Genomic DNA, 120,906 nt, shown 5'->3' with positions numbered 1-120,906 from the left:
AGGAGTAGGCACGTGCACATCCAATGAAAACCACACTCCCGGAAGACTTAAATGCTGTGTGGGAGTTTGTATCCTCAGCTCAGCCTGTCTGTGCTAAGGTTACAGAGTAAGTGTTCTTCAGACCTTAGTGAAGAAAAGAAAAAGAAGAAATTTCTATGCCATGTTCAGTGGAACAATGCTCTTTCCCAGTTTATCTATCACAAAGAGCAACTGAAATATAATTACGACTTATAAGGAGGCAAGCTGAAGATTCGGAGTAGGCGTAATAGTTACCAAGTCAGTGCTCAAATGTGGTTATGTAGTCTTAATAAACTACACACGACGAGAAGCACTAATGCTGTTCTGCCCTGAGAGAAGGACGTTAATCAAAGCCTGCTGGCACTCAGTCACCTTTCCAACTCAGAGATTACATTCCTTCCCTTAAATATGTGATTTCTAAGATTCTAACTGCAGATGCACAATATCATTTTTCTTGACAAGTTCACTGATGGTGTGGGGCATTCAGGCACATAGAAAAATTTCAAATGAATGTCAAATGCATGTCTGTGATTATGACATTGAAATCAAGTGACGTTAGTCACATTCTAGGATCTGCTTCCAAATATGCTAAATATATGTTAAATATTCTGGAGCTGCCTTATAGAGGATTACATTAGAAAGTAGTCTTTACTGTGCGGTTTGAAGAGCAGAATATGGAGAAAATATGTAGAGAAATATAGAGAAAAACATATAGAAAATACGGAGAAAACACTGTATTTAAGAAAAATAACATATAAGTATTCCAGCTCCAAAGACAAGAGTAGCGCAAGTCTGTTCAAGCTAAAGCTAAAGGCAGTGATGAAGATCAGCGCTTCATTGTGGTCACCTGTATAGATCAGAGAAAGGGATACACAGAAGGAGATAGGCTAAGCCCCAGAGTGTTCAGCAAGCAGTAATCCATATTTGCGTTTGTAGGCGTTTGCTCACACTTCTGTTAGTAGCTCCTCACCACTGGGAGTTAGTATCTGGTCTTAAATGGGACAAATCAAGAGTTAGAAACAGAACATGTTATTAACCCCATTATAGAGACGGGTGGCTATGGAATATAAGGATTGGGTGGCTTTCCTAGGGGTGCAGGGGAATGAGAGAATCATGAAATTAATCCTCTTTTCCCCATTCCAGTATGGTATCTTATCTAGAAGACAACTTTTCTCTGAGAAGTTGCTGTTCAAACTAATTACAATGTAACGTGAAGTTCATTGGATGCTAGATAGTATGTTCTGTCACGTACCTTGTTTTCCGTCTTTCTGATCGCGAAGCGGGCTGCATCCTAACTGCTATTTAAATTTTGAAATCACCAAAGTGACAAAAAATTGCAATCGGATAAATGGATGGATTCCTTGCTCTTCTCTCTCACAAATTTTATGGAAATTTTTGTCTGAGTAAAAAGTCTACAGGAGACTTGAATATAGGGTCTTAAAGGTCTTTTCCTGCCTCTGTGTGTTTTTTTTTTTACTATGTTGTCTATGCATTCAGTACCCAGATGAGCATTCACTGAAGTCAGTGAACAGTCTCCAGATTAGATCTGTAAAGCAGCGTTCGCTATGTATATTATCTAACATAAAGGAAATATTTGTTGATTGGGCCTCAGGTTTTGATGTACACAGTCTGAATCGTGCAAGAAAGGCTGTACTCTAGACATGTTTTTTTCTCAGCAATGATATTTTAAAATGAAATATCAAAGTTAAATTAGAAAAAGTAGAAAGCTAAGCAAAATTTATCAACACAGGTATTTTTAATTTACTACTTTAGATATTAAAGAAGTCTATAAAAATGGTGACATTTTGATGGAATTTGGCATCCTGAGCCAAAAACTACATTCTTTACAATAATCCCAGTCCGTAGCTGGTAGAAATTTAAGCTACCCCACTGAATTCAGTTCAGCCATCCAGACTGAAATCAAAAGGTATCTTCCATATTTATTTAATCTGCTTTTATTTTTGTAACTTTGATCTCTTTATTTTAAACAAATTAGATTAGTCTACTGTATATTGCAACATACAATAGTAATTTTTCAGACAATGACATTAAAGAGCAAGATCAAGGTAATTAATGCTTAGACTGTTAGTGATTGAGCAAACCATAAATCAGTACTGCAGCCCCATTGATTCTGACATAGTTGAGGTGAATCTGGGGTCAGGAGTTTAAGATGAGTTCATGATAAATGCTAAAGCAATAACAGATATTAAAGCTGGATTATTTTCAAGAGGATTTTAAAATAACCATACTAACATTTAAGTGTTCTCTTTGGCTCACAAATGCATACAGTCAAGTGACTAGTCTTATTTATATGAAATTAGAAAAGGTATGTTTTGCACTGAGGTGACCCAAATGGTTTGGTAGTACTATTTTTCATACTGGATAATTTTTTTTTTCTGTCATGATCCTGTGCAGTTTATTATTAAACTTTTGAAAGCCCATTTGGATATTTGGCATCATGTACAAAAATGTATTTCTCTTCCATTTCCTAATACGTTTTTTCTTTTCGTTTAAAAAAGTGTCAGTTTTCAGCAGTTGCATCAAATATAGGCTATTTCTATTTGAAGAAATTAATATATAGATTGGCATTCATACAAAGTAGGTCATTTGCTGTTTATATACATTTTATACCAGCAGGATGTTTAGAGACTATTTAGTAACATCTAGTATATATATATTTCAGAACACAAGCACATTGTGTTGGAAAACACTTGTCACCCAAAGTTTGGTTAGTTGTTCTTGTTACATTAGCCACGTACCGCTGGAGCCATGAAGTCCTCTTAGTAACACGTTCCTGTGAAAAAGGTAGTAGTAGTAGTAAATAGATCCTTATAAAAGTGGAGCGTCTGAAGTACTGTGCTCATCAGGGCTAAATTAATTAATAGAAATTAGAATTATAGACATTAGGAAATACATGAGACATTACAAACAGATGTACTGTATATTCTTTAAGGTTCAACGCTAAGCAATTTTTTGTGACTATATTGACCTGCCAGAGAATTAAATCTATCATGTATGAGGTAGTAGAATAAATTTAGTAATAAGATTTACTTACAGAACGTGCATGTTTTATGACTTTCACAGAGGGACTAAAACTCTAGTACAAAGCTGGATATAATCTATCGGAATGTTTGATAATCCCAGTGGGTACTTTCAGTCATCTAATCTTTTCTGAGGACTCCTTACCTGGTGCTTTTCTTCATGTAAAGAATTCACATATTTCGTATGTAAATATAAAGAGGTTGCAGATGCTGTTGGTCATGTGTTTTTTACATGCGTGCTGGGCACCTGCAGGTGTTTGCCATTACATGATGCGGTAATGCATGGTTATATGGCTCTCTGGTAAATAAATAATGGGTCGTGTATCCTGCCCTGGCAGAAAGCTTGGTTACTTTTGCTTTGCTGCTTCCTCTCCACCTTTTAAAAGTTCTGATGGTATGAAGCAAGAGAAATAAATAGCCCTTTAAAGCAATTTTTTCAGTACCTTTTCTCTTTCTTTCAGTATTCTTTTTCAGGGCACTTTCACCAGTGCACGAGCCTTTCACTTGTTTTGAAAAGATAACTTGTTGCCCCAAACTGTAATTTTCAGTTTCCATATATTCTAATCTTTTCTATTTAAAAGTTGGTAGATATTATGTATCTGTTTTGGTCTAAACACCTGCTCTTGGTACCATTCTTGCATGCTGTTTTCAGTAATGTACATTAATTTAGCAAGTTTTCTACCTTAATAGTCAATGATTCTGAAATGACAATTCTGAAAATGCTTGTCCTCACTCCAGGCATGTTATCTCTCGTAATTAAGGATGAATTAATTTTGTGTATATGACAAGAATTTATTTTTCAGATCAATGGCAAGCTATATCCTAATCTGGTCTAGGGACTTCAAGACATATTTATCTATCGCAACCTTACTTTAACAGTAAGGCAGATGATATGTCTTTTAAATGAAGCTGACCTTGCAAAAATCACCTGTTATCAGCAGTTAAACTGTATGGAGAAGAATGATGATGATTCCAGGCTGATCTTACTGTAACTATGTATGCCAGACATATTTGATACGGATATTAGATTTGCTGGGAGTAGAACACTGTTGACTCCACTGCTGTCATACCTTATTTATGATAACTAGTCTGTTGGCTGTTGCAATAAAAGGGGTGCCTATACTCTTCAGAGCTTGTTATTCATGAAGTTAGGTTATTTCAGCTATGGTAACTGGGCATATTGTGGCTCCATGCCAACTCTTTCTTGCATCCAGTGAATATCCAATACCTTGTACTGGCTGGGTGAGAAAGCAATGGGCATCACGTTAGAGAAGAAAGGAGGATTTTGTGAATCACTTGAGTATTAAAATCAAGTAATAGAGATGCATGTTTATTTTCACAAAGTTTTAGCGTAAGCATAGAAAATCAGTGTATGAGAAATGTACATTGTGCCATAACTGTACTCTGGTAATTCACTGTCTGTGCAGCAAACCACAGGAATCCAGTAGTTACTTTGATACATGTGATCAGTACAGACTCTAGTAGTTTGAGCTGGAAATGTTTCCATTTTAGTTCCAGCTTCACGGCTGATCCTTTTGGAAAACAGCTTGCGTCGTTTATGGACCCATTTTCATAACCGACTTACTTGGTGCATCTTGTGTTCTGGGTATCCAGTTTGAAATACATTATTCATGATTTTGCAGGAGTAGTGAAAACTCACAAGTGTCTTTGATTTCAGTTTGAATTGTTCAACTATCCACGATTGAGAAACTTTTTTGAAAATGAATGCCTCAATTTCTTCACCTTTAAAAAGGAAACAAAATTAATTAATTACCTACAGTATGCAACTTATTGTATATAAGTTGACTGGAGGATGTTATGAATATTATTTTTCATTGTTTTGGAATTGTAGTTTTTCCTAATGCCCTCCTGAGTTTCTCACAGTGATTTTCATATTTTATATTGAGCCATCTGTGATATTACTGGATAGATCTCTTCCCAATGATCATTGGAAAAGAGGGTTTCTAAAATTCTGTTCCAACTTTAATTAAGTTTGTAGGAATTATTCCAGGCCAATCCCATTCTGCTCCAAACTAGACGAGGCAATAATTATTTTACAAATATTTAACATCCATGCAGCATATTTAAAATATTCATGAGGTATGATTACATTAAGTATTTTGAGTATCTGTTGTTAACCTTTCTTGAATGTTTAATGATAAAAGAACAGTTCAGGTTTAATGGAAGCAATGCTTCTGGCAAAACAATTAAGGAAAAACTGTTAAAACACTGTCAGTCAGTTCTCAAGAAATATGTTTTCTAAAGCAGCAGAACCATGACTTCTATTGTTATTCTTGTATTTGTTGCAGATGCTATAAAGCATGAAAGCCAAGGCTCTCTTCAGATCTCTTTGAGACTGGGAATGAACACAGACCAATGCTTAAAAGTGCACTACATGCCCTATGTGTGTGATTGATAATCTTTTTTAATAGCCCTGCATATAACAATTCAACAACTTACAGGATTCAAAAGTGCATTACAATGTAATGTACACTTTACATTCACAATCTTTCACCAATTGCTGTCGTGTTAGTAGATCCATTGTGAGAAGGAGAAGCTGTTCAACAACCCGCATGAACGTTACAAAACAATTTGGGATGTGAAATGAATACCTTCTTGATTAACGTGGCAGAGGGAATGTTAGTTAGCTATAAAGTTCTTATACAAGTGACATCTTAAGAAGTATATTAGAACTATAATTTATAGCTATTTCTTCATGAAGAAATCAAAATATTTTTCATAAAAGTCTCTGCAAAATCATTTCTAATTTTTAGACAAGAAGCATTTTGCTGGAAATTCCTCATTAGGTCTACTAATTTTATGAAACGTTCCAAATACTTTTACTAGTGTATCATCTTGCGTTTGCATGTTCCTGACATGTTTTCAAAGATGAGACAGTATAGTCTTGCCTGAGACTGAAAGGGTTTTATGTGGGCCACGTGAGGCTGTGCACCACTTGGCTTCTCTGCATTACAGCTTAGCTCTAGGGGAGGAAAAGGAATTATTTGGCTTACTCAGTCCATCGAGCATTCTTTATATTTCTACATAGACTATCCCAAGGAGTTAAACCCCTCCTGCACATGAATTGCGTGACCATCCCCAGCAGTTTCCAGCACCCTGACTCACTAGTGAGGCAAAATGAAAGGTTTTCACTCCATTGAGTGACATGGAGTGAAATCCCCCTTGGGATACCCGCAGAGGAAAACAGACTTTATGCCTGACTTTGCCTTAGGAGCTCAGCGCATTAGTGCTCAATGAACTTGGTCTGTATGGAGTCAGAAACGAGGGGCTTGACTCAGTTGCTCACACATAGATGCCTAGGATTTAGGGTGTCTTAGATATCCAGGTAGGACTGGCAGATGTGCCCACAGGACCTCCGGGGCCCTGGGTCCTCCTGGAGTGGCAGCTGGAGACCAGGCAAGATATTTCAGAGCATTACAAATAGTACTTGGCACCTTTGTGTGGCCCACTGAATCAAGTGCAAGGTGTCACAAGGTGGATCTCAAACTGTTTAATTAAGGACTTATCTAGGAGTGCTGTCATTGTAAAGGTTTTGTTAGCATTTCTGTTGTAAAGAAAAAAAAAAAAGGAAATGGATGAGTTATTACCACTTGAAAGCTGCCTTCCGTGTCAGTCATCAGTTACACTCTCTGATGGTTTGGTTTCAGTCTCTACCCTGGTGCTTTGAGGATGCACTGAGGTGTACTGAGGCTCAACACGCTTTGACATCTCTCAAAGGCTCCTTGCTATATCAGTGCAGATTAAAAGGAAAGTGGAAGTGCAACAGAACATACGGTAATGAAACAACTGTCTTCTCTATCACTTCTGAAATTTTGTGCAGTGAGTAAAAATGTAATGCAGTAAAGGCCAAAGTATTTGCTGCATTGCACTATCAGCTTTTTATCAAGTGTAAGTACAGTGGTCCAAAGGTGAGTACAAAGCAGCTTGTACACTGGATGCCAACATATGTTCCTTTTATGCCATTGGAAAGTTCACAAGTCAGATAGTGCCACAGTTGCTCCATATATTTAAAGAGGCTATCAAAAAGAACTACGGACAGGACATAATGTGGATAATGTGGACTGAAAAAAAAAATCTTTTTCTTCTAGCCTTCTTAAAGAAAGGTCCACTTTCATTTTCCAGGAGGGTGTAGTTTTTTGGACAAGATCATAGCTCCTGTCCCCCAGGAGCTAGCAACTGTAAATTCTGCTTAGAGGCATGTGCCATGTGCAGCCTTTTGCTTTCATTTTTCCTGGAGTTTTGCTCAGTAGCGTTCTCTATGAAAAGGTTTTCAGCTGTGCTTAGGATGTGATTTCTGACAATGGGTTACAATGTTCCTCAGAGAGGAAAAGAAGAGCTTGTCTTACTTTCTTACATTCTTTTTAATATTATTTCTGATATTATTTATTAGCATTTCACTATCTATTATTCCATCTTCTGGAAGTCTTACAGGAACATGAAAGAAAAGAATGTAAACCCATAACTCTTTATTTTTAATGATTCCCATGCAATTGTAAAAGGTATATATCCAGTATCATGTGTCTCAATGTCTATCAGATATGCAACTTCCCATATAATTAGTATAAAAGTGAAATAGATTTTTAGCGAAAGATGAATTTTTATACATGTGGTATTTTCACTTCTGGATTTGACAGTTGCATCTGTTGTCAGTAAGAGACTGTGTATGTGGAAGTTTAGATGATTTAATGCTAGTGATAGCTTAGGACTCAGAATCTAGATGTGTCTGTTTTGACATTCCAAAGTGGGGGGGTGAGAGAGAGAAAGCAAGCAGATATTTCAGCAAAGTTTTTTTTAACTAGAATTAGAATAAGAGTTATAACTCCCAAGTACTAGAGAAAACAAGAAACTTTCATAACATACATTCTGTCTTGCCTTTAGTTTGAACAATATTGTTAAAATTGTTATGGGGACGAGTGCTTTCCTCCACTTGTCAGAATTTTAATTTTCTTCTCTAACTACATATTTAGAGGAATTGCAGTACCATAAACATCAGCTGCTGCGTGCAGCAGCCAATCTTTGCCTGCTCTTTCATTTTAGTAAGTTAGAATTACTGTTCTCCAGGCTACTAGTAACACTCAACTGGGTTAAAAAAACCCAGGTGTATTTTAGAGATAATTATACTTGCATTAGCTAATTGAAGCTTGCTTCATTATGTCAAGACCATTTAATAAAGTACTATTAATTAAGAAAAATCCTAATATACGCTACATGTAAGCCATTATGATATTTTTTTGAAACATATTGTCTGATGCATAAAGGGATGCTCCACTATACTGCAAATGGCTTCTGCTACATAGACTTTTAATGAGAAAAATAAAATCCAGATAAACTGGTGAGATGAAATGCCTAATCTAAAAACATGCAATGTTTCTGTATGCATAATACAATTTATCCAAAGTTCACCCTTTTTTACCTGTGTATTTCTACAAATTACAGAGATGTCGGTTCAATTACTTTTTTGCCTGAGGCCTCTGTATTTCATCACTGCTAGAAAGCATATACTATTTATTTATTTCTCAAATATATGTATATATTCCTGTAAATTAATACTGTGCTTTATAGACTGTAGAGAAGACATCATCTCTGCTTCAGAGAGTTCCCAGTATTCATTTAGCAGGGTAACCTGTCTGTAGTTACAGCCTTTACGGCCACTGAAATGGAACTACATGAGAAAAAGGCGTAAAATTTGGCCATTGTCATCATTATTTATGGTAAAATGGCCATGAACATTAACTAATTAAATATTCACAGTGTTGAACAGAATCTGAGATCGTTTGAGAATGCACAGACTCAGAGGTACTGTAGAGCTATTGTCAATTAACTATAGTAATTTATTACTTGTCCTAGCTCTTTGATGCTCCAGTGAAGGCTCAGGGTTCCCCTGTACAAAACGTTGACACGTATCAAAGGGAAAAAATGATTATTGCTCTTTGTCACCACCAAGGTAAATGAATTATCAGCTGGCTGTCAGACATAGCACCCTTCTGGCAAGAATCCCCACTTAAGTGTGAGCATAGTACAGGTGCTGGAAACTACTTAAAGCAAATGACAGTGTTTAATTCTGTGTTATCATAGAATATTTTACTACTGAATGTTCTACATGTTGCCTGGAATTTTTCCCACTCCACAAAATTTACACTTCAAAAATGAATGGCTTTGTCTTTTTAGTGCATTCTTATTCTTTTATATTGATCAAGCCTGGACTCTTCCCTTCTACTCTTGCTTCACAGCAATATCAGAGAAAGATTTTTAGAAGTTAAATCCTTTGCTTAAATTGGGTCACGTCCAAAGATTAGACAAGATGGAAGTTATTTTGGAATATTTTACTTTTTTTTTTCTGCTTCTTCAGTACACTACTGACATAAGGGATTTTAGTTTTCCCACTACCTTCCATCTAAATGCTATTAGCTTTTAAAAGTGATGTGTAAAAATCAATAGCACTCACTCACACTTCCAGATAAAGAAAATCTAGCAGCGCCTGTAGTTTAGACTTTGGCTCCTCTAAATAACCTTGAAAGAATTGGAATGAATCAGTTGGGATTGTACTGGAAAGCAACCAGAACCAGAAAGACTAGATTGCAAAGGACACTGCTCCCAAGACATACATTTTTAGTAATATGCAAAATTATAACAAGATGACTGCCACATCACTCCACCTCCGGGGTGAACAAATGTACTGTCTGAATTTGCAAATTAATGCATTCTGCTGTGTGTTAGTATTTCCAAGCCCACACAAAAACTCTTTGCAGAAGATCGATAATGCCTTAGTGCCTGAAAAAAATGTTTACTTTTAATATAATAGTTATTTCAAATTCTAGTGGCTTCTATGAGTTGCTAAATCAGAAAATAGGCTATTCTATGCTTTTCACTTTCTTGGATAAATACTTTAATGATAAAATGTTAAATGAATGATCTAGCAGTGTGAATTAAAATAACATCTAAAAGCATGTTCTGTAGTGCTTGAAAACTTTACTTGTATTGCTGAAATCAGAGTGTTAAATCACAGAAACTGTTCCTTTCCAGGGGTTCTCTTTTCTTTTCTTTTTTTTTTTAAGCCTACAGTCTTAGGTTTACAGCAATCCACTTACAATATAGAAATGCTACTAGAAATATTATTTAAAAGTTAGAGGAATTTTGCAAGAAAATTAATTGGTTTTTCCTAGTCTGTTCATCCAAGGAATGTGATGAAATTTATCTTGTCAGTACTACACAATAGCAAGAAAAGTGAAGAACTTTATTTATTAGGATATCAGCACCACATACTTTTGTTCTGTCTGTTTTAAAATGTGAATCATTTTTTCATTAAGGACTGATCTGTTCGAATAGAATAATTTGCCTTTTGCTTGCATGTAACCAGGACTCCAAGCAGGAATTTCTGGGACTGAAGTCAAGGGCGCGATTCCCATTGACACTGATGGATGGTTGATTCCACCCGAAGCGTTATGCAAGATCACACGAATAAAGACTGAGATGTATGTTAGTGTAAATACACACTTTGACAACAAAAGTCAGGTTTACTGGATAATGTTAACTTAGGAGACAGCACTAAAATGAAATTACAGTAACTTAAAAATGCTTCAGTTTACTGGATACCTGCACATCTCTTCAAATCTGGTTTATCTGCAGTGTGTTTTCACTGTATTGTATTCTAGGGGTAATTTGACACATGCTTTTGTGATTTCTTAATATAAATAAGTTTCTGCTTCGTTTACCTCATGCATAATTTTTTTACATGATAAAAATTATAATGCTTATCCTGCCAGCCCTGAGAAATGTTAGCAGTCCCTCTGAAGTCAACAGGGTAATTCATGTGGAAGAAAAGCTATTCATATGCTTGAAAGTTTTCAGGATCAGGTCTTAAATTTGTTGCATGACTTCTTCTCAGTAGTGAGAACACATATACCTTTAGAACTGGCTTGCAGTCATTCTACGTGGTAGAGAAATGTATGTCCTCCAGCTTTGAAAAACTGATATACTGATGGAGGAAGTTATACCTTATGACTATATCACGTTTTCACTCCATGACAAAACAAAATGTATATATTTCTGGAGAAAATTCACTTTTATATGAAGAAAAATAATTAATACTAAAGTGAATAGTGGATGAAATTATTAGACAGGTGAGTGAACATAACTATTTTTTCATAATTTACCTGGTAGTTAACGCTGCATGGACCATTTATTTATTTCATGCAATACGTGGCAGAAGTAAAAAGAAGTACATTGGGTAGCTTCTTTGTCTTGTCTTTTCCTTTTGTTCCTCGATTACTGAAAAGTTTTTATTTACCTCTGTGCTCTTACTGCTGCTTGTTTTGGATTGTTTTTGATTGTGTATATATTTGTAATGAGGTCTTTACAACCACATCATGCAGGTGTTTACATCTAAACATATGATTACCTGCATAAATGTATCAAATTTTCATAGACTCCAATGCTTGATAGGACTGGGCTTTCCGCAGTTTCTCCATTGACTTTAAATGGGTTTTAGATGAGGCCATTAATACATTTCTTTTAGATTAAGGTACTTCAGTATTAACTTACTCAGTTTTATCTTTCTGTTTTTTAATACAGAAGTTCAGCTGCAGCTATTGATTTATATGCAGTCTTTAAGCTCAGCTTATAGGTCTGTCCTTTTCCCACAGTGGTGAGAAGCAACATAAGAATAGAAATATCATCCCCATAAAGAAAATGAAGCTTTTTCTTATGCTTTCTCATCTTACAAAAGTACAGAATTTACAGGTTCACATGGTACTAACGGCAAGGAGTGACTTCTGGGCTATATGCCCAATTACACTATGATTGGAAGTCTTTCAGGAACAGATTAGACAAGCATCTGGTTGAATTAATGTAGGTATAGTCTTTAAATAGGGGGATGGAAATTATGGTCTCTAAAGGTCTCCCCAAGCATTATTCTTTAATTTAATTGTTTCCAATTGTCAAGTGCCTACAATAGATATATTGTGAATTTTAAATTGCAGTTAAGATCTCAAGAGATTTGAATGTAGATCACATAAACATAAGGGTCACATTTATTAGAAGTGAAAAAGCAGTATGACAAAGTTTGATAAAATGCTGATATTTTTCATATCTAAAAAAAAAAGGAACAAACTAGGGGAGAAGAATGACTCCTTTGGATAGTAATGCTGTTAAGTTAGGGAAAATAAGAACGTTCAGTTCTTTTTCCTGTGGCCCAATATGAAAAAGAACCACCAGTAAGCAACATCACTTAGTTCTGATAATATTGTGTGTGGACACAAAGAAGATTTCCACTTGCTCTAGTTACTTAGCTGAAAAAAAATTTGTTCACAGTGGTCTCAATGGCTGAGAAAGTAGCTTACTAAACGCTGCTATAAAATTTTTACAGTAGTCTCTCTGAGAATGGATAGTATATTAACGGAATAATAGAAATAGGGAAAGACTTCATCATTTCCACAAATTCTTATGGTTCCATTTATGTTAGCTTTGCGAGAGAAAAAATATGAGGCACATTACCAGTGAAATAATTGAGAATTTTGTTCCTGCTCACTCTGTGGAAATGGAATTTGTGTAGAGCATATAAAAGTTATATAATTTGAATAATAATGGCAGAAATAAAGCTATTGGGATAAATGGAAAATAAAAGAATCTTTCACATTTCAAGCAGAAATGAAAGAATACAATGAAATAGTAGTGTATACCACAAGCAGTGCTACAGCGTATGGCTTGATGGGCACCCGCAATAAATTTTATGTATATTTGAAATTATATCTCTACAATGCTGTAGTCCATGAAATTGCTGCAATAGAAACAGCAGTGGAGAAATTACAGTAGAAAGATAATTCAACACATTTAAATTGATATCGCTGAAAAATATAGCATTATTGGCAGATAATTAGGAATGTTACTAAAAGTACAACTGGAAGGGAAAATGTGAAATTATTTCTACAGGATTTGTGTTAGGCGTAAACAGTCATAAAATGGATCAGAAGAACTCATATAACTTGGAATATGTTATATCCCAGGAGAGAACCATGCAAATGCACAGTAGAAAGAAAAGAAAAGAATAAAATAGAAGGATGCTATCTCAAGACACCTTTTCAAAGCTTGCGGTGGGTCCTTTAAAGTCATTCCATTCTTCTTCTCCCTTTGACATCTCTTTTTTTTTCCTCCATAAAGAAAGGCTCCAGACCCTTCTTCTGGGGTATGGAGGGATAGTTCAGGCATAAGGACACCTTCTTTTATTTAATTCAGGAGTGCTTAACATCCAGTCTAGGCTTCCTCAGCCATTCCTATCGTTGCTTGTTGAGATTCTGTGAATTTTCAGCTCTGCATTGGTAACTCAGATCCATGCACGTTTCCCTTCTGGTGTTCCCCATTCTGGGGGAAAGAGGTAGAACGTACACATTTCCACCTGCCACAACTTGTATCAACTAGAGCAGGAACAGAGGAGCCCTGCTTTCCTTGCAACGAAATGGTGTTGATCCAGAGCCTTTAACGGTTTTCCTTCCTCCCTCCTCTCCAGTCCGGCAGAAAATATTTCCTAGCGTCATTTTTTCTTTCCAAACACTCATTTTCATTTTTCCTCAAGTTGTTATCTGTTCAAGAACTTCAGAAACCTTGTAGAGTCACATCGTATTTGCTAGCTTCCAGGTAATACTGTCCGTGAACTGGATGTCCATAGTCTTGTTTGCAACTGAACGATATGCAATGGAAATGGGGTTAAAAGCCTTTAAGCAGTGCTGATTCTGTCTAAAGCTACATTGCAGTGTATTCTCCCGCCACGGGGAAAAATTGAGATATGGACTTAAGGCCAATTTGAATGGAAACAATTCACCTTAATGCAGTGTTTTGCAAAGAGTAAATTGCTTATATTTTTTTGGAGTCAGATGCACAAAGAAGATAATTCTTCGGTGTGGTATGTTGGCTTCCTAATGTACTGTGCCAATCTTAGTATGAGGGAATTTGCAATTTTCTTAGGATAAATGTCTCATCATTCCCTTTTTCATTTTTAGAATGCAACTTCATCTTATGAAAACAAAAGATAAAACTACAAATTCAAGTCTGATGTATGTGTTAAATATGTCTTGTAAATGTATATTGATTTGATTTTTCAGCTGATCTAATGATAAAACTTCCTGGACAATACTGCACCTTATGAGACTGAGGGACATCATAGCTGGCGAAATGGCAGATGAACATCAAGACAGACAAAGGTAAAATGATGGACAATACTAGCTTCACGCATAAAATGATCGTAACTGTTCAGGAGTTCGACCCTAGGTTATGAAACATCTGTGCAAAATTTCAGCTTAATACTCTGCAGTAGTCAAAAAAGCAAATCAGGTGTTAGGAGTTATTTTAAAAGTAATATGAAATAAAGTAGAGATTGTTATGCCATTTAAAATATCCATAGTTCTGCCACACCTTGAATAGTATGTGAAGTTGTAATCCCATTATCTCAGGAAAAGTTATATTAGAACTAGAAAAGGTTCAGAGAAGTGCAGCGAGGACGACCAAAGCATCCATCAGCTTTTTTATAAGGAACAACCGAATAATATGGGATTTTTCAGTCTAGAAAAAAGACACAGTTTAGGAATCGCTGTAGCAGAATCCTGTAAAATTGTCAGTGACATAGAAGGATGAATAAATTCAGCAGCAATTTTAACACAAGAACCAAGGCTAGCAGGAGCCAAGTTCAAAGCAAGCAAAATTCTTCAGACCACAGGTAACTTGTCTGTGGAACTCTTCACAAGAGGATGTTGCGGATACAAAAAAGTTCAAGTGGAGCCTGGACTAGTACTTGTAAGAGAAATCCACTGAGGGTTTCTAAATAGAAAAAGCGAAGGAAAGCCCCTGAGCTGAAAGTAATCAGAGGCTGGGAAAGTACTTCCAGAGGGTATCATATATGCTTGCTCTGTTCTTATTATTCGTTGGGCATTGAACGTGTCAAGTCCTTTGGACAAATAAGAAGGTAGCTGTGGCACGCTGATTGCGTTTGTTCTCATGTAAAGGTCAAGGGTGTGTTTTCCACAGATGCTGAGGGCTTCCCTCAGTGTGTCTTTAGGTCAATCTGATGTTACCTTTTTGTTAGTATTTCTTCAGATGGGATTGCTATGAATACAAAGCAGTTACAATAAATCTTACTAAATTCATTTTCTTAGCAGGATGGGGAATTCATCCATGGAAGTTCTGCAAAGGGTGAACATTTTTTTTCAGATGAAAATGGGACGCACGCAATGATACGTCTGGGTAGTGATATATCTTCGCCTTCAGAAAGCACGGGAGAAAAAATTAAGTCATATATGAGCTAGTCAGTTCAGGGATACATTAGCTGCCTCAACCCAGTTATATGCCAATGCCTCATTTGCTCATATAGGAATATAAATCATGATAGATTTTACCTTTGCAACCTTTTGATACAGTATATAACTGAGGATAGAATGTGACCCATAGAACTAGAAATCTGTTTATTCATTTTTTGGACTGGTAAATTCTCTCTGCAATTGTGATGCTTAAAATAATGTCTAAATTCTTGGAAAAAATCCACAAATATATTGATTTCTTGATGGATGTCTACATATTTACCTACAGCAACCTGTTTGTAAAAAAGCTCACATTATACTTCTCTCTCTACCTTTTCCCACACAATCCAATTTGCTATATAGCAGCTGCCAGAATTCATGGATGACAAACTCAAGGTTTTTCACAGAAAAGCAGTTCATAAAAATGTCCTTGATCTTGTCATCATGGTCGTCATCTCTTGTGCTTATCATTATACTGACTATACTATTAATTATTGTGAATGAAGAAGTTCTGTGAAAATAGCCATGTTTTCAGCACACCATTACTGAATTTCATGATAAATTTATGTAATAGCAGTAATATAGAGAACATAGTTATTGAATTAAATTGAAAGACAATGAGGTTAAGGGAGCAAAGCAATTAATATCTCTTCCCTTATGCTCTGACAACATGAACAGTTTCTATTTCTGGATGGAGCAGGAAATCTTTTTTTTTTTTCTTCAAATCCATGTGAAGCACTTTTCCTGAATTTTAATACTCCGACCTCAAAAGATATATTGAACTTCCTTAGGGCTGATGTTCAAATATAATAAAGCTTGAAGCTTTCTAATTCATATGTGGTGGAAGAAACTCTAAGCAGTCAACAGCATAAATACAAACATAAATATCCTCCTTTTGAACGCAGGTTAGCAGCAAAGTTCTTTTTTAGGGCCACACTCTGCCCTGATTTACTGTTTGTGAAATATAATTGATTAATGTCTGCTCTCAGAGAAAACATAAAAAGCAGTAATCAATCTAGTGCAATATTTATATGTGGAAAGCCAAATAAGATCAACCCAAATCTGCATATGAACTAAAGTACTGTAACACTAGTTAATTCTAACAGGAGAGCAAGACTTAGGTGATGATGGGTATGTTTTGCTTCTCTTAAATAGTCTAGTGACAAACATGTGTTCCCATCCATTTTCATACAAGCCAATATAGTGGGACACCAATGTTCACCTGAGTCCGTAGATTCTCTTATACAAAAAATATTTGGTCTAGGCTGCGGAGCCATAATTCTGTCATCTGATCAATCCCCCAGTTTCAGGAAAAATCGTGTGTGTCAGTGGGCAGAATGCTATTGATTGGGAGGACAACTAGAAAGGCAGAAAGGGGAAAATGGAAAACCTGTGGAATCCATTTTGCCTGTTTAGCACTGTGACACACAAGCACCTTCATAATTGTCCATTAATCAAAGAACTGTTTGATAGAAAGGGCAAAATGTGAATGTACTCATGCTCACTAGAACTGGGCTGGAAAATGGCTCCCAGAAGGTGAATAAGGTACACAAAGGACATAGCTCTTGGTATGTGAGAGTAAAGGCTGGACGACAGGCTTTACGGAGGAGGAAAATGAACCCTTGTCATTTGCTGTAGTCAAAATTAGGGTATACACCAAATTCATGGCAAATACAGAGTTCAAGAGTTTCTTAAAGAAAGGTAGCACACAAGAGGCTCATGTGTTGAAATACAGGGAGCCCTTGATGTGTGCGGTAAATCTGGCTTACAGAGACTACAGAATATGTGATCTCTCAATAAGTGACAGGATATTCTTGAACATTTTATATGATATTAAATGAAAAATAATTGGCTTTGGGAAAGAGCTGCTGCGATTCTCTCAGCAATCTAATTAATGATTCCCCTCATCTGCGTACAGTTCTCATCTCCCACATACTTCCCATTTAAATTATCTCCTGCTATATGTGGTGACCTCTGACCGTATTAATACAATATGCAAAGTAACTTAGTGCTGTTATGAAACATTTTGTTTCATCTCTCAGACTGAGAAAGTTTCATAGGAAGCAGACAGAATGCAGACAGTGGCGGGAGGTCTTTGGAAAACACTGGAGGCCATCATCTGCCGTGTGGGAAAGGGTGAGAGCTCGGGGAGATGGTGAGAAGGAGGCAGAAGTGTCCAACCCTCGCCCCCCACCAAAAATTTCTTTTGCACTTTTCCCAGCTGCTTCTAAGAGACCTTCCTCTTCTGCTTTGTTGTTCATGTAACCTATTCTGGAAATGATTAGGGGACAGAGTAGCTGAGTCGGTATTGAGGAACAGCAGAGAGAACGATGGTTGGAAGATGTATGTTTTGGACAACAGTGGAGTTGCTTTGTTAGCACTCTTTGTGTACTGAGAATTAGTACTCTGTGACTAATTCACCATTGATTTTGAACAGTTCATAAAAATTAATGGAGAAATAATAGGCTATGAGGGCAGGGTATTGGGGTGTAAGAATTATAAAAATCTAGATTCAGCCACTGGACTAATCATTGCTTCTCTTCAAGGGAAAGGATTGGAGAGTACTACAAATTCTGGTGATGCCAGTTCTTGAGTCTTTTAGCATCTGGCATAAGAAACAAGTACAATTTATAGTGTAGTTTGTGATGTCCTAGCAAATGCAGCATTTAAAAAAACCCTGAAACTTAACTAATTGCTGTTACGAAAGGAAGTGGAAATATTGCAGAATAACTTGAAGCATATAAACTGGTTTATTTGTATTCCCTGTTACATTAAGAGAGAGAAATACACACAAAGATGCAGAGTGCCTGAAAAATATTGGATATGTTTATATCATAGGAGATTAAGCAGTATTTCTGCTTGATTTTTAATTCAACTTGAAACCAGAGTTACGAACACATTTCTAAAGCATACTGAAAAGGGAAAATTGGAAGGAAGTATATACTACGGAAAATAAAATGTTACCTTGTTTTTAACAGAAAAAAACCCTCTTTAAAATATAGTAATCAATGAAAACTCCATTTTTTAAAGTTTAGATCAGCTTTAAACTAAATTAATTACACTTGGAATCATGGAATTAAATTAAATTAGTAGCTTCATAATAAAATCAACACACTGATTTATAAGCATCCTAACACAGGGATATAGTTTCATTTTCAACAGTTACTGGGAAGCTTAACTTTGAAAGAGGTTTTAAAGTGTGGAAACCTTTTAAAATACATTAATACATTTGCAAAAATCTTTCTCTTCTTTTCCTTAAACTTTGAGCTTCAACTGTCATTTTTACTTCAGTGAAAATATTTAACTTCTGATGATTTAGGGTACAGTCCTCAGCCACTTAGATAAAGGACAGTTATTCCCATTGATTGAAGTGGGTACATGATTTAATGCTTAAAACAGACAAAATCTCTTAAAACTCTCAAAATCTCTTTAACTTGAGAATGCTAACATTTTACTGAAGTGCCATGGTGTTTCTGTACCTCACCAAGTGATTCTCATGCATGTAGTCTTTTTAGTCTTTTCACTTGACATATGTCATTATTTTTTCATTATACAATTTAATGGCTTTATTCCCTAGTTGTACTGAAATAGATTTCAATACAGTTGAGGCATGGCCCCAGTGAAGATGTACATGTTCTCCCCCCTCCTCCTTTTTTTTTTGTGAAAATGTGATTTCCACCAGCTTTTAAAAGCTGGACGTATGGTATGGTCCATTGTATGGACGTATTTTGTATGGTCCATTAGTTTGGAAGGCATCAGCCAGAGCACAGCACATTTCCACCTCTCTCCCTCATCTAAGAATATCCCTAGTTTGTAGGGAGTTCTCTTGGAGAAAAGCTGGGAATAGCAAACTACGAAGAAGGCAGCTGAACGAACGAATCCAGGATGATGGAGAGAAAGTACGATGTTTGTCTATGGATCAGATGAAATAAGCAGCCGAAGCCTATTTTTGCTTTTCTACTTTAGTAATGACATTCTGTCAACTGCTTAATGTTGTATGATATATGACGATGATGATAACAGGGGTTCTCAAACTGGGCATGCTTTTCGCCATCATCATCATCAGTGGTGGTACTACACTGGCAATAGCAAGAGTTCCTGCCTCTTTGCTGGGCCACGTTCATGCACAGGAGAGTAAGTCCCACCTTTCTCTCACCAACGCGCATTACTGGGCTCTCGACAATCAGAGGAGGACTATAAAAGGCTCCTTGTGGTCCTAAAATTTTGGAACCTACAAACACACCTCAACCTTGATCTGCAAGGCACACTGCTCAGCCCAGTCATGTAAGGCGCTCTCCTTCATGAACACTGCTTGCTGCCAAATTGCGTGAATTTTAGAACAAATGAAAAATAACCAGTTTGCTGTTTGTAGGCAGGCATTTACAGCATCGAGGAACAGATCCCCATTAGTGCCTTTCCACACAGGGCTGAGAGCTGCCTCATCACTCTGTAGCTTATTATGTTGCAGGCGTTTTCCTATCACAGACTGGGAGCTCTTAGTCCACAACAGAAAACTTAAGCAAAAAGTTAAAAACAGAATTTAGAGGATCCGTAGGAAAGAATTAACTTGCTGCAGCAGCTTATATTACTTCCTGTTTAATTCTAGTTTTAGGTGTTTAGATCTTCTGATGAACATGGATTAAGACTTACCAGATTTGAAAAGGCAGAAATTTGAAAGGGTGGTGGTGGAGCGGTCACAGTGAGAGCAGCCATTCTCAGTGAGCTTTGACTGATTCGAGTCATGAGAGAGTGAAAAAAGAGCAATATTTAGAATAGGATATAAGTTTAAAATATTGGATGGAAGGAGGAGTCATATGGTTATTTCTTCCATGTAGGCAGGAAAAGAACAAAGTTTTTAACAAACTGGAAGAGCAGACAGTTTAAGCTGTTAAGGGCAATCTGAACGGTAGAAGGCCGTAAGTGACGAAGTTATGTATGTGGTGTTTTCTTGTGTGCAGGTTCTTAATTTAAAATAATCTAATCATTAAATACTTTAACATGGCAAGGAAGAATATTTTCCTCAGAACACTCCATAAATGAAATCTGATCGGCTTCTGGAAACAGCAGTTGAAATCTCAGTGCAAAACAATGAATATTAAAATGAAACTCGAAATTTCACAGGGCATTAAATATCTTGTCCTTGTAAACTTTGTGGTAGGGTACTTTTTCAAAATAAACAGCTTTGCAAAACTCAGAGGCCTGGTATCTGGCAAGCTTTGTTATTTTCCTGAGCGCACAGGAATTTTCAAAAGATTCCATGAAGGCCATAATGCTCGAGCTGGGATTAAGCCCTGGAAGTCCTTTTTGCCTCGCTTGGAACAGCATTCATGCATGTACATCGCAGTGTCATTACAAAGTTCAGGCCGCCGCATTCCTTTCCTGTTTTATGTACTTGACATACACCAGGGTATGTCTGTGTTTTTCTTAATGATTAATAGTACAAATGCGTTTTACATGTAGCAATTATCCACTTTCTTCTCTGCTGCAGCCTCGAATAATTGTCTGGAATTCCAACCACCCCAAACAGATGCACTTTTAACTTCTGAGCTGTGGAAGACTGTAGTTTTCCCTGTTGCCTTGTGTTCTTCACTTAAATTCTAGAATATGTGGAGTCAAATTAAAGGGTAATGAATTGCATTTTTTAAGTTGGAAGTCATAACTTAACTGGAAAAAGTCCCTATAGCTTTTACATACAGAACCAAGTCTCCACGAGCTGTTAGGTTGCTACAGCCTTTTTCGAAAAATCAGGGGAAGGCAGGAGCAAAATGAGTATTGTGGAATATGTCCATTTCCTATTAAACTTGGTATAAAAGTTGAGGAGAGATTCTACAAAACAAATTGTGAATCATAGTAACGCAAGACTCTGATTAGTTCTATAATCGAGTGCAATTCTTAAGTGTCTGACAGGGCCCTGTAATCTTAATTGGAACTAAATACATGTCCGCTGCTCATTGATGAAACCATCTTTACAGAGGGGAAAACTTTTCACACAGAACGGTTCAGACCTCCCTGCGCAGTGCCAGGACTCCACCCTGTAGGGTGCTAAAGGCAACGGGGTGAATGGCCGAAGGGAGCTGCTGTCCTGGCAGCGGATCGTTAACTCCAGCCCCGTGACAAGGGAGGAGTCGCACGTTTCTGTGAACGAGTGACGCTGGCAGGTTGCTGAGGTGTGCCTTAGGTCACAGCTCAGGACAAGATGGTTAGCATGCGTGCAGGTCAATCCTCAATGGGTTTAGGTTGCAAGCTCTCAGTTAACACATTAGCAAAATCTTTCTAATGTTAGGGATGGATAACAGACCAACCGCACGGATTACCCGTGGCGGTTTTAAGGAAAAGGTAATCAAATGTCTCTTGAAACTAGCATGGCATATCATTGGGGGAAGAGAGAGCAGATGACTTCTCAAGGCCTCTTTCTGCTGTATTCTTTCCAATCCTTTGTCCTTCAAGGAAAGGTTTCTAGAACAATCTGGAAAGACGCAGTATGTTCCAGAGCTCCCCCAGGAAATGGCCCTGGGCAAGCAATCAGGAGCTCAAAATCTTGCAGAAGCCCCAGCACTTACGCCTGCCACACTTTCTCCTCCACATTTATGATTATAAAAGGGCTTAACAAACTTTTAAAGCTTTTTTTTGGGTAAGTTTCCAAATAAGAAAAAAAAACCCTTTTATTTCTTTAAAGTCATAGACCTGTGTTATCTCAGTTCCGTGAATGCTAACACTCCTCCGAGCAGGGAGCAAGGAAAGTGCCAAAGGAGTTTTGCCTTGGCACAAGTGTTAGCACAAGGTCTGTTTATAACATTTATAGAGCGGTGCTCACAGCCATCACCCAAGAGCGGCGTTTTGTTTTCCATGTTCACTATGGGTATGCCTATACAGATACACAGGAGATGCCCACAGCCTCCGTGAGGCGAAGATATCGTAACAAGGGTGCTGAACCAGGGTCGTTCAACCAAGGGGAGAGGGGGGGGCGAGGCAGAGGCTCCTCGCGGCAGCCGGCCACCGCCCCCGCCGTGCCACAGTCCCCGCGCGGGGCAGCGGCGCTGAGACGGTAACGGGCGTGAACGGCACCAACCGCCCGCACCGCGGCCCCGCCCCACCCCTCGTGCCGGTCACGCCCAGGGCCTCGCTCATTGGCTACTTCCTCTGCCCACCAGGGAGTCCCGCCCTCTCCCGCTGCCGGACGTTCTCTTTCCGTCTCCCGAGTGGCCCACGAGCCTGTCGCGAGCGGCGAGAGGCGCAGGCCGGTGGTTTGGGATGGAAGCCCCGCCTCTTCCCTCCCTCGCCCAATCCCGGCTCTCCTCTGCCGTGATAAGCCACGCCCCTCCCCCGCGCGCGTCTTCTCCGCAGTCGGGCGGTGTTGACCTGCCCGCGCGCTCCTCCCGCCGCGCGGGGGGCGGAGGGGGAAGGGGCGGGCGCTGTGTGTGTGTGTCTGTGTGTGTCGCTGCCGCCGCTGCCGCCGCCGGGGCGGTTTCCGCCGCCGCTTCCCCTCTGACTCGGAACACCTCTCCGGCTGCGCCCTCCCCACCTGGCCCCATCTCTCAGCTCGCACCGCAGGCGGGATCCGTGCCGAGAGGTGGGGGCTCGCCGCCGACTCTGCTGGTCGGACATCGGACGCTTTTGAGCCCTGACCGCCCTTCTGCCGCTGGGCGCGGAGCCTCTTTCCGCAGCGCACTGCGGAGCCCGGTCCCTTCAGTCCCCCGCAGCGGCGGCGGCTCTTCCTGCTTCGCACAGCCGGGAGGTAACTGTCCCCCGCCGCCTTTCCGCGGCGCGTCGAGCGCGGTGGCCGCCTCAGCCTCTTCGGCCGAGGGCCAGCGCCTTTTCCCCCGGTAGCCCGTGGGGGCAGAGGAGGGGGAAGGTCTGCGGCCGCGGCTCGGGGTGCGGGTGGCCGCGTGTAGGCGCCCTGACGCGGCCCCTTCGCGGGAGGGGCAGGGTCAGTGTGCGGGGCGCGCGGCTGGCGGTTGCAGGTGGGGGCTCGCGGCGACGGTTGGCGGGGCTCGCGGGCAGCGAGCGCCGCGTGGCCGCGGGCGGGGGTCGCCGGGGAGCGGCGCGAGCGCGGCGGGCGCGGGCGCGGGCGCGTGCCCTCAGGCGGCTGCGGGGTAGGTGCCGGGCGCGGGGGGCCGGTGCGCGTTAGGCGCGAGGCTGGGAGGGGCCGGGGCAGGCGTGTGCGTGGGCTCTGCGCTGTGCTGCTCTAAGCAGGAGCCAGGAGGGAGTCGGGAGCCTCCTCTCCCCGCCGCGGGGGTGAGGCTTAGCCAAACGCGAGTGAGAGTTCGTGCCGGTTGCCGCGGGCCGTGCCGGTGCTGGGAGCGCGGAGCGCTTCCTCCGTCCCCCCGGGGGATGGCGGTGGAAGGGCCTCGCTTTCCTGCGGTTTCTCTCCTGTGTGGCAAAAGCAATCGCCCTGAAACCTTTAACTGCGCTGTGTTTCTGAAGGAGTGTGGCTACCGGCTTGTTTCCGTTCCTGACTCTCGTTTGTTTCAATGCTCTTGGTGACGATTAGTCTAACCATGAGTTACGCTGCTTTTGTTTGTTTTCCTCTTCTGTAGCAGTAGGTTGCTGGAGTGCGTTATACGGATTTTTTAGTAGATGTTGGAGACAAGGTGGGCTGGCATTGCTGGTTTTCTTAAGTATTTACAAACGCACGCAGTGGAGATAGTGGTTTTTATGATTGATCGATTGCTCTTAGAGATTTTAATCATCTAAGTGATTTGCTGAGAAATTATTACAAAGCTTATTTTTAAGGGTTTTCCTGTTGACTTTGCAGGCAAGCTCTTAATTGGTATTACAGTGGTGTGTTGCATGTAAAAGCAATTAAACATGATAAAAGATCTTTTTCCAATGCACTTTATGTAAGGTGTTTGTAACTAAATACATAGAAATTGTGCATTCAAGATTGTTAGAATTTACTTTAAAATGACTTTTTTCTGCTTTAAAAACTGATGAACCATAATTATGTGAAGGCATAAAGGCCTTTAAGTGTAGTTTTTAGTAGAATGAATAAGATCAGATTCCTTAATTTCTTGTAATATGGTCGTTTGATGTAGGTGAAAATTTGAGCTTTATTAACTTCAGAGTGTTCTCATAGCGCATTGTGTTTTTTAGCCATATAAATTTTTGGACTGGAATGTATGAGTATGCAAAAATATCTCTTATTGTGCCTGTTCCTAAGATGATAACAAGTGAAGCACACTTAAGTGTATTAAGTATTGCCACCTGGGTTATGACTGCTGTAGTGATAAAGGAACTTATATGCACTGTAAATTTGCCCCTTTCTGAATGCTAGTATATTTTTGTAGATATGTTTTGCCCTGAGCCGGGTTAGGGTGTTATGGTCCAAGATGAGTAGTGCGGTTGTTTTTCAAGGAGAAAAGATGAGAATCTCTAACTAAATTTAAGGAGGTGTTCTATAGACCCGGCATCCTTCTTTTCTGTTAGTTTCTTTTGAAAGGAGAAGTTTCAATAAGTGAAACTATTTACATTGGAAATAAACGATATTGCTGGTGTAAAATACAGAAATAACGTGGTAAACAGGTAGACAGATTCTTTTTTTAAGAAAGGAAATATTAGGAAGTCTCCTGATGCTCAGGATGAATTTAATTTTGTTAGGACTTTGAGACAAAAACAGATGAAATGCATGGCATAGGGAAGCGGCAATAGCTGTTACTTTTTGCAAGTATCTCTTAATTACAAAAATAACACACTAAAGGACAGGATCCTGATCAGCAGTACTAACTTTGTCTAGTTTTTTAATCAGTGAAGTCATGCCAGCTACCCAGTTTCAGTCTGTTGTAAAAAAACATAGCTAGTTCTTATTCATTAACTTTCTTTTCCTTTTCAATTGCTTTTTGAAAATGTGTACAAAGATAACAATGCAGTTAAAGGCAGATGTAAAAGCATGGGAAGAACTGAGTTGTTATAAAGGACTTTGGGGTGCGGTTTCACAGTTTAAGCTTGCCAAGCCAGCTGGAAACCAATACTGCCAGAAAAAGTTTTAGTCAATCCTGTGGGCCTCTTGGTTGAGCATCAGAGCTGACCCTGTGTTAGGGGAAGAGTGGGACAACACTTTTCAGCTGTAGACTGTGAATAGATGGTCTTAAACTGATAATGAAGCATGAGAGTTATTTACTGATGAAAATGGGAGTCTAGCGTGATGAATATTCCCAAGGAGTAACTAATGTACCCTGAAAGAGTGGGCAAAAGCAAAAGAACTGTGTACTTTGCTTTATTTTTGTGCCTGTAAAGTTCTTTTGAAGGGTTTTGAGGCTTATATATAATTTTTCTCCAGTCTATTAAAAGGTGAAAAAACTAATATTTAGCTATTTGTCACATACTTAATTTGTGGAAGCCCTGATTTGGGGATTTTTTGGCTATGGAGGCATTGTAACACTTCAATGCTGGTGGAGAACCAATGGAAGTGAAATTAAGTGTGCTGCTGATGGGCTTGTTTTTCTGAGCTTCCTTGTGAGGAGAGTAGCCCCCTAGACATTGTCAGTGGAGTTCTAGGAATTTGCAGGCCACAGCTGAAATAGTTTGATGAAGGAAAAGGTGTGTAGTTATTTAAGCTAAATAGTTGCAGAAATAGAAGCAGAGGAGTAAGAAGGTTGTCAAAAGCTAGGCTGATGATTAGTTAGAGCTAGTCACTGAAACATCTGTCCCTCTGTGACCTTAGGTAAGCCACTTATCATTTAATAAGTCTACTCTTCTGCATAGTGAGAATGCCAGTCTGTGCTGTAGGATTGGTTTTGGATTTTGACAGTTCTATTTCAGGAGTTTTAAAGTAAGTTCTTTTAGTAAGTAGTAAAATACTTGAGTCTGTATTCAAAATATATAGAGGAACATCTTTTGGTCAGGTTTATCTTACCTGTGTTATATTCAGTTCTAATGTGCATTAGTGGATATATAATATTCATTACCTTAAATGATTGAATAGGGGACTACTTTCTAAGAAAAGGTCTAGGGAATATTTGTAAACATAAGTCTGTAACACTTAACAATGGAGTTAAGAATAGGAGGAGACCTACAGGGCTTACAAAAATGTGTACTCAGATGACTGTGTCACTGAACTCCATGATGGATATAAAGGTAAGGTATTTAAGTATTGTAACTGGGTTGGTTACTTGATTTGACTCCATGCGGAGCATGACTAATACAATGTAACAGCTTTTCCTTTCCCCTTCATTTTCCCTTTCAGCTTACTAGCCTGTTTAAGTTCTAAGATAGAGACTTTTTTATAGCTGTTTACTGTACTTAATTTGCTAGTGATTTTAATATCATTTTCCCCAGATGGATTTTTCTCCAGATTACATGGCTATAATTACCTGTATGACAAGTTGTACTCTTCGTCGATCACAAGTTTAAATTCTGCTATGTTCAAATATTAAGGCAGTGAGAATGTGGAATGTAACAGTAGAAGATAATCAGTAGTGTAAAAATTCTGAGATGTTCTCTGACAAGCAGGACCTAGATTCGTTGATAAAGTATGTTGTTTATCACACTTTATTGTATTGTTTTTCTCTCTGAGTAATTCTTGAGATCCTATTTTGGTCTTTATTTAGTAAACTATGTGCAATAACAGTAGCTGAACCATTTTAAACAAAAGCAGGCAGTTAACAACAGTGTTCAGGTGGCGGTTAGCATATGGAGTTCACTGAGAGCAGGTATGCTGCCTTTAAAATGTGATTTAATGTCTGGCTGTTGCTGAGTGAGAAAGTCCTGATCTTTGCTACCCAGGCTCTCCTCTCCTGCCCTGTTCCTGGCCGTGCAGTTTTGTACCCCCTCTCTTACTCTGTATTTGTTTCTTGTACCCTCCACTAAGTTTGTTTACGCTGCTGGTTAGTAGCAAGTTATTTGTGAGTGTATTAACCTTCTGCTAGGGTAGTGAATTTAATGGCTTTATAAAGGAGTTTGAGTGCTGGGGCTGTTGAGCATGCAAGCAGTAGGAGCAGCAGACACCTGTAGCAGGAGAGGAGAGCCTTCCCCTTCTGTCTGCTAAGCCAGAGTATTGTCTCATGACACTTTTTCGAAACATTTTCAGACTTAGACTGGCTGTCTTGCAGCCTTAGAACTGTTTTGCTGGTTTGATTTCTTTGGGCTCGGGAAGCTAGTTACATGGTGAGTGTTCATCTGGTATGTTTGAATGGCTGCATGGGCTAGATTTTTGTAGAAAACGACGTGCTGAGCCTCAGAAGTAGGAGCTTCTGTGGCAAATCAGCTTTACTGGAACATGTGATTTAGTCCGGGGTATGATACACCTTTGCAGTGTAGAGACAAGTACTATTTTAAAATTGTAATGTCCTCAGGTACCTTTCTGTATTTAAGGCACTAAATGTTTTCCTTTTTAGGACTATATATTTGGCCTTAAAGCAGTTAGAATTTCTATATAGGAAGGTATGAATGGCATTTCATGTATCAACAGCTTCTTAATACAATATAAAGCAACTTTAAAAATATTGCTTAAGAGGAGTTCGATCAGCGTAAATTCGTGATAGTCATTTTCATAAGTTGATGATATTGCCTGTGTCGGTTTACATGTTGATGATAGCTGTAAATGCAGAAATCTAACAGAAAATTCTGCACTGTGTGGAGATAGCAGCAAGGGACGTGATTGCAGTTAGGGTCATGGGAGACATGCTCCACTTAAAACCTGACTGCTGTTTTCTTACTTATGGCTTACAAACAGTGACTTTTGAAAACAAAGAAGCCCAGCATGAAATGTTCCTCCTTGCCTTTTCTAAGCAAAATTGACTCAAATGTTTGCTATTCATTCATTTCCTATATTATTCTAGGAGCAGATTGCTCCGTGTATCAAGTTATGAAAGTTTGACTTTTTACTTGTAGTTAATATTTTCTATCAACAGGCTGAGTTCTGTCTAAATCTGAAAAGATAACAAATGATGCAGCTTGAATTTACAGTTAACAGAGGAAAGATTTTCATAAACAGACAACAGGAAGACAGTGTCCAAATTACTCTAAAATTTTACCAAACTGAAGTCAATGTCTTTGCATACCAGAAATGCCCTTTTGATGTCTGTTATTAATTTTCTGACCCTGAGCTCTGAAATCTGTTAATTGTACTCAGAATTTTATTCCAAAAATTGTCTTATTTTTTAAAGAAATGAAGCGCGCCTGATCTGCGGTTCTCTTGTCTGTTGCCTGTGTAAGTGTTGGAATGTTCTGAACAGTTTGAACCAAGTGTAAACTTCTGTATCTCCATCAAGATACTGTGTTCTTACAAGCTTTAGGAAAATAAGTATTTAGATAGAGATCTATAAATTATCCACAGTCAGGGAAAGGCAGCGAGAATGTTATCTGTTCTGTGTGGCAGTAGCTTGACAGCTATTCAACTTGCAACTTGCAGTACTGGGTAAGCAGCAACACATGCTGTCATTTGGCCTGTTAGCTGAGTGAGAAAGGAAAGTAATAGGTTTATTGTGAGAATAAGCTGGATGTTTTGCAAAAAGAAAGCTCAAGGTGTTAGAGGGAGATCTGGAAATATTGTGGAAAGATGGAGGCTATTGCCAAGGAACTGAGGTTATTGCAGCAAGGCTGTGTGGACATAGAACGCTAATCTGTAGATAACAAAGCTTGCTAATATTGTTGCCTTTGGGGAGCCACCTAATGATTAGTCTGAATCTGCTTTAATCGCTCTAGTAAATTAGAAGCTTAGTATCTTAATGTAGGCACTATGTAGTAAAGTTGTATTTTAGTGCCTTAGAATTTTGGTTTAAGTAAAAATCAGCGAAGGTGGTTAGCTTTGCATTAGATCCTTGGCAAAACTCACTTCAGTAGAATACTAGTTATTTCATACTCGGAGCTTTTCATTTACCCTAGATCACTTCGTGTTGAGCATTAGTTTCGTATAAAAAAAGTTTGGGAGACCTGTGTTAAAAAGCTCACTCAGTTTGGTAGAAGGTCATTGGCTTAAGTCTGTTTTACATAAAATCTTTAATTTGTTATTAGCCATCCTAATTGTGGCTTAAAATCTTTTTAAATTAGTATCACTAAGCATCTTATGTGTTTAATATGCAAGTAGCTAAGAGTGATTCTGGTTTGGTGTATGATGTTTCTTTGTATCTATTGCATTTTTTATATTAAACTTAGGCAAGAATAAAACATTTTCTAAGAGCCTTTTTGAGGCTATAATGCTGTAGTTGTGTTTTAATAAAGATATTTTAAGTAGACATTGTGGTGAGAGCCATGCATGTGAGGGAAGGGCTGCAAGTATATCTGGTAGTAGTGTGTGACAGAGCTCACTGCTGTAGAAGATATCTGTCTAATTGAGATTTAGAGATTACAACAGCAGTATCATATGGTTTCCATGTTTGTTTACTACTTCTGTTTACTGCTATCAGAAAACCTTGATAGGTTCCTGGTTGCAAAACTTACAAAAGAGATATTTTCATGAGATATAGTTTATCACTTGTACTGTGTTACTCCTTTTATACACAGAGTTGGCAGGAACTTCTGTGGTTAAAATCTGTTGTAAGGTTGTACTTTCAGTGGCAAAAACATTGTCAAATTAAGCCTGAATTTTGTTGTACTAGTTTCTGCCTGAGAATTAAAAATAGGAATAGGTCAGATGAAACTGGTTAATTTCTAAAATAGACTGTTCCCCCAAGTTAGAGAGGGGGGCAAAAAACTCCTCACCCTCAACTCCTTATCAGTTCTGGTGTTGCCAAATGAAATTGGGAACCAGAAGTTTAATGGGGTGGCCTGTCAACCCTTCCACTGTTTAGCGAAGTTTTGTTGAGTTTTAAGGCTTTGAGAAACACTATTTATAAATATCCAACCGAGCTGCCAGTTTGGAAGAAATCTCTCCTGAGCATGTCGAAGTCTAGACTGCATGAGTGAAGCAAAACTTTTCTGGAACCTGCTCCATGGTGGTAATGAGATGACTGTGGTGCTGGGCACTGGAATTTAGCACAGAATTTTCCAGCTTAAGATTTCAGTGTTTCCTTTGCTGCTGCCCAAGAAAAGGAGGAAATACATGACTTTGAGAGTGAACAAGTGAGTAGGGCTGTGACTAGGACTGTTACCAAAGCTGGGGGGACCCAGGATTACTTTCTGCTTCCCAAATCCAAGTGAACATAACCCTACTGTCCTTATATGACAGAGCACACCTTGAGATGCAGTTCCGTATAGTCATAGTTGGACTAAAATAAGAGAGCAGTAGGAAAAAAACTGAATGATTCAGGAACAGTTGAGCATAGACTGGTTATTGAAGTAAGATCAAAATGAAGAAAGGTGTAGGTACTAAAACATACTCTTGGTAGTTCTGTATTGTCAATGCCTGTGAAACTTGCTAGGACCATATCTCTGGGTGATTAGAGCAGAGTAATGTTCAGTAGAGAACATAGAGAAGAACGATGTTCCATATGACAGATGACTGTTGTATGGGATCTAATCCTGACCTGCCAGGCAACAGTATGTGATGCATTATTTTCCAGGCTTGTTTTTCCCGAATTTTATACAGTAGTGAATGTCTGATGTGATTGCAGTTGCAAGTTGAAGATCGAGCGTTAAAGTTAGTTAACTTGAGTTTGGTCCCCCTCTAAGTTCTTACGATAGAATGACTGTAATTAAAGATCTGGGTGAGAGGAAATTAGTCCCACTCAGTGAATTAAACAGATATCTGATATAGATATACTGTACATCTGGTAAAGTGCTGTTCATAATCAGTGTTTTTTTTGTCTAGCCTTTGTGGAATGCTAAAGCACACTATTTACTTTATCCTGTCCAAATTCTAACCTGAAAACAGAGTTATTGGTGTCTTTTGGTCTTTTAGGAAACGTTTTTCCTTGTAGTGCTGGAGTGCTTCAGTTATGCTTAATTTTCTCTTCAGACCAGCTATGATATTAGATGAAATGTGGCAATGTAATCCTTATGTTGTTCTAACTTCCTGATATATTCAACTTAAAGATATGTTAAGTAAACTGTAATTTAAACGTTTCAGTTGTTCTAAGAGTTAAATGCTGGTAGTACAATAATTTATGTAAAAAATTGAAGCTTCCATTATGTAGCACTGGCAAACTCTGTGTTGGCTTTGTCAGCTGTGGACACGTAGCCCATTTAAGTGAGAGGGGGAAGTTGGAAGAGTGAGAAAACAAGTTACTAGAATGCTACTCAGCTGTCAGTTTTCCTCCTTTCTCTGCTCTCTAGCAAATAAACTTTGCCGTCCCTGTTGGATCTTTTTTCATCATCTCTTATGTTGCTTCTCTCCTTTCTGAAAACTGACTGCACAGTTCCTCTAAAATGATGATTACATGAAGAGACTTGATCCTGCAAGAAGGATGCATGCATGAAACTTCCAAGCAAGCGATTGCATCCACCTGCATGGAATCTAAAATGAAGTTGGTGGGATTTTTGTGGTGAAAGCCTGCAATGAAGTATGATTTGTGGATTAGGGTCAAACTTTTCTTCTAGATCAATAAGAAAATATTCATGTTTATATACTGAACAGAAAGCAAATATCTGCAGATGTTCATTTCCAGTTTACAGAGATGAGGAGATTGCTTGAGGATCTCGCCTTGTATTTAATTAGTCCATTCTGTCATACTTCTGGGTAAAGTTATGTTGAGTACGGGTCCTGAGTACCATTCATGTTCCCTGATGTGACAAAGTTTTGACCAGGATTGACAGCTGGGTGTCAGGAGAAGACTGCATTATTGTTGATTAGATAGTCTTTCAAATGACAAAATTAAATGTACAGGTCAGATACTAAAGTCTGAATGTCTGTAGCCTTCAGATTTCTTTAACTGTGACTGTAGACCTCGCTACAAGAGAAATTGTGGTAGCTTAACTACAATGGACTTTTCAGAACTAGTTTGAATAAATACAAACTGTATGCAAAGTTTGTTCTTTGACTAAGTGACTTTATGTATTTGGTCTAATGTGTTAGATATGCACACTGATATGCAAAAAGATTTTAATTAGAAGTAGATCTATCTGCTATATTTTGAGTATTAAAGGCAGGTTTTACATGGTAATGTAATTTGCTGATGAACTTTTTCCTATGAAAAGAGCTATTTATGTGCGAATTTGAAAGTTCATTCTACAACTTTGAATGAATTATGTTCATTGAAATTAATGTTTGGCAGTTGATACTGGAAAAAGGAAACAATTTTGGAATTTATTTTTTGGCAAATATGTGCTTAGAAAGGAAAACATAATTTTTTTGAAGACTTGACTAACTAAATTTTTATTCATGAAAAAGTTACTCTGAGTTCCCTAGAGTCTTCAGTGAGGCTGCTTATGTGAGTGAAGCTTGTCGATATGTGTTTGTGAACTGAGACTCTGTATGTAGATTTGCATTCGGTTAACAAAAAACATCTTACCTACCTAGCATTGAGGTACAATCTTAAAGTAGAGGTAAGTGAACAACTGTATGTATTTTTAAATCATCAGCATCAGGAAGGTTGGTAACCTCATATTTGTATGCCGAAATATGTGGTTCTGTTTATTCCGTGTTTATGCTGCTGGATATTTTGCAAAACTGTTCTGTTAATCAAGAGTGGTGTAATAGCCCAGAAGGTGGAAGCAGAAAAGACTGCATGCTACCTAAACAGTGTAGTAGTTTCAGGTAGTTATCAAGTCAGGAGAATAATGTATGAAAAACTTTAAGTAAAAGTATCAGAAATGGTAATGGAAAAGATACTCAAGATGCAACCATTGTAGTACTGGAACTGCTGATAATGCAAACAGGAGCACTTATGTTCTGCTAGTTGCCTCAGTCTAAGTGCTGGAGAAAAAAACAAATCAGCATGAGTGTTTTGAGGCCGTATGCACTGAGAAACAAATTGCATAGCTGAGTTCCTGCATACTCTGTTATAAGGGGATTTCAGCTGATTAGGTTTGAAATTAAAGAGTATTCTATTTGCTTTACTAAATTAATAAGCACTTGCATCTTATACTTCTCCTGCAACTTGCTGAAGTGTTTAATCTATATGTCATCAAAAAGTTGTAGTTGAGTTGCCAGTTTTCTCTTGTTGCTTATGAAACTCCATGAAGGATTTCCGGCTCACTAGTATATTGCATACTTCTATGCTAAATAAATGTAGTGACTACACTTTGAGTAAGGTGTAGTGTCTAGGCTTTGGCCTCCGGTATTCCTAAAGACAGAAGCTGGCTGGGAAAGGCTGTCAGCAGGGGATTTGGTGGCATATATGTGGATGCTTGCTGAAGGTCCAGTTCGGGTACCTCCTTGTGGCTTGTGTTCCATTTATTTCTCATCTTACTCATGTAGTAGTTCACTTGTCACTAAAGGACTTAGGCTAACCTATGCATTTAAATCTCCTGTGAAATATTTGTTTTTTGGGGGGAGGAAAATAGTGTTGCTCCAGAGGATTTGCATGTTTTTCTTACAATGCTTACGTGGTAGTTTTCCTGACTGAAGTCAGAATGATGACTAAAATTTCCTCAGATGAATCAACTAACATCTAAAAGTATGATGAGTCTTCAAGTGTGCTGAAATTATAGAAATAGTCAATACCAAGCTGTATTTTCTTCTTATCTTAAAAGAAAAAAAAAAGAACAAAAGGAATTAGATTGCTTTAGACTAGGAAAAAATCTCCCTTGTATGTCAAGTGGATGAAATTAACATGAACAAAAATGGATGGAGTTACAGGTGAATAAGTTCTTGTATTGTTGAGGTTAGTTTTAGACAGTGCCTTATGAGAAATGTAAAATGATAAAGCAGCTTAGGTACAGTTATTGACAACGAGGGAAAGAATTCCACAAATTTGAAAAGGAGTTTTACTTTATGAAATAAAAATTAATTTTATTTTTAATATTTATTCAAAGACTGAGTCATGCTTGTAGGTGTTTTGAGATGATCAGAAAACAGAAATGGAATTCAATCTCTGCCTGGCAAAAAGTGTACCAGAAAATAGTGAGATGTGCTGATTTGTTGAAGAACATATCTGTGTATGTAGCAGCTGTGAAAGTTCAATATGTTTTGAATATTTCAGAGCTCTTACTTTGTCTTTACTTTCACCTGAGATGCTAATGTGTTTACTTTTTTTAACTTCTGCACTATGGAAAAAATCATGAAATATTATTGATCAAACATATCTAATCTGATTTTGATCTATTAAGTTATGGAGTTAACTGTCTTTTCATTTGACTTTACTATGGAGTTTTTATTTGGAAGTCTCTTTTCTGGCTCAAAAATTAGAGCTAAAAAATAACCCACTAAGTATTATGATACTGACACTAGAAGCATCTGTTTGTTTGAAAAATAAAGGTATTTGTTTAAAAAATAAAGCTACATTCATTTATAATATCAAGCTGTTGTAATATCAACTCTACTGTTTTTTGATCATATGAGGATTGTGTGAAGGCTTGAATTTCTTTCACTGGAATAAAAAAATTAAAAATAATAAAATTGCTCAACTTTTTTTAAAAGTAAATGAACCTTACTAAACAGCATCTAAATTTAGAGCTGACTCTTACTCTATCACAAAAGCTTTTGGAGGCTGGAAACTGCTGAAGTCTTCTGTCCTAAATTTTCAACTCTGAAGCTTTTTACTGTGATTTTGAAATTTCACTATTATCCTGTTGCATGGAGACACAAAAACGAATTAAAATGATGCAGTTGTCTTAAGCTGTTCCTTTTGGGCTAGCTCTAGTCTTTCGGTGAGACGTGCAACAGTACATGAAATAGTTGATTAGATATTTCAGTTGTGTACTGATGACCTAGCAAGGAAGCTGTCAAAATAAAAGCTTGATTTCAGAGCTGTGAAGTAAATTAGTCTTTCTCCTGTTAAATACTTTTGAGGAGTTTTGCTGAATAAAAACAATTCTGTCTGTATACCGGCATGGTTCGTGTGTTTTTGCAATGCAATGTTGAATGTTAAAAATTGAACAGGACTTGTCCTTGTCTGAAACAAGGATTACTAACTAGGTGAATTATTCCATAAACTCCATTATTATGTGTAGTGTTGGAGGAAGGCTCCTGGAGAGCTGTGGAAGAGGCAGTAGAAACTTTCTCTGCAAACTTTTGGAAGGCGTGAAGAGATTAACTCTGCTGTTGCGTTAATAGAAGTACCAAAAGTGTAGGACCTTGGGCTGATTGGAGGTATGTGAACCAAGAAGCTTGAGGAACTAGCAAAACTGAAAACATGTATTGTGTGAAAGCAGTAGGAACTTGGTTAAATTTTATATAGTTTAGGGTCAAACCAGGGGGTGTTTTTTTTTTTTACCATCTTCTTATTTCGTGGGCTCTTTTTCTCCCTAGCTCCTGTGCTTCCTGTAGAATTGGAGAAAAATAGTGTGCTGATACTAGAACTGACATGGGATCTTGTAGTTAAACTATATATGGTAATACATATGGTACCTCCGGGAGCAGTTAAGGTTGCATGTTTCATTTAACTTTAACTTCCTGACTCTGGAATGTTCTATTTAGCAGCTTTAATGTTCTCTTCATAGGTTTATTTAATAGTAAGCCTGGAACATTAACAAGGAATATACTAGCTAGTAAGCTTTTATTTTAAAAGGTGACTTGCTTGTTTGAAAGTGAACATTGCTATGACATACATCCCAAAATGTGTAAACTTGCATGCTGTTTAAGTGGTGCTGCTGCAGGCTCAGTCATCTGAGGTATGTCTGAATGAAGGTGCTTAAATGAGATGCATAGTCTTTGAACCCCCTCTTATATAGGATCTTTGTTTTTATTACCGTTGAACAGGGTCTGTGTTATGTGGCATATAGTGCCTAGTAGTGTTAACCGCAATGTTTTTAAACACTTAGAGATGTGTAGATACAATCCAGCTCTGTGATCTAGAGATGTGTTTCTAGGTGTAGCCTTTTAACTGGTGTATCATTCCCTGCATAAGAATTTGAATTTTAGCAGTCTACTAATAAAATAATAAAACACTAATAAAACTGGCTTTGAGTAGGATGTTCTTATGTCCTGTTGAGTGAGGCCCTGCAAGAAGTTAAATGTTCAAGCTATAAAATTTCATGGTATTTTAAAATTGTTACCCACCTGGCGCTCTCAAGTGAATGTGTTTTTTCACCAATAAATGTGAAAGAAACGGTGTGATGCATGTATGGTCTTTGATAATGGTGTAATCTAAAGAACCGACACTTATCTCCAAGACACTGGAGAAGGGGAAATATGGCACAGTTTTGGTTATGTAGCTGAAAAAGATTCAATGAAATTATTTTGTGGCCTTGTAGGATTATCCTTTTGGCTCATAGCTGATGTTGCAGTACTCTTAGGTTATGAATACTGAATCTAGGAAAAAGATAAAGAGGATTTAAAATAAAATTTCTCTAATGAAGAGTAAGGAAAACATACTGCTATGAAGTAAAATCATCTTTGCTTATTGAATAATTCATGTTCTATCTGGATGGTATATGAACTTGGAACAATAGCAGCAAAGCTGCTGATTATACTGATTATATAATGGAGCAGAGTGGAGGACAGTATAGCCTGAGTATTTTTTAACTCAGTGGTTTATACATTCTGTATATAATGTTGCAGTGCTTTAAGTGTCCTTTCTTTAAATATTTTTTCTTTGTGCTCATAACTGATCAGGTCATGTGAAAATTGCCACCTGTTTGTTGGGGGTGGGGTGGGAAGCTGGAGAACACTTTAGTTTTCTTATAGTATGGATTTCCTTGGAAGTGAGACTTGCTCATTTATGGTTTGTGTATCCAATTCAGATAAAAAGTTCAGTGTTTTAAGTTCTTTAGGATTATACAACTGTGCAACATGAATTTAACTACACAATTTAATTTACAAATATGTTGGTGAATTGCAAGATCACTTTTGCTTTACGCATCTGTAGAGCTCCATTGCAACTTATGGAGTTCCTCTGTATAGAACTTAGCAGAGAGTGCAAAAGAAGCATTTCAAATAAGCTGAATTTTCTGAGTTGGAATCTCCTTGTCTCTTAACTAAGTAAGCTTTAGGTGCAAATCATCAATGTGCAAAATATGATTCTGTAGAGTAAAAATGTCCTTTCAAGGAATACAGGTGTCTGTCATGTTCAAATATCACAAAATACTCATCTAGCTTTTGGGAGAGGACTTTAGGGAGTGCTTCATGTAGTTCTTATCTTGGCTTTAGTGAGCAAGTACGTAAACACCTATTGTACTGTGGAAAGAACACTACTGAAGTTAGAAGGTCAAGTGTGTACAAGCTTGGAAACGATAATGTGTGTAGGTGAAATATGGCATGGTAATTTCGTGCAGTGGAGCGCTGAGTAAACTGGGAGTAACTACAGTAGTTCCAGAATCAGAACCAGTATAGGGCAGTGCATTGGTGAATCTGAGGTAATAAGCTGCCTCTCATGGATTCATACTTCAACTGAGATAAAACCAGTGCTGGCAAAAGTAGTTCATTCTCTGTGTACCCAGTAAATGCTGTGTCCTCGTATGGTTCTTCATTACAAATTGGGATGGTGCTTTGGGTGGATGTTACTGCAGTTCTGTGGATAAGTTGATATTGGGTTGATTTGACTGTGTGGTCTAGAGCTAGCCTAGTGTATTGACAGGGACCACTAACCTGACTGTCTTTTGTCATCACTAATTTTTCACTTGTCTAAAATTGAATCCTAGAACAGTTTTATTCTTCTGCAAGTGTGTAGAGTATCAGAGTGCTTTCTGTCAAATGAAATGTGTAACTAGCTATCATCTTCACTTTCCCTTGCATTCTTCACTGCTCCTTTTCCTACTTCTCAGGCAGTTTCTCTACAGTGCTTGGGAATATCTATCCAGTTCCATCAAATAAAACCTCTTTTAGCTAATGGCAGTTCTGCATCTTAAATTAACTGCTTTCTTCCTGGTCTTCCAGTTTCATTTCACTGTTTATTCTCAACCTATATGAACTGAAGATCTAATTAAGTTCTAGTTTCTTTTCCTACTATGTAATAGCATTTTGTCTTTTTTCTTAGCTTCCTTGGCCTTCTCTTCTGCCTCATACTTCTACATAAATAACTTCAGTCCTATGACATTGTTTTGCTAACTTGGCTTTCGTTGTGTTTACCACTGTACTGTTATAATATATTTTTTGAGCACTTATTTAAATCTTAGCTGTATTCTGTCTAGCTGAAATTTATTGGTCAAGTTTTTATACTTCATGTTTTTTATAAACAGAATGCTCATTTATGAGACTAATAGAGCAGGAAAGCAAACTGGGAATTGGGGAAGAGGGGAACGTGCTGTATGGGCAGAGTACATGTAAAGGCAACATAGACCATGTAACTAATGTAGCAAGAAAAGGGGTATACAAATAATTTAGAGCACTTACACTGTGCGTGTTTTTCTTTGCCTTAGTTGATATGTGCTTTTGCATGGTGTCTGACTTCTGAACCTTATAAATTATCTTGAGTCTTTGAACCAGTTAGCCAGTGGGCTCCTAGTTAACATTTTAGGAAAACTAATGCTATTAACCCTTTATATACTTTACTTGCATTCTGTATCAGAAGTACTAGAACGCCCAAGTTGATTCATACATATCTCTTTGCCTTCTAGTGCTTTCCCTTTAAAACGTGAGCATTATGGTGAAGAAAAGATATTGGCATGAACAATATAACTCTTTCAGAGGTAAGTATAATGAAAAAAACCTAACCAAACAAAAGAATGAATGCCACTTTCCAAGGCAAGTATTTCATAATGTTGTACAGCAGCTTGTGTGCTTTAAAGATCTAAATGCTCTGTTCATGTCAAATTAGGTGCACATTTTTTTATTAGGAAATGTTATGAAGAGAATGTTTGTGTCCTGGACAAACTGATAGGAATGTTTGTCTTCCTTTGGACAAGTAATGTATTAAATGTACAAGGCTTCCTGTGTCCCTTTAGCAGGAATCTGATAGAAGGTATTAATTTATTTAAATAAGCGTACCTGTAATGTAACTGTAATAGCTGTTGGTTCAAAGCAGAAAAGGCAAGTGCATAAACTGCCATATAATAGATTCGTCTCTGAAGACAAAAATGTATGTGTTGATGAATTGGCTTCATGCATTATTTCCATATGTTTCAGTAAAAACGCTCCCTAAAGCATTACTGTGTTACTTCATCATCATGGGAGAGTATTTTAACTTTTAGGAATGTATTCAGTAATGTTTGTTCATTACTCTATTTTGTTTCTTTTTATTAGTGGCTTTTCTTGCTTTGCGGTTTGGTGTCAAAATGCTAGTACTGTTTACAAAAGTAACATTGAATAAATGCTCAAGTTTATCTGTATCCTTTGAACACAAGGTAACTTTTTGATTGTATTTTTAGTCTTTAAGGTGATGTCTGGCTGACCTCTTGTTTTGGGTCTGTGTGCGGATATGAAAGTTCCAGAAGTAATCGTTTCTTAAACTGAAGAGTTCTTGCTAGGGTATTTGTAATAGAATTGCTTGCTTCTTTAAGGTTACTTACCTGTACTCACCGAACATAGTGGTTGGAATTTCACGAACTTGAAAGATAGGACTGTTGCTTTTGTAAGGCAGGGGCAAGAAATGGAATTAATTTGTAATAAATGCTGAAGTACTAAGTTCAACTCCTTAATTTGGATATTATTCAGAAAAGGCGTGGAGGTAGTTATGACATGAGTTAAAAAACAGGCCATGATGTGACCTGAGCAGGGAGTAAAAACTGCTTGCATGCTGTTTGGAAGCTGTATGAATACTGAAAAGCACCATTTTGGATCTCTTGAATTCCTTCAAGTAGGAAACTCCATTGCGCTCCCTACAAAGAAGATACGAGGAACAAGCCAGGATAAATAGGGTGGCAGAGCCTTATGATGTCTAGCATAGTGACAATCTCTTCTCTTACTGTTTTGTGTTCCTTTGGTCTTGGTCTTTCTCCCCTTAGTTCTGTTCTAGATGACACATCACATCAGTTGCAAGGGTTTTTTTCTGAAAAAGAGAAAAAATTTCAAGAACTGTGTTTATGAGAAACAGCCTTGCTTGTTGTAGGCTATTCCTCAACAAACTTAGATGTAATCTGTGAAAATAATGTTTTGATTACTCATTGGAGAATCTGTATAAATTAAATTTTTTATCAGGTAGGATGGCATGGATTTGGGGTGGATGTTATCATTTTCTGTAATTATTATTTTTGCAAATGCACAAGAAATAGTAAATACTACTCTAAGAGTATTTTCTTCTTTTAGGCTGGTGAATCCTGTTTTAGGTTTTAAATACTAAGTGTACCAGGAAATGCTAGCTGTCGTCTTCATTTACAGGTTAGGTGACGCATCTTGTAGGATAAATCCTGTCAGGTTTTCTTAATTCCTCGTACAGTGTATGTAGCTGAAAGACGTATCTTAAGACATATTATCGAACTAATATTGGCTATTCTGTTCCCTCGGTCTCTTTATTTGCAAAAGATAACATTGTGTAAATATATTTATAAATTGTCTATTTTTGAAACTAGTTGGAGGTAGCAACTATTATAACTGCAATCTCAAATTAAAGAGCAGAATTAAATACTGGCGGTAGTTTCTTTGACATGATTCTATTCTAAACTGGCTGTATTTCAATTTATTATGAAGTAACTTATGTATCAAGTGCTTACAGTGAACATCTGATTTGATAGTTGCTTAGGTGTGCAGTGTTAAAACTGTCTGAGGCTGTTAAAAGCAATCAGGAAAATTTTAATAAAGATTGTATTAGTATAACAGAGTTGAGAAGGTCGGTTATTAGTACCTCTATTAGGTAACATCTAAAATATTAAACTCTTAAACTTGTGGGAAAAATTGATTCAGGTGTGCAGATAGACTCTTCAGTTACAAAAACATTCTAACCTTGTTAGTCTCCATCTCTGATAACTTAATACTATTTACAAACTATAAATATACCCTGTGCTTATCTCGCGTGCTTAAGTGCAAATCTTATGTTAATGCATTTATAAATAGAACTCTTGAAGAGAAGGATAGCATAGTGTGCTGTTTGAAGGCATGTCTAACTGGACCAGAGTAGGACATAAGGTGAAATCGACTTCAAAAGCTGGCAGACCTAAAAATACAGCATTTAAACTGGTTAGAAACTTCATAAACTTAATATTTACAGTATCACTGCAGATGTCTTGGAAGAAACTCTCACTGAACCTGAAAGCTTTATTTATGAATTATTTTCAGAATAGGATGTTTTGCTGCTATGAATTTTTAAATGCTTCAGTTTGGTATAATCTGTACTTGGGCTGTTTTTACATTGCTATGCTATGGGCTAGGTATGCATTAACAAATTGAGTTAACTTCTGTCACGTGCAATGAACAAAAATATTAAGGTTGAAAAGCGGAGTTTTATCTTGGTTCTGTTTGTGTACGAATGAATATTTAAAAGGAGGAATGTTTGTTTAGGTATTCATTTAATGCTTATTTATAAAGTTACATAGAAGATTATTTAAAGTGGGGATTGTATCATAAGGGATTAAAAAAAGGCAGAATAAAGGAGCCAGCACCTTGCTATTCATAGCTAAGATACCAGCCTTTGGAGAGGTGTATACATGGAATAAGTGTGTTATTTTAATGGAGATAAGTGATATGGTAGGACCCCCAGGCAGATAGTGCTTTAAGGCATATATACTTGCTATAGTAAACTTTTCACAGAAGATTGAAAGACTTTTAAACTAAAAGCCAGAAGAATGTTGTTTGAAAGCTAAACTTAAGCAGGGAACTAAAATCTAGGAAAAAAGGAACAAAAATAAGGGTGTTTGTAAACGGCAGCCCTTTCCTGTTGTAGGTGAGGCTCTACTTCTAGGCAACCTAATGACCGAGTGTCAGCAAGCCCTCTCCTTTCTGCTTCCTGGGAACTTTGTCTCCAGTGACAAAGGTCTGTGTGGCCTCTTCATTATACTCTCTTAGGCTGTGCGTGAGTGGCAGGCCATTTATAAAGGTCTCTGGATCTTTGCTTGAATATGCTTGGTAATTCAGTTGCCTTACAGGAAGCACCACCTGACACAACTCTCAAAGGAGCACAGTTGTGAACAGAAACATAAAACAAATGCCATCTGTCACAGATGGCTGTAGCAGGTTACCATGTTCTGTGCCAAGTATCTCATTCCCTTCTAGAATTCATCCAGGACTGTTCACCTATATTCCATGACTGTGGGAGAAAAATGAAGTTTGGGGCGCTGAGTCTCATTACAGGCCATGATCGATCTATCATAGATGCCGAAACTTCTTGTTTGTCCTCCCACCATATTAGTCATCTTTGGTTTTGAGAAGGGGATTCAGATGGAGAGAAAACAGGAGTGACGGTCCTTTCTCTCTTCCCCCGAGTCCAGGCTTTTACACTTACCATTTTACGTCCCCTTTTTCCTGAACTTTTTCCCTTTCTTGTTCTAGTGGCATCTTGCCCAGTTACATTCTAGCTTTTGTCCTCTCTCTGCAATTGAATTAGACTTCTCTAGCACAGTGCTTGGGTTCAGCAGAGTCTGTTAAGAACAACAATGTCCGATTTCTTGCTGTCCTTTGAAGTTCAGCCTCTGACAACAGGAAGCTTTACTTCTAAGGAGCGTAGTTATCTGCAACAGCTGGAGCTGTTGGAGACTGTTTAACATCAGCAGATCTTTTTGTATATGTAGAATACGTTTTTCCCTTTGGGGCCCATAACTTTGTGTGGCTTTACAGTGAAGGCACAAGACTGCCTCCAGTTGTGCTTTGGAGTTAGGAGGTTCAAAGGAACATATATTAGTCTGTTTCAAAGAAGAATTTTCTAGATTGATTTTTTCAGATATGGACAGAAAGAACACTTTTCTCCTGTTTTCAAAAGCAGTTTTGATTGAAATGTCGTCATTTTTCTCCCTCCGTCTTCTGAGGCTCAAAAAGTCTAAGACAGCTAGCAGGTATAGACAACACCTTATGTGGATGACCGTTTGTAAACTGTGGTCTTGCTAATGGCTCCCTAGAGGCCTTAAAGACTGAAATCTAGAAGCTAAGACCAACTCTTGGTGTTGCTGTTAGTGTTTGGTTATGCATGGGGTAGGCTTAGGTGTGATTTGGACTTTCCAAATTAAAGCTCTTCCTAGGATTATAGATGGATTAAAGTAATCGTGCAGGTTAATTTCTCACTGGTAAAGCTTCAGCTTCTCGGAAACTACTAGGCTTCGAGTGGACATGCATGCAGAGCGGCTAACATGCTCTATGTAAATACATACTCATCTGTCCTTGAGCTCTCAGTTTGGCTTCTTGGTTGGTGCTATTTTAATGTTACGCGAACTGAAACAGCATGAGATTGGGAGCTTTTCCAGTGATGATAGACCTTCTTTCACTCACAAGTGCTTTCTTGGTCATTGCTATTGTCTTAGTAATGCTACTGAATCCCTTTGTTCTCATCTTACTGCTTGTTGTTCCATGCTTCTGACACATCACCATTTGCTTTTCATCACCCTGACTCTGCCTATTACAGCAAAGTTTCTTGCTCTATTAGCGAGACTACGTGCTGTGCCCAGGTGATACTTAAAAACAGGCAAAGACAAAATGGGGAAATCTGAAATAGATAACAAACTTTGGAACTATTTTCACTTTCTGAAGTGGTGGTGTGTTAGGGGAATTCAGTTTGAGTAGTTTAACATAATTATGTGTTGTATGTGTGTTAACTGGTAAACTGTAGAGGACTTGTTAGCTCCTGTTTACTCCGAAATCAGATTTGAGTCTCTTCAGATTTGTCTGCATGCCCAATCCCTTGTAGTGCTCTGCCGTGGAACCCGTTGATGGGAAATGTTAGTGCCTCCCTGGCCTTTCGTTGTTCCAGCTCTGTTTCTCTTTGCAGTATGAACATCTTGTGAACGTGCACCACCTATGTGGAGCATAGTACCAGGAAGTTGGGCCTTCCCCCTGCTACTGAGGTTACCAAGGCATCAGCTATGGTGGCTTTTACTTTCTGGTGCTGGCAGTACTATGCAGTGCTTAAGTGGATAGCTTTTATTTGCTATGGAGGCTGTGTATTAGCACTATGAATTCTAGAATTGTTTACCTTGATATTTCTCACTGGAGAAATTATGAGACTTGGAACATAAGTATTTTTCTTTGGTATTTAGTACGTTGTTATGCATGTCTGCTGCTTCAGATGTGCTGACCTTTTTTCTAAGTACTAAATGGTGCCCTTGAAGCCCTACCTCAGTGCAGTCCATTTCTAATTTTCTTTCTTCTCTAGCTTGTATAGCACAGTGGGTGAAGGAAATTACCTGTCACTTCCTATTGAGTCTATTCCTCTGAGATCCGTAATTTGGAAAGTGACTTTAGTATATTCTACGGTGCTCGAACTTGTAGGAGGATGCTGTAACCAAATGTGTTGGTATTTTTCCCTCATAAATATTCTGTCTATGCCATACCACTACTCAATGTTGTGAGCATTTATCCTTTTCCCTTGCATTAAACAGTTCTGCTTGGGCTGGAGCCTCTATTTGCTTTTTTATTGGTCTCGAAGCAAGTCTTTCACTTCCCTCCCCTTTGACATTAAGCGATCATGTTTCTTCACAAAGTAAACCTCTGTCCTTCATCATCCAACTGATAGGTTAGTCAGCAGTTGATCAGTGTTTTTCTTAATACCATGCCATGAATAGTCCATGGTTCAGCAGGTGCAATTAGTAGAGTGCTTGTTCATGTTCTTTTGCTATCTTTTCTCTGCTGCCTCGTCGATTTTTTTTCTTGCATGTTGTAAAAAGCTATGATGTATATAACTTTTATTTTTGAGAATTAGGTTTTTAAAAAAGCTCCTGATGACTTTAGGCTGTATAAATAACATTTTGAAGCAGTCTTTTTCTAGAGGATGTTTTCTTTGACAACCTTGTATTCCCAGCATTTAAGTGAATGTAGCAAAACAGTTTTGAATGAATATTTAGCTGTCCTTAAATGTTATTGCTGAGTAGTAGGCAAATATCTGAATTTTGGGTTTTTTCCATCACTGTTGTCTAATAGAAGACAACAACCTCTATTCTTACTTGGGCCCAGATTAAAAAAAGCTTTCTCATGATTCTTTATTGCGGTAGTAAGCTAACATTATATTCTTGCTGGAATCCCTATTGGAATGAGTGCCAAGGCAGTGAAATTAAAGGGGAGGGGGTGGGAATGAATGATCTAATTAAATGGGAAGAGGGCAGAATTACTATGGTAAGTAAATAGATCTTATTTTCAAACTCCAGGAGTTAAAGTGCAGTGTCTTTGCCATTGCCTTAATAAATCATGCATCTCAGAAATTGTAATTAAGAAAATAATGCAAACGTTTTAAGTTTGAGTATCGTTCCATGCTATTTGAGTATTTCCTTTAGTAGGTAAACAGATACTGCCTCAAAAAAATTAGAAGTTACATGGTTTCTCTTTGCAAAGCTGGCATAAGCTGCAATGACTGTTTAAATAGCAATGTCAATTGTGTTCACTGGGTCAGGAAATGTTTTTCCAAAGAAAAGCCCCTATAAAACTGTTATTCAGCCCTGATTTTTTTTTTAGCTCACTTCAAAGCTGCACCAGTATCTGTTGCAGTTATGTGCTATAATCAGAGTATTCAGCCTTACAGTAGCGCTAGGCATGGAGGACCTATAAAGCAAATATCATTAGTTATTTTTTGATTGTATAACTTTAGTTGAAGGGAGAGGTAATTCTCTACAAGACTCTTACTGCATTGAGTAACTTTGTTTTTCATTTACAGAGTTCCTGTAAACACTAGTAAATTCGACTGGCAGGATATGTCCTGGAGATTTTTTACGACAGCAACTATCAAGGGAAAAATTTGCGAATGGGATGAATACGCCATTGTTGACTATTACCTGACAGAAGCTGGCTGGGCACTTCCCTAGTGATGTTTTTATTTTTCACATTGCCCAATTTGAGTTTGCTGATACTGATTTAAAAATAAATCAAAGTGGAGTACCATAAACTTGATATGGAGAGTAAAAAAAAAGACAAGGACAAAGCAGATGAAAGAATGGCACGGCCTAGTGGGAGGTCAGGCCACAATCCACGTGGATCTGGTTCTTCAAATTCTGGAGTGTTAATGGTTGGACCTAACTTTAGAGTTGGCAAAAAAATTGGATGCGGAAATTTTGGAGAGCTGCGGTTAGGTAAGATCTCTTATTTCTTTGTTTTGGTTTACGTTATTCAAAGCATGTATGCAGACTAGGAATGAAACTGAACAGACAGTTACAGCTTTTTAAACTACTTTCAGATACGTTAAATTTGCCTCTCAGCTCTGTCATGTGTTCACAGCTCTATCATGTGTTAATATGTGTGTATATGGCAGGAGACTTTCTAGGATTAATAATACTTTGTACATAACTGCTGTCACGAATTCAGTCAGTTGTCTCTAAGATGCTGGAAATGCCAGCATGGTTACTGTATTTTGCTTTCTCTCCTGACCTCCTGAAACAATTCTGATGTTTTTGGGCTGAATTTGTAAAACATCCTCCTTCCATAATTCTAGCATAAACACTCTATTCTTGGAGATCTCTTGGAGACAGCAGAGAGCAGTGCCTGTAACAGGCATGCCAGAACTGCAGCAAGCTTTTGATTTCCTTGATTGCTGTCATCAGTGGCAAGGCTGAACAGTGAGCTGCTTGCTGTTGGTTGTGCAGTAAGGATTCATCTGTAGAAAGCCTTGGAGGTGGGGGTAATGCTGTAAGTTAGCTCTCTCCCTGCCAAGTCTTAGATGGATGAAGATAAAATGGCGAAGAGGGACAGGCTGAGAAGAACCTGTGGAATTTTGAAGAATGTCTGGGCCAAAGTCGTCTTTTAACTGTTCGTTAAGATAGACGGTGTATAAAATAGGTGTGTACTTTTGGAAGAGTTCATATTAATTTATTTTTTGGGGGGGTTGATTTCCATGATGGCAGCATTGATTAGCTTTTATGATCTGGGAATTCTGTATGCGTTGGCAAGCATGGGTCAACATGTAATGCCAAGAATTTATTCCAGTATTCCTGAAAGGCTTGAGTTAACAATGCTCTGCTTCAAGGTTTAAAGGGAGGCATTTTTAAAAGCAGGGTATTTGAGTAGGGTGGGCTGTGTAGATGTAGCTGTTGTGTTTCCGTTCATGTTTTGTTTCTGTGGTAGAACAACTTCTCATTGTCCTGCAGAAAGATAACATAAGGTGCTTTTAGCATTGCACTTTCTGGGGCTTTTATATCTGGTTTGAGTCAGATGTGTAAACAAGCAAGCATCTTATTGTGAGAGATGAAAGATTGTTTCTGGACTCTACTGAAGAAACTATTTAACACAGTTTCCATAAGATGTGTTCCAATTATTTGTAGCAATAATTGATTGCAAACAAGATTGATACACTTCTGACTTTTGAGGTGTTAGATATGTGCCTTTGCAGTTTAGAAGTTAAACTGGAGTTCTCTTGAGCTCTTAAAATTTCTTATCACATTTAATACTATAGACAACTGTAAACTAAGCAAGTTAACATTTGCAGGGATTTTAGGAAGAAACTTTTTGCCCTGTGTGTTGTCTTGGATTACAGCATAAAGAGCTGGTAATTTGATATTAATCTAAAATAGGTAATCTCAGTTACTGGCAGCAGTTGAATCCTAGAGTGAAATTAGGTACTTCATTCTGAGAGACATTAATATAAAAGTGGCAAAGCTTTGAATCTGATAATACTGAAATAAAAACAGGCAAATGAATAAAAGGAAGAGAATAGCATACTGGCCTTCCAACAACAGCCAAGAGCAGCAGGCTTTTTTCTTTCAATTTCTGCTGTTTTTGCATAAGTAATAGATATTTCAAGTCTTAATTTACTAGTATATGTAGGATAAGATGTTTTAAATGTGTAAATTACTGAAAGAAAATCAAGATTGGTATTGCAGATTCTGATTTAAATATTTTGGTATTTTGACTGTTTCTACAGTACAAGTCAACTAAAACAGACAACCCTCCTGCAAAGATGTGTGCAAGCACTCAACTTGTTTATGTACTTCAGCAGAACTGTGATATATTTTGAGCAAGTATGTAAGGGTTCAGTCTTAAAAGACTTAAAGGAGGAATAAAGTTAAGGTGCAGTGAAGTTATGGTTCAAGAAACAGTTACAATCTAGTAGCTGTTGCAGTTCTTCCACCTCAGAGGAAAAGAATTGCCAGGCTTCTAGGTTGGCTTACAGTGGTGGATCGAATGGTAAATGGGCTGTATGTAGCAAATGAATTTCTCTAATGTGCAGCTAGCATGCTTATTTGCTTACAAATGAACTGTGTGCTAAATTGGTTTGAAGGCTGTTAACCTGTTAATCTTGAGGCTATCTTGGGTTAAAAGATAGACTGGTGGGGTAATAAAAGAAAGTTTATGGTGCATGTGAGGCATTACCTGTTCCGTAGTTAGGGATCTCAATGGAGGTGCCAAATCTGCTATCTTCTATGTTTTAGAGATGGTTGTCTTGAATTACCACATTCAAAGTTACAGTACTCCTCAGAATGATAGGCCTGTTGTTACACTGCTTTGATGAAACTCAATATCCAGTCACAGTAACTAGATATATTAGCTACTGTAGTAGCTGACTGATACCTAATAGAGTCAATGAGCAGGACCTGTGCAAGAATTCTTTTAAAGTCGATGGATCATAATAGAGTGCTAAGACACGGAAGCAGCTTCAAAGCATGCTTTTGGTCAAAAAAAAAATGTAACAAGACAGTTGCTAAATAAGAATTAATGTTTGAGATATCTGGAAATCTGCTCAAGTCGCTGGATAAATCTTGAAATTCTCTTGGTGGTCAAACTAGACCATATTGCCCATACCAACTTTCAGTCTTTAGTCTTTGGGTAACTCCTCTTCCTTTTTGTAAAGCTGATCTTTTAACGGACAAGTGATTTTAATATTTTTCTTCGGCTTTGCAAGGATGGTTTTTCCTCATAGGGATTGGAGCTGAGGATCAGTCTTTGACTATAAATGTAACATTTTCCTGGGAAGCTTTTTATCTGAGTCACATCTTTCTTTTCTCATCTGATTTCTTTAAGAAAACTTGAACTAATCTGAATTTGGACAAGAGTAATATTAAAAATACATATGATTGCCATTAAAAGTAGTGCCTGCTTTTCATTTCTTTGCAGCCTTCTGCAAAGGAGTTGAGAATGTCAAAAGTGACTACCTAATTTTTATGTGACGTTTTTCAATTTTATACCTCTAAAGCTTGTTTAATGTCTTGGTTTTCATATAAGGATTTGATGTAATGCTGGTTGAAGTACTCATATCAAGCTGCATAGCAGTGTTAAAATAGCAGATATATCTTCCAGTGTTGTAAGCATTTAATGTAGTAATATTCTTGCACTCTGTCCTAACACTGAGTTCAGTGAATTACAAAACTGAGGGGAAGAAAAAAAGCCTTAGCTAATTCTATGTTGTGGTAGAGTCTGATGTTCCAATACCATAATATAATTTAACTCAAATTTAAATGGCTTGCAGTGATAAATCTGAATATAGCAAGTCAGTACATGTTCCACTTCTAATTTTTTAGATTTTCAAGCTTTTTAAGGCTATCAGCATTTTTGCAAAATTGGTGAAACAGCCCAAACTATTATCTCAGTGAAGAGATGTACTAGTTCTTACACTATTTAAGAACCAAGTTCTCTGTAAAGTGTGGTATCACACTATTAAAATCATGTTTAAATCGGGTCCAGAACGTTTAAATCACAAGTTTAAAGTATCAATTAAATCTCAAGAAATTTTTAAACAGGGAAAAAGATCCCATAGTATCAGAATCTATCATTTTTGTCACAGTAGAGCATGGATGTTTAATTGACCTTTTCTTTTTTAGCCTTTAGTCTTACTTTAAAAAAAAGTGCTTGAAGAGTATATAAAACTCATGTCTAACCAGAAACCGCAAATCTAGTTTGAAATAAGAGGATTTGTTTTACTCAGATATGCTTAGTAATTATGTTCTTGATACAGATTTGTGTCATTTATCTTCTGTGTTCTAGTGACATGGTTCTATGTTCTAGTTGAAGCATTTTCAGGATATGTTGATATTAGTTTAAGTGTTTTTTCTGAAGGCCTCTTGTCATATAGCTGATATTAAAGCTCTGAAAATTTACTACACTATTACATCTTGTTTTACTCACAAGTTTACCACAGTAGATCACTCCTGTATTTGACTGTGAACTATATTAGAAGTTTTCTGAAATTAAGCATGTTTTAGATTATTTCAGTAATTCAGACCAAAAGTGTTAAACTTTCTAAACCACAAACCAAACCCTTAGACTTTCTGTTCATCTGAATAAACTGCTATTTGTGCTTTGCTTGCAAAGGTTACGTGTTACTTTAGTGCGAACGTAAATCACAACATAAATTGCTAGCTGTAACAAGCCTAGTTATTAATTTTCAATAAGCTCTTTGGCAAGTAGTGGCTGAGGAAAGTGGTCATAAGTCTGTTTTATATGGATGGAGTTTTTGGCAGACCAGATCTCCCACAGTTCTAGGCTTTTGTAAACTGTCACTGCCAAAGTCTCATGTTCTTGTTTTTTTCTTTTTTTAAGGAAAAAATTTATACACAAATGAATATGTGGCAATTAAGCTGGTAAGTTAATATTTTTTTTAAGATAAGTTAATATTTTTAAGGTTTGGGGTGAAAAAAATCAGACTTCCTGTCATGTAACATGATTTGATTTTTCTTAATTGAAATCTTTAGTCTTGTATATTTCAATGGACTAGATGAAAGTACTTAGTGGTAAACATTATTGTATACCTTGACCATGCTGAATGAAACCAGTGTTAAATGCTGTCAAGTGATGTTTGTAAAGTCAGTGATGGTTGACTGCTTTTTCAAGGATATGTTCAGCAGTCTTACCTGGTAGATTCCTTTTTCTTTCAGCAAGTGGAAGAGAGCAAAATTTATCAGACATCAAATGACTGCAAAAAGGTCCAGAAATTCTACAGAATGCCTGCTTTCCAGCGCTGTTGCTCCCTCTTGAAATTCATTTTTTTCATCTGTCATCATTGCTGCTCACGCTTCTGACTGTATGAGTGTATTTTTACTTGCTAAAATTGGTGAAATGTTTCCTTCACTTAGAGATGTGCATAACTCACCTAACTGCTAATGTGACATTGTTCTGTTCTTTCCAAATCTGTCTTTAGAACTATTTAGTTTACATCGTGTTGTTCTTCTGGATGCCTCTTATGAAAAGTCATTTACATAGAACTTAATCAGGGTATACCAAGATGAAATTCAGTTCTGTAGTTTTTGTTCTCTGAAGGCTTCTTAGGACGCCCGTAATTCTCTTGTTGCTGCAGTCAGACAGTTTTTGTCATAGTATAGTATGGTAAATGATCTGGTTCCGTAAAATAAGAGGTAAGCTCTGAAAAGAGAAAGATATAGCTTAAGCCTGAAGAGCATTGCATGTTTATATAGTAAATATCTGAAAAATGTGTGTAACTATCCAGTGGTTAGAAAAATGTTTATATCGGGAATAGTTACAGATGTAAAAAAAAGCCCAAGTTACACTTTGGAAGAGCAACAGTGGATGCAGTTAGTTCTAAGGGTTATTGTGTGTATGCTATATCTGATGTAAAATCACTTTGTTTTCAAAAGTCTTGAAGTTATTTTATAAGTCTAGTAAAACTTGAAAATGTTCTGAAAATTTCTAGTTAAATGTTGTTTTTGTTTGCTGAAAAGCACCTTCAGTGATTTTTGAAGCACTGATTGGTGATGCAGAGCAACAGAACTTTAACTTTTGGATTTTGGTAAACCGTTTTTTTCTGGTTCTGTGTGTAGCTGTATTAAACTCACTTAAAAATAATTACAATGCATAAATTTAAGTTACTAAGTTATTTCTATATCAAGTCCTTCCACGTTTCAAAGGTATTGTTCAGTGGCAAACTTTATTGATTTCCGAGTGACTTGGTTTTCACTGTTCCTTTAAAGCTGTGGAAGAGTCTTTAATCCTCATTGAATAACTTCTTCAGAAGTCATTAAAGATCCAATGTAGTCCAGTGTAGTAGAATCTGTCTGTGATTTCCTATTGTTGCTTAAAGGAATCTTAGCATATAGTTATTCTTTGAGTTGTCCTCTTATATTATTGATATTAAAAAGTATATCTCCACAATAAACAGCTGGAAGAATGGGAGTAAGAATACTTTCAGTTATTGGCAGGTAGCGCTAGTGGCTTCTTTCAACATAGTTCTCAATTTTTTCTTTCAACTTTTTCGACTTTTTTTTCCTCACCATTGAAAGGGATTTGGATCACAAGGTTGGGTCTTTCTGCTGTGGACAGCTGCATCAAATTGCGAGGTTTTGTTTAATTTTGCCGTGTGGGTTTTCTCTTCTACTGGACACTGTGCCAGGACTTGTTGTGCTCTAAGGGTTAGAGTTGTATTTATTTGTGACTGGTATACCTTCCTTCCCCCTTTTTAAGGTTAGTCTAATATTGGGAGATGTTTTCCCCTATGCCTGGCACTTGTTCTAGTGGTGTTCTTAAGCAGTCGTCAGTACCCACCTTTTGTTTTGTTAGCCTAAATGAGGCAAACTTAGTTTCTTCTTTATCCCAGTAATTCTGTGCTCTAGTTCTAGTCTGAGTTTATGCTTCCTGAGTGGGATAACTAGGATTCTGTATGGATTCTGTTTTGAGGAGCAGTAACCCTTGCCGGGTACAGTTACAATAATACCTCTCCTAACGTATCCTTGAATCACACTCGCCTTCCTCGTGGCGGTGTCCCACTGTTGACTTGCTGTTCTCTTGTAATCAGCTCGTGAGGAGAATCTTTTTCCTCTTATACAAGATTCTTTGTGTGTAAATGGTAACCATTTACCCTGGCAGAGAAGAATTGTGTGGGTTACTCCTGAAAGGATGAGTTTTAATTGCTACGTTTGGAAGGCAACTTTACAGGCATGTCTGTCACTACTGCTAACAGTGAATGGATGTTTTAACTACTATTTTGACTTCATCTTTACTTTGTGTGCATCACATCTTAATATTTTCCCTCCTGGACAAATGTGTATGAAGTACTTCATAATGCTTGGTTACCTTAACTTTAGGAAGATAGCTTTAGGAATCACTTCTCTAAGGAAAAATAGTTCAGACATTTGGGTTTGCTCTTATAACACTCAGGCCTTGCTCTTAAAGTATAAGCTTTATATGTAAATGGATATTCTAGTAAAATGACTTCAATTGCAGGGTTTTAACACTTCTGGCCTCCTTCAGTTTGGCATATTTTGGGCAGGAATTTGTTTTAAAGGTCAGAAAGGACTTTACAAACTAGAGTGAGAATGTTTGCAGCAGGGGTTTCATCAGTTGTATGCCATCTGTGTGTATTTCTATTTGTCTACCAGTTTGAGTGCAAGTATACAGATTGCAATCTTGTGACTAGGTAGTTCTCTAGTAAATACCATTTGCTGTATCTGAACTGTACCTTTCCTGTTAACCTCTTCATTTATTGTCAGATTTCTTACTACATGTCCCTCTACTTTGCTTTTACTTCATTTTTCCTACTCTGCTCTTCGCTCTTCATCATGCTGCTTCCATTTTCCTTTACTGAATTTCTCCGTTGTGGAAACTCCTCTCCTTTACAGGATGTTTAACCACTAACCAAATAACTAAAAGCTACTGCTTGACCTGCATCTGGAAATAACTATTTTTTTCTTTCTGTCCTTGGGTGAAAGTGCAAATTGAGGTAGTCACTGCTGTTTTTAATCTATAGTCTTGAATTCAGTAAATATTTAACCTTTAGATGATATCATAAAATTTTGGGGGCAGAGGAAGGGAGGTTGTAGTTGGTTCCAAGGTTAGAATTTTTCTTCCTTTTATGTTTTGAAGAATTATTGTCGTCCGGGATGACACCATTTCAGAACCTCTGTGGAGACGTACAGACCACACAAGCAGTAAATCCAGATTAAGTGCAACTCTGTTTCATAGGCTGATCTTTTTCTTTTAAAAAACCTCTGTCTCTTACAGAAACTTTTATTGGAAATAATTTGCTGGTTTTTCTTAAACTGTGAAGCAGAGACAGAAAATGTACTAATAGTTCTCATTGGATTATTGAAAGTATGAAAACTAGGCAATTTATAGCTGAATAGTTATGTAGTGCTCTAGGTCAATATCAGATTTTAAATCTCTAACCTTATGGTTAGAGCAAGCAAACTGCATCGATTGTGTTCTCAAAGCCCTTCAGAAGGGAGATGCTGTATCTTAAAATTATACAGTAACTTACTCTGCATCTTTGGAGCAAAAATAGATTTACAATGAAGTGTCTTTATCCTATTTGAATATATAAGCATCCCACAAAAGAAAAAGCAAGGAGAAAACTGGGCAAAAAAGAACGTGAGTTAAAGAGCTATTGTCTGTTTCTCAGGTAACTGTTGCTGTGTAAACTGCTGTGTTAATTCTTTGGCAGTAAGAACACAGCTTGAGCCCCAAGTCCCTCATTAAGAGGGGGAAATGCTCTTTTGCAAGGAAAAGGAACTGCCTACTTTTTTTATATAGCAGCTTTGAAGTAATTGGACTTGAATGTAAACTGTGTACTGTAGGTGGTTTACAGAACACTGAAAGTCATGGAATGGTCATGGGATCCTTTGAAGACCTGAGGTCTTAAGAAAATAAAAAATGTACCTCATCTCTTGATAATAGGACAAGTTGGCTTTAGAGTCCTTCAGGATTGACTTACGCTTGAACAATGCTCCAGTTCTGGGTTCCCAAGCTTATTTTTAGATGCTGAAGCGCGTACTGAAACACTCATGAAAACAGGAGGAGCTGTGACTTCTGGTTTCTTTTTTATTCTTGAATATACTTAAACTCTTTTCAGACTTTAATATCATAAAAAGTGATTTTAGTGCTGTATTCTTCATGTCTATGTTACAGTGGAAGCTAGCATTTATCATATATTTGTCTTGATTTATACTTAAATATTCTACTTTTCTCATTTGTCAATAGTTCACTGCATGCTCCAGAGTGATATATAGAAACAAAATAAATTGGCTATGAACACCTTATTGTGCTTTTTCCTCTCGAACTTCATCAAATGAAAGGTTGTAATTGTTTTCTATGTTTGAAGTAGAGTTACTGAAGAGTTGAGGATTTATCTAACTCCCTTTTCACCATCCCAGGGTATTCCAGAAATCCTACAACCAATAAATGGTCTGTGATGACTATTGTCACACTTTTTCTCACCATTAGGGAAGGGTGTAAAAATATTAGTATCTTTTTGCAAGGTATGATTTTTTTATTTTAGTATTTGGCTAGTGTGTAGTTGTCAAGTTGACTTGTTTGTGTTTTTGTGAACGCTTTCCTTCGGAAGTTTTATGAGCACTATTTTCTGCTGAGCAAGCAGCATTCAATTGAAGATCTATCTTGCAAATGTGTTAAGTTAAAAATTAGAATTTTTGTTTTCCCTAGGAAAATTGTATTCTTTCCTATCTACTTACTTTTTTAATGCATTAAAGCCGTTTTCTCCCTTTTAATGGGACATCTCATAACATTGATAAATAGATAATTTAGTATCAATTAAAGCAGAATTGTATTAACTGAAAGAAGAAAAATCAAACAGCCAGTGTCTTGTCTTGGTAAACTCAGTAAACATGAAGAACTTATGGACTTCAGATCCTAAAATACTTTCTTAGTGAGCAGTTACAAGCAAAGCAGAATTACAAGTTTTAATTGTATGTGCCATTGTGTACTGTGTAACTGATAGACTTGTATTATATCACTGCGGGCATGCTAATAGCAAAATTTTTGTGCGGTTTCACAACCACATGAAATCATTCAGCATAAGGGGGTTTTGTAAAGGCTGTGAAAACTGATTACTAGCGGCTGATAAGGTTTTTTTCCCAGTTTGGATTGATATGCTTGGACCCTTATTTACAGTGTTCTTTGAATGAAAAGTCTTTAATGCTTGACACTGAATTTCTTGTGTTTTCCAGATACTCTGTAAGTGGATGCTTATGGTAGTCCAGTTAGTCTTGCTTAACAACATGGTCCTTTTGTTTTAGAAAGTTCTTGCTCAGGCCTTTGCAAAGAACTTAAGGTATTCGGCTAGGATGAATGCTCTAGAGCTTGGAAAGTGTATATTTTCCTTAATTTCTGCTCAGTTTTTGTGGAAACTGTTAATGTGTCCCTTTTTTGCTTGTGTTCCTCAACTGCTGGTAGCCTGCTGAAACGAAATGCACGAATGGACTATGACAGGGACTGTGGCAGTGGCAGTAGCAACAATTTGAAACACCTGAACTAGAAGGAGGTGGACTGGGAAGGAGGGCTAGGCTTCTTGCGATTGCACTTTGTGTTATGGCTTCTATGGCCTTGGATATACCACTGCAGAATATAATACAGGCTAAAGAACTCTTAGCTTCTGGAGAGGATAGTGTGAGGAAGGAGATAAGAGCTTTTCCCAAACTTTTGCTGGAAATTGCCATCTAGCAGTATATCCTCTTTCATGGATAAATAGTTTATATTAACAATCTTACCTGTTGCTAAGCTACTGGTCTAGTAGCAGCAGTCTGTGAAAGAATAGTTAGTATGCAGTTAATGTTGTAAGATGTTATATACCATAAAGCCAAGCATGACTTCAAAAAGATGCTCTAGGAAGGTACTTAACAGTCTTATGATAAAGCACTATTTACTTTATAAAGTGAAAAACTTAGTGTAGGTTTGTTGCTTGTATTTTCTTGTGTATATGAGTGAAGTCATCAATGAAGTGACCTTTGTTCTGAGACCAGCCACATATGTATGCAAGACATAACTCAGATTTCATTAACCTATGTAATTTATGTCAGGAATAGAAAGATTTAAGTTGCAGAGTTATTTTGGTGCTTTTTTAGGTGCCATGTGTATAGTTTGGCATTGTACTATTTAATTTCTATAGGCTGTTACTGTTTGGAAGGAGTTGGTATTTTTTGTGTCATGATCCTGGCATAAAACTTTTGGTCGCTAAAGATGCGTCTAGCACATGTATCAGATTTGAACAGGCTTTTTGATTTGTGGAGCTACATACTAGCACCTTCTTTTGAAGGCTGCAAGATGTATATCAGGGATATGCTTTGGAGTGCAAAGAGGAGGGACAGATCAGCTCACAGATGGAAGAATTTGTTTATTGTGGGTGGGGTCTGGGGTTGAGTTTGTATCTTGGGCCCCAAGATGATGGAGCAATAAAGGATGTAAAAGCCCCGTAAAAGACTCTGGTCTTACCTGACTGAGGTTAAGGTTTCCCAGTAGCCTAATTACCAGTCATTGTGGAGGGAATATTCAATTTTTTCGTGTGGTTCAGAAGCCACAGGGTTAGCATGGTTGGTACACAGGTTAGGGAATTGGTTTTTAAGGTTCAGAACAGCAGCTAAGAGGCTTTCTTTTAAATGTTGTTTTTGTTTTTAAATCAGGAGCCAATGAAGTCAAGAGCACCACAGCTACATTTGGAATACAGATTCTACAAGCAGCTAGGATCTGGAGGTAAAATAACTGTCGTGCATTATACTGTAATGTAATCTAGTATCAATTTTCACATCATTTTTCTGATTTAGAGTATAAATATTTTTAAGTGTCCCTAGGTACTTAAAGCAGCAAAAAAGACCTTGAATCAGTGGAATAATCTAAATTATTTGTTCTTTCTCTTTGAGAATCTCATGGACACACCTTAGACTAAGAAATACTAAATATTACAAAGTGTGTGCCATATGGGTATACCTTATACTAAGGAGTCTTACAATATTCCCAGTGTTTTCTTTTTGAATAAACACTATAAATTACGAAATAGCTAGTCTACTAATCATATATTTTTATTTACCTTAAAGTTGCTAAGATATTTAAGTAGTAGCTTTACTATTAATTCTTTTGACACTGTCTCTTACTTTATATAATGCTTAAGCATCTTAAATACAATAAATGTATTTAAATAGTTTAAGAAAATTTGAGTTTCTCATTTCACTATCCTTGGTGCTTTTATACCAGAAATATTTTTATGATTATCCTCTCAAAGTGACCCGATAAACACCTTTTGTTATAGGTGAGTGATACCAGAAACTTTCGTTTTGCCTATTTTTGCACCTTTTGGAGCTGTATATAGTCAGTTAGCAAGAGTTGAAGCTGCTTAACCTAAGTGAGTATAAAGCTTCCCAAAATTAGTTAAAACACTAGGGGGAAAAAAAGTTATTGCATCTATTTCTTGAAAGTGTTCCTTAAAACTTTTGGATTAACTTTCAGTATGTCGTTTAGTTATAGTTATTGTTTCCACTTTTTATTTACTAATGTAGAAAGTTATTTTATAAACTGGACTTAATTGTTTTATGCATGCACACTTTCTATCAAAGGAGGTTTGATTTCTGAGACAGTGATTTTTAGGAAAGTTATGCTTAAGCAACTTCAAAAGAATATTAAGCCAAAGAGCCATATCTCCAAAAGTCAGGGAATGCAAACTGAATGTTGCTCATGCCACTAATTTTATCCCTGAGTTTATGATGAATTTTAATACTATTCTTAATACTATTTTTAAATACTGCTTTTGTCTTTTAGAATATGGGGCTGTATGTTCATTGATGTACAGGCTGGATAGTGTTTTTCTGAGTGGGTAGCTTTCAAAATCAAAAGAACCTTTATTTTGAAAGATGCTGTCTATTTCTTTCCCTTCATATGGAACTTATTTTGTGATGTTGTAGCATGTATGCTCTACAAGTGGAAACTCTTCTTTAGAGAACTCCTTCCAAGACAGAACAGTGTCTATTCTATTCAGTAGATGGAGAATTAAGTTGCAGATTGTCTGTAGTCAAAATCAGGTGCTTTAGGCGCTTGCTGATTTGAGAATGTCATTAGGGGGTGGTGTCTTTTTTTACAGTAGCTGTAAATTGTCAGCATAAAGTAGATGAGCATTTTGAAATAGCTGATAGTTCGGAGATTTTTTGTCACTTGACTAATGAGACAGGGCAACTGACAGGTTAGGACCAGTAGCCAGTTGTGAAAAGCCAAGGTGAAATCTTCATTCTTTATTAAAAAGTGTGTTTGATCTGGATACAAAATATGAGTTTCAAAATTCCCTTGGAGTGAACCTGCTATTAAAGACAGGTTAATATGTAACTTTATGCTGAAATGTTTTTTACTGAGCATGTCTATGAATATGCAGTAGCATGTGGGAATTTGTCAGGAAAAGTATGCAAAGAATCTTTCTTAAGCAGAAAATATTTTCTGTACTTTTGGAAAACTCCTGAAACACTTAACTATTTGAGGGATGAATCTAAGTGTTATGAGTTCTAAAATCAGTTTAAAGATAACTTTGATCTCATCACTATTTAGCTTTCATTTAAGTTTTATTATTAGAGATTTTAATCAAAATTGCTTTTAATTTTTCTGCCATAATTTGAGTCTTTCAGTAACTGTGGACAGGGGAATCTTACTTGAAATGTAGTCCTGAGGTCTGAAATTTAGTTGTCATTATTGCAAAAATTTCTAGTTAACTGAATAAGCCATCTTACAGAAAGATGGAAGTCAAGGTGAATTATCTTTAATTCTGATATAATTCTAGTTAAAAGGATTTTTTTTCCTAATACGAGTGTGAAGGACAAAAACACTGATACATAAGCAAAAGCATAATATTACAAATGCAAGAAAATCACAAAAATACCTGAGTTTACCTGAAATCATACTTTTAGAATGAAAGAAAGCAATTCATGTTAGTTTTTGTCTTTATCTTCACAGTATCTATATATATCACTTATACCTAGCAAACTTGTTTAAGAATGTTTTGAATACACTTTTGTCTTGCGACATTGACAAGTATTATTCAAGCTGGGACCTTGAGTCTATGAACAATGTCCTCGTGTTTCATTTTCTGCAAATGCAAACGTGTCCCACAGTGTTGCAGTGTATGTACTGTGAAGTGTTTGAGACCCCAGTATTATGGCAGATGGAAGAGGGGAGGGTACTTGAGACATCCTTCTACTGGGCTATATTAAAGGACACTTTATTGCCTGAACACTTGCGTTGTTGCAATCCACCCTTTACTCTTAAACAATGTTGCTTTTGGTGGCTTTGGCAGGAGAAGCTTTATTGTTCTGTGTTTAAAGATCTTATCATGTAAAAGTAACCAAAGCGTGTAGGTTCTCTCATAACTTAACTTAATCTTGTGGGCTAATATATTCTCAGCAGGGACAGTATCAGGAGAGGCTGAAATCAAAGGTCGTTTGGTAGTGTATCTACAGATAGGCAACTTTTTTTTAGGTACAATGCGAAGAATTATATGGTAAGAGTAAATGATAGAAAAGTAAAAATCTAGCTTATTTGTGTAATGCAGAAGGTTCCCAAATCTGTCTTGATTGAGGAGTTGAGTTCTGGCGGCAGAGGTTCTAGGTTCAGTCTTGACCAACTGCTTTAGGAACCCCATTTTGGGCAGCAGCATACTAACTACCTCCTTGTATACTTCAGTTGTATTGCCTTTTTCAGGAAACGTGGCAACCTAGCATTTTTGTAGTTTTTCGTTTTTATGTTTTTACACTGTAAATCTTCATGGTAAGGAAGTTAACTTTATGATAAGTGAGATCTTTTTCAAGTGCCGTGCCCATAATTTAACTTCAACTAAATTCTGTATGCTTCCCTACTGGGAAGGGCTGGGGGGAGGGAGGAATCAGGAGGTGCAGGCTCAATTTAAAGATTAAGTAGTAAAGCTGAGATTTTTAATGTGGATTTTTTTTAATTTAAACCTTAAGTTAATATATAAGCAAAATGATCAAACCTTCAAAATCCCTCATTTCTTTGACGGGTAGGAACTTAACTATGTTCTTCAGAGTCTATGTGCATGTTAAGTTGTTATGCACTGTATGTGCTTAACAGTGTAAAAATTATTCATCTTTTATCATTTTTTTCCTAATATCTCTTAAAAGTATACCTGTGGGCCGTTGACTATAATGTCTTAGAAGTGTCTACAAGTGAATGAACTCTATTGTACTCACCCACCTGACAAAGCAAAAGAATGGTTACTTCTGCTGCTGCTGGTCTTCCCTTAGTAGAGCTTATGTCTGTAATGTTGCTGGCTTACTAGAACAGATTGTTACCATGGTGCATGCCTGTAGCAACAAGGGGTATTCGTGTCAGGTTTTCATTGAAGGTCTTTTGTGGAAGAGATGAAGATCTGTTCAGCTGCAGATTATACTTGTTCTGGAACTGCTGTATGAACATTTTAGAGAAGACAAGTGCTCAATATGGTTAATAGTATATTTTTTTCTTAACTTCTGTGCTTCTGTCCTTTCAGCTGAAGTTCAGTTAGCACTTCCATTCCTAAAACTGGTGCTAAAACCTGTTTCTTACAGGGCAGCCAAAAGATGGTACTTTGCCAATGCAGGTATAAGAGATGCAGTGTGTGCTATAGTAATGTGTTGTATCTTAAAAGGCTATGTATGACTAATGTGCAACAAACACTAAGTATTGCATGATCGTCATGAAAATTTTTTCCAGGGTTGGGTTTTAGTAGTCATGTGGTAATGCTCTTTGGCTATGTAAGAAATGCATGATTCTATTCTGAAGTTGCGAGAGCCCAAGTAAATGTAGCAAAAAATCATACGATTTGGACTCTAATGAAAAAGTTAACTTTGGGTCAACGGATGAGCAAGTTGCGGTGCTGGCATAATGTGATTTTGGAACAGAGATAAACACCTGATAGTTTCTGTTGTATTGGCTGGTAAAGCAATCTTAGGTAGGGTAAGAGAAAAATCAATCTGTAATCCTGAGAAGCTGGAGCCACAAAAGTACTAAAAGTATTTATGCAAGTACGGTCAGCTCCTGTTGCAGAGGAAAGGAATCTATTCATTTTAGCTAATCATGCTCAGTAGCATATATTTATTTTAGTGTTTGGAGTGTGTCAGGATTCTCCTTGAATCTGTGATTAATTTTTCTTTAGGGGAATGTAGCAAAGGCAGCTTGAAATGTATTAAGTTTATGCCTTTGGGGCAAAATGGCTTGAGGTGTCTGGCTTAAAACAAAAAACTTTTTTTTTTGTAAGCTACTTTCTGTGCAGTTTAATGTGACTGGCAGAGTAAGCATTACCAGTTTGTTTTTCTACTCTTTTCAGTATAGCAAAATTGCTTGAAACTGGTGTTCAGTACATTTTCCCCCATAGTTAAAGACCCAAATAATGTAATGAAAGTAAGGTTGAACATGTGTGTTGAAAGATTTAATGTTCAATGACAACTTTTCAATTTTTTGTACAACCCCTACTCAGTGTATAGAATACTCTGAACTGAATACCTGATTGAAGCAGAAATTTAAATAAAAAAGGATGCTGTCTTTTGTATTTAAGGTAGTGCTAGATGATACTCTTAGTATTTTGCAATGAGTTACCAAAAAATTTTGCTTTGATCTGAGAGAGCACAGTGGGAAATCAAAGTGCTATAGAGATGGATCCATAGATCACTTCAGTCTTATTCCTTGGTGCTTAATCAACCTTCTTAAGGTAGGTGGTCCCTCTCTCTGGAAGACTTCACCCCATGTGTAAATACAACTTTGACTTTTCTGTGTCCTTTGGTTTTCTCACTTCATAACTTCTCCCACGTATCTTGCTAACAGTCGTGAGTATAAACTCAAAGTGAAATTTGAGTAACTTTACATGGGCACTGCTTTAAGTGATATTCTTAAGTTTACTCTTGTGAGTGAAGAGTTTACTCTTGCACTGAAAACAAAATGCTGATTTTTTTGTAAGGCTAATTTTTCTGCTGCTACTTTTGCCTTTTGTTCTGTTTCCACTGATGATATGTAGGGGAATAAACAATAAGCAGTTACATGCATTTATGTGCTTGTATGTAGGTCTGCATATGTGTATATATGTCTGTATCTATTAGTAAATACAGATCAGATGAACTTAAAACAATCTTCTATGCTTAATTTATAAATTTAATGTTAGTACCACTTAAAATGAATCAATCTATTGAGTGCAGAGTGTCTGTTCATGTGCACTGTATTGTGTGCCCAGAGACTCCTATAGTTCTATAATCAATTGTTTGGGCAACATCTCGTCAATTTTGAGTTCTGCTGCAACTGGTATGCTTTAACTGCAAGGCTGAGCTGTTAATATATCAATTATTCATGTGACTGTGTTAGTATTTATATTCAGGGGAGTATAAATTTAAGGCATTGTGGGTGCCTGTGTACTTCACTGTAGAGATGCTGTTATTAATATAGATTTAATTTAGCTGCTGTTTTGTGCAGGTATAGTTCAACAAAAACTATTGTCTTGTTTGCCAGTACATTCTAGTATTTGGCTTAAATGTATTGAATTTTCTCTATTTGTATTTGAAGTTTAAAAAAGTATTCTAGAATACATGTAAGTGATTTGGTAAGAATGCCGGTTGTATAACTTTAAATTTTTGAAAACAGGTAATTCCCGACTAAGAAGCTTGGTAGTATGCAAAAACTTATATTGATTTTGGAATATGACATCACACAAGTGATGTATTTTTTGGTATAAAAAATGAGATAACTGTAATCATAAAGGAAGTTGATATGGTACAACGACTGTTCAGGATATGGCAGACGAAGAATGGGTGTTAACATTTAATAGAGATGCATTTGTTGTAAATTTATTTACTATGTTAATTATCTAAATAACTTAGATGTTAGATCTCTTTAATGGAAAGAAGTCTTGAAGTTGTATGGCTCTTTCCTATATTTATAAATAAGAAATATAGTCTACATGTTGTATGCACTTCTCTAACATGACGTTTTAGCTTGTGTGCGGTGCTGATGTCAGGTTGCTGTATAGCATCTGGCTCTGGGTATAGGGTTTGCTATTTTACAGTGCAGAGATGGCTGTGGTTTCAGTAGCTATAAAGGGCTGTATTTTCTGGGATTATACAGTCTCTGTATGCTGCTTTGGTCTAATTTGAGAACCCCAGATGATGTATTATCCTGCAAGCCTGTGATTTCTTCCCCAGAGGATCAGGCCAGATTTTGTAGACTTAGTAAGGAATATTTGTGTTGGTGGCAGTTTGAATTCCATCCTTGATGGAGTACCAGTATGACTGTGCCATGGAAGATGGTTATCACTGCAAATCTTAATCTCCTCAGTTTAAAGTATTTCCCTTGTGTCCAGTAAATTGACACCTTTAAAGATTAAAGATATAAATAAAAGGCAGTGGGGTATAGAAAGCCGAATGTAGAACAAATTGTGCGGCAACTGCAGTCTTGTACTGTATTTTACTGGCATTTATGGCTCTTATTTACTGGTCAGTCAAAGTGAAATTCAGTGCAGGTCAGTTAAGCAGATGTCTTTCTGAATTGGGTTTGGAGAAAACTAAAAAGAAACTATTACTACAAGAAACAGAACACAAAGTCACTTAACTTTCCAACTTTGGGTTGTGTTTTATAATGAAATTTAGCAAGGAATGCTTCAAGTCAGAGGAAGGTTTGAATCACAAGGTTAAGAACGAGTTGTTACTCTAGACCTATGTTTTTCATACTTCACTGACAGCCAGCCTTTGTTTATCAAGCTAATTGTTTTCTGAAGTAATCAAGGCTACTACTTGATATCTTTAAGGCAAGTATTTGGAACTTTTACTTTGAGATATATACTTAGTCATGTTGCTCATATCTATATTGAATTAGACAACTGTAGTGAACAGTATGAGTCTCAGGCTTAAGTCAGGTTGAATGCTGAAGCTTTTGAAAAAGATAACAGCCAAGGTGTGTAAAGGTGATGAACTAGAAGTATATTCTGTTTGTATTTTTTTGAAGACATTTGACAGGTACAGCTATAATCTATCAAAAAAGACTTAGCAGTTAGAACGCATTTAATCTTGTCAACGTTATAGAGACTCTGAGCTTTAAAATCTTAAGCGTGATGGACCTAAACATGGTAGACCAAGGCACTTGGAGTGGTAAACCTGATAGATGACAGAGATGGTTCTGTTCAATTCCAGAGCTCATTACTCAGTGCTAAGGTGCTGCCAGCAAGAAAATCTGTTTTCCTTTTTTACTATATGGATATAAGACAAAATGTTAGGTGGTTTTACTATTTATTAAATACTGCAGGTGTGGTTAACTGACCTTGGTTATGTGCCAGGGTCATGGTTTAGTCAATGTGTTCTTTATTTAATTGTTTGAAGGTGTATGGTTTTTACCATGATATGATGACATGTACAGAATATTTAATGCAGTTTTCTATATCTGATAAAGGCAATAAGAAGGTAATTTTCTGTAGTTAGTTGAAATCTGATGTTCCAATCCAATGTGTTCTTAAAGTACTATGTTTTGGAAATTATAATGTAAATTTTTACTTTTATGTTAGGAAAAGCTAAGGTTGCATTGCAAAAAAAGGGGTCCAGATGACAGGTTACACTTTAGACTCCATTTATTCCATAGCTTAAGTATTATCATAAATATTTTTCTGACATACTCTAAATGTAAATGACTAGATTGTGTTTCTAGAATGATTTAAGTTTAGTTTTTAATTAAGACTTCTTTATTTAAACTACTGTAAATTTAAATTTTTATTTAACTGTACCCAAGACTTGAAAACAAAGGTAGCTTTTAAACTAAACTTGCCCTTTGCCCTTCTAGGCAGATGTATTTTCACCTGTTCACGTGGGGTCAGAGATTGTTTTTTCAAAAATATTTAAAAGTTTACATTCACAAATACAAATTAAGTTTTAGTTGTGTACATTTTTACTTTATGAAAACGAATTAAGTTCGTAATAAAAAAACATCACATAGCATTTCCAAAAATATCTGCTATATGTTAAGGTAACAATTTCCACCTTAAATCATTTTAATATTTAACAGTAATAATTGAACTTAATGGATTGTGTCTGGACAGCATGGACTCAGTTTGAAAAGGAATGTAAGAATTCAAGATGAGTTTCTGGTGTGATACTTCAAAAGTGGGTTCAGAGTGAATTTTTTTTTAAATCATGTTCCCTTGGAGACTTCGTAAAACCTCCCTTGTCCTACGTTCTTAGTATGTTTAAATATCCCTGTCCATCAAATGCTTTGAAAGAATTCATCTCGGTCTGCTCTGTGTTCTATTAGAAATCTAGATTTTTTTTTTCAAGTTCAACTCTGTGTAGATTTTTAATGAACTAATTCAGGTTTAAGAAAGTACTTTTATTACGTGCTGTCTAAATGGAAGTGAGAATTAGTGTAGGAGAAGACAGGAGAGGCCTTCCCATGCAAATTTAAGCAGAAAATACTTGTATTTGAAAAATATTAATACTAACAAGTGATGACCATAATGATTTGTCAACAGCATTTTCATATTAATGGTGCATGTAAAACTTAGTATCTCATTTTAAGTGTTTTCCTCTCTGATTATCTATATAAATTAAAATCAGTACCTTTAACTTATCAGTACTTGAGGATTCATTAATCTATTGAATTTTTATATTATTTTTATTGATGAGATGGTGTCTTTACTCCTGTATGTGGCTTCCAGTCCTATTTTAAAAGATTATTTAAAAACTCTTGAAATGTATTTTAAAATCCTGTTTCAGTTTACCCTTTCAAAAGCTAATGGATAGGTTCTGTTTTTTAAAAAACTTTAAATCTTTCATAAGCCAACCTATTTTCGGAGAAATGGTTATTGAAGCTGATACTACCTTCATTACTCCTGTTGTGTCTATAGTTTTTTACAAGGTTTTATTGTTGCTTTTTTGTGAGACAGAAGTATTTTTAACTTCAAATCAGGTAAGAATTTTATGTTCATTGATCTTAACCCTTTATAATTGTATTTTATCTTCCTTTTACAGATGGAATACCTCAGGTCTACTATTTTGGCCCATGTGGCAAATATAATGCCATGGTGCTAGAACTACTGGGACCTAGTTTGGAAGATTTATTTGACTTGTGTGATAGGACATTTTCTCTTAAAACTGTTCTTATGATAGCCATCCAGCTGGTAAGTAAAATACAGCCATGCATGTTATTTTGAATGTTCATTAGAATACTAGGTCAGTTTTTGAAAGACTAAATGCACGTTTGACTTGCTGAAGACTTGTATTTTCCATGATTTAAGTTGCTGTTAGTGGTATTTGAGTCTTGTAAAGAGCCTGTGGTAGACATTTTTATCAGGAAGACCTTACACATGTTACTTTCCTTGCCTTTTGTTCTAGTTTTTCCAAGAATCACTGTGTGAAAATAGTATCGTTGTATTCTGAGTTCTCATATTTAATCACAACCTGAAATCATGAATTCTAGTATTTTTTTAGTTAAAAGCAAAATCTTCTTGATATACAAATACTTTTAATCTATTAAAGTGGTTGGATGATGGGGATTCTTAAATAACATTTTTTCCTGGATGTTCTCAGACATAAAGAAAAAAATTTGAGAAATACTAACATGGTACAAATTACTCAAGATTTTTTCATGTTTTTTGAAGTATTTCATGGTATACTTTTCACTTGAGTACAGAGAGACAAAGCTTTGTGTGTTTGTTTTGGTGCAATATGTTTTTAAGTCTTTCTGAAATATTAAAGATCCAGAGCCTCCTCTTTAAATATTGGAAGAGTTCTTCCTCGTGAAGGGTAAGAATATCCATAGAAAACACTTCCCTAACTGCATAAAACAAAGGTCTGAAACTAGCATTCAGCTTATTTAGGGCATTTATAAATAGTTCATTTTTAAATCTGAAATCATCACAGATCTGAAGTCATCATTAATAATTGCTTTTCCTTTCCAAATACATGAACTTTAATAGGAAGTGATACACCTAGAAAGGAAGTTATGTGGATACTGATGACTTTCTAGTACTTCTTTATTTTGCCATCTACATGGAGCTTTATTGCTTACAGCTTGATGACATTTCTGGTTATAGTTTTAATGAGCACAGAAGCTTGTTGCCGGATCTCAAAAATGATCAAGTTTTGTGACTTGTTATATAGTGATTCATGTCTGACTTCAAGCGTGAAAAGTTTTCTGTACGTGGTGCAGTGTATCCACTCAAGGCGCATGTGCCATTTTCACAAACTTTATCTGGGAGTTGCCATGGTAAGAGCAATAGCCCTTTGATTTTAAAGTTAAGAGGGTAATACCCTCTAAATATAAAGCTAATGTAGAAATAAGTAGCTTCTACCACAATTTCATGTGGCAATCTGAAGCTTAAACTAAACTTTCTGTCGTTTTTTCCTTTTATTAAAGATTTCTCGTATGGAATATGTCCATTCAAAGAACTTGATTTACAGAGATGTAAAACCCGAGAACTTCTTAATAGGACGACCTGGAAACAAAACCCAGCAAATTATTCATATTATAGATTTTGGTTTGGCAAAGGAATATATAGATCCAGAAACAAAGAAGCACATACCATATCGAGAACACAAGAGCCTTACAGGAACAGCTAGATACATGAGTATAAATACACATTTAGGAAAAGGTACGTGTGCTTTTTAAGTGCAGAAACAAAAATTCAACAGCTGTCATTATTTGTGTAAAATCATCTTGTTTTCAAGTTGTAATTTTTCTCAACAGTCTGTAGTCATTAAGAACTGAAGTTTCCTGAACTGTGCAAAATTATAGTTCAGCTTCATTAAAATATCATTTATGGGAATAAGGTACTCTGGGTCTCTAGTCATCATGGTCATGTCTCAGCAAATAGCTACAGTATTTACATTTAGATCTTTGTAGAAGAAAGATGAGGGTTTTTTTTATGCATCATAACTTCACATTAGAAGTATCCCAAGTTTTTAAATATGTATTTAAAAAAAACAGTCAAATGTCACTGCATGGTAAAGACTTAATAGAATGCTGCTTGAATCGGTGATCATGTTGCGCAATGCTTATAGTTCAGAAGTACTTCATGTTAAGATGGCAGATGTGAAACCGTCGACTTTTTCCTAATAGCAATAAGGGAGGGATTTTTATCAGTAAAATCACACACTTGCAGCTTATATAGAGAGCTGTTGTAGCTGAAGAAATTAAGTTAAAAACATGTGGTTTAATTTCATCTATTTTTCAAAATGTAATCTTGAGATTCCCCCAAGAGGCTAATCATGCACACATGCTCAGCCTTTTCCCTTTTTTAAAAAGGAGTTACCTTGTTTAAAGGTACAATTTTATACCTAACAATGTGGGACTCATCTTCCTATTTCTGCTTTTTCTTTTCAGTTCAAAATTTATATTTTTATGATAGGAGAACAGAAATTGCTCTTGGTTCCTGCTTCAGTCTCAAAATAAATCAGATTGAAAGACTTGTCTTTCACATGTACTTATGCTGGCTTCAGATATGCCTTTTCCACGAAAACGCAGAGGACAACACTTAGTGTTCAGTGTGTTTCATGGCAAGTGTAGACCCATCTTTACAACATGACCTTCAATAGTGCTTTAGTACAGTAAACTTGGGGAAATTTGCAATATCTCTAGGCAGGTTAAAGAATACAGAGTTCTTTCAAATTAAACAAAAAATGCAGATGTTCAAAACAGAAGACTTCAAGTAGGTACATTTAAATGATGATGAAGAGGTAATGTTTTTGTTGACTGTTCCAAAGAGTATTGATTTTAAAATGGCCAGAGTTTACTTTCTCATTTTAAATGTTTTGAATTGTGGTATCACCCGACTTGCATCTCTGCATCCTCTGGCTACTTTTTTTATACATGCAGCTGAAGGGTTTCATTTTATTATGTGCAAACCAATTCTGCTGTTCAGGCCAGACTTTGGCATGGATTAGTCTTGCTTTCTCCCATAGATTCCCAAAGCAGCCTCAAATTTCTCTGTGAAGTAGGGAGAAAGAGGCAGGTATATATATGCCTGTTAGATATCCAAAAATAAGATCAGCTGTGTGTATCTCCAGATAGTTAGAAGTTTATAGTCAGAAATAACTGAATCAGACAGTTGCTGAAAGGCTACCCTAATTACATCTGGTAAGAGTTACAGTTGCATACTGTTCTTCACCTACATCTAAATAACTTATTACATACTTGCACAGTTTCAGAGAAGTGGAAAAAAAGCTGCTATTTAATGAATAACTGCCTTGCCTTTATATTTGATACCTGTTTTCTGGAGTCGGTCTTGAAGTTGCTTTTTAAAAATCTCTTTGGTAGTCCTGCCTCTTTGAAACATCTTCACGGGCTGGTTAACTTCCTTAAATATATGTTCAAAGGGGAAGTTCTAAAAATAAGATATAATATTAGTTGCTTCCCTTTTTAAAAGTGCGAAATTGCACTTTTCTGCTCTCTTCTCGGTTTTTTGGATTTGCCTCTATAATGAGTGTTCAGTTAAATACTTGAAATTTCTACTGAATGGTTGAAACACTGGTGTGTGTGGTTCCTGGCACTTACACATCAGGAATGCATGTATTTAAAAAAAAAAAAAAAAAAAAAATTGCTTGCCAAAAACAAGCATGTGGAATATAACTAGGCCTTGTGAAAAGCATCTGGGATGCTTAGCTCTAGGAGCATCTTGGAATATAACTTGTTTGGCTAAGTATACTAAACAGGTTTATATGTAATGAAACATCTGTGAAACAGTTATCCAGTCTACTTTTTTTAGCCTAAGGCCTTATACGTAAGCAGAAGCTAATCAACGTACTCAGTTTAACTGAGTCATATTGTAGTTGAACTGATAACATGAGATGGGTGAGAAATACTTTCCTTTAGCTGGCAAGCTGAGCCTTGGTAATTTGGGGGGACTTTTTTCTCATAAATCTTCCAAGTTTTCATATGTAGATTCCATGACAGTGTGTCCTTCTCCAAGCTTTTCAACCTCGGAAATCTGTCAGTGCTTGTTGTGCTTTTCCACTCAGTTCTTCACTTAAGCAATATTTTAGCCTCTAAAGTAAGAGGCATAGTGAAAGATATATTAATGCACACTTTGCATAATCAGTGTTTGAAAACACAAAATACAGAATTAAAGATGCAAATTACCATGTTTGAAGTTTGTAGTTTTAAAGATTACTTATTAGTATTCATTCTCAGTAGTTTATTCTTTTTGTTTAAGTAGAATACAGTGGTAAGAAGTTCAAAAATGTACAGTTTTTAATAGCTTATATTTGAATTGATGGAAGTGAGTTTTACGAGATATGTGCCAGTTTACTGTAGGGTCTGAATGATAGCATACAACTCCCAGTGTCTTAGCACATTAAAGTTGGACCACTTAAGATGGTGCTTACCTCTAAAAAGAAGGATTCATGGCTGGTAGTAGTCATGGGAAGGAAGACCAAATGGCTGATAAAGGAAGTTATAAACTGTTATTGATCTCAGCATTAGATTAACCGAACCTTGAATTCAGTTTACTGAAATTAGACTGCACTGCAGCCAGCTATGTTTCAGGGGCTGCTTCATGAACTGTTCAGTTACCCCTAGTACAGGCCAAGAGTTTTGTGGTGTAAGGGGGAAGTAGACTCTCTTCAGCTGGTCTGACTTTCCTCTTCCACAGCATGTGAGCTAAAATCTCCAAGGTGATTTGGTTTGAGACTTGCTGCTTCAGAGCTGACAGCAATCTTTGCTTTCCAATCTCTAGCTGTGTGTGTGTTTTGGGGGAGCCTTTCCTTATCTCAGCTGATACTTCAAAGTATCAGAATATTACCCTCATTGTTTTGTGCTGCTTGAAGTGCTGACTTGGGACTCAAAGTGTCTCAAAACTGAAAGGTATTGGGTGTGTGTTTCAGTAGCGGTCGGTTTAAAGATCAGCATCTGCATCTGCCATAGCATCATGGCCACTGTTGTTCCTTTCCTGATTGCAAAAGTGTTTGGAGACCCTTGGCAACTGCAGGAAGATCCCATTGGTGGGCCACTAATCCTCAAAGAGGTACAGAGCAGAAAATGTTTCCTACTTTTCTTCCATGTTAGATTGTGACTGTTCAGTTAACTACAGCCAGAAGTTTGTCAGGTGGATTAAAGGATTATTCATGACCTTGTTGATCTAACGTTTGTTAGAGGAGATGGTCATGACCTCAAATTCATTTTGTTATCATATTTGGGTTATATAAAATAGGGAATCTTTTTCCTTTTTCTTTTTTAGTTGGACTGTTTCTGCAAAGGTTTTGAGACTACTTCTGAGGACTGACCTAGTGGAAAATTTTTTGGCCTTTTACGCACACTGGAAATGAAATACAGTATGACAACTTTATTTCAGCAGTTACTTTAGTGTTTGAAATAGGGAAACTTATTTTCATCTTCAGCAATATTTACTAGAGTGCTACAATATTTTCTAGTTAAGAGCACAAATGATGAATTTCTCACTTTTCCAGAGGTCTTGTCAGCATTGTTGTGTTAGTGGGTTTTGAACTTCTTGATCGGAAGCTGCTTGGAAACTAAAATAGGTGTAGAAGTGTATTTCTAGTGTTTAGGTATAATGAAGACTCCTCCCATCCACTCACCATCCAAAAAGTGTTTAAAGATGAAATTGGGACCTTGATAGACTTGTCTACAAGGATAATACAAGGATGTGTAAAATAGTAACTCAGCTATTTTAAGCTTGTCATATTTGCTAGATCTACTGTTCTTAACCAGGTAAAGATTTAAAAGACTGCATTGTATTTATGCCATATTAAAGACAAACAGCTTTAAGATTAGATGAAGAGATTTTTCATGCTAACAGAGCATGAATATTTCCTATATAATATCATGAATATTTAACACTAGACAGGAACATTTTTTTAAAGCTTTGTAGCAGTGTTTGAACTTCCTAAATATAATTTTTAGAACATAAGTTCCTCAAGTAAAGGGAGCAGTCACTTTATTTTTCATTCATGATGTATTGGGTTGGGATCAACCTAAGGTAACACAATCACTTTTAAAATTAAATGAGCCTTAGTCCTTAAATAACATACCTCCTACCTTCTGTTGTATCACTTAAGAAAATAAATCAAAGCTGGTAACTAATTGGAGAACCAATGAATTTTGAAGGGATTTCATGTTTGGTATTACAATGGTAACCTAGTAAATGACACTTCTCCCTGACCCCAGGGAGGGCCTCTTCTGCTCCTTAGGCAGAATCTTGTTTGCTGATTGGATGGGTTTATTTTCATTTAATGGTTCCTTAACCTTTAAAGCAGCCTGTGTGCAAGTTCTGTCAAATTTAACTACCATGTTATGGATATGCTTATGCCTCTCAACTATGATATAGAACTGAGAATGTGGGTGGGTGTATACTACTAACCCCTCTGGCTGGTTAGCTGTGACAAAGCTAATACTCTTTAGTAGTAAGTCTTGCTTCACTGTAGTATGTCTCCTTCTCAAAGATATAGGCAATTCATAAATGTAAGCAGAAAAAGTGAGTCTGAACCTTAGGGTTCTCTCCGCTCAGAGCGGTGAGCGAGTCTGATCTGACTTCCTCTCGATTTCAGTATTTTTCAGGCATTTCATGGGTGATGGAGAATTATTAGTCCTGTAATCTCATAGGCTTCTAATACACACTGAACAAAGTGAATGAGGCTTTTATTTTCAGAGTCTCTAGGTTTTGTGTGGAGTTTGGTTTTTGCATGTTCTGTGATTCCCCTCTGAAAGTTTAAGGTTTCGTTCAGGTAGCAGCACATACAGAATGCTGAAGCTGTTTAATTCTGTTGTCCCTTTGATATTTCTCTGTCTTGTTGAGACTGGAATATAAGCAACATTTAGCTCTATCTGAAAATACTGACACTGAGGCTTTTAGGGCAATGTTTTCAAATCTGAAGGTAATTCCTCCAGCAACTTGAATGGTCTCATAGCAAAACTAATGTGTGTTATGGCTTTTTGATTACCCAAGGTGTCAGCTGACCTTGTGAAAAATCAGTACAATTTGACTAGAGAGAGAGGTTTTCAGATTCTTTTATAGGTTGATCTGAAGTACACATTCATTGAACCCTAACTTGATCTATGTTATTACGTATGAATGAGAATGTTTTCCTTTGCTCAATTATATTTGAAGATCCAGAGTGTTTAAAACTCATAGCAGGTACATAGTAACTAACAAGACTTTAAATGATTGCATATGTTTGTACAGAATTACCAAGGCCCGGTATTCTGAGGTGCATACAGAAGATGACATACCGTTACTAAACATTCTGTAGCCAATCGTTTCAATAATTTTTTTTGTTCCGGAAATATGCGTTTGATCAAGTGCTATTAGGGGCTGTGTAGCAAGCTGGGTAGTTTGAGTGTTAGGTAGGAAATATTTCCCATATCTGGAAAAATAAGGTGGCTTTGCTCAGATAGCTATTTGTTTGAAGGATGTAGAGATATTCCACAGCCCTTATCAGCATGTGACTGGTTCCCTTGTGCACATGAAGTAATCTCTCTTGGGCATAAAGTTATTCCATGATACTTTTCCTGTCCCCTTTTTTCAGGAAGGGAGAGGGAGATCCCAGAGAATGCAGGTTCTGACTGGGAGCTAAAGGGAGACAAACATTTACTTCTGTAAAAATTCTAGGATTTCTTTTGTTTGCTGAAAATGTAAATATATAAAACTTTGGGGGGATTTTGCTGGTATTTCCCTAATTTCAGAAAAATAATATACTGGATTTTTCTGTTTGTTTAGTAACTGATCACAAGAAACTTAGCAATTACAGCTTCATGTGACTATAAAATGGATATTTTTAACATCCTCTGCAGGACATGTGCATACGTCCTTCGTTATATTGATCTCCTCCTGGTAGTACATAATTATTGAGGAGTCAGAGATTAGTCATTGTGTGATGAATGTCTGAAACTCTTTTGGGGATGAAACAGTTTTGCTTTGTAATGCTAGCTGAAAGGCCACATGCAACCTTTTTTTTTAAACAGCAGTTTTCTTCAAAGAACTTAACCTTAAATGATAGGCCTGCCCTGTTAGAATTGTCTTATGTCCTAGATTTTAAAATCAATTTTCTAAAGACCAAACTTTTCTGAAATCCAGAACAGCAAACATTTCTATACTGGATCAATCTTAATGTGTTTCTAAGCATAGCTTTGTTCACAGTGCATGACAGCACTGAAAACTATTAGCTTAAATCCTAGAGAAACTCCGAAGAAATGTTTTCTGTACTTATGGGCTGTGCTTTCCAGCCATGGCCATTCAGAAGTCCCAGCAACTTTTTCTTGCCACTGAAGTGGTGATGCCAGGAGGAAGTCCTTTTCCAGACTTAGGACCAGCATAGCAGGTTCACTAGTCTCCTTCTCTTACCACTGAGTCATCACCTGATGTCAGGGACATTAGACGGGCCTACGAGCAGGGTAGACTCGAGAACTGACCTCACAGACACAGCAGGTGAAGTTTTAGTACCTCTTTTGAGGCTAATGCAAAGCAGTAGTATAGCAAGCAGAGCAAGGGTTAAGTGGAGCGCTGTGCTCTGAACAGTGGTTGACAGATATGGCTTGTAAGCAACAAATGGGATTGAAAATATGGTTAGAATATGGTTGTATGTTTTTATTGCAGGGATTTTATTAATTGATTTTTAATAATTAAAATAACTTTTCAGGAATAATAAAAGTAGTCATTTGGCTTTATGCTTAATAGAGTAGCTTCACAGTCGTGTTCTGACCAGCTATCAGAACTGTATTGCCACAGAGAAATCAATATGCTTGAAGTAAATTATAATTACGTAATGTTATTGTTCAGATTAGTATTTCAGAGATCCTTAGGTTTGTAGTTCTGATATTGGTCTGCTTTTGGATAAGTGTTAGCCGAATAGTCTTTTTTCTATGTAAACTTGGAAAATCCTTGTTTGTATGTAACAGTGCTTCTAGTAAGCGCTGCTTTGAGATTCTAATTGACTAAGATGATAAAACTCAAATTCAGCATTTGCTAGTAAATTGCTTTGCTCCCTTAAGGGTACAAGTTAAAATAGGATTTTTCCTTGAAGTTCATGTTTTCCTTGTATAGCAATGTGGCATACAATGTGTGCTTATGGTAAAATTGGCATACAACTTTGTTTTTCAATTTAATGATTTTGTTAAGAAGGGGATGCTATTGTGTTATTATGTAGAACTGTACTATTTTGAATAAGACTCCATTATCACCAGGTGAGAATTTTAAAAATCAGTTACGCTAAACTTCTGTAGGTTTACAGTTCAGATCATGTAGATAACCACTTGCCCTCTGTTCTGTGATTACAGTAAAGAGCCTTTATATCAAGCCATGCGATCACCTCAGGATCAAACCTGTGCTTTCTGTTCTTCCAAACAAATAATAAATTCCTACTATTTCAGCATTCCTGTAGCAAGCAGTAAAATACTTTCTTTGGAGGGGGAATACAGTGCTTATAATAGATGTATACTGAAGACTGACTGTCTTACTTGTCTTGTATCATGGTTACTTTACCAGGTAATTTATGCAGATGGCTTAGTCTGAGGGTCTAGTTCTAATTAAACTCAACCTACCTGAGTCAAGATGATTAATTTGTCTGTAGTTTGAAAGCTAAATAATGGGTGGCCAGTCAGTTTCTGTATCATGTAGCTGGCCTCAAGTGACTCTCCTTGAGAGAGAGTATTTTTTGTGCCCTAAAACCTTATTTTCTGTCTGCCGTCTTATGACTACGTTACCTTTTGGGCAACAGATCCTCTCAATCTCATTAAATTAGGGTCAGTGTACTGATCTAGCCCTAGGATCAGTGTACATCAACAGCTCTTCCTCCAACTCATATTCGAAATCCTTTTCTCTACCAGTTAATCCACTTCTAGTTTTTTTAGCTTTCAGTGAGGTCCTTCTCTTAACAGTAGCAATATAATCTTTGGGTTTCCTGTTTCTCACATTTACTCTTGGGAGTTCCATCCTAGAGGAAAGGGTATTTGACTGTTATTTTTTATCACTCTAAGGTGATCAGTGAAGGACTCTTAAGTGTGCGTTCTGAATAATAATCCAAAAAAATTGAAATATTAAAGAAAAATGTATTTGCATAGCAGAAACTTGTGAAGGCATTGTGAATTTTGAATGGCATATCTTAGAAATAGTTTGCCTACAGAAATGTCTCACTGTCCAAAGTTCATTTAAAAAAACCCTCTTAATTAGAAGTCATTTCAAGATAATTTTTGAAAGTTTCTCTTTTCATGGAAAAGGCTCTCAGTGAAGGAGCAGTGGCTCAAAAATAACAAGCCTTTTAAAGGAGAACAGGTTATCTTTTCATCAACATGACCTGTAGAAGTTAATGCAGAGAAAAGGAGTTGTTTTCCCTTAGCAAAGACCAAATAGAGCTTTTTGATACCTTTTTGTGGGCTATGCCTTAATACTGTTCACAGGCCATTGACTGCACTTCTCACTTTATGCTTTGCCACTGTCTCCTTGCAACCAGTGAACTCTCTTAGGTAAAAACAGGTTCATGTTGCATTGTACAAAATTCTGTCACAAGCAGTGCTCTTTAAGTGCTCGTTATCTTGTCAACATTTCCTTCATGTACTGACATCCATCAGGCGTGGAACTCTAATATTAATTCCTATTCTCTCCTCATGTACACGAATGCATCAGTGTGGCACACAGATGGTATGAAGCAGCAAATGGGATGTTGCAGGGTTAGCAGAGAGATTCAGAGAAAGCATGTTGTCTGGAGGGTGCTCAGTTACAGCAGTGGCAGCAGTGGGCAACATCAAGTGTTGGCAAGGGAATTGGAAGCCTGGAGAAGAGTGAAAGACAACTGTGTGCAAAAGAAGAATGTCATATCCCTGACAGCTGTGTGGTGAAGGGAGGGGTTAGTTGTAGTCCATGCTCTGGATTACCCAATGTTTCACTGGTATTTCTTTATTCATTTGTTAGTATGTGTTTACCTAGTGTTCAAGTGTGACCAAGGTAGGGCTAGAAAACAGTAAGAAGTAAACTGCTCTTGTTATATTGAGTTAAGTATTGTTCAGATGCTGTGTGTTTACTGTAATATTTTAGGTTGATCTGATCAGTACTAGATTGGCTTTATTGAACTTAATGTTCAAAATGTAACTGAAATGATTTTTCATCTGCTTTTCTGTTCTATTTCTCTCCCTGTCAAAGGCATGGCCATTTTATTTTTGTGAAAATACTGAATAGAAGGGTTGTTAATATTTGGGTTTTAGATCTTCTGTTGGGGACTGTGTCAGAGGGAAGTAATGCCCCTTAATACCAAACATAACACACTAATTCCTCTTTCCACAGCAGTGTGAAATGAAGTCGGGTGATAATGTAAAGTCTGTTTCCTACTAGTTCTTTAAAGACCTTGACTGTTGTGTCTATATTACGTTGAGAGTTCCTAAGTGTATTAGATGTTTAAAAATATGACTACGCTTTGAATACATTGCATCATGTGTTACTTTACTGTTTCATAAAGCTTCTGTAAGCTTTTTGAAGGACTTCAACCAAAATCTGAATTCTGATTGGATGACTACCACTTCATGACTACAGATAAATTATTTTTGTGCTAAAGTTTCTTATGTAACTTAGCTTTAAGTCAGCTGTATCTGAGAACAGGCTGTACATACATGCCTCATTGATGCTGCTTTTTGATCAAACAAGAAGACTTCTTGGCCTTCTTCAGAAGACCTTTGGCTAACTCAGAAATCCCATGAAGGGATGCAGCGAAATGTACTATCTTCTCTGTTATTTTAGAGGGAAAAGTGTGTTCAGTTTTCTTCAATTGTTCTGCAGTTTAAATCTACAACTAATGCATGAAAAATGAGAAGAGAATGCAATTGGATATGTAAAAAAGTCAAAATATACTTTAAAATGGGAGCAGTTTCTTATGCCAATGTAATTTGTTTAAAGTACTGTTGATGAATATACCAGCAGTCTGCATCTGCATTTTCTGTTTTGGCTCTGTTCTTAGTGGCACAAGAAAACCACATGTGCAGTATGATTTCAAGCACTCTATACCTTTCAGTTACTTTTGTCATTTGGAAGCTAATCTTGTCAATGTAAAGTTATGCAGATTTGTTGTCCTAATATTTGAATTTTGTTTCAGAGCAAAGTAGAAGAGATGATTTGGAAGCTTTAGGTCATATGTTTATGTATTTTCTCAGAGGAAGCCTTCCATGGCAAGGTTTGAAGGTAGTGATTTTTTTTGATATCTTCACCTCCTTCCTGTTTTCAGATCATCAGCTTTTATTGGCCTGATCTTTTTCTTTTGGAAAATTTGTCTGCAAATTGTATGACTTCAGAAGATGTTTTTGTTCTTGTATCCTAGGCTGATACATTAAAAGAACGTTATCAGAAAATTGGAGACACAAAACGAGCAACACCAATAGAAGTTTTGTGTGAAAATTTCCCAGGTAATGTCTGTTAATAAAAATGCTGTGTGCAGATCTGAGAAACAAAACTGGCATGGATCATTTTTTATAAAATTTGATGTTGTAAGTAAAATAAAACAATCCTTTCAAATACTATTTTATGTATTATGGTAACAGATAAGAATTGTCCTTTGAAACAGCAGTAAATTAGTGCTGGTGTTTTTCAATGATAGTTTCTTCTAAAAGAAATATTAACAATATAGCATGATACATATTCTTACAGTGATCAAATAGTTTATATTATTCAGATATAAAATTTTGCAAGCCTTCTCGACTCTAAAACTGATACTTATTTCAGATCTCAAAAAATGACCAACTCTTCAGCTGGTACATGCTCATTAGCAACAGCTTGAAATATTTAAAACAATGAGTTGCAAGTAGTTTCAGGTGATGCTTGCTGTATGGTTGTCCTTGAACTTATGGAGCATCAATGAGGTGTTAGACTTGAGAAAAGCAAGCATGGCATTTATCTTTTTAAAGCTGGAGAAGCTGAAGAATTGCAGTTCTGGGGTGGGGATTCAAAATGAAGTAACACTGTGAAAGATAATCAGGAGATGATTGGTAGGTAAAATAGAGCTGCCAAGAACAGCTCATGGTAAACAGATTAGATTATGTTTTATGGCAAGACAGATCTCGTGGAGAAAAGAGGCAGATGCCCTATGTAATAAGACCCTCATCAATCAAGAGGAATCTACTGTGGGGGGAAAGATGTAAAACTATCTGAAGTACTTGAGTACTGGTCATTGTCGTATTGAAAGCGTGACAAGGGATTTCACAGCGGTCTGTACTGGGCCTGCTCAGTATTTTTATGAATGCCTTGTGTAACTGTTTATTAAACTTGCAAATGATAAGTTTGAAAGGCATAGCTTGGACAGTGGAATTAGAATGAAAGGATCTTGACAAATTACGAATATGGTCTAAAAATATAAGATACAGCACAATAAGGATGCATTTTAGGTAGTATGTGAAAATATGATCAAGTACAGATTGAATTAGTGGGCACAGTGAGGTTCTTCAGGTAATGATTTAAAGGTCGGTCACAAAGTGAATGAGTGAACAGTGTCATACTGTGTTAAATACACATATATATATATATATATACACACACACACACACACACACACACACACACACACCAGACTGGATTATATACACAGGATATAGCCTGCAAGATGGATGAAATACCATTTCCACTCTACTTAATACAGTGAAGCCTCAGCTGAAGTAGTATGTCCAGTTTTGGGGCCTGTGCTTCAAGAAAAAGTATCCTAGTTTAAAGGTTTGCTGTAAATGGAAGTGAGAATACTTATAAGTCATATTTGCGAGACCTCTTGAAGACTGAAGGAACAAGGATTGTTTTAGCCTAAATAAGACTGAGGAAATGAGCGTTTTCTGTACCTTTTGACTGCTATAAACATGAAAGGAATCTGCTGTGTCCCCAGCAGAGAAGACAAAGTAATGGACTTAATCCAAAACAATTAAGTTTAGCCTTAAACCCTTATGTTTTAAATACAGCAAAGAGCTGTCTGGGACACTGGAGCTTTTCACTGGAGCTATGTGAAAACAGATTGGATAGGTCTATAACTGATTTGCTATGGGATAGAGTGGTGTACTAGCTGACCTCTCAAAGTTCTTTCCAATGCTGTGCTATTAAGCAGGCCCATTACTGACTTTCTGATGCTTTTAATTTCATATTCTCAGGATATAAAAGATTTTCCTTCAATTTTTAGATTAAAAATTGATTAAAAAATAAAAATTTTCAGATTAAAAATTGAAATCAAATGAAATTGACTCTTCTAGTACAGAACTAGAGCAAATGTCTGAAAATAAACTTCTATTGGTTCACAAAAGTAGGGAAAAACCCCTGTGTTTTGGAATATAAATCTTCTGGATCCAGTATTGCATGCTTATTTTTCTGTAGTTACTAGCATGCTTTTAAAAATATTAAATCTAGTTTGAGCCTGTGTGGTGCAGTTTCTGCAAATAGTTATGGATAAGAATAGCTCCATGTATGTGGTGGACTACGTGTGCCAAAGTTAAAGACAAGTACACAGCTGTTTACGGGATTAGGCCCAAAAATGAAACAGGAAAATATATTTTTATCCTGGAGAACACACAGGTAAACTTCTTAGAGAATCCATATCATAATAGCTGTATTCTTGCATGTGGAAGTTCTTGCATTTCAAGTGTCCGTAGATGTTGTACCTTTGCCCTGTCATGCTTCCCTCTTACAGCATGGAACATAATGAAAAGTGCATCTACCACCTCTTCAGTTCCTTTCAGTAGCTAACTCGAGTTCCAGAAGGCAAGAGAACTCGGTACTTTCAGTGAAAGATGCATTTCACATGCAACAAAAATCAAAGCATCTTTTTCATCCCATGTTGTATGGGATTGTACTGTCTTTGAGAGGTGCCAACATGGCTGCTCTTTCAAGCCATAAATGAAACGTGAGTGAGGACTCAAACTCTTGATTTCCGCTTCAACTGTGCGGTGAGGATCATCTCTGATTTTTGGACTCAGCAGGTGTTTTGTAGCAGGTTCATCTGCATTAAATGGCTCAGCTCCAGCCTCCATACCACTGAAGGTGCCCCTTGTATCCTTTGAGTCTTGGTTTACCTCAGGAAAGGTCCATTGGTGATGTGTCACACTTCTCTTCAGCTTCTTCAAACACTGACCTCCTCGGCCTGTTTAATGGTTGAAGAGTCTTGCTTGCCTGCTGAGTTGGACCTTTTTTGCTGAGAAAGCTTCAGTCACTGCTCCGTCTGCTTCTGCCCAAACCATAGTGCTTAATGCTGTGTTTTTAGCAGAACTGATTTATTATTTAGTAGCTCTGGGTGACTTGGTACCATCCTCCTATGCTGCAATCCGGACAACACCAAGCTGTGTCCCGACTTTTTGTTATCAAGCTGGTCTGGACCCTTCACCTATCCCTTGGTTTCTACACTACTATCTCTGAAAGGGCATAACTTAGCGTAAGTCAGCCTTAGCACTGCCTCTGAAGTTTTCAGCCTCCTTTGTGAGGAAGAGATTCTTTCAGCGCCTTGTCTGTACTGCAAAACATTAGCTTCTCCTCTTACTGGAGTGTGATGTGCGGGGTAGAGTGAGAATGCTGTGATACTGTTGTGCTGCTCCTGGCATGCATGGCTTTTCATGGGATTATTGGGTGGGGGTGGCATCTTTTTTGAACCTTATTTTTCCTCTGACTCTATGGTTCTGTAGTTAGGGTGCCTTGGGACCACTCTGAACTACCTTTTAGGCTTGAGTGTGAGGAGTCATTGCTTTTCTTTGATTGGGTTGAGTGGGGATGTGGTTCACTCTTCTTCCATGGATGACAAAGGATCCTAAGCAAGTTACTTAGATTTTGAGTTCTGCCTGTCCGTCAAACTTGTGTCCCAGGACTGAGGTAAAATGCTTCACCTTGATCTATTTCAGAGTGTGAGGGGTTCTTACAGTGCTCTGTTCCAAACCACCACCTTGTGATTTCTTGTCTGTAATGGGAATGTGGGGATGGATGCTGTCTGAATGAACCAGAACTTCAGCATGGTTAGCCTGTTGTTCTGTTTGCTACTCCAGTACTTTAGTTCTTTCTTATGGTGCCTGTTAGAGTGGAAAGACCTGGAGGACTTCGTCTTTTGTGAAAGCTGGGTAACTTTTATCTCTTCTCACCATATGCTGCTTGCTTAAACTGCTGTGTTTCTGCAGCCCCCTCCTCAGTTCATTGATTCCTGAAGGCATTATTGCAAATGTGATCACCTGTCTTGAATAGTTTCTCAATGGGAGCTGAAGCCTGTGCTTCAGCTGCTCACCGGCCTTCCCTTTCAGCCCTTGGATTCTTGTCTTCTCTCCATAAGGCTGGCTGTTCCTTATTGCTGTTGTCTCAGAAGGGTGCTGGACATTCAGTCCCTTGTGGCTTATGTGGTTCCTGATAGGAGCTCTGTGATGGCTTGCTCTAGGCTCCTGCCAGGAGCTGGTGCTGGAGTTTCATCTTAATTTGGAGGCTCCTTCTGCTAGTGCTCAGTCTGTACTTTATCCTCTTAATGACTAGGACAGTTCTTTCCTTTTATCTCTACATGTCCAGGCCCTTTCACAAACCTCCCTGGTTGTCTCTGCTACTGAGAGATGTGAGAGTTCTAGAATTGCCATGTAATACTCACACAAATGAATCTCCATTTGTATGCTGACCTGCTGTTTAAACAGTAGTAGTAAACTTCTGACACTGGTCAGAAATCATTCTACAAGAGCTCAGACAATGTCAGTCCTTCTCTGTGGTGTGTCTGTTCTGGATATCTGCCGTTTCTCTGCAACACCTTCACTGAATTGAATATAATGCCTGAAGCATCCAGTGGTGCTGCAGTCTTCTGTCATAAACAATGATTGCTCAATGGAGAAGACCACACCAGGTATTTTTTGTCAGAACAGCTGGAATTGCCCACTTCAAAATGTACATGTAGATCCTTCCTTAAAGAAAGGGGAAGTTACTTTCCAGCAACAGGTGTTCTTTGAGACATAGTCCACCCTGTATGTTTATATGCCCCCTGCCTTGCCTTTCCTAAGGCTTGTTTTTTGTACAGTTTCTTAGAGGGGGTTGAAAAACAAGCAAACAAACAAAACAAAAAAAGGCATTTCCCTCTGTACCTTTCCTGTTGCACAGAGCATGAGGTTGGAGAAGTTGGATGGAAGATGGATAATTTCTGCAGGTAATACAAAAGCGAAATTAAGGGAATTGACGTGGTAGGATGCAGGTGTATTTTCTTAGGATATATTTAGAATGCGGCAATGCATCTTGAATACTGTTACTGCTAGTAACTTTCCTTTCTGATAACTTACAGAATCATGGCAAACAACTGTTCGGCTCTTATGGTGAGAGGCAGAAGAAAGGGTTATTTTAATAAATACTGTTTTTAGTGAGCCATTGAAACGCACGTGGCAATTATGCATGTTTCTTATTTACATAGAGGAAATGGCTACATATCTACGTTACGTAAGAAGGCTAGATTTTTTTGAAAAGCCGGACTACGACTACTTACGAAAGCTCTTCACAGACTTATTGGATCGGAAGGGCTATATGTTTGATTATGAATATGACTGGATTGGCAAACAGTTGGTGAGTACAATTAAGCTGCTAAGATGTTGGGTTTTCTGGTCGATTTTGAGACGTTGTTAGTCTTGAATTATGGGATACAAGTGCTTCTCATGCCAGCTGTTAGTTATAAACAATTTCCATTACAGATATGTTTTCAGATGTTACCTACCTCTTGGCCTGATTTTTTTTTTGTACTGAATCTCTTCCTGAACACTTACTCTTTTAATACCAAACAAAATCCCCTTTTGGTCTTGAAAAAAAAGTTGTAAGAATTCAAATTTCTTTTTCAGCTGAACAAAGTTTAAAACTTTGCAAATGACTGTTGTCATTGCATGTATTTGCTTGATTTGGAAACTTTCACAGAGTTTTTAAAACATTAAAAAAAATCACTTTGCACCTGCGATTTACACCAGATGTTAATTGTGGAGAAAATGTGTGTACGTTTTATAAGCACTGTTTCAATGAAATATGTTGTAGAAAATGAATTTTCACTGCAGTGCATCTAAAGTTACAGCAAATATACTGTGGTTTTGCTTCAAAGAAATGGTAAAATATGAATTTTTCAGGAACTGGAAGTTATTTTCTCCTTTTTTAATAAGTAGAGGAGAGGTTATGTGTGCATAAATTCAACAATTTGAGGTTATATTCTCCCAGAGACTGGCACAAGGAACAGCAGGGAGGAACTGTGACATTTTATTGCTAATACCCTTTTTAATGTTTAGTATTAAAATTTGCTTTAAACTTCTCTTTAGACTTTCAGTAGAATGTCCCATAAAGAGATGCTAATTGCAGAGATCTCATAGAAAACTGACACCTGATAATACTCATGACTGATAATTTATGCAATTGTGTAGTTGTTCTGAGTCCAGTCTTCTGAATAAAGCACAGATGATTTTTTCATTACAGAGTTAGCTGATAAAGTTTAAAAATGCTATACAAGTTGCCTTTTGCTTATATTTATAGTAGTTTAGATAACTTTTTAAGTAAATAACTTTGTAATGTAACAGAAAGTTGTCATAATTATGTTAAATTTTAAGGAATACAGAAAACAAGATTTGCTTTGTTTTTTTGTTATTAGTGAATATCTGCTGCAGTTTTACTTGATAATTTGAGATTATAGCTGCATAACAATTGATGACAGATTTAGACATTAATTTGGATTACAATGCAGTAATTTTTGGTAAGACTTAGAAAATTTATTTTTTTTACCAGTTGCTACATAATGTTTATATTTGTAGCCTACTCCAGTGGGTTCAATCCATTCAGATCCTGCACTGTCTTCAAGCAGAGAAGCACATCAGCACAGGGATAAGATGCAGCAATCCAAAAATCAGGTAAACCACTCATGTGAGATTAGCAGCATTACTTTGTCTTCTATCTAATGATTTGTGCTAAGTTGCTCTCGCTTCTATTAGAGCTCTCCAAAATAAAATTGACTCCAACCTTTTCTGTCTGTTTCTCTTTGGTTTGGGTATGTCCTTGTTAACACATTTCTACCTCTGTGGACCTTAAAGCATCCTAAGAGGGTGCTTATTTTGGTGCTGATATAACTTACCTTAGTAGCAGATTTTCTCTCTGATTTACTCTTTAAATACATTTGTTTTCTGTTTTGTATCTCTTCCTTGTATGCTACATCAGTCTGTTTCTGTTCTGCCACATGTGTATTTTTCTTACTTTTTAAAAACCAGCATAATAGCTATAGTAAAAACATGAATTTAGATCTTTGTCCATTTATCTAAGCCTAGTTATATAGTTATGGTGATGGTGGGCTTTTTGTTGTGAGGGATGTAGTTTTAGTTAAATTGCAGCTCTTCTATCAAAATAGACCTGTAATGTCTATTTTGTATGTATGTATACAGATATGTATGTATACAGATAATGTAGAGGTACATTCTGTATAGGAATTGAATGTGTAGAGCTTCTGTGCTTTTAAAAAGGAAACTTATGCATGAATGTTTTAATGTTATGGGTTTTTATTTTCCCTTTTGCCTATATGCCTAACATATCCGAACAATGATAGTCGACAGATCATAGGGCAGCTTGGGACTCCCAGCAAGCCAATCCACATCACTTGAGAGCTCACCTAGCAGCTGACAGACATGGTGGCTCGGTACAGGTATTTTCTGCTTCTTTGCATGACTAATTACTTTTGTGTTATGGAATATCAGTCTCCTGCAGTACCTGACACGATTCTTCTCTTCAGCTTACATTTGCTTTCTGGTTCTGTTCAGAATATGCCTGCTCTTCCCTGCTTCACAGTTACCAAACTAAAATAAAAACAGATGCAGAAAGCTGTGGATCTTCTTGTATGTTGAATTTCTGCTGCATGTTCTTCAGTGAGAACCTAAAACAATGGAACTGTCCATCTTTCTAAGGCAATATATTCTGACATCAGTGAAACCCACTGAAGTTTAGAAATCCCATACGGTATTAGTTGTACTAGTGAGTAGAATATTGTTGGTTTAATTCAGTATTTATTAAAGACATACTGCTTATGCAAACTTCAAGCCAAAATGTTAACTAGTGATTTTGCTTAAACTTTACTCATTTTTTTCAATTATCAGCTGACTAGAAGAATGTTGTCCAGGGCAGTACTTCATACTTATCAGTGAAAAATGAGTGGAATTTTTCCTTTATTATTCATTTTTTTCATTTATAAAGAGCTTTTTTCCTAACATGCTTACTTTTTTGGTATGTTGTTCTTTGAATATATTTCATTGGAGTGGGATATCTGGAATAATATGCAGGAAATCTAAATTTAATATAGAAAGATTCAAAACTTTAGCTGTATAATCTGTATAATAATTTGATATTTCAGTCCTAAATTAAAATAATTGAGGCTTGTAATATGTTGCATGGGGAAGAATTAAGTTTTTCCTTTGCTTGTATTTTGGATTCTGAGAATCTAAGTTACATATGTTTCTTTTACAGTTTGTTTTTTGGAAAGTTTGTGCCTAATCCTGAAGATAAGGGGTGAAAATTCCAGCATAAAGAAAAGCTGCAGTCATATCACCTTGATAATTCAGTAGAATAAACAAAGTATCTTCTTAGAATGCTTTGATATTTAGTTTAAACTTTACATCCACTGATTTTTGCTACTTTAGAAACTGCTATTTAGTCGTATAAGAAAAGCTACTGGATGATTCTTAGTGTTTACCAAGAAAAATTTAATTGTTCTAGGCCACTTCTTGAAAAGCTTTATTTTTAAAGCCATGTTAATAGCTTCACATTGACAAATATTTTGAAAACTGTACCAGTATTCTTGACTTGACAACACAATAGTTCTCTCGAGGACATCGATTGTAAAAGTAGTCAGTTTATCCTTTGAGAACAGTATAGTAATGCGGAATCTAAATTGAATTTGAGTTTATATCTTCCAAAATTATTACATTTTTTCCATATTTTTTGTCATTCAGATTAGAAAAATATTTAACTTGTTAAACTCCTGTTGGTAGAACTTTAAAATTGTGTAATATATGTAAAAGTACCACAGATAATTGAAAGTTGAGTTTACGGAATAGGCTTTAGTGTGTTTATATTTTCTGTGATGTTAGTGAGACATTTCTCATCTTTGAGATCAGTTTTATGCTGAATTATTGTCTTCTCTGTAATCTGTGAAAATCTGGGAAAAAACTTTCTTTTAAAGCGACATCAGAACGCTAGGTCCTTGTCATTACAGATTTTTAATTCATTGCTGTCTGTGAGGTCCTTCTGCAGCAGATTTGAATCATTAACGTTTTAATGAACTTCATTGTTATGTATATTAAATGAGTGGATTATGTGCTGGTGTATAGGTGTATATAGCTGGTGGGTATGCTTATGTTCTTGGTAATGTTCAAGTAGGAAGCATTCAGTCAAGACATTAATGTTAGTGAAACAGGTCAATATCCCAAAGTTTTTGTGCGCTAAAAAGGTAGCGAGAACTATCTTGATTCTTCTGTCTTAACTGGAAACTTGTTAGTAAAATAGAGCATTCTAGATGTCACTAGTGATTTGCTTAGTTGTGCAGACTGGCTTTATTTTTGAAGAGTGGGGAATTTGGTTTCTGAGATTTGTAATGGAATGAAAGATAATTTGCTAAGCCTCTTTCAACTTTTTGTAATTCCTTATTGTGGTGGCAAACGAGTCAATTGGCAGATGTATTTTCTGAGAGCCTTTCCGCCTTAATTTTGAACACAGCAAATAAGAGTAGTTTTCATGTACTTGAATCCAAAACAAAGCATAGTGATAGCCTGAAGATTTACTGTTACTGTTTGATATATTGGTATTCAGGCTTAACTTTAGTCTTATTATTGACTCTTATCAAGCTCTAAAAGGAATATGTATCTAAGCTCATCTGTTTCACAATTAATATGCTTGCAGGTAGTGGGTCGAGTATCTTAAATTTCTTAGCTTTATGGCATACAGGAAAACAAGCACTGTCCAAAATGCATATGCTGCTTTATATATATGCTCTTGAAATTAAACTTCTAAAGAACTGATGTAATTTTTAAGAACTAAATTTAAACCAATATATGGTCTGTTAGAAAGATGCTTTAAGTTGTTTTAAGTCTCCAATTCAGGGTTTAATCTCCCACTTATAGATGAACAGCTTAGGTTCATCTTCAATATTGCAATGCTTCTAAAAAGAATCTGAGCTTAAAATTGGCTGTAAGAAGCCAAATTTTATGACTGTTCATGAAAACTTTGAATATATTTTTTGTTGACATAATTTTTAGATGTAAAGATAACATACATGCACACTTCTGCCTACAGTATATAAACTCCTTATAAGGTAAATTCTTTCCATCTTTTGTCAGATTATTAAGAAATCCAGTCCAACTCCCTAAGTAAGGAATCAAATTAAAAATTTCTTAGTAAATCTGTTGTTAATTTAATGTACCACTTCTCTGCCTTCCTTTCCCAAAGTTCTAGCCTTTTATGTGAAGACACTATGATGAAACTTTCTTGCTGTATTTCTGGTACATTCTGACTACAGAATTTGGCGTATCACAGTTACAATGCATAAGTTGCCTTCCAGGTGACTTTTGTTCTTATTTTTGTCAGATTCCCATATCTTTTTCCTCTAACATGTTATGCTGATTACCAGGACTGTTAACATCTTGTCTGAGAGAAAAGTCTAATGGCTGATCTGACTTAAGCTCATGTGCTCTGAGATCAGGAGAGTACAAATACTCCTTTTACCCTGCTTTAGCAGTCTTTTACCAAGTCCATGTTTTGGTCTGCAGAAGTTCCAAAGAGAGCAGAAGAGTTGCTGACAAAAGGCTGATGAGAGCCATCCACAAGTTTTGAATCAGAGTCAAAAAAAACAAAAAAACCTAAAACCTTTATTTGGCTCATCTACCTCTCCAAAATAGATTTTTTTTCTAGCAGTGATGAGAGGGCAGACCATAAAGTGTGTAAGTACATTTTTGTTCCTGTCAAAATATTCTGTTTCTCATTGCTTTTTCATCCATTGGAAGAAACCACAGCAAGGAGCTTGAGAAATAATTTTGATAGCTGAGATGTTAATGTAAGAAAGACTTTCGGATACCTACTTTCCTGTTTGTCAGTTCAAATGAAGAATGTGCTTATACTTGAATGTAATCCCCTTTTTGAATCTGCTGTCCAGTAAAAGCAGATGTGAGTGGTGGAATCAACACTCCTAGGAAAGGTGTGAAGGAGAAGGCCATGTGAAATCTCCAGAAATAACAGGGTTGGCCAATGTATTTGATGTTTGAAAGGATTAACAGTCATAAAATATTTTTATTTCCTTTTTGTAGGAAAAGGAGAAAAAAATCTGATTTGTTTTTGCAATACGAATGGAAATATCTATTCTTTACAGCAGTCAAGAATGCTAAGGTGTACAGGTTAGCTTCCCATCCAAAAAGATGGATTTTTGTTGTTTCATGAGGTACCCTACTCTTTTCCTTATTTGAGGAAACTGAAGGCAAAGGCTTCTGGTTCTAGTCACCTGTTGCTAATGCATAAGCACAAGTCTGAAGATCTCTTTGGGAGAAACTTATCTGAAGTTTAGATCATGGAGCAGAATTCCTGAGTGATTAGGACTGCAGGCAATGGCTACAATCTTAATTGGGTGGCATTGTTTTATATGAATTAATACAGGGCTACGGTTATGTTTTGGACTCTTTGAATCCAAAACTCATTTGGTGGACAAGATTAGAGAATCACAGAATGGTTGGAAGGGATCTCTGGAGATCTAGTCCAACCCCCCTGCTCAAGCAGGGTTGCCTAGAGCACATTACCCACGATTGCGTCCAGACGGCTTTTGAACGTCTCCAGGGAAGGAGACTCCACTACCTCTCTGGGCAGCCTGTTCCGGAGCTCAGTCACCCTCACAGTAAAGTTTTTCCTCATGTTCAGATGGAACTGCCTGTGGTTCATTTTACGCCCGTTGCCTCTTGTCCGGTCGCTGGGCACCACGGAGAAGAGTCTGGCCCCCGCCTCTCGACACCCTCCCTTTAGATACTTGTACGCATTGATCAGATCTCCCCTGCGCCTTCTCTTCTCCAGGTTGAACAGTCCCACCTCTCTCAGCCTTTCCTCACTGGAGAGATGCTCCAGTCCCTTCATCACAGTAGCCCTTTGCTCTATATGAGCAATACGTGTTATCTACCCTTATTTCATGAGTCATCCTATCTGACTTAGCACTTAGTCCTCAAATGTTATTCAGAAAACAGTTTATTCTACTCAGTTTACTCTAAAACGCCATATGCTTCTGTGGTGCTTATCACTCCTATAGCTGGGTATTTCACAAGTAGTAATGAATTTATCTGCCCAGTCCTGGTGAGATGGTCAGAATGATCCTATTTCCCCTCACCAGTAAATATGGCAAATGATGACAAGTATTAAGGTAATATTGTAAAAATCTATTAGTCCAGGGTATTCAATTTAAAAGGCCTGACTTGCTATTTTGTTTTGTTAAAGTACAATTTCCCTCTTACTTCTATCACTGCTTATTCAGTGCTTCTGCAGTCCCCAGTGATCTCAAATAAAGCATCTTGGGAATGAGGAATACTGTTAGTTAAAGCCACATATCCATCACAACAGAAATCAAGTCTAGTTTCCCAGGATTGCTTCCAGTATGTTGACCAAAAATGGAGAAATGAAGTTCTTGCGATCTCAGACATCTGTTCTCCTGTTTTGATATTGAGCTCACGGAGATTGCTAGGGAAAGTGCAGGTTGCTGCTGTTTGGGTTTTTTGACAGTGGTTCTGATGTTAGCGCAACATCAAAAAGAAGAAAACTTAGTCTGAGCCAGGTGTATGGGAAATAACAAATAGCTGAAGTTCAGTGTACTTCTAAAGCTCCTATTAGTTGGTTACAACAAACTATAGAGCAAGCCTTAGTAGGTGAGGCTATTAGCTCTGCTTATAAATAGAAGACACAGAGTAGTTACGTTAAGAGTGGGAAGTAACAGCATGATAACTTTCCTTCCCTTTGCTTTCTTCTATCTTAATCTCTGACCTTCAGGCAACAGCTCGTAAGAATCTTGAAATCCAAAATACTGTTGGTCCACTTTCCTTTAGCTTAAGCTGTAATCTTGATTGTTTTACAGATGCTTTCGGCAGGCTCTTCTATTATCTGACCAGAATTATGTTTTTGTGCAAAGATGCTTGGCCAAACACCAAACATTTGTTACAACTCCACAGCTAGTAGACCTTTTATACTTTAATAGATGGGTTTAGCACTGTCAGCTGCCTTGATCTGGTGTCCACTCATCTATATCCAGTTAACATCTGCCTGGCAGATTCCTTGAGGTGATTAAGGGAGAGGCCTCTAGAATGGCTACATTAGTCCTACAGTAAAACTGGTAGGAATAGTGTGAGAGTAATAGTAGATTCCTTTTGGTTTAAAGTCAAAACAAACATTCCCCGAGAACCAGGTTTGTCCTGGTGGCTCCAGAATTATGAAGGAACCTGAAAGGAAATTAATGGGATTGAAAGTAAAAAGCTGTAGTTTTTGATAATAGTAATGCCCTTGTGGTCTTGGGAAGCAAGAACAAATGCCTAGATTATTAGGTCCTCGACCTTTATTCTTCTGGTGAGTGCTCTTTGAGGTAGAGCTGCGTCTGCCCACACGAAGAAGAAAACAAAGGAACTTGAATACACCAGAGAAGCAGAGATGTGATAGGACTACTTGAATTAGGATCAGGAAAGGAAAAGACCTGGTACAACTTTTTGCCTTTCTTTAAGGCTTGTAAATGACACCAGAGGAAACCAGCAAGCCTGACAAGCAGAATTGCTTTGCTTAGTCTGCTCTCTTTAAAGAGTCTTCCATATGTCTGTTGCGCTAGTAGAGATGATAAAAGTATGGCAGGAAGCCAGGGTGCATGAGTAAAAGTTAGAATATATAATAGAATAAAAAGAATTGTGGAATTAATTAAAATAAGTCTTGAAGATGTATTGTAACTTCAGAAATTTACAAATATGAGTCTGGCACTATAAGTGATGTCACTTATTTCTGGTGATTGCAGGTAGTAAGCTCTACAAATGGAGAACTGAACACAGATGACCCAACTGCAGGCCGTTCTAATGCACCCATCACAGCTCCTGCAGAAGTAGAAGTCATGGACGAGACAAAGTACGTCCTTCATTTGTATTCTTTTGAGCCTGTGTGCTTAGCCACTTATCTAGTTACTTGAAAAATCTTGTCTGAACACAATAACCACTGATGAGGGGCAAAATAGTACAGTGCTATACTTAACTTTGGCTTTAAATATTTAAACAGTGTACTTTCTATAACTTGTGCTGTTTTAAGCTACAACTTTCCATGACATATCTCTTAGAGTAGCGCTTGCGTGTTTGATCTTTAACTAATTTTAAAGAATTTAGTTTAAGATAACTTTTGGTAGTCAGAACACTATGTATAACAGATGTAGAATTCTTTCTCTGTGTTGTATTCTGATTCTCTTTTCTCCCTTATTTTCTTTATGTATAGCTGCCAGAAAGTGTTGAACATGTGGTGAGTTCTAAAGCAGAGGCAGGCAGAAATAGCCCCATTGGTTTTATTCTCATTGCGCTAAAACTTATTTCAGAGACCTTTAATATTGCAATTCAAATTAGAAACTAAAAAACAATGCTTAATATCATTAAACAGTTAGTTTTTTTTTTTTTTTTTTTACAAACAAAACTGTCATGTTGAGGAGCTATTTTGCCTGCTTCAAATCTTGCTTGCTTTTAAGTCGTAGTCTGTAGTGTATTCTAACTAATCCTTTTTAGTGGGTGGTACAATATTTTTACTTATTTGCTATACTATTTTAGAGGGGAGAACACTGCTTTTCAGATGGTATAGCATTCAGCCAGTGTTTTAACATACAGAAAATTACTCGCATATATGAACAAGCAATAAATGCCAGCTAATGTTTGAACTTTACTCGTTACTTTAAATGTGCTTATGTATGAGTCTTTGACAACCTGCTAACTACTTACTAAAGAACTTTGGGGTGCCTAAAATTACAGTGAAATGAAAGGGGAAAATATTAAGATTTTTAAGAAGGTGGAGTGAGCCCTAGTGTTTATATATATTCAAGGAGTAAAGTCAAGCTTTCAGAAAAGTGCGGAAGATCTTGATAGCTGAAGACAATAACTTTTAACATTTCTTTTAATTTTTCTGGGAGTTGAATTTTGTAAGGGCATGTATCTTAGATGATTGTAAAATAGAGGCACTGCAATGTGAAAGCATGTGTCAGTAGCAAAAAACAGCAGGAAAAAACCAGTAAGCATTCCTTTATAGCCATGAATTTTGTAGGACTCAGTCTTCCTAACTTTTAAACAACGGAGAGTTTCTTAGGACAATCACTTCAGGAAATACTATAGGTTCTGGTTTTGATGTGCATGTTCTATGTGCGTGCGTAATTAATTGTGAATGGCAGTGTCTGTTGTACCACATCTGTGCCCTACCTTTCTGTATTAGATGATGTGTGGGAAGGCCAGTTACTTTCCCTGCCATGTTTACAAAGAGTGCTATAGTGTTTTCATTTATACTTCTGGCAAGAATCTTGTTTATTTAAAACAAACAAAACCCCCAAATCCCTACCAACATCTTCCCCCCTCCCCCAAAAGGGGGGGAAAAAAACGAAAAACCCACCTCTAAGAGCAAGGATATTGGTAGGTTCCAGGTGGCAGAGAAGTTACCTGTTCCCTCCTTTGGGTAAGTGCAGTGATAACTTTTCTGAAGCCTACAGGACCCAGTTTGTGCATGTAGAGGAAAAAAGGTCTGTCTTTTATAAACTTGGGGTAGTGCTAAAGTGTTCAAACCTATGTTCGGATTTCTACTGAAAGCAAAGAAATTCTGAGAAACTGAGATGCTACTGACTCCTTTAAGGAGTATAGCAGTTACTAGTTTTGTTCATTTCCTCCAGTTTGAGTAATGGATAGACAAATATGCAATCCTTGACCTTTTTGGCCTAGTCTTACTGGCTGTATTGCATGTGAAATGGATTTAATTTCAAAATCTGCTATTTATTTTTTTCAGTATGGAATGCATATTTTCAAAAGTGTCTATTTAGACTGATTATCTTCACTTGCCGTTTTTTGAATTCTTTTTGTATTTTGCCAGTAATTAAGGCACCCCTCCCTACACACACCAAACCTTGCCACCAAACACCGATATATAGGTATACATACTTTTCTCATAACAATGCTTTAGAAGGCTTAAGTAATTTTATACTTGACATGATAGTTTTAAGCTTAATATCAAAAGGTATTGAGATGTTTAATAGTTGCTGAGCAATGTAAGGAAATGCAAGTATCGTTATTCATTCATGTCTATATCATAGGCATTTTGGTTTTTAAGGAGACTTCTTGTTTTGTCAAGAAACTATTACTTTGTATCTTTTTCATAAACTTTTCTCCATCTGAAAATACAAACAGTTAACCTCTCTTGCTGATACCTTGTTTTTAGTATTTCCTCATATTTTGAGGGCACAAACTTGAATATTTTTTGAAACACTTTATTCTGGATTTTTCCCCTAGTTTTAGAACCTTAGAATGACCATATCCCAGTTTAAAAGACTGAAGAAAGGGTGCTCTGTCACCTGTGGTTTAATTATGAACATTAAGTATTGTTTGGTTAGATCTGCTGTTACTGTTTCAGTGTGACCTTGTAGATCAGGCAAGTTTTTCAGCAAGCCTTTTATTGTTTGGGACAATCTGGCTAGCACGTTTCCATTGTTTAATGTGTATGTTTACATATGTATTCACATATTCTAGACTACACCTTATAATACTCCTCAGATATTGCTGTGTCACAAGCCTGACTTTAGCAGTGGGTCTGTCTTAAATAAAGATAGTTTCTTCTTGTAGAAAAGTATCTTTTAGCCATTTCTCTGTTGTAGAGTGGGAAGAAAAATAACTTGATTGCTGTTCTACCCTGGCAGTTGCCGGGCTTAGCTTTTCTTTTATCAAGTAGAGAACTAAATTTTGCCTTTACTTCTGACTGCTGATCCAGTCTTCTAGAGGTGGCTTTCCAGTTATCACTGAGCAATTAGCCTTTCTTTCCTTGACTTGTTGCTAGCCTTCTTCATGGGAACAGTTTTTCTCAGAAATGTGTAGTTTGGGTAACCAAAAGGCTCTGCCATGGGCAGACAGAGAAGGGCAAACAAGGAGAGAGAATGGAACGATCTTCTAGCCTTTCTGCAGCTGACATTTAGTCACTTGAAGTACATGCTAATAATCCTGCAATAAACTGCTGTCACATAATAGATGACACATTAAAATTCAGCTATATAAACACAAATGAAAATTGAAGTTGCTTTATGTTATATCGGAGGACTGTTCAAGTGATAGAGGGAGAGATGTTTAACAGAAAAGTATGATAAAGATTTTGAAGCTGGATAACAAATACTAGTAAACAATACTGATGAGGTTGCTAGCGTCGGTCATATCTCAAAGGTCGCTTTAACTTCCACAGAAAGTGAGAATGTTGTTTCTAGCAGACAGTATAATTCCTGTTTATGGGACTAGGTGAAAGATATTACACCCCACAAGCAAAGAGGTTAGGGGTCATTTTTCCACAGTTTTAGTGGATATGGAATATTGTGGTAATTTTGTATTGTACTCCATAACAATGTCTCATCCTCTAACCTTAAATTTGTCTTCAAGCAATATAATGTGTAGCGTAAGTGATGATGAGGCCCTCTAGTGTCAGTATTCTTAAAAACATGCCATCGTTTCTGCTGTAAGTGTAACAATTCTCTCTAACTTCAGGGTTACATTTTTTTTGTAAAACTTCTTACCAGGCAACTTACTTTCACATCCCTATCCCATCTAAATGTGCTTATATTTGACTTAGGAAGGTTTGCCAGGTCTAGCACTTCTAGGATGTTAAACATGCATTTCAGAAATGATTTCCAAGCCAATCTCCTGGTTTACAGCACTGTGTGGAATTTATATTCCTGTAACACAGCATTCTAAATATGTTAATAAATCCTTTATTTTCCCACATCAGAACTCTTGAGCATTATATAGGGAAATTTCCTGAACTAGAGCAGTTGAATAATTTATCAGATAAAATCAATAGCTGTTGTTAGAATTCCCTTCATAACAGTATTATGCAAAATCCAGAAGATGAGGAGATTGAAAAGGCAGCCCTTAATATTGGATAAGGATAGAATTCTTGAATTCTCTGTTGTGTGATGCCATGCTTCTCTGGCTGACAGAAGGAGCAAACTAAATAGGCCATGGAGGAGGAATAAAGGACAGCACAGGGATTGCAGCAAAGGAGGGGTTGAAATTTATTGAGAAGGAGAGCAAACAAACCCAAAGCATCCATAAATTGCACAAAAGCAGTACTAAACCTTGGAGTTGTGGACTGATGTTCTTTGTATGCATTTCATTTAAACAAAATATACTACAACAGTAAAGACTTAAAGAATCTAGATTGTCTTTTCTAGAATTAAATTAACCATCTACCCCACTTTTCCTACAGTTACTTATGTAACATGTTCTCTGTATAGCAAAGTTGTGAGTCAAGACAAAACACTTCTGTAAGCCCTCTTTTGGGAGCCTCTTAACCAGAAACAGATGCAAAAAGTGCTTTACCATCAGAATCCAGGGTAGTGTTTCCTTGATCACAGGATACTTCAGGTTGGAAGGGGACCATTTTGAAATACTTCATTTTGATATGATGTTTATTATATATATCAAAATAAAATACTTGTAAAAAGGTTGTCATGAATGAAGGATTAAGCTGGATTGGACCTCATGTATCTGCTTCTAAACTCAAAGCTTAAGTAATAATGAATGCTAGTGGTTGTAGACAGACGCTAAGAAAAAGCGCTTGTAGCTATGGGGGAATTTTGGTTGCAGATGGTGGCTACCAGCTTTCCAAAGCAGTTATGTCTCTTTTTGTAAGTCCTTTAAGGTAAATCTAGTATTATTTCTGGTAGCTATAAAAATAGTTACCCTCATAGTTTCCCCTGTTAAATTTCAATTTGCGGCTTCCTCTCTATCAATAACCAATGTTGTTGTTTGTGTGTTTTTTTTTTTTTTTACTGAAAGTTATGTAACTCTCAGAGCAGCTCTGGTCTGCCTCTGCCCACTGCTACTTTTTCAGTGACTGAGCGACAGGGTGCCCTTGGATATTTTGAGAAGGTAACTTCTGTCTCCCTTTGTTTTGGATGTTGTTCTCATCCCGTTTAGAACCTTATTTTTAGACCCGTATTCCCCTGGTTTTCAAATTCTTTCCTTTTTCCTGTGTTCCAAACAAAGCTAGCTGCAGATAATGCTTAATGAGTTTGAGGACTCACTGCCATATTGATGCAGTGAATTTCTAGTTTGTCATTTCTATTGTACTCCATAGTTTGAGGAAAAAATCTCAAATATCAGTCTTCATAGCATATGTGGCAATGCAATAAGCAGTTCAGTAAAGCAAACTACAGAACTCCCTGGGGCAAGCTATCCTGAGATGGAAAGCTTGCATGTTCATTTTTGATTGCAATTAAAGTATGAGAATATTTTCCTAAAAGGGAGCTTTAATTTTAGAGCTGATGGTCAGGAGCTGAGAGGTGCTTGAAATAACATCAGGTTAACATTTCATGGAAATGAAAAAATTTTCTTTGTTTCCCTCTCTTTAATTTACTTTCAAAAATACTTCCTGGACTTCTGTAGTCATCCTCTGTGTTCTAACTCCTTCTGTGCCACCCCTCTCCCCCCCCCCCCCCCACAGTTTTTTTACTTTTGAATTTTTCTTACTATCTGATTTTCTCCATTAAGTAAAATTCACAGTATTTGTCAATTTCAGTTTTCTTCATATAGTGTATAATAAAACAGACCAAAGGATGTCAGTATGCCTTACGTGTCAGTATGCTTTTTATACACTTAAAGCTGTGATTCTCACCTTACTAATATCACAGCACTGAATTAGAACATTAATTTTTATTGTTGATAAATGTTGTTCTCTAAAATGTTTCTATGAGGAAAAGGGTTTCTGCAAGTTCTGAGTGTCAAAAGGAGGTTCAGATTGTTCCACTATTAGCAGTAAGGTCTTGAGTACAAAGCTAAGATCTGTTCAAGCTTGTTTGGCATATTAGGTTATGTGAAAGAGTAAATAAGAATGAAAACTTGCCTTATTCTTAATAATGTATTTTTAAGTCAGCCTGTAATGCTCATACTTTTCATACCATCAAATAATACCCTAAACTTTACCTATTTATTTTTTCCATTGATACAATTTGCTTATCAAAAAAGTGAAATGTGCCAACTTTACTTCAATGGTAGTTTCACTAGAAACTCAATCACCTGCAGTAGAGCTTACTATATTCCTTGTGGTGGTTGCTGTATCTTATCTACATACTTCAAGTGAAAGTGTTTCACGTAGTTTATTTTTTTGGCTTCTTTTTTTATCATATGTAATCTGTGTCACACTGCAGGTGCTGCTGTTTTTTCAAGCGAAGGAAAAGAAAAACCATTCAACGCCAGAAATGACTTTAGAAGCAAGCAGAACATGGGAAATTGATTACTTGTTCAACTGCTGTCTTGTGATCTAAAAAAATCTCTGTAATGACCACACATGTTTTCCAAGGACTCCCTTAGAAATGAAGTGTCTTGCCTCTGTGCTTTGGTTCTCCTATGTCCATATTTTTTAATTTGTTTATTTCAGAAGCTTTAAAGTCTCATCAAATACGAGTGCTTCTTTGACCATCAATAAATGGACCAACAAAATGGACACTATCTTCACTAAAGCTAAACTTCAGAAACATTTCTCCTGCTCTACAAAGTATTAGTGGTGTCTTGGCTGAAGAAAGAAGTCATAAATTTGGTATTTCACTTCTGTAACAGTGTATCGAAAGGAGTCTTTAAAAAAAAGTGGAAAAAATATAGATGCTCAAGCATTTAGAAAAATAAGTCTTACCTTAAGATTTTTTTTTTGCATTGACCCCCCCCCCCCCATATTACTGATGGTACTGCAGTCAATCTGTATTAGCATCAAGTCCTCTATGATATCATGGTACAGTCACTGTCCAGAGAGATCAGGTTGGAAGCTGCAGTGCAGCTGAAGACAGTTGTCTAAATGCTGGTGGTATTAATGAACAAAAAGCATTTCTAGTAGTCTGAGTTTGAAAATCTGCTTTTGTCATTCCTATAACAGAGTTGCAGTATAGTAGAAATGGCGAGAGTGTTTGTACAAAAAATGCAGATATTTGAATAACGTAAGTTGTGCTTCCAGAAATGTTAGTAAGATTGAAATATTTTCAAAAGAAAGGATCTACAGAGGAATGATAAAATACACTAAGAAGAAATAAATGTGAATTTGATTAAAGTAGAATTGATATTAAAGCCTAAATATTCACTACAGTAACTGCTGATTGACAACTCTTTAAATTGAAAATGTTGATGTGCCATGTAATGATGTTAGAGATCTGTTTGTAAATTATTTTACTCTTTGATTTTAGAAAACAGATGCAATGAAAGTGGGTTGGACTTCTACTGCCTTCTCTGTGTACTAGCCCATAGCACCCAAAATCTGCTGTGATTTTTTTTTCTTCTGCAGTTTTCTTATCTTTCAGTATAATATTACTGCTATTGTAAGATGATGTGGCAAAGATGGGTCAGGTACTTTCCCCAAAGTCCTAAGAAGTGCCTGCAATATGAGCAAACCAGCTGTTCTTGTAGAAAAGGCAGCCTATTTTATTTTTTCAAGTCTGCTTGTTTTAAAGCCATAATGACAGAGGTGTGCTATTTTCACGTTTAGCTTCCAGTTAATTGGAAGGATGGAGTAAAAGGTGGAAGTGACTAGACACATTTGTTGACCAAAACTCAAATTCTCTCAATTTTTTTTTACAAGTCTTCTAAAGCTAACTAGTAATATTTTTTTCTGTACACGCATGCCTCTTGGCATATTTATTTATTTTTAATCTGTTTTGTGGTAATACTTAATGTATATTAAAGATAAATGCACACCTTTGAATTCATTATTGCATTTACAGGGATTTTAATTGTATTTTGTAATTTATTTTTCCTTAACAGCCAAAAGTGTAGTGCATTGTTTGAGTTATGTGCTCGTATGAACACAGTGTGTACTTTGATCTTTGTCACATTGCTGTTAAGTTTTTGTTTTAAAAAAACTGAGCTTGGCCTACAAAAACATGTTGTATAACTTGATCAACAGTCTCTGCTCTACCTGTTTGTGGTATTGATTATCTCAAACTGATGGGAGTTGCTTTTCTTTTGAGCTGAAGAGATGGGAGGTTACTTGACCATTCTAATGTGAAAACGCATCCTTTTTTGCAGTATTTGACCAAATTTGTTGCTTCATAATATTTGTAAATACATATAGTGTCTGTATTTCTCATACATCTGACTGGTTTCCTTCTTGGAGATTTTGGGCCTGTACAGCGTTTATAAGATGAGAACTCCTTACACATAACAATGTCTGTATTAATCCAGTTATGGACCTAAAATATTTTAAAAGGTAAAATCTGTTTATTTGCTGCAATGACCAGTATTTAGACACTTGCTTTTTAGCAGTATTTAAATGCTCCACTTTAATGCTGAAGAAAGTTTTCTTCTAGCAAAACAAACTGGTCAGTAGTAAGTAATGCAGGTATGTTCAGGTAAAGCCAATATGATTTGCATTTATATGCTTTTTTCCTATCTAAACTAATGAAGTCAACATTGTCTGGATGTCTAAATAATGAAATACATCCCTGTTTAATTGTAACTGAAGAGAAAAATAAAGGTAGTTTTTTTAACTTGCCTTTTTTCCCCTTTCTACACTCTTGGATGAAATAGTAGAAGCTGTTATTTTGAGAATTGCTGAACAATTATAATCTTTTTGGACAGCAGGAATTTGAATGTATGTTACTCAAAGCAGTACCTCGACATTGCAGTTATGGGTATGTTTGCTGAGTTAGTAGGTGTTATTGTAATATGCTTTAGTACACCTAATGATAAAAAAAAATAGTGAAGATATTTCAATGCGTGTGTTATTAACTAGGAGATCTACTCAGTGTATCTGTGGGTCTGCCCTTAGTACAGTTCTGTGCTACCTAGAACGAAAGCCATTGCAGATGCATTGACATATGCAAGAAATGCATCTTAATTTTGCAGGGTAGATATCAAGAAAAGAAGGCCTCAGAGTTAATTCCTCTGTCAGCAAACGTACGTGCACTATAGAGATTACTGTTCTTATCTGTAGAGCATTTGCTATGCTACAGAAGCAGAGCATATATATTTGAGAATCAATGTTTATAGGAAATTGGTTACTAACCTTGTAGGTAAGATTCCTAGAATTTTTCTTCCTAAATTTTTCTTCATAGGCAGATGTTCTCATTTGCTTGTACCTTTAGAGATTTAAACAGATTTAATCATTTATTTTAATTCCAAGTAGTTTTCATCAAAACTTCTCTGAAACTTGGAATTTAATGCATGAGTCTTTAATGTACCCTGCTGTGTACTTTTCGGTAGCTTTTTAAAGGATATTTCAAACAAACCTGAGGTTGCAGAGTCCAACAGACTCTGTGGTTGTGTCAGAATTAAGGCAGCTTCATCGATCGTCAAGTCATAGAATTAAATATTTTTTCCCCATATATCTTACTCTTTCGGTGTGCTGGATGAGTGACTGAACTAGTAACTGAACTAGTATAGTTTTCAATATTTTCAATTTTCATATTTTATTGTATAATAGACTTTTTCATATCTTTTTCAGCCTTATTATCCATTTGAACCTTATTCCAAATACAGCTTTACTGAGTATTTTGTGGGACTTCCTGCTTGATATTGCAGGGTATTTAAGATATGTATGTCTTCACACAACTTGCCTGTGAAATATTATCCCCGTTGTCTGCAAAGGCTATTGGACACAAAAGTGGTGTTATAAAAACAAAGCCTCACCAGTGTCATTAACTAGTTTGAGATGCATGTTATTTGGTTTTTATTTTTCAGACTAAACTTTTATTAAATACTCAAGAGCAATGAGTGTTTAGCTCCTCATTCTCAAAATGGACAACCAAAAAGATGGAATATCAAAAAAACTACTTGGGAAAGTTTTGGATAGTTTGTCTAGCATCATGTTTGTGATGGTCTGGGCTTTAATTTTTAGGGAGGTGTTTTTTACAGTGCAGATCTCTGCCTCAGTGCTCTGAGCTTTTCTCTTTTCTGCAACAAGGAAGGTGATTGATCTATATGGCCTTCTGTGATAGTCAAGTACTCAGTTTCATGAAAACTTAAAGCACTTGATGGACAGAGCAAACGATTAGGAATTAAGGATTCAATGAGTTGTGATCATTGTACCTGACATTTGTATGTTAATTTCTGAATGGCCTTTAGCTTCCCTCTGGAAAAAATGTGAGACTACAGAAAAGTTGACTGAGGATTTGTGAATCCCAGACCATGCCCTGTCTGCTTTGTATTCCAGGCTTGGAAAATGACCTTAAATTCATGACACTGAATTGAATGTCATACTGAGACATAATCTCTTAATACTCCTGGATAGAAGGCTGAGCCTTCTAGATCTCCGAACAGCATTCGAAAATGTTGAATGTGAGATATTGCTGTTATATTGAAAGAAGCAACAAAGATCCAGAGCGGTGAGCTATAGTGCACTGTGAGGCACCTGTTTGTAGCAGTCGGAAATTACGAGCTGTTTAAGAAGTTCTACTAGGATCAATTCCTAGTCCTATTTGAGATCATCTATAACTAGATAGATTGATCAACTAATAAACTGAGATTCTAGGTTTATACTGTTACACTGTTTTTTCAAATGACCAAAGTGCTGTTACTGAGTAGCCAAACCTTGGCCAAGAAGAGTCATAAATAAAAAGAACAGCCTATCTGAAGATGAGCTTGAGTGTACTGAAGGACCAGAGTTATTGCATGTCCCATCAGCTGTGGATGTACCACCTGCATTCCAGCTTGTAGAGTTGTGCTGAGAATCCCTGCTTTTAGGCATCAATGCCTGTTGAGAAAGAAGAGTTGGAGGGAAAGTTCCTCTAAAGTATTGGCTGGATGACAATAGATACACACAAGTCAATCAGAATTTGTCAGATAAACCTCACTGCGTGGACTGAAATCAGAGGTGGATTAAGCAATCTAAATTTGCTGAGGCAAAGCTGAACTTGCCTCATGAATGCAAGAAATCTCATGTGATGTTCAAAATCAATGTTCCTATAAAGATTTTTCTATGTTCAGGAAGCTTATTCTATAACTTTATCATGCTATACTCTTTTTTTTTTTTTTAAATAGTTGCAAGCATTTTTTTCTGGCAAAACAAGGTAAATGCCTTTAGTGTCTTCAAAAATAGCTGAGAGTTTCAGGAAAAACTGGGCCTATGTGTCAATGACCAGTGTAGGGTATTTCAGCAGTGTCTCTTAATGTTGCCTCAGATTAGTATCAGCTTTTGGCTATTGTATCAGTAAGCAACCTATCATGCGGCATCTAAATGTCAAATGACATCCTGTGTATAAATAGTAACCAATTTTTGTCCTGTACCTTTGATTCAGAAGAGATAATTCATTTGCCTCCTGCCTTTGGCTATTTCCACTATACAGAAGGCCACGTTTTTGGTATTATCCCTCTGCCTGCCCCATCCCTCAAGGCTAGGTTTTCTGGCTTCCTATCACTAGGAGTAAATAACACTTCATTTGAAACAAAAATTTGGTTTGCAGGGAAAACCTCTGCCTCTTGGAGGCAAATGTCATATTTTAGATTGTATGGTGTCTTTGAACTTCAGACTTCTCCAAAGGAACAGATTCCACTTAACAGATTTATGATGATCATCTGTAAGGGTGGATGCGTCCTTGTCACTTAATCTTTAACAGTTTTTCTTATGCTTCATCCTAGGTTAATTTAAAATCTATAACAAAAAAGATTATAGAGTGTTGGTATATGTGGGTATACTTAAACTGAAGTGTCTCCTGAAAGAAAATTTGAACTGCTTAAATTTGTCCTGTAAGCTGCATGTTTGTGTCCTTGGGTGAAACTTGAAGCCACAGTGAGCAACAGAACACCTGTTCATTGCATTCTGTGTGCATATTTTCCCTCGTGAGTAGATGTGTGTTCCAAGGCCCTGGATAGGGTAAAAACTTTCATGCAGAATTTGCATAATCATCATGATTCAGTAATGCCTCTTCTCATGATTATGTCCTCACGTGTACATCTTTCCCTGATGATTAAAGAGGAGACATGCAAGAAAACATTACTTGGATACAAAATTTTCTTCCCTTTCTCCTTTCTTGTTCTGCTTGGCTCCCCTTTTTATGGAGAGATCCCATGTGCAGCCCTTAGTGTTGTGCTTAAAGTGGCTCTTGGGCAGACTGAGTACTTCGAGGTAAATTTGGCCCCACGGAAGTGCTTTTGACAGCACAAAAACTGAGGAAGAAGGGGGAGTGGTGATGAACAGGGACAGGGTGGAGCTACTTCATTTGAGAGCAAAGCTGACTTACGCTGCTTTAAAATTCTTGTCCAGCAATAATCTTAAGTGGAATCATATTCCAAATTCAAGAAGGTAACCAAGGAAGCACATGTGTAACTGAAAATTAGTGAGGTGTTTCTATGTTTGGTGAGAAAGTCTCCATGGACCAGTGCAGAAGCCCATCTTCTATCATCCTGACACCCAAATTTTAATTCTTAAACTACAACTTGCTATGCCTATTTGCTTTGTCTCATTTTGGGCACAATGATTTGCATTCCTAGGTCCAATGGTTCAACCTCAAACGGGTCAAAAACATCCTCAGACTGTTCTTATATTAAGGTTCTTTATTGGGAAGTAAGAGCAATAAGTTTGACCTCTCTCAGCCTCAGATACTCCTAGAACCAGCTGCCTTAGATGAATATTTTACCACCAAGCTACTAAGGGAAAGCTGGTTGCCATTAGTAGTGGGAACATCAGGGGGACGGAGAGGAGCAATATTCTCCTGTTGATCAGAGAATATTCCATGTTCCAGGTCAGGTGTAAATGTAGGTTCTGTTTTGGTAGGTCTGACCTGCCCATCTACTTAATTCCTATCTCCCTAGAGTTCAGGACTGTGGCATGTGATCTTTCTTACTGATTAGAAAGCTTCTGGCTTGGGGAGTGGAAGAAATGGGAGAAAGAGGTGGTCTGTGACCACCACTTGTGAGATGTTTCATTCTGGAGCCTAAGCACTTAACTCTGTCTTCCAGTTGGGATATGCACTTTGTTTTCAGGCATTGCACCAATTAATTTCGAAGTGCTAAAGCAGGTGCTCTGACTCTCACTTCAGATGCTTATTGTTTTAGAAATACTCAAGCTGAGGAGGGAAAAAGGCATTAATGTTTACAAGAGAGTAATGACAAGCAGTTTGCTTTGCCTTCTGTTTCCTGGTGACTTGAGTCAGGTAGCTTGTCTATTGTTGCAAATTAGTGTTAAGTGAAAGATTGCTCTGTGCTTGTTGTATGTTATGCTTCAGCAGACTGTGCTATAGAGTGCCTGTATGCTCTGTAGAAATATTCTCCTATTCAGGAAGTTTTATTGCTTTTGCTACTTCTAAGCTCTTCTCATTCTCTTAGCATGGATGCATTTGTTGTAGTGTAGAAATGCTTTATACCACTATATCTCACTTTCATTTAGAACCGGTAGGGAGTTTCGGTATAACATGTCCTTATATCGCTACAGCTGCATCCTCTGCAGAGCTCAGTGCTACAACTGCGCTGGTTTAAAAACAAACACTGCTTCCCCCCCATAACTGGTACAGCTCACTTGATATTTTTATATCGGCAAAGTTTTAAATGCAAACAAACTCTAAGGCACAAAATACAGTGCTTTGAGCTTTTGGAATGTTGTTAAGCAGTGTTCCTTTTTGTGTCGAATAGAAAGCCATGTGAAAGTAGAAAATAATGGAACGGAGTGGGGGGATACTTACAGCTAGAGGTAAAGTACTGAGTCTCAATGATTCAGCACCTTGATACCAACTTTGATTCAAAGGATATTTGTATTAGATTACAAACACATTTTTAACTTGTATTTGAACAGTGTCAAATCAGAGCAGCTTACCTTCAGCAGTAGTTTGGATCTGTTGAGACCTATGAAGGAGCAGGAAACACATCTAATCAGTCATTGCCCTGCAGTATCAAAACAATTAATAATGGGTGATGTAATCACAGTATTCATTAGATGTCTCTGGTTACTTTGCTTCCTTCAGATAACTTATTTGTTAATGTATTCAACATAAAACAGTGCCTATGCTGTAGCCATAACAAGTATATTTTCCTATACTTGTATATAAATATGTAAGGCTATTTACAAAGATATGTGTTTAATGCTGTAAAAGCATGAAAATTTGTGCATAAGCCTTATTTCTGTTGGCATGTTCTAAGTGTTTGAAATAACTTTTTACAGTGTTGATTACTGATGAGCTAAATTGCAATTTTTTTTAAAGCTATTCCATTTTTTCTTTTTTTTTTTTCAGGAAGAAAAGAACATCCACAATTAATTTGGGTCATGTTTTAGAGCATGAAACTTTGGCCAACAAAACAGACTTGAAAATCAAGTAGTGAGTGCAGAAGCATGTTTCAAATACAAAAACTACAAAATAAAACTTTTAACTTAAATATTTGTGAGACGATGGATAGGAGCTTCAGTGGCTTGTAGCTTCAAAACTTGTCTGGAGATAGCTTTTGTGTTTGTCAGCTACAGACTGATTTAGATTTGCAGTTCAGAGGAAAATAACTTCAGTGGTCATCTGGCTGAATAACCACTCTTGGACATGCACCAAATCCCAGTTAGAGAATCCCAATCCACGTCTTTGGAAGTTCTCTACTTCTAAAATCTAAACATCGATAAGGTACTTTTACTCTGCGGACCTGTAGATATACTTGCTAGGCACAAAGATTTTCTCATGTACCTTAGGAGCTTCAACTTGTGTTTTCCCCAAAGTTAATGCCTCTGTTTCCTCTCTTTTGGATGTCCCTAGGAATCCATCTGCATTGAAAATGGCTGTGTTCTACTTTCTTATCAAGCTGAGATACTGTAATTTGCATAGGCGCGCTGCTCATGTCACATTTATTTTTTTTAAAGAGATTTTTAAAGAGAATTGTGATGACAGAGACTTATTTCCTATTTTGCCTATTCATTTAGGGATTCTGACTGAAACATTTGGAAGTAATTACTACTTATACCTTCAGGCTGAGTATCTGGTTCATACCCTTGGGAAAATAGTTGCATGAACCACTATTGTTCGCTTCTGGAACGATCCACCTAAATACCCAGAAAGCATTGCATCTAAAGAATGTGGTTCCACGATGACCATATATGGTTACTGATTGGTAAGTAACCTTTCTTATTTTCTGTGAAATCATAATAAGAAACTTTACTTTAAGCCTCCATGATAATACTTTTAGTTTTCTGCAACCTTTTCTTATGTTAAACAGGTGTAGCAGGCCACAGATGGGTTGGATTGGGTCATAGAGTTTGAACTACAAGAAATTGGTTTAGTTGGAAGCGGACTTCTGCAAGTCAACATAAGTCATGATAAGTTTCAGGGTGTTCGTTATTGCTAGCAGTGCCAGCATTCAGAAAGCAAGGTCAAGCAAAACTTATTTTGAAATTATTTTTGATATTTATTTTTACCATTAGCATCACTTTGTCCCAGAGATGGTAGTTTTCTGTGATGTATAAAATGAATTCTGTTGTTATTATGTGAAAGTCAAAGTAGTATAGCTACTAGTAACAGCCTGTGTATCTTAAAGATGTATAGTCCCCATGTTTGTTTTTCAATGACTATACAATAAATACTTGAGGCCGTTACTGAGATTTTTTTGCCCTAGCAAGCTGTGTAAGACATCGTCTACTTCTATCCTCTGCTAACGTGTGTGTAAATAGTTTGGAAGAGCCTCTATAGTTTCGGTCTCAGCTTGCAATGTGAAGAACTGTAAGATTCAAAATAGAAGGCAGACAATACAAATCAGAAGTTTTTAGAGAGCTGGTAATGCTTCAGCTCAAGTTGCTGCATGTTGCTTAGTTAACGAGGGAGTGAAAATTAAGTCTGATGACAGAAAAGTAGTATGGAGATAAGAGTTGAGCTGTGTTTACACTCATAATCTCATTATGTGCAAAAAAAGAACATACTTCGTGTGGAGCTAAGGGTTATTGAAAGTTTTAATCTTACAATGGGCTAATACAGAAAATTCTCATCAATAACACAGTTGAAATTATTATACAAAAGCTGTCTAGTATTTGCACCTTTTAATTGATGTTATGCTAACCATTCCAAGGGTTCTTTGGATCCTGTAGCTGACAGTTTGTCTTCCTCAAGAAGAATGAGGGGGAGCTTGTGACAAGTTGTCAGCATCTTGAGGTCTTCACTACGAATATCATGTTTGAGGATTTCTTCCTCATCTGTCTTGGGTCTACTTGGGTTTATTTTTAGAAGTTTTTCTTAACACAGTCTACTGATTACCAGCTACCATTTGAAGGTTGTGCAGTAGCCTCCCACAGCCTAGTTGACATAAGGAGCTATAGTTTGTTACACAGTGACTCTCAGAGCTTTAGATAGGCAAGGCAAGAGCCACTTGACTTCTAGATGGTTCTTAAAACCAGCTTAGGCCAAGTCCCAAACAATACCTGAGACCCTGCGCTGTCATCTCTATAAAGAGCCTGTGAGTGGCCTCTTACTAGCGAAGGTGAAAAAGATCGTATTTATTAGGCTACAACTAAAATAAAGCTGATCGACTGAGATGGGTTGAGGGAATGGACTGTAATCTAGGTATCCATATAACGTTTTGGTGTAATGTAGGGGACAGGAAGTGCCACTGGAGTATACCCTATGGAAACTGGTGGGACAAAATGTCTCTAGATTTGAGCCCTTGAAGAGCTGCCCCCACCCTGTTTTTTTTTTTTTTTTTCAGTTGTAAATTTGGTGTTAGTAGAGTTCTCCTAGTTTCTAGCAACAGACATTTGTGTTATTTTAAGTTTAACTGATTTTGTTCAGTATCTTTTTCCCAGGGACTGGCAGCTCATCTTTTTGCACTTCTACACATTTTCTTGAGGTCTATTATCAGCATTCAGTGAGCATCTTTAATATAGTTCAGAAAATAAAATGGTGAATTGATCACCTATTATTTGCAGCAGTAATAGATGACAGAATTAGCCATAATTTCTTTTTCAGACCTCAAAAGCAGTGAGGAAGAAAAAGGGACTTTGTCTACTTTAAGTTAATGTGTGACAAGTCAACAACATATCTTGGATATTATTTATATAAATTGACATAACTGCGTGAGAACAGTAACTGAATAAGCATAATTACTGTGTACTGCATTTGTGTTTCCTTCCCTGATTACATATGCCTGTTTGTGTTTTACTCTGTGAATAGTAAAATGCTTCCTGTTCATCATGGATGCTTTGAAAGATTCTACCTGCCAAAGGCAGAGTTCAAATGTCTGTTTCACAGCTGATGGTAATGCAGATCCCTATAGGAGAAAAAGAAGCTGTGTTTGAATTCTTCCTTTCCATTTTGCAATAATTACTGTAAGGTCTTCCAGAAAAAAGGAGTGTTCCAGACTCGGTCTTGTTGCATTTAAAGCAATGATAAACTGGTTTTGGATATAGTATTTTCAAATATATTGTAGTTATTCTTTTAGGAACTATGCAATTGTTGTTTGATGCTTTTTTTTTAATATTTTATGTTGCTATAGTTCACCTTTTAAGAAAACATTCAATAGTTTTTAAAACAATTGCTATAGCTATTAATAAAGAATATGTTGAAATCCAATGAAAGCTGAGATTTTAGGTTTTGTAAAAGCTAGATTGTTTCACAAAGCAACTACCAACTACTTAAAAAAAAAAAAAAAAAAAAAAACTACCAATTTTGAGGAAACTGTCAATATGCCAGATAATTCCTCTTAGCAGATGCATTAACTCAGGGTGAAATTCACTGTACAGATGGGCAATACAAAGCTTTTTCTTTAGTGCCATGAGGGCTGACTTCATGGGATGTCTCACTTTGATTATACAGCACCTACAGTCTGTGGAGTTTTTGTCAGTGCTTACAAATATAATGTATTATGGGAACAATACAGAGTGTCTGACCTTAGGGATTTTTTTGGGCTGAGGTGAGAAGTTAGGGCCGTTATGTATACAGAGGCTTTCCAAAATGTTTTGAATCTGATCTTGCTATGAATATTGTTGATACATTTTACCTGGTAGCAGTGTATAATCAAATTCGGTGCACATCAATAGTTGGCTTATCTAATTCACTTAAAGCACTTTCAAGAAAAGATAATGCCAAAAATGCAAAGTCAGTGTTATTTGATATTTTGGCCTTGAAATAGTTTTATTTACTAGTTTTTGCCATAACTTTAAAAATCCGCTATTAAAATGTATAGTTATTTTACTTCAATGTCATTTTTGAATTGCCTGTATTAAAGGAAAAAATAGAACATTTAGAGAAAATGTTGCACGTAGCCATTTCTACTTTCTTTTGCTGTGACTCTGATTTGCCTCATTGATTAACCTCTTGAGTTCCAAAGTTAGTATTTGCATAAATGAGATTAATTTACTGGATGTAGTTCTGGGAGTATGAGATTTTATTGACTTGCTTGCACTGCTTTTATACATCTAGCCTGTGTTCATAATTCTCCCTGTTCAGAGATCTTATTCCTTTATTTTCTGTAAAGCCACTTAGCATGGAAGTGACCCACTTCTGTGTTTTTACTTGGAGCTTGTGTCAGGGAGCAGTAGTGAATAATTGACTGAGCGATGCTTATGATGGACTTTAGGCTTGTGTTTCCTGTTAGTAGAGAAATGTGGATTAATGCGTTAACTCCAAAAACTGCTAGAGTGCTGGACTGTTTTTCCTGATGGAGCTACATGCCTCCCTTACTTATATTCAGAATAATTACAATGTCCAGTAAAACCATGTAGTCTACATAAATCAATCGGAAGACTTCCCCAGAAGATGATGATCTGGAGAACAATGGAGTCTCTGAGAAGAAGCTATGATCTTGAAAATTATAAGAGTTAGTAGTTACCACGTATGCCCTGTATTTCATTGCATATCCTATACGCACTGCACAAAGTTACAGTTGAAAGTGTAGTCTTATCTTTAGCATGATGAGTAGGTTTATTGAGGCATTAAGTTTGTTAGTAAATAGTGTTGTTTAAAATTTATATTCATTATAAACATGCAAATGTTTTATCTGAAAGTTTCACCAACAGCCTTGCTTAATTAAGAATTGTTTGTTTGCACTGTTGTTGAATTGGTAGCCATAACAGGTGTCAATTCTGAGATCTGAATTATTTTTGATGGCTGGAATGCTTTAGAAAAATCATCTTAGGAGCTGTAATGCAAGAGGACAGTTGCTCTCCTATGTTGCTTTTATGCTTTAGAGATAAAGAAATGAATACATTGAATGCTTTTTAGTTTGTGATCAAAGCAAGATTTTAGGTATACGTGTACACATACACAGGCGTGTGTTAGTGCTTCAAAAACCAAAACCCTGCAGTTTATTCATTAATTCTTTAGGCTTGAGTATGATCACTGTATAAGCTTGTTAAATTAAGCAAACTGTGTATAAAGGAATCTGAGGGGAAAAGATTGAGGCAGTAGGATAAAAGCCTAGCAGACTTGGAGATATTTAGAAGAAAAAGGTCTAATGCTTACACATATAGTTTTCAATACATAACATTTTGCAGTCTTGATTTGAATGATACGGAAAATTAAGCCAATTCAATACAGTATTTTTAGGATTAGCATTAAATGCCACACACCTTAGAGCAGTTTTCACTGATGGGTTTTTTGCGTGTCCTGCTGAGAATAATTGTATCCAGGCTTTTAGCTGCAAAGACTTTCTTAGTGCTATTCCTGTTATAAATGAACTTCTTGGTATCTCTTGAATCTGCTGGATGGGTTACTGGCACATTAGACAAGTACGGTGCATGCATGTTAAGTCATTTTTTAAGCTATGCAGTTGTCACAGCTGGTTAAGAAGTTATTCCAAGAGTCACGTACAGCTGTTGTATGTTCAGTGCAGAAAGCATTAGAAGTACTTCACTGTATCTGTCTGTCAAGCAGGTCATCCGTGCAAATGGCAGCATATTGAATTCAGTGGTCTGTGTTCCTGTAGAGTCAAATTCACTTTGGAGGGCATACTCTTAAAAAAAAAAAAGTTATAATCCTAATGCCTGTGGTGAGTTTGGTCTATGCAGGCAGAATATGGGCTGGAGTATGATCATTGTATAAACTTGTTGAATTAAGCAAACTGTATATAAAGGAATCTGAGGGGAAAAGATCAAGAGGCCCTGAAGCAGATCAGTAACTATTGAACTGAACTATTAGATTGTGACTGTTTTGTCTAGTCATGCCTACCACCACACGGTAACCATTCTTTAATGCTGCTTCACAGTATTGAAGTCTGCAGATAACATACAAGACGATGAATATCCTTGTCTTGGGAATATGCTGGACAATATTAGTGTTGAGTTTAGCATTTAATATGCTAGTGGATTTTTAGATGTAACTTTTGAGAGATTTAATAATGGGACTGGTGGCTCAAAACATGATTATGGGCTGAAAGTGCTACTTATTCAAGAGTTTCAGCTGTGCAGTGTACCTTTTTGACCTATCATAATTACAGAGTGCATGCGAATGCATAGTGGACAATGGTATTCTGCAATGAGGTGGGATTCTTGTCTCTCCTCTCAAAATTATAGTAGTTTTAAAATCCCTCTAATATAAAATCCTTTTTTGGGCTAAGTATATTAAATAAGCATTTCTGGATTTCATTGGATGCAACTGACACTTAGACTGTGGTGCTGTTAGTGTGGTGGTGTTAATGCTGAGGTTGTTTCTATCAAGTTCATATTTTCACAAGTCTAATTATGCCTCAGCTGGTCTCTACCCCTGTGCAAGTGTAATACCTTGACAGTGAGCATTTGTATAACCTCCACCCTTAGGTAATGCACATCTGTTTACCCTCTCTTTCCCAGGCTAACTGCATAGCTGGTAAATTCCCACCTTTTGGTAGAGATAATCCCTATGTGAAGGCGGGAGCACAGAGGTAAGGATTGTTGTGAGGGGGGAGTTGGGTTGTCTAGGATCGGAGGCATGGAGCTATTGAGAGCAAAGGAGCCCTGGGCTAAAAATTTTTGTACTACCTGTGCAGACACAAAACATTACTGCTGGATTACAGATTTTTTTTCTGTGAGGTTGTGAGCTTTGGTTTTTAGCAGGCTTCCTTCTCTGGGTGCTACAATACTTTATTCCAGCAGTGCTGCATCACTGTCACCTAGAGTGGATGTTTGAATATTCTGATTAGTATAAATCCTTTATAAGTAAGATTGCTGAGGTGCCGCTCCACATAAAATACATGTCATCAGGTTAACAATGAAATAAGTATTTCAGAAAATGCTCCATTTCATAGCTAAAATGCGTTACTTAAATACACACAACTGATCCTGTTTTCAGTATGTTATACTCCTGTAAATGTTGATGCCCTGTGAGTGTTCAGTAGGTATCTCACATAACCAGCCTATGAAAAAGACTATGCATGCCTTTTTAAAAAAAGATCTATAAATATTTATGTATATTGTTTTTACAATTTATTGAAAGTATATTGTTTAAATAGCACAGTGGAATGTTCTCTGTGAGCATTTCTGATGGAAACATAATTGTGAGGTACAAATAACTACATCTGCATATTTTTATATACAGTTATCTAGCTTAAAGAAAAAGCAATTGATGTTCTTGACTAGAAAAAATGAACCGAAAATTGTAGTAGAGGCCTTTTCATAATAGTAATATCTATTGTTCTGAGCTTTCCAAATACTTACGCAATTCTAATGTACAAATGTGTAATACAGAAATTGGCACAGTAGCTATAGTTACTGTATACTGATGACCAGTTAGAAACTGAGAAACTAGTGTCCAGATAAAACTGAATTAGAAATCGATCACAAGTCTTTCATTGTGACTAGCCTAGACTTGTGCAGTTATTCTTATTGATCAGCTGTAATAAGAACACCAAGCTAACTGCTTATAGATCTTTGGGATCCTTTCTTTGTGTGCAGGCTTCAGAAAGATGAAACTGTTTTCCAAGGGGATAAAGACATGTGAATAAAACTTAGGCAAGACTGATACTGTTTTTTCAGCTGTTTTGCCCAAGTATGGTTTTGAATCTGAGTGCTTGGTATTTTTTTTATCCTGTAGGTGGTGCAGTGCAGATGATAAACTTTATAGCTGACTTACATGGGGGGTTGGAGGGGAGAGGGTCAGGAAAAAAGCAATTTTGGCAAACACCATACTATAGGTGATTAAAACAAGCAATTTAAATGGTATAACACAATGGAAAAACAGGAAACGTTTTGTTTCCGTTTGTGTGAAGCTGGTATGACCTTCATCATCTGAAAGAGCAGGAAATATTATTTCTCCAGTAACTATACTACACTTTTAACCTGATGGCTGTTAAGCAGAAGCTTAGCATGACTAAATATAGGCAGAAATTGTCAGGTCACGTTTCAGTGAGAGTTCACGTTAAACAGTAATATAAATGTAAGAGCTTACAATGAAATGAAATTTGTAGTGTAAAGGTCAAACCTGCCTATAAGAGCCTTTTAAGGCAAGCTATAGGACTGAAAAGATTCCAATTTTGTTTTAATAGATGGTAACATATTACAACAAAGCTGGGGCATTTCGGCTGGAGAAAATATGACATAAATTAGGGTCTGATTCAGCAGAAAAACTGCATCAGTTTCCACGGGGATGATCTTTCCATGTGACACAAACTGGCTTGCTTTCTTCTGAATGTTGCTCTTAGATCCAAACCAAATTAGAAAAGCATAAATTAGATAGCTAAATGTTCTGAATTTTCACTTGAAACTATTCACTTAGTAAAAAATCTTTATGAATGCTGAAGTGCTTTAGTAGTTTAAATTCAAGCATCCCATAGTTTGAATATTAGATAAATAAAATATTAGTTTGACCTTCATAGAGGCTATGTTTCTTTGCTCCTTTCCTGCAGCAAGCACTCTACTGTAAGAAAAAGAGCAATGCAGCAGTGAACCATCATAACCTATAAAGGAAGGTGCAAGTTAAACACAAAAATTCAGTTTGCATGGAAACTCAGCAGACCACTTCTAGTCAGTGGTTCATGTGGGGATACGAGGGTTGTCTGGCCCAACAGCTGTCAGGCTTTTAATGAAGTGTACTTAAACTAGGATGGCTTAGCAGAAACCCTAAGCAGTCTGAACACAGACAGGTGGTGACAAGGACATTGCTAAGGAATTTCTGTGATTTTTCAAATGTGCTTAATTTAAATTAAGAGTGAAAACAGAAGTGTTTTGAAAAATCTCACTCTGAGAACAACCATACTGCAGCAGACCAAATATTTATTTAGCAGAGTATCCTGTCTCCAGCAGAGATCGCTATCAGATGCCTCAGGAGAATATGAGCAGAGGAAAGCGTATAGTAATGCTTTCCCCAGTGCTCTCCTGGCTCATCATTCTGCAGTTCAGGGACTTCCTGAGCTACTACTTCCATGTAGTATTTGTCTGTTTAATATCCTTGATGGATGTTTTTTTCTTCCATGAATTTGATTACTTTTTGAACTTAAACATCTGCATGTATCCACAGTATCCTGTGACACAGACTTTTCATGTTTCACAATGAGTTGACTGTGAGTTGTATACCTCTTCAGACACTGGATACTTGGAAAATCTTGCTTCCTTGACTAGTTTAGCAGCACTTATCCAAAACTTAACCTTTTTTTAACTTTTGAAAATGTACTTTAGTCCTACAATATGAAAGAAGTCATAGTTCTGTGCAGTAATCTTAGAACATCAAAGACATGCAAGTCATAAAATTTTACTACTTGGGATGGTTTTTTCCCTGTAAAACACCCTACTCTGCTTACCACAGGTGCCATTCCAGTATAATAACAACAACAAAAGCTTTAGGGACTAGATGCTGATGCTACTAGCATTTTAGAAATTAGGCACAGACTGTCACTGAGCAAGTTTAGCAAAGCCTGATTACAATGCTAGGGCCTAATTTCACAGATTTCCCCTCTGTTGCCACAGCATAGCGGTGATGGAGAAATTCAGTAACAGCTGCAGCATTAGTTGTATTGACAGGTTCTGATTGTCATCTTGGTTGCATTGGCACATTAACTAGCCTTAATATATAGTGCTGCTTTCTTTTTCATATTTATTTCTCATTTTATTTCTTTTTTGTTGATAATATATTGCAGTTTTTCATGATTTCAGGGAAAATCTAGAACAGACAATTGCCATCCTCTTTCCAGTTGGAATGTGAGTTTTATCATCTGGCATCTTTTATCTGTAGCTAAATTTGTTCTCAACTGGTAACTGTTGGAACGTAAATCAAATTTCAATAAACACTGAAAGTCTCTATTTCTGAGCAACTAATGATATGATGTAGGCTGTTCAATTATCTTTCTCCCAATTATATACATCTCTGTTTAAAAGTACTTGAGGCAGAAATTAAAAATGTCAGTGTGACACCAGCTGGTCCCAGCTGTGATCTTGGAACACTGGAAAGGAAAAACACTAATGTTACAGCATATGCATCACATTTGAGCATGAGGGGGTGGCTTTTTATTTTAAATGTTCATTCCCTGTTCAACCACGGGCTTCCTAAATAGAAGTTTTATTCTGGACTTCTCTTTTGTTTTCACAGAGTGAATTCTGTGGCTTGTATTTTAAAATGCTTCCTCAAGAGCTTTCTTTTTCTCATCATCTGACAAGCGTATCTCCTAATTCCCTTTAAACAACAACATAAATTAGCACTGTAATTAGAGAAAGTGCTGTTAACTAACATTATGCATATGTGCCTGTCACTGATTCTAACTTTTATTTTGTGCATTTTGTCTATCTTCATGATGCCTTTTCCCCTAGGCTTCCACTTCTATTTCAGTTCTCATTTTAGCTTGTATATTCATTGGCATAATGACTTGCCATATGAAGCACTATGCTATGGCATTAATATTTGCAGTGGAAATACATTGACTTGTGACATTGTGCATACCAAAGCTCACTAGTAAAAGGATAGATAGAACACAAGTTTCTTGCCTGCTGCCTTAGCATTGTTACTTGCAGTTTATGAGCTGTTTACTGCAACATTAGGCACATGAAAGCAAAACTCTGGAATCATAATAGGTGGCTTCGCTAAACCCAGTCTACTATCAAATCAGTTGTTGGCTACTTTAAGGCCCTTTTTTGTAAGGCCCTGGAAAGCACCTAGTAAGATAGTAACTTCATAGCAGTTGTGATGGTTCCTTGCTTATTCTTTCATTTCTTCAATGGAATAATAACAATTAATTTGCCATTCACTGTAAAGGGCACTTTAGTGGCTAATGCTTGTAACAGTCTGGCTGGTGCTGAGTAAAAGTTGCAAACATACGCAAGAGGTTTAGATCACCCTTCTTCAACACTTCATTTGAAGCTGTCCACGCAGAAATAATGCAGGGAGGAAGGAGTCTCTGAGCATACTTAAATAATCTAATTGCTTCACAGGCAAACCAAATAAAAAAAACAAACATCTCTTTCCCCAAATAACTTCTGGCAATAAAGCAGTTACTTTTTGTCCCATACCTCCTTATTTCTGTTCATGAGGCAAAAGCTGTAAAAATGTGTTTAAACATATTGTTGAGCCCAAAAATGCTGATTGAAGTTAGTTGTCTAAGGAGATTCTCATCTCTTTCAGACACGTTCTGTTTTGGTTGGAAGATAAATCAGACTCTTTTTTGGATATCCTGTTTTACCCAGTTCACAGGAATATTGTGACTAGCCTTGCCTGTGAAGTGTTTGGAGGTGATCAGATGATAAGCATTGTGGTTATGAGCTCTCAAGATACAGAAGGTCCTTGTCTCTTTCTGACCCTTGGGACTTGTAGAGTATATTCAGCACCCTGAATTACATGCCCAGTACAACTGCAAAGTGTTTTTATTTTTTCTAGGTTGTATATGTGGGCAAGCTTATTTCAGAAAGTGACAAGAGACCCTTTGCTTAATCTGAAATGTGCTTAGTGATGTCTTAGAGTGGTTTAGAAGGTCAGGGTCCAGGGAACACAGATGAAACGAATAATCTTTTGTGGTCTGTCTAGGCCTTGGGGTTAGACTTCTATGAATTTAATAGTCATGGGGTGTTTGCGCTTTGTTGCAACCCTGAATGCGGTAGCTGGCAGTGGATTGAATTTCAGCTGGTCAGCAGAGCTGAGGGAGGGTGGACAACAGTACCACACCCTGGAGGAGGTGGTGGGACACTGGAATCCTTAGGGAAAAATATGGACTTGTCCAGAAAGTCTTGTATCTTTTTCCTTTCTTTCTTGTGCTTCCCCTTTTATATATGTATGTATTGGGAAGTATGTGCAAGTAAGTCTGGACCGGCAAATATGATTAGTATTGCAACTGTTAAGTTTTGCCATTTGATGGCAGCATTGGCTATATGTTTGCATCGAGTTTTATGACTTTGAGGCTAGACTGAGCTCTCGTTCGGCCTCGTTAAGCATCGGTCGTGTAAAAGATTGATAGCAATGCAAATGTATTTATAACCACTAGAGATAGTCACCTTCCACCCCAATTAGCCTTTGAATTGATTTAGTGAGAAAAAAACATCTCTTATGGAAAAAAAAAAAAGTCTTACAGATTAGTGTTGCATTATTTCACTTTGTTTCTGTAGGTAAAAGGACCTTACAGGCATCAATAAGCTTTAGTAAAATAATATGCTTTTAGGCTACTTGAGAAACAAGTTACAACACTGAAGGTTTGTTTCCTGAACAAAGTATAGCTACAAATATTTTGGATTCTGTTGGGACTCTGTTGCATTTACAAAATCTAGCTCGTAGGTTTTCTGCTCATACTTTTATTTTTGGAAGTGATTAATTCATGAGTAATCGCTTAAAATGATTACAAAAATCTGCTTCTTTTTGTAAGTTAGCAGAAATCAAGTATGTCTTGAAGTTAAAGCTATTTTTTTAAGCTGTTCTCCCTTCTCTCTAGACCCAGCATGCTGAAAAGAGAGGGATGGTAACTTGCACTCACTGGAGTGCAAGTCCTACATATGTCCTGGTGACTGGCTAGGGCTGCTAGGGGAGGGTCCCGAGCAGAGTTCTGATGTAAGACTTGACATGGAGCAAAAAAGAACAATTGTGAAGGGCTGGGATGGTTTAGTGCTTTGAGTTTAAAGCAAGGAAAAACATTCTTTCTATTTAGAAATAAATAAATTAGACTACATTGTGTTCCTATTACAAGTGAGAAATGCTACTTCTCTGAAAGACAGAATTTCCCTAATACTTTATACTGTTCTATTTTTTGCTGCTTTGCAGCAGTGATGTAAATAAGCCCTCTTGCTAAGGAGTATAGTGTGAACAACTAGGAGCTTTTGACAACCGAATTGGTGTAGTAGCTGGGTGCTTGCTGATTAAGACTTTTTCCACTCTTCCTAGTGTAAAATCTGTGCAACTCTTTGCTTTTTATTTATGAATTCATTTGTGTTTATATAAAGCACTGAAGCATAACGAAGTTTATGAGGTCGCAGCAGGATAAACCACTGTGAGATCTGATGTGGCTGTGTGCAGTGTGTGAGAGCGAGACCTTTGAGCTGTGAGCGTTCTTCCTTTCATTGTTCCTCAGTCCATTTTTACTATGAAGCTTATGTGGCTAGCACTATTAGAACATAAAAGATCATTTCAAAATATATTCTTTTTACTTTTAGTGAAAAATTGAGGCACCGATTTCTAATGACAAAAGAGAAATATTTCACAAAAGCTGGTTTGCTATGGGTTTTGGGGGATGAAACCTTTAAAGATCACCTTGCGCTCCTCACAGCAGCTATCGTGACCTTTACAAGCCCTACTCTTAAATTTACCTGAATTCATAATGAACGCGTTTCCAAATGGCAGAATATTTTATTAACCCCAAACAAAAAGACCCTTCTTTATGGGAAGCTGTAACTTAACTGTAGGTATTTGTAGTTTGCTTTCCAACATTTAATCAATGGGAGAGTGGACAAAGAAATGGCGAAATAAGAAGGCAAATGTTGCTAATTTCTTTCGAAGTATTTCTTTGTAAGCGCAACGGGGTCACAGGTTTGCTAAATCTAGATTGCCAGGTAAAAATTGAAAAAAAAAAAAAT

General features: G+C 36.9%; 1 protein-coding gene across 5 annotated transcripts; it reads left to right on the top strand.

Annotated features, from left to right (window-relative positions):
• The first annotated feature begins 22,688 nt into the window (after positions 1–22,688).
• LOC104150255 (casein kinase I) lies at positions 22,689–101,562 on the top strand. Of its 5 annotated transcripts, XM_068926894.1 has the most exons (16): positions 22,757–23,096; positions 38,831–38,902; positions 45,934–46,345; positions 50,742–50,782; positions 57,563–57,632; positions 66,899–67,047; positions 68,286–68,520; positions 78,956–79,041; positions 79,178–79,262; positions 84,236–84,384; positions 85,602–85,697; positions 86,384–86,479; positions 92,840–92,946; positions 93,304–93,327; positions 97,866–97,958; positions 99,236–101,555. In XM_068926894.1, exons 3-15 carry the CDS (start codon positions 46,168–46,170, stop codon positions 97,921–97,923), a joined length of 1,374 nt encoding a protein of 457 aa, XP_068782995.1. In that variant the 5' UTR covers positions 22,757–23,096; positions 38,831–38,902; positions 45,934–46,167; the 3' UTR covers positions 97,924–97,958; positions 99,236–101,555. The 5 variants fall into 5 exon arrangements, with proteins under 5 accessions (XP_068782998.1, XP_068782995.1, XP_068782997.1 ...); XM_068926896.1 differs by lacking the exon at positions 97,866–97,958; XM_068926897.1 differs by lacking the exons at positions 93,304–93,327; positions 97,866–97,958 and having other exon boundaries at positions 22,689–23,096; positions 99,236–101,562.
• Positions 101,563–120,906: the final 19,344 nt, after the last annotated feature.

This window comes from Struthio camelus, chromosome Z (assembly GCF_040807025.1).
Source record: "Struthio camelus isolate bStrCam1 chromosome Z, bStrCam1.hap1, whole genome shotgun sequence".
In the NCBI taxonomy this organism is placed as follows: Eukaryota; Metazoa; Chordata; class Aves; order Struthioniformes; family Struthionidae; genus Struthio; species Struthio camelus.
The sequence above is the reverse complement of the archived record's forward strand: the minus strand, read 5'-3'. Positions and strand labels throughout refer to the sequence as shown.

Excerpts from the sequence above, each read along its gene's own strand:
- LOC104150255 (XM_068926894.1), top strand. The coding sequence starts at position 46,168 with ATGGAGAGTAAAAAAAAAGACAAGGACAAAGCAGATGAAAGAATGGCA. Across the intron at positions 57,633-66,898 it reads CAAGCAGCTAGGATCTGGAG|ATGGAATACCTCAGGTCTAC; the intron begins GTAAAATAACTG and ends TTCCTTTTACAG. Across the intron at positions 79,263-84,235 it reads TTTGTGTGAAAATTTCCCAG|AGGAAATGGCTACATATCTA; the intron begins GTAATGTCTGTT and ends TTATTTACATAG.